Source organism: Pezoporus occidentalis, unplaced genomic scaffold (assembly GCF_034315485.1).
Source record: "Pezoporus occidentalis ecotype Australia unplaced genomic scaffold, CSIRO_AGI_Poc_V1 ctg172, whole genome shotgun sequence".
NCBI classification, from domain to species: Eukaryota; Metazoa; Chordata; class Aves; order Psittaciformes; family Psittacidae; genus Pezoporus; species Pezoporus occidentalis.
Genome location: NW_026913554.1, coordinates 599999 through 726995, shown reverse-complemented (window position 1 = coordinate 726995; position 126997 = coordinate 599999). Strand labels below are relative to the sequence as shown.

At 44.0% G+C, this 126997-nt stretch overlaps 3 protein-coding genes and 1 long non-coding RNA gene across 11 annotated transcripts; 2 read left to right on the top strand and 2 right to left on the bottom strand.

The window, feature by feature from the left end:
- The first annotated feature begins 6275 nt into the window (after positions 1-6275).
- Positions 6276-35944, top strand: LOC134161339 (alpha-2-macroglobulin-like). 2 transcript variants are annotated; one of them, XM_062614038.1, is made up of 36 exons: positions 6276-6532; positions 8115-8298; positions 9300-9459; positions 10123-10175; positions 11099-11119; positions 11507-11675; positions 12911-12995; positions 13818-13941; positions 15785-15902; positions 16148-16257; positions 16774-16932; positions 18388-18615; positions 18953-19016; positions 19501-19643; positions 21442-21591; positions 22257-22424; positions 23051-23192; positions 24228-24342; positions 24663-24891; positions 25122-25248; positions 25894-26015; positions 27316-27367; positions 27883-27966; positions 28338-28514; positions 28984-29068; positions 30193-30349; positions 30695-30769; positions 31017-31182; positions 31494-31717; positions 32294-32512; positions 32803-32930; positions 33285-33375; positions 34075-34143; positions 34545-34647; positions 35045-35086; positions 35785-35944. In XM_062614038.1, exons 1-36 carry the CDS (start codon positions 6291-6293, stop codon positions 35808-35810), a joined length of 4611 nt encoding a protein of 1536 aa, XP_062470022.1. In that variant the 5' UTR covers positions 6276-6290; the 3' UTR covers positions 35811-35944. The 2 variants fall into 2 exon arrangements, with proteins under 2 accessions (XP_062470022.1, XP_062470023.1); XM_062614039.1 differs by having other exon boundaries at positions 35045-35144.
- A 2403-nt stretch (positions 35945-38347) lies between these two features.
- Positions 38348-79740, bottom strand: LOC134161340 (alpha-2-macroglobulin-like). Of its 5 annotated transcripts, none has more exons than XM_062614040.1 (36): positions 79623-79740; positions 73733-73916; positions 72728-72884; positions 71886-71938; positions 71163-71183; positions 68374-68542; positions 66381-66465; positions 65569-65692; positions 64768-64882; positions 64522-64631; positions 63490-63651; positions 62986-63213; positions 61621-61684; positions 60305-60447; positions 59799-59948; positions 59418-59588; positions 58609-58708; positions 57119-57245; positions 56604-56832; positions 55390-55516; positions 54659-54780; positions 51527-51578; positions 50852-50938; positions 50547-50723; positions 48980-49064; positions 48280-48436; positions 47897-47971; positions 45528-45693; positions 44861-45084; positions 44060-44278; positions 43642-43769; positions 43197-43287; positions 42411-42485; positions 41949-42051; positions 41510-41551; positions 38348-39426 (listed from the first exon to the last, which is right to left on the bottom strand). In XM_062614040.1, the coding sequence occupies exons 1-36, from the start codon at positions 79706-79708 to the stop codon at positions 39401-39403; spliced, it is 4434 nt and encodes a 1477-aa protein (XP_062470024.1). In that variant the 5' UTR covers positions 79709-79740; the 3' UTR covers positions 38348-39400. The 5 variants fall into 5 exon arrangements, with proteins under 5 accessions (XP_062470024.1, XP_062470025.1, XP_062470026.1 ...); XM_062614041.1 differs by having other exon boundaries at positions 50852-50935; XM_062614042.1 differs by having other exon boundaries at positions 58615-58708.
- LOC134161349 (uncharacterized) lies at positions 79604-90259 on the top strand. 3 transcript variants are annotated; one of them, XR_009963944.1, is made up of 4 exons: positions 79604-79726; positions 82858-83062; positions 83460-83508; positions 88905-90259. It is a non-coding gene; the product is annotated as an uncharacterized LOC134161349 (long non-coding RNA). The 3 variants fall into 3 exon arrangements; XR_009963943.1 differs by lacking the exon at positions 88905-90259 and adding an exon at positions 85166-87059; XR_009963945.1 differs by lacking the exon at positions 88905-90259 and adding an exon at positions 85120-87059.
- Positions 90260-90291: 32 nt separating this feature from the next.
- Positions 90292-117837, bottom strand: LOC134161343 (ovostatin-like). Its single transcript, XM_062614057.1, is given in 36 exon segments — positions 90292-90853; positions 91456-91529; positions 91878-91983; positions 92807-92875; positions 93405-93495; positions 93770-93894; positions 94279-94494; positions 95069-95289; positions 95557-95722; positions 97413-97487; positions 97810-97966; positions 98291-98372; positions 98889-99065; positions 99975-100058; positions 100881-100932; positions 101385-101503; positions 101846-101969; positions 103242-103470; positions 103972-104068; positions 104657-104789; positions 105114-105284; positions 105681-105830; positions 106486-106631; positions 107129-107186; positions 107693-107920; positions 108292-108450; positions 110171-110280; positions 110485-110596; positions 110962-111073; positions 111850-111934; positions 112506-112674; positions 113938-113958; positions 114771-114823; positions 116548-116704; positions 116996-117179; positions 117716-117837. Coding segments are annotated over 35 exon segments (4422 nt in total). The 3' UTR covers positions 90292-90853; positions 91456-91467.
- Between the last annotated feature and the right edge of the window lie 9160 nt (positions 117838-126997).

Sequence of the window (126997 nt, the reverse complement as noted above, 5' to 3'; positions counted from 1 at the left end):
TCCTTACTACAAGGAGCTTTCAGTTCAAATAGAGCAGAGACAAAGAGTGTGAACAGCATAAAACCACAGTGAACATTAAGGGTGGGACAGTAGGTTGCATTTCCATACACTTGAAAACTCTAACTCTTTTTTCCAACCAGAGATTTTGTTCCAACAAAGGAAGACAAATGTTATTAATTTCCAATTTATTCTACTTATGTATACTATATTACAATTTACTATTATCAATTTAGCCTTGGTCTGGATTTGCACTTTATAGTCCGATGAACTCAGAGCAGTAACTCTGACAGGACTGCTTGATGATGCACCGGTGCATGCTGGGGGTGACCCAGATGGAAGGAAGTTTTGCAGAAAAGGACCTGAGTGTCCTAATGAACACCAAGTTGAACATGAGCCAGTAATGTGCCCTTGCTGCAAAGGGGACAAATGGTATCTTGGGTTGCACTAGACAGAGTAGTGCCAGCAGATTGAGGGAGGTATGACAGAGGTGATCCTTCCCCTCTGCTCAGCACTGGGGAGGCTACACACTTTAGTACTGTGTCCAGTTCCGGGATCCTCAGTACAAAAGAGGCATGAATATATTGGAGAGTCCAGTGAAGGGCCACAAAGATGATGAAAGGACCGGAACATCTTTCCTATGGGGGGAGGTTGAGACAGCTCTTTCTGAGACAGAAAAGAAGGCTGAGGGAGATCTTATTAGTGTATATATATAGTGTGTGTGTATATATATGGATATATGTATGTATATATATACACATACATATATATATTATGCATCTGAAGGGAGGGTACAAAGAGCCAGGCACTGTTCAGTGGTGCCCAGTGACAGTACCAGGGGCAATGGGCACAAACTGAAACACAGGAGATTCCCTCTGAACATCAGGGAACACTTTTTTACCATGAGGGTGACTGAGCACTAGTGCAGGTCCACCAGAGAAGTTGTGGGGGTCTCCATAGTCAGAAATACTCGAAAGCTGTCTGGACATGGTCCTGGGCAGCCAGCTTGAGCAGGGGGGTTGGACCCAGATGGCCTCGAGAGGTCCGTGCCGATCTCAACTACTTCATAATTCTGTGAGAGATATGCTAAAGGTGAGGACAGGGAAGCACATTGGGTAGAAGGAGGTGGATGGGTAAGAAGGACAGGTCTGCGGAGGCGAGATTGAGGAGGCAGGTGCGAAGGACATTCAGAAATTAAGAGATAATGAGAGGAAAGAACTAAGGCAGCATGGTGTGTGGTGGAGAAGGGTGAGGGAGAAACTAATTGACCCAAGCACTGGAGGTTTAATCTGAAAATGCTAGATCAGGGGTTCACGAGGAGGGTTGCAAAGAAGTTGGAAGTGATTGTTATTAGGATTGATGCCACATGTAAATGAACACTAAAACCAACTGTGAAATTACAGCGAAAACAGAAAATTGTTGTTTCTGCCAAGCAATTTTCTTTTCAAATAATTGAAATTGTCCTTCCATGACCTGGTTGAAAGAAGCATCTTAATGTTTTTTTCAGCTTATGCAGTTTAATGAAGTTTTGAGCAATCCATTTGTTGCAACAAAACAGCAAATTCCTCACCTGCCATTTACAGAATGCCTTCAGTTACATATCCCTGGTATGTGAGGCTTGACATTCATAGAGGATGTAATACATGAAAGTATCAGGGCAGATGAAGATGAAACTGCAGATCTGAGCATACTTAACTAGGCGGATGTCTGCTGAGCTTCATCTAGAATTCACTGAGCTGGGTCTTCAGGTGGGAATGTTCCCAGCAAGGGTGGGTCTACTTTTCTATAACCATGCCTGCAACAGTTGGACTTGGGGAAACTGCAAGAAACAAACATAGTATTTTGAGCAATTTCCTAGGAGCTAAAAGCTTTGAGTTTTCATCTCAGATTGGATTACTTTGGGTAAGTCATTTTGTATGTGCCAGAGTCATAGAATTATAGAATGGTTTGTGTTGGAAAGGACCTTAAGATCATCTAGTTCCAACCCCTCTGCCATGGGGGGTTGGACACCTCACACTAGACCATGTCACCTTAAGGCTCTGTCCAAACTGCCCTTGAACACTGCCAGGGATGGAGCATTTATTGCTTCTTTGGGCAACCTGTTCCAGTGCCCCATCACCCTCTGTCGTGGTTTAAGCCCAGCTGGTAACTCAGAACCATGTAGCTGCTTGCTCACTCCCCCCTCTTCTTCCATCCCATCCTCCAGAGGGATGGGGAGGAGAATCGAAAGAATGTAAATCCCATGAGTTGAGATAAGAACAATCCAGTAACTGTATATAGGTATAATACAATAATAAAATAATATACCTGTAAAGGTATAATACAAAACTACTACTGCTACCACTAATAATAATAATGATAAGGGAAATAACAAGGGGAGAGAATATAAAACTAAAAGGGGAAAAGGAAAAGAAAACAATAAACACAAGTGATGGACAGTACAATTGCTCCCCACCCGTCAACCCAAGCAGCGATCTGGGCGTTCTGGGTAACTCTTCCCAGTCTATATACTAGGCATGATGTGCTGTGGTATGGAATACCCCTTTGGCTTCTTTGAGTCAGGTATCCTGGCTGTGCTTCCTCCCGGCTTCTTGTGCCCCTCTTCACTGGCAGAGCGTGAGACTGAAAAGTCCTTGATCAGGGTAAGCATTACATAGCAACAACTAAAAACATCACTGTGTTATCAGCGTTGATCTCAGACTAAAATTGAAAGCACAGCACTGCACCAACTACTAAGAAGGAGAAAAAGGACTGCTACAGCTGAACCCAGGCACCCTTACAGTAAAGAACTTCCTTATTATCTAACCTGAACTTCCACTGTTTCACTTTAAACCCATTACCCCTTCTCCTATCACGACAGTCGCTGATGAAGAGTCCATCTCCAGCATCCTTGTAGGCCCCCTTCAGATACTGGAAGGCTGCTATGAGGTCTCCATGCAGCTTCTCTTCTCCAGACTGCGCAGTCCCAATTTCCTCAGCCTATCTTTGTACGGGAGGTGCTCCAGCCCCTGATCATCCTCGTGGCCTCCTCTGGACCACTCAACTACCAAGTGGCCTCCTCTGGACCACTCAACTAGAAAGTTGCCAGGCCCTCTGAAATATTGCTGGAAACCACCTGCTTTGTCAAAATGGTGGTATCATCTACAGAAGGAAACCTAGAAGTGACTTTACCAGAGAACCCCACTGAAGTAGCAGCTTCTCATGTTATCGTGGTGTGCATAGGTGAGGTAACCATGTCTCTGAGCTTGCCTAGTTACCTTGTGAATAGTGTAAAAATTTTGCCTCTCCTAGGATTTTACAGTGCAGTGCATACTAGACTTTTAATTTTTAGCTCTTCAAATATGGCCTCTCAATCGCATCCCAAAGAGATGCTCAGGAAATGTAAAGTAAGGAAATACATGAGGTTGTCTCAAAAGTTGACTGTTCTTTGAAGGGAAAGAATTTTCAGCTGCAGATTTTACTTTCAATGATGTACTTGGTGCTTCTCTGGGTTCAAGTTTTTACAGTACTAAAGGGATCTGAAGCAAATATACTCATTTACATGAAAAACAGTTGAACAAATATCTTTGACAGAGCTTTTGATCTTCTGTATAGAGCATGTCAATAGAGCTGATTGCTATATACTAATTTTCTTGGAATTAATTTCTGTTTGGATGAACTCTGTATGCAGCAGTGAATGAATACTGGAGGAGCATGGCTAGCAGATCCCAAGTTAATTTACAATCCTCATTCTCCATGACATTTATGAGGCTGCACTTGGACTGTGTCTGGTCTGCTGGTCCCCAGTTGAAGAGGAATGTGGAGCAACTGGAGAGGGTGTAACGAAGAACTACCAAATCAGTCGGAGTATGGAGCACATGACCCAGTGGGAGTAACAGAGAGAGCTAGGCTTATTTAGTCGGACCAAGAGGAGGTTGGAGTGATTAAATAACTGCCTATGAATAGCTGAAAAGCAGTTACAAGGATGTTGGAACATGACCTTTCTTGGTAGGGGTAGAAGATATAACCTGGGGCAATGGCTGCAACTGCAGCTTGTGGAGTTCAGACTTGACATGACAAAAGATGTCTTCACCAGAGATTAGTGCAAAACTGGAACGGATCACTGAAGAAACAGTAGGTTCTCCATAGTAGAAACTTTCAAGATTTTATTTGACAAAATCACACCTGACAGCACTGGCAGCAGGCCTGCTTTAAGTGAAAGGATGGACCAGGTAACTTTCAGAGCTCCTTTCCAACCAGCACTTCTGTATTGCTAAAAATGAATGCCTCAGGAATTCTTGGTTCAGATGCAAGGATTTTTAATGCTCATTTTGCACAGTTGAGTCACCAACTGTCCCTTTGCACTACACCAAATAACAGAACTTAAGATTCACCAAGAGCAATCCAGGAATGATAATACTAAGACATACTTTCCTCATGGATAGGCCAATACCTTGCAGGAGTTTTGTTGAAGAGCCCAAAGTTAACCACTTCAGATCTAGCCAAAAAGCTCTAGAAAGCCTGTTTGACTTCTCAGTTGTACTCACAGCAGATAGAAATGGCAGGAGAGAGAAGGAAAATTCATTGCCACTGCCTTGTCTGTGCCACCTCCTACAAGCTGAATCACATGGTCCATTGAAATTAGGCCTCTGGGGCCCCATGTTACTATTGGAAATGGGAGAGGCCAAGCAACTTGTGTCAGTTCAGTACCTGGACACATTAATTGGTACCCACTGGGATTCTCAAGCCTTTAAAATCTTTCCCCCCTCAATTGACTGAAAACATTTATCTCCAGTTTTTGACTACATAGCACATTTTTTACTAAGGTCTTAATGATCAGGAGCTGACTTGGAAGCGGTGTGGGCTGTTTGGCTATTTACAAAAAAGGGTAGCTCTCTTTTCTTCTGCAGTGTCAGTTCTGCATCTCTTTCCCAAAGGTTTGTGTTCAATGAGACTGGCTCCCAACCCATTCAAACCAATGTAAAGTATCATCTTCAAAAGCACTTTGACCACCCCATGTACAAATCCTCTTCTCTGTGGATAAGGCAGATCTTCCTGGGTTTAATTTCTTTTGGGCAGGCAGAGCAACCTTTAAGCTGGATGGAGAAGCAGATTATAAGCCTGGGCTGTCTTTTGTACAGTCCCCAAGGACATGCACTACGATCCTCCGCTTTCCCATGCAGGTCACAGCAGGGCAGAATGAGGTCTGTGATGAAGGTTTGCTATCACATTGCACTTGGATTTCTTAACTCCAAAATTCCTGAGCTTACCAAACCTCTGGTGAAGACAGGAATAGTAGTAGAAGAGGGGAAGGTACAGACAGATAATAATTTCATTCTGCATCCTTTTTAATCTGAAATTTATGCTTTACATCCTCTAACGTAGACCCCTATTCTTTGGAGTTTGTGTTGGGACTATAAGTAAGACAGATATTCTACTGACACTTGCAAGGGTAATAATTACCAGAACTATTGATCTTTCTGCTGCAGACTAAGATAAAGACAGTAAAGACAGTGGTCAAAAAGAAATTTCTCCCTATGATATAGCATTGCCTATCATAGTAGTGCGTTACGTGGATTTCCACACAGTGAAACCGGTAAGGACTCCACCAAACAGCAATACTTTGAATGAGATATGCCAATCACTTGGCCTGGAACAAGAGCCAGTATGAGGAAAGCAAGACACAGGACACATCTGTTCTGCTGCATGAGGGCAGCTGCTGCTGTGGGGAACTGGTTAATGTGTTACGTGCTGTTAACGGGTTGAACTTTTGGCAGCTTCCATCATGTCACTGTCCCTGTTTCTGTCCGGGTGAAGGCCAGATTATCTTAGACCACTTGATTGTCCAGAAACTCCCTGACACCGTTTTCCTGGCATTAGCGCTGGTGGGACCAGGAACAGAGAGCACAAGGGCGCAGGCTGGGTGGAGGGGGAAGGTTTGCAGTGTTTGCATTCTGTTTTCAGATCTTGCCTGGAAGTGGGGGTTAGGCACACCACTCTTGTTTCCCAAACCCTAGCTCAGTCTCCTGCTCCCAGTTTGAAGCACTCCTCCAGCAACCTCCATAACCAGCGCTGCGGCAAGCTCCATACAGGGAGCCCTGCTAGAAATGGAGGCCTTCCCCTTATACTCTGCTTTTAACCCTTCTTGGTTTTGCTACGGCCTTTCCCCCTCCGACAGCTGCCCTGCCCCAAACAAGAGACATCTCCAGCTTTCTGAACAGTTCCCCTCCCTCTCCCCCAGCACCTGGCTGCCAGCCCAGACTCAAAGCTGCTGGTTCCAGCTCCTCCTTGTTGCTGCCTCTCCCCATTTCCGGATGGGCCCTGGCCCCCAGCCCTTATCTCCTCCAGCCCCTGGGCTGTTTGCAGAGGAGAGTATAAAGGGGTTGACTCGGAGAGCAGAGAGGGAGTACGGGCAGCACTGGACCAGGCTGGGTGTCTGCTTGACTCACCACAACCTGCTCTGCACCATGGGGAGAGATGGGCTGCTCATCAAACCAAGTCTCTTCCTCCTTCTCCTCTTCTTCCTTCCTGAAGACGCCTCGCCTGCCGCAGAGCCGTAAGCTACACATGTGCGGGGGGGTCTCTGGGCAGGCAGGAGGCCTGGGTTGTATTCCTCTGTCTGTTGCTTTGTCTCTTATCGTCTTAATTTCCTTCACCTGGGAATAAAGACACCAGGGCTGGTAAAGTGTCTTCTGCAAACAGCTACTGCTTCAGGGGGACCCAAAGCAGTCTGTGAAATTGAGGTATCAGTAAAACTTTAGAAAAGAAAAAGGAAAAAATAAAGAGGAAAAGGTCTATGGAACACCTTTGGCAGCTGCAGTGAGCTGATGGATTGACAGGATTCCAACAAAATTTTCTGAACAAAATTGGTTCTTTTGAAAGGCAACTTTTTGTAACTGTTTACACATTGTCAGAGACAGACTTTTTTGAAAAGGTGTTGAAAGGTTTCATTTTGGGGTTGAACTCCCCTACTCCCAGGTTGCATGCCCAGGAGATGGGAGTGATTTTTTGATCAACAATAACAGATCTGGCCTGACCAGAAATGGCTTTATTTTTTAATTCACACTTTTCAGCTCAGCCAATGGAATAAAAATTCCCTTCTCACCCATGGTTATGTGGCACTGTAATACTGTGACTGTTAAAGTCTGTGAGGGTATATTGTGCTGCATCCCTTCTTCACCCCTTTCTCCCTGTTTGCATGTGAAGGGAGTGTGTTGTGTGCATGCGTGTACATATGTGGCAGGAGCAGCGCATGAAGGGATCCTGATTTCACAGAAACTTTCTTCTCTGGCTTTTTGGCAATGTCTTTTCCTCCCAGCACAACAAGGCTGTGCTGCAGTGCTTTCATCAAATGCAGGATAAGCACATGTTGGATAGAAAGATGTCAGAGCCTCCCCTACCACTAAAAGGAATGCCCTACCTTACTGCCGAGGGTCTGAGCTCTTCTCCCAGCTACTTGCTGCCCAGGGGCCATCAGAGGCCAGTCCTTGCCCACCCAAAAGGGAGCACTGTTGCTATTAGGTGAATCAGGTTTGATTCCCAGATGCAGTTCTGGGCAACGGCAAGCTCCTCTGCTGAGAGGGAAGCTGTATAGGACTGAGCAGGGTTCCGCTGCTTGAGCTGAGACAGAGGGGCTTCCTTCCCTGGAAACCTGAAATATGCTCCAGTTGTTGTGCTTAAGGTCTGGCACCACTCTGGCAGTTCTGGGTCTCTGAGAAGAATAAGAGTAAATCTGCAGTTTGCAGTGTGTACTCAGTGGCGTTTCTTCACTGGGTACTGCAAGTCATGTGGCTCCTGGATCCTACTAACTGTGTCTAGCAAAGGTGGCATTTGACTTTTCTGCAGTGGCATTACTCAGGGTCCCAGAAGGAAATGCTGCTGTTGTGCCAGAACCTGGAAAAACACATCCCTTCCAGACATTTGCATTGAGGATTTCCTGTGGTATTTTACTTTTGAGACTGGACTTCTGCTTTTCCCTTCTTTACAGACATGCTGGAAATCTTGTTATGCTCCTAGAAAATGCACCTTATTCCCTGTACATTGAAGGCTGTAGTAATCAGATTGGTTTATTTGTTCTTTCTGTACAGCTCTTTGCCTGTTCCTGGTCCTTCTGACCTGTCCTTCTCCTCTCTTCCTAGGCAGTATACGGTGTTACTGCCCTTTCTGATCCACACTGATTCTCCTGAGAAAGTCTGTGTTCAGCTGACCCACCTGAATGAGTCTGTGACGCTGAGTACCACACTCGAGTATCAAGGGGAAAATAGGAGCTTGATTGATGATGTGGTGTCAGAGAAGGATGTATTCACCTGCATCCCTTTCTCTGTGAGTATCTCATCCTTGTTGGCTGGTCTCTTATGCCAAAGGTAAACTGTAAGGGCAAAGACCAGAGTAACACTGCGTAAGTATTCGCTTCTCTCTTGTCCATGTTCATGTCCATTCTCAACACCCTCTCACTGCTGAGATCTCTTTAACATGCTCCCTGCTTGGGAAATGCCAAATCCTGGAAAGCCAGCCCTTCTGTAGAACAGGAGGGTAAGAGGCCAGGAGAAAGAAATGGTGAACAGCTTCTTCAAATGGCTTTCCACATCATCCTTCAACAGCCGCAGATTATCACTTGAGTAACTTCAAATTGGGGTAAAGCTTTTGGACCTTACATATTTTTTTTTCCTTGTGGATATGTACACTGAATTAATGTAAGAACATATTGCTGTGATTACCTGTGTCTAAAAAAGAGAGGGAAGCAGGAAACTCATAGCTTAATATAACTGATAGCCCTAGGGACTATAACAACTAGGGCAACTAGGAAAGTTGGTCATCTGGCTCAGAGCATAGATTACGTCTTTAGCTTGAAGGCTGAAGAACTGGTCTGCAGGATACTGAACTTGGCACCTGTCAGATATAGGCTGAAGACTGAACTTCGTCAGTTGAAGATAGATGCAGAGAGATCTGGCATGTCTGGTTTGAAAAGGGAAATGTTCTGCAAGGACTAGGGCCATTATCTGAAAGAGACTGGGGATTATTCCATTGCCCCTGTGAATGTCAAAAGGAAAAAGGTAGAAGGGTTTTGGTTAGGGCAGTAAGAATTTCTTAGTATTGGGCAGAAGATCTGGGAGCTCTTTTGCTGCACAATCCTTGCACAATCACTTCACAGAAGTAGGAATGAGTAAGGATATGGGACAAGTAAAGATCAGTCTCTTGTTCCTGATGATTATAGTTCCCCTCACCTCTATGCTGTGTCCATCAGGATTATATTAGATCTCTCATGAAGGCCAGTTTCAGTCTTTAAAGGTGGTCTGTAACATAGTTGCCTTCTTTCCCTCCAGCTTCCAAAATCAAATAGCTGGTCATCAGTCGCGTTTCTCACTGTAATGGTGAAGGGTGCAACACTGCAGTTCAGGAGCCGCAAATCAGTGTTGGTCAAGAATTATGAAAGCTTGGTCTTCATCCAGACAGACAAACCCGTCTACAAGCCTGGACAGACAGGTACCAGGGAAGGGCTGGATATTTGCATTTGAAACGAATATTTGTGTTAAAACTGTTGGATTGTGCTGGCCAAATGTCCACTGCTTTCAGTGGGGGTCAGAATGGCAACCTCTTGGCTAAGGCTTATATTTTTAATGCTTGGTGACAAGAACTATATAAGCCATTTATTTCTTCTGGGCCACTGATCTCCTAAATTTGTCCTGGACAGAAATGAATGTCCTAAAAGAGGCACTGAGTTCTCTATCCATCCAGAGCCAACACAAACTTGCAGCCAAGTGCTGAAATAATTTGCTTGCGTTCATCCTTCCTAAAAGGTCAGTCTAGTTGTAACAAAATTAGAAGACCTATGTGAATTCTAGTGTAAAAATGTGTCTTTGCGAAGTAGACAAAGGCAACTTAAATTTAACTTTGGTCCGAATTAATGAGATTATAGTCCATGATCAGTAAGATGTTCACAATGCCTTGGACTTGCTCTAATAAGAGGATTCTTATTAATGTAGTTTCTTACACGAGTAGCTTTTTAGTATGTCTTAGCTTTCTAACAAATGGAATTTCTTCAGAAGAGAACAGCTCTGTTCTCTATTGTACCATTTGTTTTTGCAACTGATGCTTTTTGGTTGGTGACTGCATTGTGGAACCTCACTGTCTGCCTTTCTCTATCAGTCCTGTTCAGAATTGTTTCTCTGGATAAAGACTTCCGTCCCTTGAACGAGATGGTAAGGATAATACCTCCTTTTCTCTATTTAAGTCATCTATGCAGGGAAAGGGAGGAAAGAATCATAGAATCATAGAATAGTTAGGGTTGGAAAGGACCCCAAGATCATCAAGTTCCAAACCCCCTGCCATGGGCAGGGACACCTCACACTAAACCATATCACCCAAGGCTTTGTCCAGCCTGGTCTTGAACACTGCCAGGGATGGAGCATTCACAACCTCCCTGGGCAGCCCACTCCAGTGCCTCACCACCCTAACAGGAAAGAATTTCCTCCTTATATCCAATCTAAACTTCCCCTGTTTTAAGTTTTAACCCGTTACCCCTTGTCCTGTCACTACAGTCCCTAATAAAGAATCCCTCCCCAGCACCCCCACAGGCCCCCCCCCAGATACCGGAAGGCTGCTACGAGGTCTCCATGCAGCCCTCCCCTTGCCAAGCTGAACAGCCCCAACCTTCCCAGCCTAAAGAAAGAAGAGTCTTCTGGGGAGAGCTCTCAGTGCACTGAGATAATTGTGTAATTCCTGGGTTACCTCAGATCTTAACAGGGTCTGGTCTTCAAATTTCTGTATAAAGCTGCCCTCTGCATTCTTGGCAAGGTCTGACAAACTGCTGATGAATAGTGCTGGTGTAAACACATCAGCAGTGAGCAAGGCTGCCATTTTAGAGTGCACACCTGCTCTTATTAGTATTGCAGAGCATCCAGAGTTAGTAATGCCAGCTTACCTTTCTGACCGAGAAAAGGGATTGTCCATTGTCCCCACTCTTGATGTACCTCAAAATCATCTGTTTCTCCATACCAGGAACATTTTTCCTTATCCCACTGGGTGATCAGCTTGTTCCTTGAAACATGGTGATAGCCCTGGTCGTTCGACCGTGTTGCTTGCACTCTGTCTAAATACGCTGTTTCCTTTCTTCTTTTTCTAGTTTCCACTGGTGTATATTGAGGTATGTATAAACATTCAATTCGCATTCACATCTATTGCACTCAGCCAGGCCAAAATTGCTTGACCAATTGCTTCAAGATGATTCTTGTCTGATTTATGTATTAAGCAGCTCCATTTCATTAATTTGAATGCACACAGCTTTAACTCTTATGGTGGCAAACGTACTCTGGGCTCAGCTTACAGCTCCTTCTATTGTCCAGACTTGAGCTTGCCACACAACTTTGCTAGTGCCCCCCTCTTCTGCCATGCAGCCTCCTAAAACACTGGGGCTAGGCCTTCTCTCATGGCTTTGAATCATACAATCATAGACTGGTTAGGGTTGGAAAGGACTTTCTGGTTGCAGACTTCCAGTGTTCTCACATTCTCCTTCGGATCACATTCTCTGTAGGACCCAAAGCAAAACCGTCTGTACCAGTGGACGAAGGCACAGTTAAACATGGGATTAATCGAGCTGTTCTTCAGCCTCACCTCTGAACCTGTTCAAGGGACCTACAAAGTGGTGGTACAGAAGGCCTCTGGGAAGACAGTTCGACATCCTTTCTCTGTGGAGGAGTATGGTAACTGCCATTTCAGTTTCAAGTTCCTATCAGCTACTCCCATGGGGCATGAAAGCTTAATTGAACAGGGTGGTAGATCTGACTAGGATGTCCAGCATGGCTGGAAAAATGTCTCTGTGTCCTCCCCCTCTCAAGCATCATCCCTTTCTGAGGAGTGAAGACTGAAGGACTTGAGCGACTTGTCTCCACTCCTCATTAAGCCCCAAGCTATGCAGTGCAGCTCTTCTGACTGCTTACCTCAGCAGAGCTCCCATCAGGAGGAGCAATGTGCTATCAGCCACAAGCCTTGCAGAGGTGATTTAGGGCTACAGACTTATTTCCAGTTGGTTACACCCTTGTCAAGTGTCATGCTATAAGTCTGGGTTTCTGCTACCTAAGGCCTGAAGTCCTGACCTTTTGGTGTGAGCTGGGGCTGTCTGTAAATTCAGACTTGCCTTTTCTCCCCCATAAGCTAAGCCTGTAGCTCGAGTGACTCCTTAGTGCCTTAACCTCTCTCTGGTGCTCTCACCCATGTGCAGTTCCTTCTGCTTGGCTAGAAAATGGTGTCCTAATACACACCTGCAGATGGCTGCAATCAACATAGCTTCCCACCCCAGCAAGCAGGCTGCAGCTCTCCTTGTTATGTGGTCTGACATGATCTGGCTCATGCAGCTGACATGAGTCCTGGAAGATGAATCTGGAAGTCCTTTTACCTCTTTCAATTGCAAGGCTGTTCTGTGCCCTGAATGCCTCCTCATTCTCCCAAAACAGTCACCGTCTACTTCCCGTCCTGCAGCTGGGCTCAGATGTGATTTCACCCTCTGCTAAGTCACTGGAGAAGCTATGGGGTCTTCCTGTTTCGCAGGTTAATAAGATCTACATGCTATGGAAATTCAAAGACCAGGCTGGAGACCCAGCTCTATATGTTTGTGGGAGACCTTTATGGACTTAATTCTCTTATTTTACTGTATCCAGCTGCTGTGGAACTGATAATCCATGTGTTATCTAAGAAGTTGCTGTATTTTAATAGTTGGTATAATAATCCTGTCTTCTTACCTGGCATAGTGGTTGGTTCAGTGCCTGTGGTTTTCACGGATTTTGGTGGGATGTGCAGGTGACAGAAACCTCTAAAATCTGACAATTTAGGTGCAAAAGGGTTTCAGGTCATTTTTAAGACTAGCTTTTGAGCAGCCTTTATATCTTGTTCGTATACTACTCCGCACTACACAGACTGTTTCCCTTTGGTTCTGCTGCAGTGTTGCCAAAATTCGAAGTAACAGTGAAAATGCCCAAGGTGATCACCATTCTTGATGAGAAGCTGAAGGTGACAGTTTGTGGTCTGTAAGTGTCATTCTTTCAAGGCCTTCTTGGTTTCAGTTTTTAATTCAGCTGCTACTGAAAGTCCAGTTGAGAGACTGCGATATGGTACTTCATCACATTGCTATTCATTTTGGGGTCCGAGGACCAAACAGGCTACATCTACCATTTGACAAAAGGCAGCAAGTATTGCTTGGGGAACTTAGTATATAACATGTAGAAACATATTGTTCTTCTAGGTTTTTGGGAGGGTTTTTTAACATATTTTTTAGTCATAGAGGGTTTCACACCAGCTATATTGCAAGGGAAGAGGACTTCTGTTTATTTTATCTGGGAATGATGTTTTAATTGTGGCTTCTGCTTCTCACTGTTGAGAGAAACTGTAAGTGATGCAGCTGCCCTCATACCTTTGGGCCGCCTCATTCAGTTCCACATAGCAATGTTCCACGCATCCTGCAGGAAGAGCCATGGCTTGGGCTGAAGACCCGGCTCACATACATACACAAACCATTTCATCAGAATGAGGCAGTGGGGTAGGTACTTGCAATGTGTTCTCCAAGATGAGGGGTCCTCTCAACTAAATCAGCATTAAGGTAAATGAATTCTCAAGATGTATGTATGTGTTATTCCCGGGGATGTGATCCATGCACCTGCCTCTGTAGCCAAGCTTGGTCCTAAAATGTTACCAAATCTCTTTCTGCTTTTTATTTCCTGTGATGACCCTGCTGTATCCTGGAGGCAGCTCTAGGAAAGAGTTCTGGCTACATTAGGGGTGAGCTAGTAATTTTTCTCCCTCTCTTACATTCCTAATGTCTCTGGTTTTCTTTCAATCCTCTTTGCTGGTAGATATACATTTGGGAAGCCTGTTCCTGGCCTTGTGAGCTTCCGCATCTGCCGGAAGTTTAAACACCCAGCCATCACCTGCTATGGTGAAGAGGCTAAAGCAGTGTGTGATGAGTTCTCTGAACAGGTGAGTCACGATTACTCTGTTGGGTAGAGAGACAGGAGAAAGTGTGGTTTATTTCATAAAATCATAGGATGGTTTGGGTTGCAAAGGACCTTAAGATCATCTAGTTCCACCCCCCCTGCCATGGGCAGGGACACCTCACACTAGACCGTGTCACCCAAGGCTCTGTCCAACCTGGCTTTGAACACTGCCAGGGATGGAGCATTTACCACTTCTCTGGGCAACCTATGCCAGTGCTTCAGCACCCTCACAGTAAAGAACTTCTTCCTTAGATCTAACCTGAACTTCCCCTGTTTAAGTTTGAATCCATCACCCCTTGTCCTGTAGCTACAGTCCCTAGTGAAGAATCCCTTTTCAGCATCCTTTTAAGGCCCCCTTCAGATGCTGGAAAATTGCTATGAGGTCTCCACACAAGTTCTTCAGGCTGACCAGCCCCCATTTTCTCAGCCTGTCTTTGTATGGGAGGTGCTCCAGCCTCTTGATCACCCTGCTCCTTAGGACTTGCTTCATCAGTTCCATGTCCTTCTTATGTTGAGGACAGCAGAACTGCATACAGTATTCCAAGTGGGGTCTCATGGGGGCAGAGTAGAGGGGCAGGATCACCTCCTTCCACCTGCTGGTCACACTGGCTATTTAGCATGCCTTGTAGCCATGTACAGGCTTGCTCTAGTATGTACAATCATAATGTGAAAAGGGGAGGGAATCCATGTATTTTAAAGAAGCTTGAAGAAGGAGAGAAGATTGGGAGGAAGATGAAATGTGAAGGTAAAAATAGTGGTAAGGTCAGTATAGTAAGAAAGATGTGTGTAAAGACAAGAAGCTTGTAGAGAAAGAAGAGATGGAAGGAAAAGAAAGGTCATATGAAGTGTAGAGTATAAGGGAGAAGTGAGATAGAAAAAGTGTGAGTGATGAGAACAGAGTTGGGGTTGTCTTACAGTAGAGACTCTGTGGGATCAGAATTGATGTTAGAAGCAGAAGAGGAGCAGAAATCAGGGGAAAGGTAATGCAGTTTTAAAGAAGGAAAGGAGTATGGCTTTAGCAGCAATGTTAATACAGACAGAAAAAAAATATCACTTTCTTCGTTCTTCAGACTGACAAGTCTACAAGAGCAAACCTGAATGGTGTTTGGAGCATGGCCAGGTGGAACAGTACAAGTTCAGTTGACAGAAGCTGGGGTAACAGCAATTGTGGAAATATGTCAGGACAAGAAAGCAAGCAGAAGACATTCTTGTGGTCTTTGGTGTCTGTTGCTGTATGGTCTCCACAGTTGTCTCTGCCACCGCTGTTGTTATCTATGTTAAAAGAAAATATGAATGCTCCGGTGCTAACCTCTCTTCCAGACATGTCTTCCTTTTTCTGTGGAGACCTGCCCTGTGCATGAAAATGCTGAAAGGGAGGTGGCAAGCTTTGGAAATATTTTACTAGTTATCATCTTCTTTCTACACATGCACAGGCTTTGGTTTATGTATCACTCACACAGCTTGTGTGTTTTCAGTAGCAGCTATATTCTAATGTGCCTGATGCCTTGCAAATATTTCCTGTCTGGTAGACACATGAGTAATTCCTTATGCTTCTGTATCAAGTGTTTGCAATTTCAAACTTCAGATGCATACACAAAAATCTTTGAGGCTGCAAATTCTTTGCTCTGATGTTTTTGAAAGTACTTTAAAATGCTCCTTGCCACGTTATTTATGCTCTTTTCCAGTTTTGATAAAAACAACAGAGGGAATGATCTGTGAGGTTATTTGGCTTCACTTCCATTTCATAACAACACAGTGGCGGATTCATTAAGTTGGATGAACATTATATGAATGAGACTATAATGGTCTTGCTTGTTTTTCTCCAGAAGACAGACATCTATGGCTGCATTTCTGAAATGGTAAAGACCAACTTATTCCAGCTCAAGAGAAATGGATATGAGAATAAGCTCCATGTGGAGGCTAAGATTAAAGAGGAGGAGACAGGTATGAATCATCTAAATCAAAGAGCTGTGTGGTAAGCCCACAAGATACCAGCAGAGGGGACAGCCAAGTTGGAGTGAGGGAGAAAAGCAGACTCTTGCTTTTCTGGAATCCTGACGTTTTCCTGCCTGGAGTTCAGGAACATCATTATAATTGCTGGTCCAGCAGAGGAGCCTGGACCAGTAATTCTGGTCAGGCAGAGGCAAATTATTTCTTAAATGTTGGTTTGTTGGTTTTTTTTCCTGCAGGAGTGGAGTTGACTGGAACAAGTTTTTCTGAGATCACAACCACTATTACCAAAATTACCTTTGAGAATTCAGACACCCACTACAAACCTGGAATCCCCTTCTTTGGGCAGGTAGGGAAACCATGAGAATGGAATGCCTTGAGTGCCAAACAATCATGCTAATGAACCTCCTGGATAGATACACAAGCCCGCTCTGCAAAGATGCTGTACCTCAGTGCTGCTATACCCTGTGGGCCTCCTCTCCTCTGCAGGCTTTCAAAGTGGGGAGCAGCAGCTGAGAACACAGACCTTATTGTTCTTACCTTTCTGTCCTCATGCTTCCACTTTCCAGTCAAGTAAAAGTCTGCTTTTCCAGTCACCTGTTTAATAGGAGCCCTAAGGGTATGAGTGCGTGTCAGTCTCTACATCCACTCCTCTGACCCGGAGGTGGAGATAAGAAAGGACTGAAGAAGTAAGATTCAGTAACTGTGCAGCTTGCTCTGAAAGAAATGGGTGATGCACATGTAAAGCATGGTGGAGGCTTCCTTGTCTGGCATGAGCCCAACATCCTTAGCTTGGTGGTCTATCAGTTTGCTCAGGTGACAGGCATTCCTCTCCTTCTATACTGTACTGGTTTTGCTCTTCCAGGTGAAACTAGTGGATGGGTCTGGTGCTCCAATTGCCAATGAACTTGTGAGGATTTCTTTACAAGGAGTTGAGGAAGGTAACTACACAACAGATGAAGAGGGCAGGGTGCAGTTTACTGTGAACACTTCCAAGTTAAACTCAGATTCTGTTGGAATTAGGGTAAGTCCTGTGGGCACAGGAGGTGGTGAAGGGAGGAAGGGGAGGGCCTCTGAAGTTTCTACTTAAGTGCAAAAGCACTTAGCTTCTTGTTCCTGCTTGTTTGTGCCAACCATGACACCAGTGTGGTGTAAATAGTTGTACAACAAACCATGTCAACTTGCGCTTAGCTTGTAATTATTTGACTTCTGCCTGGCAACAGCAATATAGGATTAGAAGTAATATCGTAAAATCATAATAATCCATTCTGCTCCCAGGGATTGCCAGCCCTACCTAGGCAAATCTGTTTCAAGGGTGTGTCTAACTCTCACAGTGGAGTGCTTTGCTGTCTTTTCAATTAAATGATTTCCCAAGTATCTCACCTCAGTATCCTTTGTGGTCAGTTAAGGCAATCTGCACGTCTCAGGGTTTAATTTAGCATTCAGAGTTTCTAAGTGGTCCTCATTTTTCTTTTTCCTTTTTTTTTTCTTTTCTTTTTCCTCCCCCTCCCCCCCCCTTTTTTTTTTCTTATCCTTTTTTTTTTTTTCCATAAAGAGAAAAAGAGTATGAACTATTCACAGAAATTCTCTCCCTCGTGCAGAATTAGTTTGTTCATCTGAGAAAAAGAAGTGCTGCTGAGCATCCTTTTCTTTTTTAGTGGTAAATGCAGTATGTGTGTAAAATGCACATTTTGTAATATCTCACTCTGGAATAGGGCAGATTGTCTCGAATTGTGTTTTCTCTTCTCCCTACAATTCTCTTGTCATAGGTTAGAAACATTAAAAAATATCCAGAAGTTACCACCTGGTGCTTGAAGTTTTCAAAATTTTGCAGGATAAAGAAAAGGCAAGAATTCCCAAGTATAGTGAGAAAGATAGGAATTAAAGGCACGTAAGGCACATGAAATGCTGAAGTAGAACCCTCCTATATGGGAATTATCTTCCTTTTTCTTTAATTTTTAAGAAAAAGCTTTAAATTTTAAGAAAACCTTGACTCTCTCAGCTCCTAAACTTCTGTTCAATTTTGGTTTTGAATTCTTAGGTGGGGACTTTTACTCCTTCTCTGTAGCATCCTTAGCTTGATCTTGGCACTGTTGATCTCTGAACTGAACAGCACTAACCCTTCTCCATCAGTAATAAGAAGAAAAATGAAAGTCAGCTTCTTTTCTCTTTAAACCAACATGATATTATTAGAGAGGGCAAGGTATTATTGCAAAGAGCCCTTGAGGTGATACAAACAACTGGTATGATTCAGCTTGTTTGAGACAATCTCCAACCTCCTGGGAGTGAGATCATTCCCAATAATTTGCAAAGGATACCACCACCCTATCTTGCATCTTCCGAGCTCATGGTTTTTTGTTTTTTTTTTTCCTGTAGACTGCCTTTTTGCTTAAATACGGAACATACCAAACATTTAATATGAGGCCATGGATTTTGACACCCATGTTTGAGTATCTGTGTGTGTTTTCTCCTTTTCTAGGCAACTCATAAGATACACCACTACTGCTATGACCATTCCTGGGTTGTTCCATATTATGAAGATGGCTATCTCCAACTAAAGCGCTTTTACTCTCCTAGTAATAGCTACCTCAAAATTGAGCCCAAGTCCAAGGCATTAAGCTGTGGCTCTTCCACAGAGGTCCGGGTGCACTATGTCCTTACTCCAGAGGCCATAGGGGAGCAGAAGAAAATCGTCTTTTACTATCTGGTAAGCTTGCACCTGCCGTACAGTGAGGTTGCCACTGGTAGTTGTAGGGGAACTGGAAATGAAAATCGTGGTTTGTGGCAACGGGCTTGTAATACTTTCCTATCATGCTTCAAATGTTCTTCTCCCACAGAAAATACGATCTGGGTTAGGAGCAGAAGAGTAAGGATGTCCCAGTGCTGCCTGGGTGAGCACTGGGATAGTGCTACAGGGAGGCAGAGAGCAGCTGAGCAGGGTGTGAGGTCTCACACAGCTCAGCTACTCTCCTCTCAGATTTCCCCTCTTTAGGGTTTGGCTTATGCATGACCTCAGTCACAGCAGAGTTTTTCCTTCCATTCAGGTGATGGCCAAAGGAATCATTCAGCAAGCAGGCACCCACGTTCTGGATTTGGACCAGGAAAATGGTGAGTTCCTTGCCAAATTGTCAGTTTCCTGGGAGGACAACTGTGTCAAGCATACAGGCTGCTTCCATATAATGCAGGGATTCACATCTCCATGTCCCCTAAAATATGGGAAGAGTTTGAGCTTTCTTTTCTCTGCCTTTATTTAGGTTTTGCACAGATTTTCTCTAATTCCCTGTGTCAGCTGTCTTTCTTCTGACACTGCATTTCTGGGGCTCCACTACTCTCAGGAGACACAGACTGATAGTCTGTATTTAGAAGCTGAATCAAAATTCAGCATACTTATGCACTGGAAAACAGGAATTGAAATGGGCCTTTTCAGTCAGTGAGACTTCCGCATTTCTGTGAGCACCAGTTCATCCCACTTGGAGGCCTGGAGTTTCATCTAGGCTAGGATAAAATTTGGCATGAAGTCAAACCTAGACTTTTGGCTGCTGGAGAAGCAGGTTTCCTGTACTTTAACTTTTTGCTCTTGTTTTTTTGCCAGCCAATGGGGTCTTCTTGCTACAGCTGCCTGTCCAAGCTGATATTGCTCCAGTGGCCCAAATGTTTGTCTACACTACTTCCCCCAGCAGGGAGTTGATCGCTGATTCAGCAAAGTTCAACATAGAAAAGTGTTTCAGGAATAAGGTATGTGTCCAGTTCTTGAGGGAGTAGCCATAAGACTGCATCATGTTCTAGCTCGCTTATTTAGATTTGACCTGGCTAAACTAGTTTCTTTAGATTTACTAACACTGGACAAGCCTACTTACTGGTTTGCATTAGCTTGGAGGAGATCAGCTGTTGGAAAAACAGTGCTAGCATGGACTACACTGATAAAACCCCTCCTAGCAACTAGTTGCACCCACTGATCTCACAGATGGTCCTGGGTAAGAAAAAGAGGTAGGTGGGTGTGAGGGGCGTGTGTATCTTATGTCATACTACAACACGTGTATTTCACACAAACTCATTCCAGCAATAAGGTGGCTGCATGTGAGGTCACAGAGCAAAAATAAAACTCACACAACCCCAATCCAGTGGGCAAAGCTAATACTTGTCAGTTCTTTCAACTTCTGTACAGCTCATCCTTTCATTTTAATTTCTATTGCATGTAAATGGAGATAAACCTTTCCTGAACCTGCTGAGAAATGCACAGTGGTGCTCCATGAGCAATGCACAGGGTGCTGCATGAGCAATAGTTATACTGAAAGAGTGCAGAACAATAAAACCTTTTTCCTGTAAGCAGGTGCACCATTATTCTCTTATAGCTCCATGTATTCCTTTTGTGGAAGAGCAATTTGGTGTATGAGGAGCTGTAAGAAGAGAGCAACCTCAAAAATTCTTATTGGGACTTCAGAATACTAGATGGGACACTGCCAAAGCAGTCCCTTGTCCTGCTAAAGCCTAAGATAAATGAGTTCTTGAAACTCGTATCATTGTAGAAGCCTGGTCACCTGAATTTTGGTCATATATTAAAGCTCATACTATGTACTACATTAAGGTCTGGGTGCAAGACAAGTGCCAAGTGATTTACATGTTTAGATCCTACTTTCCTCTCTGAAAGCATAATGAATTCAAAGCTGTTATCAGACGAGATAGGGCAGACTTTTGGACTATGTCTGTGCCAGACATTTTTCCTAGTGGCAAGATTGCTACAGCCCTTATGCTGCCATTTTCTGACAAATACTGGGTTTCTATTCTCAAAATGATGAGTCCACCCTGGGAGAGGTGGGGGGTATCAGCAGAAAGCATGCTGTGGACTGGTTAGAACACGGGGAAGACTGGCAGCTGATGCTGCTTTGTTAGTCAGCCTGTTTATTCTGAGGATGCTTTGGTCATTGCATGTTAGAGAAGGGTTTGTACTGCTAAGGAAAGGGAAGATTTATGCAAATCAGCCATCTAATTACAAAGTCATGTGAGATGATGATGACAGCTTCTTCTAGCAAGAGCTTCCAGGGCAAAGGTTGTTAGAGATGCGAGTTAGGTTTTGGGGAAGGCACACAAGTCTTAACAGGCCTTAGCCAACAGGCCAGTTCTTCAGAATCATTAGCAGGCAGTAGATATTGCGATATTGCTCCAGGGCATCACTGTATCTCATGTGACCAAAGAATCTGCTAAGAAAGGTCTTTGCAAGCCTGCTTTCTCTCCACATACAAGATCTGGGTACAGTACAGAACGTGGGATTATCTCATCACATTCACAGTGGCCATAAACCTCAAAACTGCCGTAAAAGTTTGATGTGCAATTGTGATACTTGAAGTTGCCAAGAACTGTTAGTGCTGATTCCTCTGGCACTGCAGGAAGGAAGCTTAGCTCTGCAGTAGCACAAAGGGAGAGAGGTGTGTGTGTGCAGATGTGCACTTTGTAGGGTTGGAACTGATGCCTCAACTGGAGGGAAAAGTCCTACACGAGTAGGGCATCTCTAACATAGCTTTTCCTCTGGCTACAGGTGTCCTTAAGCTTCTCTCCTTCTGAAGGCCTGCCTTCCTCTTATGCTCACTTGCTGTTCAGAGCCTCCCCAAACTCCCTCTGCGCTGTCCGTGCTGTGGACAAGAGTGTTCTCCTCATGAAGCCAGAAGCTGAACTGTCAGCCAGCTCTGTAAGTGCTTAGTCTGTGAATTAAGTCGGAGCCTGGTCAGATTAACTCAGCACTGGAGTGGAAACAGTGAACAGTCCCTCCTGTTAGAGCTGACTCAGGAAAGCTGCCCTATTCTGTTTCTCATCTTCCTCTGCAGAAGGCAAAAAGATGAGAACTGGGCAGCAGCTGTTTCTTAAGGGTTTTGTGTGACTGTAGGGATGGCAATTAGGAAGCTCTTTTAAGGTGACTGCTCCTTTTGGCCAGAGACAAACACTGTTGTGTGTCTGATAATTTTTCAGTTACTCTTTCCAGCCATGGGTTAGTTTTCTTAGAGTAGTGTCTGAAAGTGTCAAGAGAGTTTATTCCCCTCATGCCAAGCATCAAATGACAATCCCTAAGCAGGGACAAAGTAATGCAGATGGACTGGCCAGTGTAATTTTTTTATATATTTGAGCCATAATAACCAGAGTAGCATGCTGCCCATAACAAAAGTGGCAGTATTTCCAAATCTGGATTTCTTTTCTGACTCCCAAATTCCCATTGTTCCTACCACAAAGTTGGACCATGGCAATGTGGATGTATGTGCAGATGATGTGACTGTTACGGTGTTTGCATCTAACTACCTCAGTTGTGTTTTGTGACAGTGGATACTGAAAATGACAGATACCTTGGCTGTTTCTGCCTAGGTGTATAGCTTGCTACCAGTGACAGAATTGCATGACTATCACCATGGTTCAGACGTGCTCTTGGAGGAGCCCCTGGAGGATTGTGTCCCCGTAAAGAAGATAGTTCTGGATGGGATCACCTATTCTCCAGTACAGGAGATGAGTGAAGACACATACAGCATCCTAAAGGTATAGCCCTCTTGCACGGTTAGAGAGTGGAGTGGGAGAAGGACTAAGAATGCTTAAGCCGTCTGTGGCATGATGTGATGTGATGTAATGTAATATAATGTAATAAGGGAAGGGTTTCTGAATCTGAATGATCTGTCACTAATTTTTATCCAGAGTCAAGTTCAGTGATAGTTATAAGCTTCACATGTCTTGCCAGTCTTGCTCCCTCTTGGTGGAAAAGGGATCAGTCTCAAAGTTTTGTTCATACAGGGAAAGCTTCGAGGCTGACTTGAAATGAGGTTCTAACGGGAGGTAAATAATTCTGTGCCATTAGTGTTACCCCAAATAAATCAGCATATCCTTGAGCTTCATTGTAGCCACAGACATTTCCTTACAGAGAGAAAACTGTGTCTGCTCCCTGGCTCATCCTGATTCCTAGGCTAGAATTGGGCTAGAATCAGTGCCCTAGAAAGAGAAAGGATGCATCCTTTGGTCTCTCTGAGCCACCCAGGCACCCGTCTCAAGGTCCAACCCACCGACAGTAACAGCTTCTCCTTTTGAGGCAGTAAAATACTAGTGACAGGTCTGCTGTGTAGACCTAAACAGGAATCTGTAACAAAAAAACATGTTGGGTTTCTCTCCCATAGGGAATGGGTTTAAAAGTTTTCACAAATACCAGGGTGAGGAAACCTTGGTATTGCAGCACTGAGAGCTACGTGCCTGCAGGAGTTGCCTTTGGTGTACCTTCAGTCATGTCTGGAGCACCTATGCATGCAATGAGGACAAGCGGTAAAGGAACTGGGTTTTGTTATCACACCTATTTTGAATAAGATCCTATCTGTATTTTGGGATGAATCTTGAAACAAGAGCTGGGGTTATGAACTGAATCCTTGGAAGCAGTACTGAATTTCAGTTTCTGTGTGAGTGTGGGGCTTATCTGTTTTGCTGGGTTGTGAAGGGTTACAGACAAACTTTGATAACTCCACATTTGAATTCAGAAGAACCAGGTAGCTTTCAAAGACTGGCAGAGCAGAAGTTGGGCTTTTTTTTTTTTTTTAACCAAATTTCACCCCAAATTTAGAATATTTTACTTGGAATAATTTTTTCATTTTAGTCAATTTTCATTTTAGTCAAAAGACAAAATTTTCATTTTAGTCAAAAGGTCTATTTTTGCCACTCCCAGATTCCAGGTGCATGTTTTTAGCTTGAACATCTTCAGCCTAGTTCTTGAGTAGGCCATAGATTTGGCAGGGAGGTGTTTTCTGAGTCACAGTGATCCTACAAAAAAACTGCAGCAAAGGGATGTTCCATTGGTAGCTGGCCTGGTAGGATGAAGAAGGATGTCACGTTAAGATGGCACCTAAAAGGGAAAAGGCTGCTTGCACAGATGGTCGTAGAACCATAGAATCATTGGACGGTCAGGTTTGGAAAGGACCTTAAGATTATCTAGTTCCAACCCCCCTGCCATGGGCAGGGATGCCTCACACTAGACCATGTCACCCAAGGCTCTGTCCAACCTGGCCTTGAATAACTCTTTGCTCTAACATCCTTGTTTTAACCTAATGAATTACTACCCCTCAAATTTTGAGGTTCACTGGAGACAAGCAGGAAATAATGGAAGGCTAGCTCCTCCTGCTAATAGGCTCTGACTGAAACTTCACTGCTGTTGGTACCAGTGCTCATTACAGCCACAGCAAACATCTGCTGCCAGCACAACTCCTGATTGCCACATAGATTGCCACTTTCTCAGACCAAAGCATGATGATAATGTAGATCTCCCTTGTTTGGAATTATCAGTAGTTGATTTCTTTTCCATCTTACTAGAGTCAGGCTCTCTGGCAGGTAGACTTTATCCCACATCAGCCACTCCTGAACTGCTGACGGAAACAGTCCGAAAGTATTTCCCAGAAACTTGGATTTGGACTTTAGTACCTATAAGGTGAGCACCTTGGGTTAGTTCCTTTTTAATAAAACTGTTTTTTTAAGGTGAAAACATGAATTCTTACATGTTTACCAAGCCTTTTCCATCCCTAAAAGTCCTTCCTTGTTTGCAGAGCTCACTTGGCAATCCTCTGAGATGAAGTTACCTTCATAGAATCATAGAATCATAGATTAGTTTTGTTCAAGGAGTAGTTGTGGGTCTGGAAGAAGATGGGATGGCCCAAACATTCACACAGGCAGTAGGCGAAAAGGGGTACAGGTAGTCACCAAAATGCCATCAAAATAATCCCTTTTTCCTTGCTGTTTGTCCTTCACCAGCTCTGAGGGAAATGCTGGTCTGGGTGTGCCCATCCCTGACACCATCACTGAGTGGAAAGCCAATGCATTCTGCACTTCAGCACACATGGGCTTTGGCCTGTCCCCAACAGTGACACTCAGAGCCTTCCAGCCCTTCTTTGTAGAGCTCACCATGCCCTACTCTGTAGTGCGTGGTGAGTCCTTCACGCTGAAAGCCACCGTTTTCAACTACCTGACCACCTGCATCAGGGTAAGGAAGGTTTAAATCCTTCTCTGTACTTGTGTACCTTCTTGTACACCTCTTATCTCTGAATAGCCCTAGACCCCTAAATTTTTATGTTATTCTTCCTATACACTCCAAACACAGAACCCACAACTCCAGCTCTTTGCTCCTTTGCTACTGCAGAAATAGCTAGTGCTATGGCTTCCTAGCTCCCTGTCTCCCATTATCATTGTTCCCTGATTGTGTCTCTCTGGCAGGTCAGTGTGACTCTGGCTCAGTCTACTCATTTCCTGGCTACCCTGGTGGAAAAGGAGGAAGAATCTTATTGTCTCTGTGAGAATGGGAGGAAAACCGTGGCTTGGCTGGTGACTCCTAAATCTCTAGGTAAAGGTCTCAGTAAGCTGAAAACTGCAGGAAGGGTTTCTCTGTGCTGCTCTCCCCATTCAGCATCAGGTGTAAGAGCAACATAGTTTTCTGGGAAGCACTGCAGCGAAGTCTCTGTCTCATCTGGTGTTATCTGGGAGGCAGAGGCTGTTGGACTCTTAGAGTCCAAGGCTGTGTCTGGCACTGCATGCAGTACGATCAAGCCTTACAGCCCATGCAGACCATCTTTGGAAGCCAGAAACATTGCTGGCCAGCAGGAATGCTCTGCCAGCTTCATTTCTCCCAGAGATTAGATGATTCCCCATGGGATCTTCATACTTTGTTTTCACTATTGTTGTGTTCTGTGGAAGGAGCTGTGGTGTGCATGTGGGGTAGCAATGTGCTGAACAGCTTTGGGGCTGGTGAATCCCACCATTGTGGTATACTAGGTTCTGAAAAAGAGTCACCAAAATAGAGTCACCTTTCAATGGCAATGCAGCTCATGTGCTGCAGGGTGGCTTCTGATATAGACAGCTATGTTGTTATACAAAAGAACCAGAGCCCAGGTATGATCAATGAGCCTGCAAGTTGAAACTCCAGGAAGCGGCAGTGACTTCTATTGCCTGGCACTGCCCGGCAGGGCTGGCTAACCCCTGTCTCCTCCAGGGCAGGTGGAGTTCTCAGTGAGCACTGAGGCCCTGCAGAACAAGCAGCCCTGTGGGAACACCATCGTGGAGACTCCTGAAAAAGGGAGGAAGGACACGGTCATCAGACAGCTGCTGGTGGAGGTATGTGGGCTATAGGAAGGGAGGACTGAGTTTTCCCACAGGCTGTAGGATATGTTGTAATGGAATTGGACGGGATGCTAGATAATCTCATCTAGGCTCCCTTTCCTGTGAAAAGTTGGACCAGATGATCTTTCAGGGTCCCGTCCCACCTGGGCTGGGATATGAGTCTATGATTCTATAGTTCTATGCAATATGATGCATCATCTTTATAGTTTGCAGGGCTGAATGAAAACTTCAGCTTAATGATGCTGTGCAATGTGTCTTACAGTACTTTAAACTTTCCCTATCCCCTATTGTAGCAGGACTCGTACTCCAATTCATCCTTCCCAACCTGTCACCTGTTTCAATACACCCTATTTACAGCCTCTCTCCTCCTCTTGAGACACCCCCAACTGGTTTGCCAGTCAGCACATGCTGCCTCTCTGATACTGGAGTGGCCAAGCAAACTGCCTCTTAAGAGAGCGTTATACAGTTCTGGTTTGATACCACAGTCTGTCACCAGGATGAAGGTGGGGGATTCGCAAGCACCTATGCTAATTCAGTGACTATAGAGAAGTCCTCTCAAAACTCCAGATTTTATAAAAGTCATTGAAAATGTGTTAAAATTTCACTACTTCTCTGTTTCCTGTGGCAGTAAGAGTCACTGATGCTATGTGGTACAGGAGGAACTATTATGTGGGAGTACTGCGTATAGGAAAATGCTAATTTATTATGCTGGATGTGTTCATCTGGCAGGTAGATTCTATGTTCTTAGCTTTTCTCTGTATCATAAAACCCCCTAATGTTTGCATACCGTTTGGTATGGTATCAGTATATTTGTCACCAGATAGTATCATCTTCCCTTTCTACTATTAACTGACATGTTTATTTTTCCTAAAGCATCTGCAGCTTTATGATAAATAGCACTGCAGACATCTCTTCAGGACAGCCCTCTAGAACTACTGTGTGCTTTTGCTAACAACAGCGCTTGCTGTAATGCTGCAGTCCTTTTGTTACAAGGATGTTAAGTGTCTTTCACTGCGTACAATAGTTGCAGGTCACCAATGTGACAGTCCTGCAGTGTTCTTCTCTCCTTTTCCTGTCCTTACTCCATGTATAACACCAGTCTATTAGGATCATATTTCTTTTGCTTGCTTAAATTATTATTTCAGAGCTCTGTATTTCAGAAGTGTTTGTGACTGCCCCTCCTTCTACAGTTCACTCACTTCTCACATATCCCTTTGTCCTTGTTAAGGATTCCTCTGTTCTTCTGTATTTCCTGTCTCACTAACTTCTCTTGTTTTCCTTCATCTCATCCAAGCCTGAAGGAGTTGAGAAGGAAATGGCCCATAACTCTGTGCTCTGTGTAAAAGGTAAAACCCACTCTCCCCACCCTCTCTGTTCCTGTGTGATTTGATGGGTGAGATATGCCTGGAGGAGGAAGATAGTGCTGCCTCTACCATATTCCAGATAGGCCAATATTTTTAGGTAATCAAAATGTGCCCCATCAGTTGGAAGCCTGAGAAATAAGACAGAAGAAAGCCTTAGAGAATGGACCATCCTGCCTAAGCATCAGGGAATGAGCTAGGATGCATGAAAGTTTAGCATGAAAGTTTGCATCCATATTCTCTTATGTGCAGGCACTGGATTAGAAGTGCCATTTTCTATTTGCTAATGTGCCCAGGCAAAAGCTGTGAGGACAAAATCTACAGTGCCTAACAATGGCTGGGGGGTGATTTGTTACAGAGATTGCCTTAGAGCCAGGGAAAAATGAAGTGACTGAAGTCAAATAATTTCGAATAGGAAGTGTTCTTGTTTCATTGAGGCTCCCTTCCCTTCCATTTCTTGGGACTGCGTTGAAGCTATTTGGGTCTTGTTTCTCTTTCAGAAGTGCCTGTGAAAGAGAAATTTTTCCTTTTGCTACCCTCAAATGTGGTACAAGACTCAGAAAGAGCGTATTTCTCAGTGCTGGGTGAGTGATCAGCCTGACAGAAGAACCACATGGTGTTCCTGCCCTTCTGTTTTGGCCTCCTACCTCACTGCTTTTACTCCTGCTCTCCAATACACTTCACTCCTGTCTTTCATCACTTCCAGTTGTGCTTTTTCTTTCCCCTTTCTGCATGTCCTTTTGTTCAGGGTTCTCTGCCAGTACCCTAACTTTGCTCTCATTTTCCTCTTATCTTTTTCTCTGCTGTTCTGTGTTTTCTTCCATGATCTTTATCAGTCCAGATTTTCTTTTGTTCTTCTCTGAATCTCCTGCTTCTCTTGTTCCATAGCTCCCTCTGATTATGATATCCAGCCCTGAGTATTGTCAATACCCCTCTGGAATCTCCTGCTCTCCAGGTGACATCATGGGCACTGCCATGCAGAACCTGCACCAGCTCCTCCAGATGCCATTCGGCTGTGGGGAGCAGAACATGGTCCTGTTTGCACCCAACATCTACGTCCTGGACTATCTGAACAAGACAGGGCAGCTGAGTGAGGAGGTCAAATCCAAGGCCACTGGATACTTAGTGAGCGGTGAGCACACCCAATGTGTTTTATTTCTGCTTTGGCTTTTTTCCAGATCCTGCCTGGGGTGGTTCTGTCAAATGGTGGCCAGATGTGGAAAGAGAGCTTCTTTCATACACAGATGGTCTCTGCTGTATGCCCGAGAAGGCCCTCTGCTGCTTTTCCCTTTATTGTTTTCTTTTGCTTAAGCATTAGAGTACTTGATCACTTCACACACTTTTCTCTGCTCCCTAATTGGGTTGCAGTGGAGTGCAGAGTTGTCAGGTGAGCTGCTACAATTACTGGTCAGTTGTTATTAATATGTCCTACCTTCCTCCTGAAGGAGTGCATGGAGGTGGGGATGTACCAGTACTTCTTATTGACTAGCATGGGACTGACCTATCCTCTCTGCCTTTGCTGATACACCTGTTTTTCTGTTTTCTCATCCCTCAGCAGACTTCCTCTGGCATCTGATTCTTGCTTTAACCCACCATTGCAGGTTATCAGAGGCAGCTGAACTACAAGCACCCAGATGGCTCTTACAGTACATTTGGACCACGTTATGGCCAACCAGGGAACACCTGGTGAGATGTCAATGTTGCCTATACCTTCCCTGTATGCTTCTCTTTTTCACCTATACATTTATAATAAATGCTGCATGACAGTAAATCGGAAATGCTGTTGTAGATCAGCAGACTTTCCAGATCTGGTGTGGTCCCTGTGCTGCCTCCTACTTGATGAAATAGGCTGTGCCATCCAGTTACATATCTAAAACACATCCTCCCACCAGTAGCTCTGAGAACGATGACAGACAGGAAGGGAAATGGAGATAAACTGGGGAGGAAGGGAGCAGGGATTTCGCATCCCAACTTAGGAAGGCTGAAGAGTTGCAGTGGCAGCTCTTCTAGACTAACACCTGCTGAGAAGGCTGCTGGGAAATATTTCCATTAAGTGAAAAAGATGATAAGCCAAGAGCAGTGCTGTATTTTTTTTCAAGAGCTTTTGTGTTACTAAGCAAAGACAGCCTTGAGAAGCATGTGTGTTGCCAGTGTGACTGACTGCAAAGTTTTGAGTTACTCCAGCATATTGTTGCCATGCATTTTCAATTTTAGGTAAGGGTAAGAATGAAAGACTTCATCACATTTTGTTTGCTTTTATTTTCTGAAATGGTACTTGGCTCATGACAGCATGTTGGCTTCTCACCACCTGCCTGCTTCTGCTCCATAACTGCTTGTAACAACTCTAGCAAAAACTCCTTTAACATGGTTTTGTTTTGTTTTACTGTGGAGCTCTGGGAAACCCATGAGGCATGGATTTCTAGAAGAGTCCTGAACTAGCAGGGACTTAATTGCTCTTCCTTGTCATTTTGAGTATTAATGTTATGCAGATGTTTAGCTGTCATGCAATTCCCTAGTTTTTCCAAAGAGATATTTTTTTAGATACAGATCAACAACCACTGTCCTTCAACACAAAGGGATCACAAGATTTTATGATATAAGGGAGGAACAAGAAATCAAGGTGGGAAGCAGGTTTTTTTGACAGATACTTTTAGAGGTGAAGATATAATATGTATGTTCTCTGACTAACTGGCCCAAATTTCCCCAGGCATTCTTTCTTTCTCCAGACATATGACGTGCATGTGAGGCCTGTCACCTGAGACACACAACAGGCCTGCTCAAGCCCTTTCAATGCTCTTGCTGCCTTTCAGGCTCACAGCCTTTGTCCTCAAGTCCTTTGCCCAGGCCCGACCTCATATCTTCATAGATGAGAAGCACATCCAGGATGCTTTGGTCTGGCTATCATACAAACAGAAGGAGAACGGCTGTTTCCGCAGTTCTGGCACACTCTTGAACAATGCTATGAAGGTAACACGTCTGCTTGGTTGGTTTTTTTTTTATAAGGCTAGAACTTGACCAAAAGTCAGATGGGTCCATTTGAGCTTTTTGAACATACAGGCAGATGGGAAATTCCCATGTCAATGGCAAGTACTAGGAAGCCAAATGCCATTCTGTATGATTGTCACAATAGAAGGAAAATGAAGGCTAATCTGCACTTTTAAAGTGGTATTGATAACTTCATATTAGCTGCACTGGGGAGGAGGCAAGCTAAGGGTCTAAAATACAAAGTAAAGTATTGCTGCTGAATTGGAAGAGAAGATAGAAGATAAGAAGCTAGGTGGGGTGAGCATCTAACTCTGTGTTTCCCTGCAGGGTGGAGTGGACAATGAGGTCTCACTGACGGCATACATCACTATTGCATTGCTGGAGATTCCTCTGCCTGTAACTGTACGTGGCCGCACCCTAATTTGCACCAGAATTTGCTGCAGATTGGAAAAAGGACTTAGTTGTTAACCTCTGTGATACAAGAATTATGTGCTGACAATTTGGGTATTCCTGAAATGTGTATACCATAAATGTTCCTAGACATCATTCTGGTAGCCCCCTCCTCAAAGTTCACTGGAATGCTGCACTGTTAGTAAGGCAAAAACCTCGTTTGTCCCAAGCCACCTAATCACTGGCTATCTCTCCGCAGCACTCTGTGGTACGTAATGCCCTGTTCTGCCTGGAAATGGCAGCAGGTGAGAAAGAAACCCACGTTTACACCAAGGCACTGGTGGCATACGCCTTCGCCCTCGCAGGGAAGGAGGAAAAGAGGAAGGCATTGCTCGCCTCACTTGAAAGGGAAGCCGTGAAAAAAGGTGAGTATTTCCCGGTGGGAAATCTCTTTCACTGGCATTACATCATCCCTGGTTCCTCCAGGTGCCCAAGTGTGTGTGAACTTGGAGGCTAGGACAAAGAGGTACCCAGCCTGGGGACTGAGCCTCAGCAGTCTCAGCCTAGTTGCAGCAAGCGAGGAGCTGTCTCACCCTCCCCACTTTATCCTATGTGACAGATGCATCCTGCAGGCTCTGTCCTCCCAGCTGGACTGAGAGCAGATCAAGAACTCCCTTGCAGTAACTACTGCTAATTGCTTGTTGTCTTACCTCCATGCTCCCTGCCTCCTGTGAAGATGGGTCCGTTCACTGGCAGCGGCCTGGGAAAGAGCCAGAGGTTGCTCTCCCATACTATCGCCCCCGGGCTCCCTCTGCTGAAGTGGAGATGACGTCCTACGTGCTGCTTGCTCACCTCACCACGCAGCCGGCACCTTCCCAGGAGGAGCTGGCATTCGCAGCTCTCATTGCAAAGTGGATCAGCGCTCAGCAGAACCCCAATGGGGGCTTCTCCTCCACCCAGGTGAGCTGCTTCCTCCCTGCCACCTCACACCTCAGTGTCAGAAGGTGGGAAGTGTCAGAGGCTCAGGTGGGAGAACACTAGCCTTTGCCAGGGCAGGCAGCAGTCGTAGCCCTGCAGTATCTCCCTGCATATCTGTCATGGTTGCCAATTTGCCAGGAGGCTAAGAAGCACATAATGCCTCTGGGAATGACTGATGCCTTGATTAATGACCTGGTTTTCTTGACACGTTGGGGCAGAAAGTTAGGGACATAAGGGATATGTGTCTGTCCCATTGGAGAGGGCTCCCACTGCAATAGGTATGTGCATATGAAGTTGCTGCTTCACCCTGTGGCGAGTGAGTGAAGGCTCTGCAGAGCTCTACGCCAGGTTGCTCAGGCAATACACAGCTGCTGTGCAGAGGGCAAAGGAAGAGAACGTGTGAAAGCTGCTCTTTTCCTCTGTGTTTTCTGCTGAAGAGTGGAGGAAGTGAAGAATGGGGGGGAGGGTGCCCCCCAGCAGCACAGGGCAGGCTGTGGGAGGACGGGCTGTGGATAGGCTAATGGCATCTGCCTGGGTGCTGGGACCCATCTCTCTCAGGACACGGTGGTGGCTCTCCAAGCCTTGTCCCTGTACGGAGCTGTCACCTATGCCAAGAGCGGAGCGGCTTCCAAAGTGACCCTGCGATCTGGAGGGGACTTCCAGCAAGATTTCCAAGTGGATCCCAGCAACCGGCTGCTGCTGCAGCGCGTGCCTCTGCCCCGGGTGCCTGGGGAGTACAGCACAGAGGTGTCTGGTGAAGGATGCGTCTACGTGCAGGTGAGGGTGATGGGGGCCTGTGGCACCCTGGGAGGGCAGCCCTGGCCAGGAAGGAGCCAGGCGGAGAGCAAAAGGGACCGGAGGAGAGGAGAAATGGGAGGGAAGGCTCTGGGAGAGGCAAGAGGAGAAGAGCAGAGGTATAGAGAGGAGAAAGAGTAGGAGGGCAGGATCCTCAGTGTGGAGGAGCTGTGAGAAGGGCAGAAGTGAGGAGGCTGCATGGGGAGGGGATGGTCTCTGTCATGTGTTGAGCATGCACACAGGCTCACACAGAGCCGTTGGCTCTCCCCTAGACAAGCCTGAAGTACAACGTGCAGCCCTCGCAGGAGGATGCACCCTTCATGCTTCATGTGTACACATTCCCGGAGACATGTGCAGACTCCAAGGCTCACAAGGTCTTTGACATCGGCATAAATGTCAGGTGAGTCTGCGTTTCGGTCTGAGCCTTCCTGAGAAGCCATGGGAGCTGGAGGTCTGCTGGGCTGGTCTGGGAGCCCTGGAGGAGCAAGGCACTTTGGGGAAGCAGGGTGGGAAGCAGCTGGGCTGGGATGAGAGGCTGCAGAGGAAGGGCATGTCCTGCAGTGGTGGTACTATGTGGGCAGCCCAGGGCTGAGCTACTGAGAGCACGTGTAGATGGCTGGGAGAGCCTGGCACAGCTGGAGAAGTAGGGGCTGGATTGGCAGGACATGGTGGGGTGCCAAGTGCAATGGAAAAGGTGGAAATGCCTCCAGCTTTGACCTGAGGTGCACTCTGCCTTTGTTGCTTGCTTCCTCAGTTACACTGGGGAGCGCAATGGCTCCAACATGGTGATTGTGGATGTGAAGATGCTGTCGGGATTCATCCCTGTGAAGTCCTCTGTGAGGAAGGTAGGAGCCTGCTTGTCAAAGAAACAACATTCAGCTTATCTTCAGGACACCTTGCAAGTGTCTATAGCAATCTAGAGGGCTTCAGGGTTTGAATCAGCTTGATCTCAGCGCTGACATCTGCACACTTGCTGAGAACAGCACTCTCTTTTTCTTCCTGGCATAAGGTCATCAGAAGGGGAAACAAAGTGAGAAATGTAGGGAAAACAGTCTAATGACTTATCTTTTGTTTTGTTTTGTTTTGTTGTCTGGTGATTGTTATCATAGTGTCCCTAAATTCGTGTCTGTGCACACGACATTCATATGAAGTGCTGTTTCCTTTTTCCGTCTGCTGATCTGACAACCTCTTAGCATTTTCGCTTTTTAGGGTTTTGTGTCACTGAGGTGCTGAGCAGGTGCATGGTCTGGAAAGTAAAAGTGATCATAAGATCCTCTAGGACTATCAAGCAGAAGGAATGGATTTGTATTGAATCATTCTATCACTGTGCTTGAACCAATGCTCAGTTCCTGCTGAAGCCAAGCCGTACTTGCTCAGCCAGGCTGGCAAAAGGAAGGCCTGGGGACCAAAGAGGCTGTTCCATGCTGCTTAGTTCCCTGAATAACCCCAGTATTTCATCCACAGTACATGTGATCCATAGGGCTGGGCAAAGGGCACAGAGAGACCACTTTCAATGCTGTAACATCTTGATCTTCTTTCTTCAGCTGGGAGGCCGCCCCCTTATTGAACGCACAGAGATCAGTACCAACCATGTCCTAGTGTATGTGGAAAAGGTGAGAATCTGCCTGGGGTGAGGATGTGTAAGAAATGCAGGCACTGAGAAATTTGGCCACACAGGGCAAAAGATCTGGGACTCAAAACTACCGTGGCTCTGACAATAGGACTGAATCTCATTGACTTTTGCTGACCCTTCAGGCTTACTGGTACTTTTGTCCAGCCTCCCCAGGCTCTCCCTCCACCTGCACACAGCCTGGTCCCTGAACTCCCCACCAGCCAGAGCCTCCCGCACTGTGGGGAAAGCCCCCAGAGTTTCCCCTGGCCCCTCAGCCCACAGCCCCCACACCCGCAGGGCCCAGGGGACAGTGAGGGAGCCTGCAGGCAGTGCGCAGGGATCGGGGAGCCCAGGTGAGAGACACCCTGAGCCTCCACCACTTCCTTCCCTTCCCTTCCCCAGCTGAGCAGCGAGACCCTCAGCTTCTCCTTCACGGTGGAGCGGGACATCCCTGTGCAGGGCCTGAAGCCGGCGCAGGTGAAGGTCTATGACTACTACGAGACAGGTGAGTGCGGGGCCGGGGTACCCGTGGGAGTGAGGACGGGCAGTGGGATGCACGGAGGGGCACAGGGGCTGTGGGGACCCACAGGGGCCCCTGGCCTGGGCTGTTTCCCTCCCCTGCACTGCCTGAGCTCTCGGAGCACAGAGGGGCCCCGAGGGCTGGAGGCCACAACCCTGCCCTCCTCCCTCTTCTTCTCTCCTCGTGCCCGGGCAGGCCCCAGAGAACGCTGTGGGGGTCAGGTGTGCTGTGCAGCCGTCCTGCCCCGAGGGACAGGGCAGAGGAAGCATCCCCCCAGCCCTCCCAGGCTGTGGCAGCAGCCTGCTGTGTGGCCTGCGACAAAGGTCTCTTTGGTACCCATCCCTCTGACAGCTCGCTCTCGCCCTTCCCTTCTCTTTTCCAGATGAGTTTGCCACACAGGAGTACAGCGCTCCCTGCGCCACAGGTAAGGTGCACACAAACAACTGAGATGTTCCAGCGTGGGCTATTGCAGGTTGTCTCAAGTAAGAGTTTTTGCAGATCTTTCCTCAGTCTGTGTATTCTCTCAGCAGTCTCCAGGCATGCCTCAGTACAGACATGAAAAACAATGCTGCCACCTGATGTCCTATCTGAGGTGGGATACAGCTTTCATCTTGTTTCACGAGAATAGGAATGCCAGTGTTACTGCCTTCATTTGCACAGAGGCACTTGTCTTTTCCTCTGTGTGTGTGTCACATTGTACAAGACTGAAATCTCTCTTGGGGCAGAACACCATACTCTGCCTTTTGTGTCTCTGTCATTTTCAGGGCCACATTTGCCACACAGCAGATATAGAAGGGTATTGAGGAATTATCTTTCAAACATCTTTCAAGCTCTGCCCTGGGTTATTTTTGCCTTCCTTTGGGAAATCTAGGTGCTGAGAGAGAATGTGTACTAGAATAGCTCATACACCTTCAGGATAAATCTTCCTCCCCTCGCTGTAGCATGGATATCTTGAATGTTCCCAGCCATTCCCATTCTGTTATTTGTCTGCAACTGGGCAGTTTAGATGAAGCAGTTTCTCAGATTTTAACAGGACTTGAAGTCATACAGCCACCAGAACACAGAGATGTACACTGTTTCACCAGGATGCTTACCTCACTCTTGTCTTTTTCCCACCTCCAGCTGGAACTGAACAGGGAAATGCCTGAAAAGCACATCTTGTCCGAGTCTTGCTGGATCAGCTCCCATCACTCCTCCCAGAAGATCTTCTTGTTGAGGGGAACACTTCAACCGCAAAAAGAAAGTAACACTATAAATAAATTAAGTCTTGATTCTCATCAGATGCATCTGGCCTTATCTTTTATTACTTGTGTCTTGTCCTATCCATAGCTCATACTGTGTAATGGCCTGAGATAAAAATCCAGAGCCACCCATGGCAATGTGGTGTTTGGCCACTCCTGAGGAATGCCAGAAAGCAGATAGCTTTTGGCAGTGGGGAGGTTTTTATCCATACTTGCCAGTTCTCCAGGAAGAGAGGAGATCCTACCTGTTTGGCTCCCTGTCTCTAAAAGTCAGTATTTTCTGCAAGATAATCCTTGGACATAAACCTCTGATCACTATCACCTTTGACCCCTTTGAAATCACTGCTGTGAGGTGGAAGGACAGTGTGAATCTGTTCAATCTCAGGCCAGATAGAAGTGAAGATCTGTGGGCTTTCCCAGTGGAGACAGTGTCTGCTTGTTTCTGAACAGTTGAAATGAAATAGAGAGGGACTGGAAACTTAGCAGTGTCATTCATAGCATCACAGAATTGGTTAGGTTGGAAAAGACATCTAAGATCATAGAGCCCAACTGCTAACCTGGCACGGCCAAGGCCACCACTAAACCGTGTCCCTAAATGCAACATGTACAGGACTCTTAAATACCTCCAGGGATGGTGACTCAACTGCTTTTCTGGGCAGCCTGTTCCAATGCTTGACAACCCTTTCAGTGAAGAAATTCTTCCTACCATCCAGTCTAAACCTTCCCTGGTGCAACTGGAGGTCATTTGTCATTGTGCTATCACTTCTTACTTGGGAGACCCACCTTGCTGCAACCTCTTTTCAAGCAGCTGTAGAAAGCAATGAGGTCTCTCCTGAGCTTCCTTTTCTCCAGACTAAACAACCCCAGTTCCCTTAAATGTTCCTAATCATACGGGCTCCAGGCCCTTCACCAGCTTTGTTGCCCTTCTTTGGACCTGCTCCAGCACCTCAATGTCTCTCTTGTAGTGAGGGGCCCAGAACTGAACACAGGATTCAAGCTGTGGCCTCACCAGTGCCCAGTACAGGGGGATGGTCACTTCTCAATTACTTGGCATTTACTTATATTTCTGATACAAACCAGGATGCTACTGGCTGCCTTGGCTGCCTGGGCACACACTGTCTCAGGTTCAAGTGACTGTTGGTCCCTTTCTGCTGAACAGATTTCCAGCCATTCTTCCCCAAGCCTGTGGTGGTGCTTGGGGTTGTTGTGACCCAAATGCAGGACCTGACACTTTGTCTTGATAAACCTCATACAATAGGCCTCAGCCCACTGATTCAGCCTGTCCAGATCCTTCTGCAGAGCTTCCTGCCCTCCAGCAAATCAACACTCTCACCCAACTTGGTGTCATCTGCAAAATTCCTGACGGTGCCCTCGATCCCCTCATCCAGTTCATGGATAAAGATATTAAACAGAAGTGGCCCAAATACTGAGCCCTGGCAAACACCATTTGTGACTGGCCACCAACTGTATTTAACTCCATTCACCAAAACTCTTCAGGCTCAACCATCCAGTCAGTTTTTTACTCAGTGAAGTGTACACCCATTCAAGCCATAAGCAGCCAGTTTCTTCAGGGGAATGCTGTGGGAAACATTGTCAAAAGCTTTACTGAAGTCTAAGTAGACAACATATACAGCCTTTCCCTTGTCTACTAAGTGTGTCACCCTGTCACAGAAGGAGGTCAGGTTGGTCAAGCAGGACCTGCCTTTCATAAACCCATACTGACTAGGTCTGATCGCCTGGTTGTCCTGTACATGCCATATGATGGCATTCAAGATAGTCAGAACTTTAACCAAGAACCACCTTTATGAGCCAAACCCCTTGTGTTTTCCATGAAGTCATCGCCATCATGATAATTTAATACAAAAGTCTGTAAAATCAATGGAGTCTGTTCCATTCACAAAATGTGAATAATGGCTGTCTACCATGGAAAGAGTTAACACAATGTTTTGCTGCTGCCTGGTTTTAAATTAGACAACACCTGACTGCCACCCCTGGGCAGCCACCTCATTTGTCATCTGGGGCTCCCTGGCTAGCCTGTATCTGTAAAGCAGTTTAACATCTCTCTGCTTTACTAAGCTGTAAATCAAAGTCACAAACTTGCAGGTCCTCCACAGCATAACATGTAGGAAATGACACTGAACATTGAATTCCTATCCCCATGGAACATTCAAAGGCAAATCACAATGGTCTAAAATCAAACCAGTTTAATTCAGCAACCAAAAGCTATGTGGCTTTGAGAACTTGGAAAAAATAATTGCTTCATGGTAGGAAATTACATTGTTACTATTTCTAAATAAAACCAAAACACAATTAGTAATCATGCTTGATGAGAAAATTTACTCAGCTTTCACTGAATCCAGTTCATTCCATAGACTTCTCTGAAGTTGAGGTTTCAAAAAGGTTTTGAGTGAGGAAACACCAAATACCACAGGAGACAAAGTGACATTAATATCTATCAAAATAGATGAAGAACTTTATTTATTCTCAATAACACTTGACAGGCACACTAAAAAAAAAAGGCATTGAACAACTAGTTGTGCATACTCTGAATACACGATTAGCCATGGTACCTAACAGTAAGTGTTTTGTGAGAATAAACAGTCACATAGATCTTTCTGCCACTTAAAACCAGAAATTAATGGGACAAAACCAAGAAAAGCATTCCTGGAGATGTCTAAGAGACTATAGATGGTTTCACCAAAGCAACTCTATGATTTAAATGAATGTGCATTTGAACTTAGGTAGGTAGGTTACTGGCAAATGCTATTAGCTTCTCCTTGGGAATCTCCCAGAAGCAGCAGGCCCAAGATATGGAAGTTTCCACAAGAAGGCCCAAGCTTCAGCTGAAAAGCAGGCCTTTATAAGTTAGCAGCCAAAGTTGCAACCCATGCACACATCCTTCCTGCTGCCTCACACACACTCTAATCTAAGAAGAGGCCAGACTGTGTATCTCCTCCCACTTCAACAAACAAGGAACAATCCTGGAAGGGGTGTTTGTGGGGTGCATCACAGAGGCTGAATTTCATGCAATGTCGGCTGCCTACTTGTAGGAGACATGGATAGGCACCCGCAGAGATCAGTTCAATCAATTCAATCAAGGTTATGCTTTCTAAGCCAGAAGAATTGTTCTTAAGAAAAGATAGGATCTCAGGTGACAAGTTCAGAGTACATAACAGTGAGATGGATTAGAAAGGCTGATTCCAACTTAATTAATTCCATCCTCTTTTTCTTTTTCTTATTTGTCAGCCTTATTGCCCTTTACACAGCTGTGGCTGGGTGGGATGCTCTTTAAGTAAGAGGCTAGGGAGATTAAAGCTGCGAGGGGAGGCTGAGCAGGAAGAAACAGAATTGGGAATAAACTGTTCAAAAATTATTGCTGAATACAGTTAATGTGTTTGTAAAATTCATTTCCCATTCCTTGCAGGCACTATTCATCTGTCACTCCATAGTTGGTGGTGGTAGTGAGGCAGGCAGGTTCCAGCAACTGGGAGTATTCTTCATGCATTGCCCTGGTCTGCTTCCTCTGCAAGGATGGAAGAAGATGGAAGTGTTACAAGAGTTGAGAGAGATATGACAATTCCCTTTCTCAGGCTGAGACAGAAAAAAATGTGGGTTTGGGAAGGCTGATTGTCTGTGAAGCACAGTACAGGAGAGTGAGTTGCTGTTTGACCAGGGTTGAGGGATATCCATAGCACTCAACACTCATGTCACCTTCAAAACTATGTATGCTTGATAGAAGGCTGAGACTTTTTCTGACTCACTGGGAGAGATAAGCAGAGTGGGACTTGTCACAACTGGGGTGGTCACAGGAGCACAGTGCAAACAGGCAGGGAGGATGTTTACTCAGTGATGAAATATGCTCTTAAAGTGTTATTTCTCTGTAAAGTGGAAGAAATCTGCTGCACCAGTACTATTAAGGGCAGGGAAGGAAACTTTCAGCTTTGCAACTGAGATCTGCCTTTTAGTCAGTACAGATCAACTTTGGACTTTTGACCAGTGGATGAACCTCGTAAGTAGTAACTTCCCATCCTCCTTTCCAAGAAGATAAAATTTCTGCCTTTTAACAGATGTGGGGCCAAAAGTCTAAATGCTCCCCACTATCTTAGGACTTAAGCACAATTTTTTTCCATGAAGGAAGGTTATAGATCAAGAATCAGCAGAACACAGCTGTACCTACAGACACAGCCCAGGTTAGGAGGCAGTATGGAGTAAAAGCTTGGGAGTTCAGGCTCTTTTCCAAGATAACAAGACACAAAAGGGGATAAATGTCACCATTTACCACCAGCAAGAGACAAAGCTTTTGCCTTCCCCAAATTCAAATAACGTTTTCTCTGCTTCTAGGTACACAGTCAAGACGTGAAAAATCACTTCCCAGGGTCACAGTACTCCATATTCCAAACAGCTGAAGCTGATGGGAAACCAGGCCTGTCAGTTTGCATATTGGAAGACTCCATATAAGACAGGAGAAGTATCCTTGGTCAGGGTCTTCCACAGAAGCACCTACTTGTGCTCCTAAGCCAAATACGTAGCCTTGTGCTGCAGAGAACCCCCCAAGAAATCATAGCCTTCCTGTCCTGCCAGTTCAGAATCCAAACCAAAACTGAGGGCTGGCCACCTAGGGTCATGAGGAATACCTTCCTCCTGAAAGGAACCCTCTCCTGCTTAGGCAGCAGGGTAGCTGTAGTTGCAGATAGTAGCTACCAAAGGCAAACTTGCCATCTCTTGGGATCAAAGGGGAATGACATTGCTTAAAGACATGCTGCAAATGTGCCAGCACTGCTGTGGGCTTTGTCACATACAGTTGCTAAACAGGCTAGTGTGCCATATTGGAGAGCTATGATCCACAGATGAGTAATGTATCTGTGTGTACAGGTGGAGGTTTACCACCAGAACAGTTTTTTGTCACCATACCAGAGAGGCAAGCCCAAGTTCCTGTAAGAGCTGAATACCTCTTCAATAACAAGTGCTGGGAGGGATTCCTCTGCAATTAGAACTCCCTGCTACAGGTACGGCTTCAGGCGTAGAATAGGAAATGAGGGGTTGAGAGCAGCACCAACTTACAACTTCAGTGAAAAGGTATGCTGGGCTTAGGCAGGACGTTCTGGAGCATGGCATGAAACAGTGATAGGTCAGACCATGACATGCTGCTTTTTTGGTTATCTTTTGGTCTTGATTTGCTCTACTGCTCCAGACAAAGTGCTTTTGGGGAGAAGCGTGCCAGGTGGTTTGAAAGAACCAAGTCCCCTGCACAGCTGCACTAGCTGGAGCTTTCAGGAAGGACCAAAGGATACCTCAAATCTGAGACAACAAGAATGATATGAGAAACCTGAAAAGTCCAAGGGGCACTAACAAAACAGTAAGAACACAACCTTCATTCAAGCCAGGAGAACCTGTCTATTGAAATCACTCTGAGAATGCAGGGATGTTTTGAACGAGACAACAGCGTTGTGCCGCCTGTGTTCTCAGACTTCTATGCAAAATCTGTGGTTGTGGGTTGGGCCAATCTCATCCAAATTTAAGCAGAAAGAGGAAAGTATTGGCTGGAAGACCAAAGATAAAACAAAAGAGGTGTAGACCTCCAAAAGGCGGGGCTCTCGCTACCTTACCTGTGGCGCAGGGAGCGCTGTACTCCTGTGTGGCAAACTCATCTGGAAAAGAGAAGGGAAGGGCGAGAGCGGGCTGTCAGAGGGATGGGTACCAGAGAGACCTTTGTCGCAGGCCACACAGCAGGCTGCTGCCACCGCCTGGGAGGGCTGGGGGGATGCTTCCTCTGCCCTGTCCCTCGGGGCAGGACGGCTGCACAGCACACCTGACCCCCACAGCGTTCTCTGGGGCCTGCCCGGGCACGAGGAGAGAAGAAGAGGGAGGAGGGCAGGGTTGTGGCCTCCAGCCCTCGGGGCCCCTCTGTGCTCCGAGAGCTCAGGCAGTGCAGGGGAGGGAAACAGCCCAGGCCAGGGGCCCCTGTGGGTCCCCACAGCCCCTGTGCCCCTCCGTGCATCCCACTGCCCGTCCTCACTCCCACGGGTACCCCGGCCCCGCACTCACCTGTCTCGTAGTAGTCATAGACCTTCACCTGAGCCGGCTTCAGGCCCTGCACAGGGATGTCCCGCTCCACCGTGAAGGAGAAGCTGAGGGTCTCGCTGCTCAGCTGGGGAAGGGAAGGGAAGGAAGTGGTGGAGGCTCAGGGTGTCTCTCACCTGGGCTCCCCGATCCCTGCGCACTGCCTGCAGGCTCCCTCACTGTCCCCTGGGCCCTGCGGGTGTGGGGGCTGTGGGCTGAGGGAGGCTCTGGCTGGTGGGGAGTTCAGGGACCAGGCTGTGTGTGGGTGGAGGGCAGGGACAGACGTGTCTCTTGTGAGAGAGTGGCAAGGTCAGTGGCAGACAGGTTTATGTTTCATGTTTACAAGCCCAGCCATGTCTAGCACATTCTCCGTCACTGTGCACGCTGCTCCCAGTGTGCTGGTGAGTTCACTGTGTGTGCCCCATGCAGCCCACGGTCAGTACTCACCTGCTCTATGTACAGGAGAACATGGTTTGTGCTGACTTCTGTCCGTTGTATCTGGTGAAACCAGGTGTCTGAGAGCTGGAAAGAGGAGATACAGAAGTGGTTGCTGATCTGAAGGGAAGTTAGTCAACCCTTCAACTCACATAAGCTTCCCCTCACCACTGGAAACTCAGCAGGTGGATGATGAGAAGTGAAGCTCAGAGATGGTACTTCCCAAAGAACTCAGCAAGCACTCTTGTGTGAAGCCCTGTATAGTAAGTCTTCTCACAGTTTCCACTATCTCATGCTCTTGCACCTCCTCAAGACAAAACTGGAATGAGGCAGCACTGTCACAGTTGTTGCACATATCTAAGGCTCCTGAGTCCCTGAAATCAGACCTGATGATCTTCCACCTCTTGGTCTCAGGTCCAAACTGGGCATATATTTTGAGCTACTATAAGCTACTACTGAAAATACTCTAGGGGTGGGAAGGAAGTGCTACTGCTGGCATCCCTCAACCACTCCTCTTCCACAGCAGAAAGCTGGAAGGATCAGAGTGTTCTCTAACAGGGGAGAAAACACCAGAAGAATTAGATGCTCCTTCAAACATGGAAATAGATGCCTCACACATATGTGTGAAGAAAGGTATCATGTGCATTCTACATTCCTCAGAGGTACAAAGCAAGTGTGCAGATGTCAACGCTGAGATCAAGCTGATTCAAACCCTGAAGCCCTCTAGATTGCTATAGACACTTGCAAGGTGTCCTGAAGATAAGCTGAATGTTGTTTCTTTGACAAGCAGGCTCCTACCTTCCTCACAGAGGACTTCACAGGGATGAATCCCGACAGCATCTTCACATCCACAATCACCATGTTGGAGCCATTGCGCTCCCCAGTGTAACTGAGGAAGCAAGCAACAAAGGCAGAGTGCACCTCAGGTCAAAGCTGGAGGCATTTCCACCTTTTCCATTGCACTTGGCACCCCACCATGTCCTGCCAATCCAGCCCCTACTTCTCCAGCTGTGCCAGGCTCTCCCAGCCATCTACACGTGCTCTCAGTAGCCCAGCCCTGGGCTGCCCACATAGTACCACCACTGCAGGACATGTCCTTCCTCTGCAGCCTCTCATCCCAGCCCAGCTGCTTCCCACCCTGCTTCCCCAAAGTGCCTTGCTCCTCCAGGGCTCCCAGACGAGCCCAGCAGACCTCCAGCTCCCATGGCTGCTCAGGAAGGCTCAGACCGAAACGCAGACTCACCTGACATTTATGCCGATGTCAAAGACCTTGTGAGCCTTGGAGTCTGCGCATGTCTCCGGGAATGTGTACACATGAAGCATGAAGGGTGCATCCTCCTGCGAGGGCTGCACGTTGTACTTCAGGCTTGTCTAGGGCAGAGCCAACGGCTCTGTGTGAGCCTGTGTGCATGCTCAACACATGACAGAGACCATCCCCTCCCCATGCAGCCTCCTCACTTCTGCCCTTCTCACAGCTCCTCCACACTGAGGATCCTGCCCTCCTACTCTTTCTCCTCTCTATACCTCTGCTCTTCTCCTCTTGCCTCTCCCAGAGCCTTCCCTCCCATTTCTCCTCTCCTCCGGTCCCTTTTGCTCTCCGCCTGGCTCCTTCCTGGCCAGGGCTGCCCTCCCAGGGTGCCACAGGCCCCCATCACCCTCACCTGCACGTAGACGCATCCTTCACCAGACACCTCTGTGCTGTACTCCCCAGGCACCCGGGGCAGAGGCACGCGCTGCAGCAGCAGCCGGTTGCTGGGATCCACTTGGAAATCTTGCTGGAAGTCCCCTCCAGATCGCAGGGTCACTTTGGAAGCCGCTCCGCTCTTGGCATAGGTGACAGCTCCGTACAGGGACAAGGCTTGGAGAGCCACCACCGTGTCCTGAGAGAGATGGGTCCCAGCACCCAGGCAGATGCCGTTGGCCTATCCACAGCCCGTCCTCCCACAGCCTGCCCTGTGCTGCTGGGGGGCACCCTCCCCCCCATTCTTCACTTCCTCCACTCTTCAGCAGAAAACACAGAGGAAAAGAGCAGCTTTCACACGTTTCTGTTCTCTTCCTTTGCCCTCTGCACAGCAGCTGTGTATTGCCTGAGCAACCTGGCGTAGAGCTCTGCAGAGCCTTCACTCACTCGCCACAGGGTGAAGCAGCAACTTCATATGCACATACCTATTGCAGTGGGAGCCCTCTCCAATTGGACAGACACATATCCCTTATGTCCCTAACTTTCTGCCCCAACGTGTCAAGAAAACCAGGTCATTAATCAAGGCATCAGTCATTCCCAGAGGCATTACACGCTTCTTAGCCTCCTGGCAAATTGGCAACCATGACAGATATGCAGGGAGATACTGCAGGGCTACGACTGCTGCCTGCCCTGGCAAAGGCTAGTGTTCTCCCACCTGAGCCTCTGACACTTCCCACCTTCTGACACTGAGGTGTGAGGTGGCAGGGAGGAAGCAGCTCACCTGGGTGGAGGAGAAGCCCCCATTGGGGTTCTGCTGAGCGCTGATCCACTTTGCAATGAGAGCTGCGAATGCCAGCTCCTCCTGGGAAGGTGCCGGCTGCGTGGTGAGGTGAGCAAGGAGCACGTAGGACGTCATCTCCACTTCAGCAGAGGGAGCCCGGGGGCGATAGTATGGGAGAGCAACCTCTGGCTCTTTCCCAGGCCGCTGCCAGTGAACGGACCCATCTTCACAGGAGGCAGGGAGCATGGAGGTAAGACAACAAGCAATTAGCAGTAGTTACTGCAAGGGAGTTCTTGATCTGCTCTCAGTCCAGCTGGGAGGACAGAGCCTTCAGGATGCATCTGTCACATAGGATAAAGTGGGGAGGGTGAGACAGCTCCTCGCTTGCTGCAACTAGGCTGAGACTGCTGAGGCTCAGTCCCCAGGCCGGGTACCTGTTTGTCCTAGCCTCCAAGTTCACACACACTTGGGCACCTGGAGGAACCAGGGACCTAAGAATGATGACACTCCTTCCCTTTTTGAAGTGGAGAAGCCAGGATTTGGCAGTTACAAGCTCTCTGATGCAGAACAACACAAGGAATGTGAACAGGTCTTGACAGACACTTGCAGACACTTCAAGGGATGATGTAATGCCAGTGAAAGAGATTTCCCACCTGGAAGTACTCACCCTTTTTCACAGCTTCCCTTTCAAGTGAGGCGAGCAATGCCTTCCTCTTTTCCTCCTTCCCTGCGAGGGCGAAGGCGTATGCCATCAGTGCCTTGGTGTACACATGGTTTTCTTTCTCACCTGCTGCCATTTCCAGGCAGAACAGGGCATTACGTACCACAGAGTGCTGGGAGGACAGAGAGACTGAGCTGGAGTAGCCAGAGGTCACGCTGAGATCCAGCTTAGATCAATAGGAATCAGATGGTATCTATGGACCCTTGACATCCTCACTCTCCTGCTGACAAAGATTGTACTACTGTGTATCCCTTCCCCTTCCGGTCCAATACCCACTGGAACAAATGGGCAGCTGTTATCTGCTATTCTTTAATATATCTTGTTGTAATGTTTTTTCCCCAGCTTGTTTTTAAAGGCTGTGAAGCGGGGCTCTTAATCTTTCTGCCTTGAGAAGAATTACTGACCTGACTGTGTCTCAGGGCAAGGGGAGTTCTCTGATATACTTCTGTAGATATACTGGGTACTTGTTTTCCTCCTCTAGCTATCACCCTGAGGCTGTTCTGTGCTTTCACCCTCTGTTCTGTCCTTTTTATTGCTTAGTTACCCCTTTCCATGTCCTTCTGAAAGAAATAATTTAGCTGGAACCATAGCTTCTAGTTTGGAGGTAAATTCTTTCTCTGCACAAGAAATAATACATCTTTTTCTATTCTCTGGAATGTTTTTTGACTTGTAAACATCAACAATACGTGTCTTTCTGAAGCCAGCAGCTCAAGTATGGTTTAAGAGGACAATTGCTATAGCAAAGTTGTGTACTTTACACAGTGTTAAGTAACAGACACCGTGACCCCATGACCTTTCAGCAAGTTACATGACTATTCCTCTTTTGTGATGGCAAAACTGCTATAAAATTGAAGCAATAACACTGCAGGGGGAGCATGCCATGATCTGAAGCCTGACAGCACATTTACAGCTTAATCAATGGTTTAGACAGAAAATACTCATTTTTCAGTGGCTTTCTACTTTGCCTTCACAAAGTGACTACAGAAAGGTGAAATCTTTTGTGGTAACTTCTGGAGAAGCAATTCAGCTGCTTTTGAGAAAGCAAAGAATAAAAGCAAAATTGGTTGGGTCTGTGCCTCACCTAAGTTGTCCTATGCTTACTAGTGTTTGTAAGGCAAGTGCTGGGGAGGATTTCAGTCTAATGACAGGACATGGCAGTGGATACACATGCTCAGGACAGTACTAATTTTTGATGAGGGGTCTAATATGGCTTATTTTACTTACAGAAATAATCTGTATGCTTGTCAGTAGCATTAAATACCTAGAGGCTGTGCTACCCTCAGGAGTTCATGCAGCTTAACTTGAAATGCGCCCATATTGCAATCAGATTCTGGCAAACCCCTTCACATTCAGTGGTACTTTTAGGCTCAGGCAGGGAGATGAAAAACATCCTTGTTATCCATTGCAGTTCTGCCTGAAAACTTGCCTTCTAAACACAACACATACAAAAGAAAGAATACTTTTTTGGTGAAGTTAATGTCATTCATGTCACCCTGCTGACAAAAGAATTCCTTCTGCTAATTCTTACTATATATGAAACAACATTCAATACAAAATAGCTCCTACTACATATGGAGCGGAGGGATCACAGCAGCCCAGCAGCCATCATGGTTCAGCTGTCCCTCTCCTGCAATTCACACCCTGGTTTTAGCTGTGCCACAGCCTTGTCTCACACCAAGGGGATCACAAACTCAGGGATCAGAATGATCAAACCCACGTTGTTTTTAAGTAAGCCTCAGGATTTTCACAGATGAGCTACTATTCCCTATAAGTATACTTTATTTGCTGTAGGTGTACCTTATTCCCCAAACATTAAGGATGGGGATTTCCCATAAAATAATAGAGAAGGGGCAGAGAAAACGAGAATTAATCCCTGAGTGTTCCACCTTCTTTTTTTACAGACTTGTGCTGTGGCATCAACATAACTGGCCCATGCAAGTGGTTCAACAGAAATGTACTATTCCAAGAAACACAAGGAAATTTTTGTGCATGGAGAAAACCTACTTGGCTGATTTCAGAGATTCAAATATTATTTAACTCTGCTAATCCAAGCTGTATTATTTTAAAGGAGCAAAAACATGGTTCTCCACAAAAGAACTCAGAAAAATGTTAAGTGAATTATGTATATGGGAGGCAGGATTGGGCAGGGGAGGAAAATGGAGGAAAAGTGTTATTCCAGTCTAGACTTGAACGGAAAGAATATTCACATGGGATTTCTTCTTTCAAAGGTAAAGGGACCTAATAATCTGTGGGTGGGGGCACTAGTAGGGCAGGTTTGTACCATCTGTGGCTGAGGTTGGGGTGCAGACACATACAGTTACAGGCAGAGGAATCTCCAGCAGTGCAATAGTGATGTAGGCTGTCAGCGTGACCTCATCATTCACTCCACCCTGCAAGGAATCACAAAAGTACATGTTGATCCCAGGGAAACAGAAAAGCAGATGTTGATCCCACACAGCTCCACTGCCTTTTCCCTGTGGTACATCCTGCAGTGACAAATCCTTCCTAGCTTCCTTCTCATGATAAGTCCTTCAGAAGATGCTGTTGGCTTCTTTCTACTTCTGTGATAGCTCACATACATAACGCCCCCTCCTCCCAACCCCCAATTGCTGAAATAGCTCTGTTGGTCCCAGAGTGACTTATGATCAAGTTCTAGCCTGACAAAGCCCATGTGGAGCCAACCAAGCAGACGTGTTACCTTCATAGCATTGTTCAGGAGTGTGCCAGAACTGCGGAAACAGCCGTTCTCCTTCTGCTTTTGACTGAGCCAGACCAAAGCATCCTGGATGTGCTTCTCATCTATGAAGATATGAGGTCGGGCCTGGGCAAAGGACTTGAGGACAAAGGCTGTGAGCCTGAAAGTGATACAGGGAACTGAAACATCCTGAGCAAGCCCTATATCCATCAGAGGTCATAGGGCCCATGTGGGAATCACTGTTCTGGAGGAATGGAGTAAAGGCTACAGGACTTGATCACAGTGGGCTGACTGGAAATGGAGAGCAAGCTTAGAGAATCAGCAAGACAGGGACCAGTGCTAGCTGGAGCCTGTCATTCATAGCCCTGAGGGCTGCAGTGAGGTGGCCAGTGGCACTCTGGAGATTCATCAGCATCTTCTGCTAACAAGAACTAGTTAGGGCATCCTTCAGGTCATCCTCACTTGAGCTGAAGAAAGGTGTTGGGGAGTAAGTAGCTATCAGTGCAGCACTGAAAACCTGAAAGGCCTCTCCCTTAGCATCCTTCCCTCCTCCATTATCCTACATGATTATCCTACGTTGTCATGATTGTAATTTCATCTCCACTTCCATTTCAACCTCCACAATGATCAGACACAAGAGAATACTTAGGAAAAGGAGGGCATGAAAAGCAGAAATGAAAAGCCAGTGGTACTGAATTCTTACCAGGTATTCCCCACTTGCCCATAACGGGGCCCAAAGGTGCTATAAGAACCATCCCAGTGTTTATACTTCAGTTGCCTCTGATACCCTGAAAAGAGTGGAAGAACATTTTAATTGCCAGAGTACTTTTCAGGGAGCCATGCAAAGGAAATGTAGAAGACATAGGACACAGTATCCTTCTTCTAATGGCACAAGCATGAGGTACGCTGCTCAGTGTTATCATGGAAGTTCAGGCAAACACACAGCTCTGACTACTTCCATCCTCTTCCCTAAAACACCTGGGAACTGGGTATCTGAGGTCATTGCTGCTCTCTGCCTAGACTTGGTGAGGAGAGATAAATGTATCCCAGACTTTAGAGAAACCGGAAAAAGGTTTCCAGGGCAGAACTGAAAAAAGGTGAGCCCCACACAGGATAGAGATGCAGAAAACAGGACCATTTTCATTAGAGGAAGTGCAATTTTTCTGTGACATAACTGAGTAAAACTGGTCCCTTGTTAGTCAGCAGACACCCACTGTGTCCATATGTACTGGTATTACGTTTGCCAACATGTCCCAGCTAGTGTGTCAAATTTCTGGCCTAGTCAAAGGCAAGTGACACTTTTTAAGTCTTAATCCTAAGATTTATGTATGATTATGTAGTCCAAGATCTGCATAAGCAGCCACCACGATGAATGGTTACAGACTGATTTATGTATTTTATACAACCCTTTTCTTAAGACTGACCTGGGTTCAGCAGTAGCAGTCATTTTTTTCTCCTTCTTGGTAGCTGGTGCAGCACTGTGTTTTTGACTTTCGGCCTGAGAACGGTGCTGATAGCACCAATGTTTTTAGTTACTGATCAAATGTTTGGTCTGGCCAAGGACTTTCTGAGCCTCATGCTCTGCCAGGGAAGAGGGGAAGCCAGGAGGAAGGAGAGACAGGACACCTGACCCGAGCTAGCCAAAGAAATATTCCATACCACAGCATGCCATGCCCGGGATGTAACTGAGAGTTACCCAGAAGGGCTGGTTCACTGTGGGGTTATACTAGGTATCGGCCGGTGCTTGGTTGGGCTGGTGGGGCGAGTTATCAGTCGGCTGGTGCTGAGGTGTTGTATTCTGTTCCTTTGTTATTTCCTTTATCATTATTATTATTGGTGGTAGCAGTAGTGATTTGTGTTATACCTTAGTTACTAAACTGTTCTTATCTCAACGCGGGGGAGTTGCATTCTTTTTGATTCTCCTCTCCATCCCTCCGGGAGTAGGGGAGGGAAAGAAGGGGGGGAGTGAGTGAACGAGCTGCCTGACTGGTTTTAAACCGCAACAATGACAACAACTGCTGAGTTGTTGTCAGTACTGGACATCTTCTATGTTCCTGTTTGGATGCTCTCTGCTCTCACCCTGCACCTCCACCTGAGCACAGGATTCTCTCTTATAGATACTGAATTATATGCAGCTGACCGACCACTGTACCATGTTTCCTTCCAGAGAACACACAAGGACAGCCTCCCCAAGATCACACATGCTAGCGGCCATTAGTATCTTTATCCAGTCTCCAAGGGAAGGAATGAACAGACAAGCAAAAGCTCACCGCTTACTAAGTATCCAATAGCCTTGGATTTGACCTCCTCACTCAGCTGCCCTGTCTTGTTCAGATAGTCCAGGACGTAGATGTTGGGTGCAAACAGGACCATGTTCTGCTCCCCACAGCCGAATGGCATCTGGAGGAGCTGGTGCAGGTTCTGCATGGCAGTGCCCATGATGTCACCTGGGGAATGGGACCATTTCCAGTGTAAATCAGCACAGTTCAGGGCCTGCCAGTGGGCTGAGCAAAGCCTGAAGAAACATAGCAGTGTTTCAAAACAGCATGTGACATCCTGAAAATGCTTTGCTTACCTAATACTAAGAAATACGCTCTGGCTGAGCCATCCACCACAGTCTCAGGGAGAACCAGGGAGACTGGCTCTGACATCAACTTTTCTGCTGTAAAAGAACAGATCAGTCTGGTTAAAACTACAGGTGTATTTGCATGTCTGAGTAGCAGCTAAGAGGGTGAGACACCGTCCCTGCACAGGGGTTTCCTGCCTTCAACGAATCCCTTTATCTGTAATTTTGTTGTGAAAGCTTCCCACCCTGCAAATTTTGTGTTGGGCCTGCAACACCCTTACACACAGACAGTCATGGGCTTCTACATGGCACTGTCGCCAGGCCTTGATTGACAAATACCCTTTCTAGGCTGTTTTTCTGGCCTTTTCTGCTTTGGCTGGGAGGCCTGGCTTACTGCAATAACCCTATTCAGTCGCAGATATTCTCTCCTTTTAGGGACCTGACCAGCCTCAGTTCCTGAGATATGCTTTTGCCTCTGTAATTGCAGGGACTGTTACAGACTCAGCTCTTCTGCTATAGGAAGAATTATTTTCACTACCAGTTGGACATACATCTAGTTTATTCAATTTTATCAGGTCCCTACACCTTTCTTCTCAGAGTGGAGGATTCAAAAACCTTGTCATCTCCCTCCATCTTTGGTCTCTATCTTCACAAAGAAAGTCTTAGAAAACAAAAGGCTCTTACCAGAGGCACACAGCACAAAGTTGTAGGTAGTTTCCACCTCAGTCCCTTCCGGCTTGGGGAAAAAGGTAAGAAAAAAAACCAAAATATGTGAAACAACAACAACAACGAACAACCTAAAAGGGACTCTAAGAAAATGAAAATGTTATAAATTCTTCTGTGGTAATAATTCATTATACCAAAAAGTCTTTGCAAATGGCTTGAAGTTTTTTTCCTCAATATGCTAAACTGAGGATAATTGAAGACTATAACATATTGGCTAATTACAAGCATGAAATTTAATACATGTTATTTCCTTTCTTACTACTGGGAGAGGCCCTGTGATTTCACAGGATATGATGCAGATAGCATGCAACATGCCAGTACTGACGGTGCTAACAGAGCCACAGGGTGGTCTTCCAAGGTACTACCCACCCTGGCCCAGTCTAGAAGAATGCTTCACACTGCAATGACAGCTGAGTGCCTGGGACACCAGCAGGATATGTACGCAAGAGCTTTGACAGATACCAACTAGAGCACTCACAAGTGACACGTTACAACACCCAGAATTTGAATATATGCCACAGTCAACTAGTGATTGTATCCTTCTGCTTCAAAAACTTCTAGGCTAATTTTTGAAGTTGGGAAAGAGAACCCATTTTCTGTTGAGCTGGTTGAAAACTTTCTGCATTAACCTCAGGAGTCAAATATTTACCAGAAAACATATTTTGCCAGAGTTTATTTCAGTTGGATCCCCACATCGTTGTTGTGTTGTTTTTTTTTTTTTACTCCAGGTAGGAAAGTCCCTATTGTTTCAAAAAATTCCCAACTTTTGCTAGCTGAATTCTTTTTCCAGCATGTAAACGATGTATTATTACCTTCACTTTCTCACACAGTGAAAATACAATGTAGTGACAGAGAAAGGATTAAAAAGATCCTTTCTAGATCAAAAGAGTAGGGCAAAACCAAAAATAAAAATAAAAAGGAAAGCTTTTAGGAGAAACCATGACAGAGCTAAATGTTTTAGTTCAAAAAGGCATCTTTTTATGTGTTTCAGCATGTCATCCTGAAATGTAACTGAGAAATCCATTGTTTTGTTTGATTTTGAACATTTCAACAGGAGATTAAAACATACAAACTGTAACTATTTGAAAGATTTTCCTTTCCAGCTGAGAAATTCCTGGGTGAGAAAACATCCTGTTTCTCAACTAGCTCTCAGCAAGGCTTGATTTCCCAAGGGACAAGAGGACACCCCATGGGTTCTGGCACACTCCCTTCTCTCTCCCTTGGATGCACTGCTTGCTGCAGGGGATGTTGTCATCCATGTGTCTGGGACAATGCAACTCCAAGCAAGTTACACTGTATCCACTCCTGCTAATTAATTGTTCAGCCTTGGATGCTAATCTCCCATTCTATCCAGTCAAGGCTTGCTGTAGATTAATTACCTCAGTACAATAGCAGGATAAAACCAGTAATCTCTCAGACACCCTGAGAGAAGTCATTTTAATGCTCAGTCAGTTACTTTCACTCCCACGACATCTGGGAGAAAAGACTGTACAGTTCGTATCTTCCAGTACCATAGAATCATAGAATAGTTAGGGTTGGAAAGGACCTTAAAATCATCTAGTTCCACCCCCCCCCGCCATGGGCAGGGACACCTCGCCCTAAATCATGTCACCCAAGGATCTGTCCAACACTGCCAGGGATGGAGCATTCACAACATCCCTGGGCAACCCATTCCAGTGCCTCACCACCCTAACAGGAAAGAACTTCTTTATATCTAACCTGAACTTCCCCTGTTTAAGTTTTAACCCGTTCCCCCTTGTCCTATCACTACAGTCCCTAACGAAGAGTCCCTCTCCAACATCCCTATAGGCCCCCTTCAGATACTGGAAGGCTGCTATGAGGTCTCCACGCAGCCTTCTCTTCTCCAGGCTGAACATCCCCAACTTTCTCAGCCTATCTTCATACAGGAGGTGCTCCAGTCTTACATTAGAGGCCAGATCATCCTCTTGGACTCCTCTGGACATATTCCAACAGTTCCATGTCCTTTTTATGTTGAGGACACCAGAACGGTACAGTTGAAAGAACAAAATAAACACTCTTTTTCCTGAGGGCATATATGAAATTAGGAAGTTTTCCTGAAATGATAACATTATTGAAGCCATGATACATGAAATGCACTATACATTCAAATTCATTTGTAAATAAGGGAATAAACAAATAAATAAAAGCCAGGAAGATAGGATTGTTCCATCATTACATTCAGGTTAGCAAAACATATTATGAAGTTATGTATTACACGAATCCTAGCTGTGCCTTACTGAAAATTGGAATGTCTGCAATGTAAGTAGAAGTTGCAATGTTATAAATTACTATATTACTGCTGACTTAATTTAACTAAATATGATTATTCCTTCCTGTCATGCAAAGGATTGACAATGTTATGGCATGTTGTATTATATAGATTTTGCTAAACTGTGAGCTGGTACTCTTGGTTTGCTATTAATGTCACAGGGAGTCTCATACTGTGGATTAATTTTATGACTGGCTATTTATCATGGGAAAAACTGTGGTTTTATCATTGCAAAACACTGATTAAGGAAAAAAGTACAAAAGAATGAAAAAAGAAAAAGTTAGTTCATACTGCTTGAAGATTCTTAAGAGTGTAATAAAAAATTCAGAACAATGATGGTAGTTTTGTTTGGAAATATTAGTAGATTGTGGTGATTGTTCCATATTCCAGAGTACTGGCCATGTGCTGGAGGAGATGTATAATGTTTCTGGCAAGTCTTCCATTTACAACCTACCCCTGTGATTTATTACAGGTAAAACCAAGCAGCTCTCATTTATCTCCCAGATGATGTGTTTGGGACAAATCTGTCATTATTGCCCTCCTTATTATTTCTGTCCCACTATGTAATGTAATACCCTGCTTTTAGTATGAGATGGCAACATTAGGATTTATGGGCTCTATTGGCCTTTGTGAGATTTATCAATGCTTCTTTTATAAAAGTGTGCAGAGCAAGAGTCACACAAGCCGTTATTGCTGCTATCATGCCTAAAACAGAAAGCCCCTCTCATACAGCAACTGCTGCAGTGGAGCATGAAATTATTACTACTTTTCTATGACACCAAACTCAGCAGCCCACATACCTCCACCAGCAGCTGTCTGATGACCGTGTCCTTCCTCCCTTTCTCAGGAGTCTCCACGATGGTGCTCCCACAGGGCTGCTTGTTCTGCAGGGCCTCAGTGCTCACTGAGAACTCCACCTGCCCTGGAGGAAACAGGGGTTAGCCAGCCCTGCCGGGCAGTGCCAGGGACATACGAGTCTGTGTTTGTGCTGGGCACTCTGGTGCGTTACAGAGAAGCTTTTCCAAGAGGAGAACTAAACTCAAGACAGTGTTTTATCTTGATCCAGCTGCAGCCTTGCAGGCCGCCTCCTTTGTGATGATCACCCCAGCAGGTGCTAGTCCATCATCAAGAAGAGTAGTGGAGGGGCAGGTCTTGTAAATCAGTCTTGTTCTGTGAGGCTTTAGAGAAAGCAAGCTTTGACTAAAATATTTCAGACCCAGACACATTAAGCTGAGACATTCTGAGCTACACAATGTCTCAGGAATGTCTTAGTGCTTTGCACACATTAAGGGAATTTGTAACTTCTGTTCAGGTGTTAAAAAAATGATGGCCCATAACTCTTAGATAGTTTGTTTAGCACCTGGAGACCACATCCTAGTGTAGTGTCTCAACCTCAGGGCTGGAATTCTCACTTCTGGCATAGACAAGATCTTTCCAGACAGGTTTGGAGTTACCTAGCTCCTCACACCAAAGATCTGATGCCATCCACAAATATCTCATCCCAGCATTTTCTTGTTGTTCAGCTTCTTACCTAGAGATCTTGGTGTTACTGCCCAAGCCACAGTTTTCCTTTCATTCATGCAGATGCAGTAGGATTCTTCCTGCTTCTCTATTAGTGTTGCCAGAAAATGGGTAGATTCAGCCAGAGACACACTGACCTGCCATTTGTACAGAGAGGTGTCATGAAGGCTGGAATTGCAGAGAAGCTGGGGTACAGGACACAGTGCTATACATAGATATGTGTAGTGGAGCTGGTTATAATGTGGGACTGAGAACCTTACTGATATTGCAGAGCAAGAACTAGGTGATAAAGTGGAAAAAGACTGAGGTGTGTACAATTGTAAGAGATTGGGCAGGTAAGTGCAAAGAACAGGATGTGTATCTTGGAAACGGGTTCTGGGAAAATGGAGAGCATGGGCAAGTTGTGTGAGTAAAGGCAAAGCAGTGACTACAAACTCAGCCATGAATTAAAGATCCCCCTCATGATTAGTTGGGTGAGAGGTAAAACTCTAGCAGTGCAAAACCTAGTAAGGAACAAGGGAGAATGGAATAAGGAACCTGAAAATTGCAAACAAAACAGGAAAGACAGGGAAATAAATGAGAGTGCACTGGAATGGCTGGATCAGTGCCCCTCCTTGTTTCAGCTTCACTCCTTTCAGAATAAAATTGTATTTATAAACAACTGAGCAAAGGCGATTGGTATTTTCTTTGTCTAACCTCCCAACCTCAAAGACTAACCACTTTTTTGTTGGTGAAAAAAATGCAGATAAGAATAGTGAAGCTATGTAGTTCTCTCTGCTCAGCGTCTTATGAGCAGATGCAATAAAACACAGTCTACATATTCAAGCAAATACGGTGTGAAACTTTGTGAGATGTTTATATGAGATCAGACTGAAGAATGAACACAGTCTGGTGACCCTAGAGTTTCTGTGTGGGTATGCAATGACTCTGTGGTCTGTGGATAACCCAAGTTCCCTATTTCTATAGGACAATCACATTAACCTGTGACGACAAAGCTGGGGGCCTCAGCAGCAAAGCTTTAGGTTCTGAATCAAACGGAGATTTCAAAACATTGTCAGAAAAACATATTCCCCTTCATTTAATACACCTAGAACACCTACAGAAGTACATCTATATGAAATTATTGTTAGGGCCAAGTCATCTGGCTTGAGGAAACTGTTATAAATTGCCCACTGTAGTCTTCCCTAAGCTGTCGGGCTGAGCAAAGTTGTGTGTGTGTCTTACCCTGATGCAGGTGGTCAGGTAGTTGAAAACGGTGGCTTTCAGCGTGAAGGACTCACCACGCACTACAGAGTAGGGCATGGTGAGCTCTACAAAGAAGGGCTGGAAGGCTCTGAGGGTCACTGTTGGGGACAGGCCAAAGCCCGTGTCTGCTGAAATGCAGAATGCGTTGGCTTTCCACTCGGTGATGGTGTCAGGGATGGTCACATCTAGACCAGCATTTCCCTCAGAGCTGGTGAGGGACAGAGAACAAGACTTCAGTTATATTCTGGGGATCATCTACGTTTTTCTCAGCCTACTGAACAACACCTGCTAACAGCGAACTCCTGACCAGCTCCATATGGGCACTGGCTTTTGCGTGTCCCCCCCAAAGCATCCTGTACTTAGTGACCTTGAAAAATCCCTCTGTCTACTAGAAATACTACTCCTACTGAAATACCTGATACTTCCATTGAGGCTTAAGTATCTCTTGAGTGTTTGCTGCAGAGACCACTCTCTGCATGACCATAAACACTTACTTCACTGTAACTATGTCCCATATCCATGTCTCAGGAAAGTACTTCCGGACAGTCTCCACAGGATTGCCAGCAACCATACGTTCTGTTACTTCATAGTCCAAATCTTCAAGCAGATTCAATGCAGTCACTAGAGTAAATTTGTTCAAGGACAGGAAGAAAGAAAAAGACAGGTCAGACTTCTTTCTGAATCAGGAGGATACTTTCCTTCCAGGCAGTGGTTATTCTTAGCTAAAATCTTTAAATTGAAAGAACAGCTTTGAAACCTTGGTAAATGGAAACAGATGTATTTCTCTGTTGTCATCTCATTTCGTTTTTCCTAATGTTGCTGCTGTTCTTACAGAGATTGGATGGGGTTGAACATTCTTCCCCCACTGCCAGCAAACCCAGCAGTGCCAAAAGAGCCAAGTATAATGATGTTATTGAGGGTACATTTCTATTGCAATATAGAGTCAAATGTGGAACTTACTGACTCCAGATATTGCAGTTGCATATAGTTTATTAAATCTGGTTGAAGAATAGATGGATATTCATGACCAGACACAGAAGTCACATTTAGTCTTCCCCTCCTCTATCTAAGCTTTTTTTTGAGATTAATATGGGTCTTTGAATCTCTGGCCATTAGCGAAGGAACCATGACACTTTGTCAGTGTTGCATAGTGTTGTGCCTTATGAAAGGCTTTCCTTCAGCCTTAGAAGACTTTTACGTCTTCTCAAAGCAGCCAGCTGTCTCAGGCCGTGCTTTGAAGACAAATCCTGCATTTCAAACCAAAGATCTGATCTGTTATAAATAGAAGGCTAGAAGCTATCACCAGACAAAAAGCTGCAATTTTTTAATAGGAGCTGGGAAACTGCACCAGGAAACCCAGTAACCGGAAGTGGCATAGGCAAGTGTTTTATGTGGCCTTTCTAATCTCAGAACTATTCAGATAAAAAAGGTAATATTATTCTATCTTCACAATCACTGAAGTTGCAGAGAAGTGACATGACCTACCCAGACTCTTAGTCACGTGAATGGATTGCAGGGAATAGAGCGAAATTTCTCAGCCTCTACCCACAGAAGTGTACCACCTTCTCATTTGTCTTGGCCCACTTTTGCCCTAGTAGTTCCTTTAGTTATTTCTGGAATGTGACTATCTAGAAATAGAGACTCCTTTTTTAAGGTTTCCATAGCTGGACTCACATCTGAGGGGAAAAAAAGCCACTACTTCGTGTTGGCAGACTGCTTTAGTGCCTACAGAATTTCTGCTGCAGGGGCTGGCATTGCAGTCACCAAGCACATGTAGCGCCAGCCAGGTACTAGCTGCCTAGCTGGGGATAAGGAGGCAGAGGTGGATCAGTTTCATATTTTGGGACTGAGTCCAGGAAAGAGTGATCCTGAATTAGGTCAACATATCAGAATACAATCTGATCTGCCTGGCGTAATTAATATTCAAAGAAATAGGAGTCATAAATTTTAGGTAGTTGTGTGGGGGGTAAAATGAAGAAGGTACTAGAACCACTGTAACTCCTTTCCATCATGTGTCCTGGGTAATGCTGGCAGATTTCAGGCTTATGGATCTTGCTGCTAGTGAAGACTTTTAAGCCCAATTCCTAGTAAACAAAGAGAAAGAAGAACAGAAAATACGCAAGCACACTTGAAAATGAACTATTTCTAGTATGTCAAGAATAGACATACCTAAGTCTGGTATCAATCAGAATAACAAAGGCTTGTATATAAATGCCAGATAGACTGGTTCAACCCAGATGTTGAAGCTTTATCATGTTACACTCATCCTGAGGCTAAATGCTGGCATGATCAGATGGAAAGCTAAGGCCACAAGTCTACTGTGGGGACATCTGCCAGGGTGAAAATGATGTGTGAAAAGCACCGGATTGAGGGTACCCGAAAATTCTTGTACAGGACTCTTTAGATGGGTACAGGTCAGTTTGTGGGTTGTCAAAGTAGCTGTCACTTTATTAAAGACCTATCTACACCAGATAGAGAATATGCATGACTGAGGAAGAGTTTCTAATATTATGGTACCAGATGTCACTTTCAGGACTGGTTCCTTACTTGGGTCAATTTGCAGGTATCTCTAACAGCAATGAGGAGACCTTTAAAAGTTTTAATGGTTCAGAGAAGCACTCAGGTACCAGCAGTGGGCTACATAGGTGCAGGGCCTGGGCCTGGTTGTTGTCTTGCATACAGAAGTTAACAAGCTCACAGTAAAGTTCATTAAAAAGCCTTTCAGGACAGGTGAGAAGAGGAGACTGAATTCCAAAAAGGAAAACCAAAGAAATATGAAAGGCTGGCACTTACTTTGAGAATGTCATAGGCATCACCTTCACCATCAGGAGAAATGGGTATGTAGACAAATCCATTTAATAATATGTTGTCAAGTGACACACAAGGATTTATGTTGTCTTCTTCCAGGTAGTAGTCCTTGAAGCTATAACCATGGATTTCCTTCACTGGGAGAAGATCGTACACCTGGAGAAACACAAAGAATCAGGGCAAAATGTTGCAAGTCAGAGCTTACAGGGACATAGATACTACCTAACACTCCACTGATAAAGGCCAGCTTCTAAAAAGAAGTGTAAATGCAGCTATAAAAATACATGGCCCCATGTCTATAGTGGTGTCAATAGCTACCTAGTTGGTTCTCGTACTTGCTCATTACCGGAAATATTTAAGACTTACAGAGCTGGGAGAGAGCTCATCCTCAGGCTTCATAAGGAGAACACTCTTGTCCACAGCACGGAGTGCACACAGGGACCTCGGTGAAGTACGGAGTTGCAGGCGTGTGTTAGAGGCTGGAAGACCTTCCTTGGGTACAAAACTCAATCTAACCTGCAATTCCACAAGGAAGTTAAAGCAGACACATTTCCAGATGCTGTTAGATGCTATTATACTGAAGCATCCAGCCTTGTAAACTGAGCTCTGCTAGTGCCTTGACATTCCAATATATATCTTCAGCTTTGATGAATATAATTAATAATGGCCAGTGATTTCTTCTTATTCTGTCTTGCTCCACTTTTTATAGTTATGGCTTAGTAACCTATTCTGGAGTTTCTATCCCTAATCCTCAGTCAACATCTGGTCAGACCATTTCATGAACCGGCTGTGAATTCTGCCTCCACGGAACTCAGAATGAACTACTGGCCACAAGACAAACATGGGTTGCATAAACCCTGGCTTATACTTACTTTACTGGGGAGGCAACTTTCGACCTGGAAATCTGCTGAACTGGCAATGACTTCCCCACTGGGTGAAGTGGTGTACACAAGCATCCGTGCCAGGGGAGCAATTGCTGCCTCAACAGGGAAGGTCAACTGAAATGTCCCATAAACTAACAAAGAGAAAAACAGCTAAGCAATGTACAGGAAGTTTCAGTATACACATTTGTCCTCCTCAGATAAGTCAAGTTCACTCATACTGAATATTTTTAGATAGCAGGGGCAGGAATACTGACTGATATATGACTAAAGTCTATGGCTGTTGCTGAAGACACCTGCATTCAGACAGTGAGCATGTAATAGCCAAACGAAATGAGTTTGATGGGCCTCAACATGCCTTCTAGATTCTCCCAAGTTAACATCTGGCATAATTTCTTGATGTTCCCAACCCCTTTCTTTTTCTGAAACTCCAAGATCTTCTGCCATCTCCAAAAAACATAGAAATAAGGGATTGCTGTAATAGGCAACATCAGTCAAGGTTGCGGGGAGGCTACAACTTTTTGAAGTTACTGATAAGCAAGCATTTAGCTGGAACACCAAACTATCACTTGAACCATATGGAAAATGCCCCTCTGTTCTAGCTGGGCCTGAGCAATCTGGACAAGGTGATAGAACATCTCTTGATATTAGCCAGAGTGTTAGCTTAGTCACTGCTACTAGTGAGGATGCAGAACTACCTATGAATATGTAACACCCAAGATCTTTTACTTCTATATACTGTTTATACCCACTGTTTATGCACCTTCTCATTCATACACTTTCGAAATATCCATTAGGTCTCATTCATCATAAAGCCAGTCTCAGTTACTGAAATGTGTAACTCTTGGACATTTATTTGAATAAAATTAAATTTATTGGTTAGAATATAGAGATGTGTGTATTTGCATGCTTACGAGGGTGAAACAAGACCAAAAAAAAGAAGGATTGGAGAGAAAGAAAAAGAAACATGCTCTTCTGCTCACTGTACATATGAGTCTCACAACACTGGTAAGTATCCATGGTCTGAATAGGGTAAAGTTGGTTTGAAACTTAAAAAAAAATATTTGAATATTTTAAAAGGTATTTGAAAAAATAATCAAAATATTATGCAGATTTTTTGTTGAATTTTCTAAAATTTTCTTCTCAAAAACATAGGACCTTACAGAACTCAGAGAAAACAAACCTAACCCAAGCCACTTAATTTAAAAGATTTAATTCTGAGAATGCATTTCAGTTCAAACATTAAATACTTTTATAAAACCCCCAAAATTCTCATCAAAGATGCTAAAATGCAAAGTTCTGCTCACCATTTCCAGGATTCACAGCCAGATCATAGGTATCTGCTAATATAATGCCTCCCTTGGCCATCACCTGTGTGACAGAGAAACCTTTCTGTAATTTTGCTACTGGTGTTGAAGGGAAGAAAAATGGACATGCACTAGGTTAACTGTAGAGTGTGAATATGAATAGTGCTGCTAACTGTGAACAAAACCAAGAAAATACTAAGCAAGTGCCAGACTGGAATTTACTGTGTCTTTGGAGGCAAAAATATTCACGCCTAGGAGGACCAGTGTTTCCTCATTGGTCAGAGCTGGCTTTACAATTACTTTCCACATAGGATATCTATTCCATATTTTAATTTCAAGATGTAGGATCCACACCTATGAAAATATAAGTTCCCTCACTATTTTGTTGCATGCCTTATAAATATATTCTTAAAACCAGCTTTCCCAGGCTATAGGGATAAACAGGAATCTTGTGCTTCAATTTATTGTTAGCAGTCTTGAAAATAAGCATATGGACATCTCTAACACATGTTCTGTTCTCTTTTTTTTTTGTAATGTCAGTCTAAGCACTGTCCCCGATGTGCTGTACAATCCATCAGAACAGGAGGGTCTGTTCCACTGATTTCTTCTAGCTCTTCAAGGCTGCTCTCATCTCTTCTGCTAGAGTCATTAAAGGGGATAACCAGAAAAACAAACTTAGGAGGAAAAGAAATTCTATTTGAATATTCACCTGGTTCTTCCTGTTCTCCCAAGTGAACTGACAGGTCATTGGTCACAGATGAATTAATGTCTTTTCTGCCCCTCAAAATGAACCAATTCACAGTTCTCAGTGACAGCACATTATAGCCTGTTCCAATTACCGTGGTATTCCAAACTTTCCATCATTGTCTGACATACAACCTACACTCTAAGCTCATTGGGCTTTTCTGTTACGGTAGTTAGAGCTGTTGCTTTAGTTTCAGTAGTCAGATGTCTACCAAGGGACAAAACTGGGTATGAGACAGTCGACCTCCTCCTCATCTTTTACTTTGTTGTAGGCTGCTGGTTTCTGGGCTGTGACCATATATGGACCAGAATTTGGAGTTGGGAAAAATGGGAGTGAAGTATTATGAAATAAGCCTTGGATGGCTGTGCCCAAGACTGTGCTCTCTCCACCAACATTATGTCTCTCTTATGTTCTTAATAAAATATGTACACCCTAACCATGTCTGTACATTGAAGACAACACGAGAAACATTATGGAAAAGTGTTTAAAGCCCCCTGCCACAGGTCACACTTTCTATCATCAGTGGCTAAGGACCGACGACCATATAGCAGTGCTGATAGCTGTATCTGTCGTTATGCTCTCTGTAGCCATAGGTCAAAGTAAGAACAAATAATCCTTACCAAATAGTAAATGGTAATTTTCTTCTGCTCTCCTATGGCCTCTGGTGTGAAGATGTAATGCACTTGGATCTCCGTGGGGGAGCCACAACCTAATGTCTCAGGCTTTGGCTCAATTTTGAGGAAACTCTTGCTGGGGGAATAAAACCGACTTATTCTACGCATGGCATGCTCATATAAAGGTGTGATCCAGTCACTGTCATAGCAGTTCAGCTCAGGTTTATGATCAGCCTGATAAAGAAGAATAAACGTTTATATCTGACAAAAACCATGTAACAAGTCACATGAAAATCCACAGGAAAACTATGGGTATGTTTTATATTTCCCATTCTAAGACAAAGGTAGAGAACATGCACAGGAGACAGAGAGAAGAGAGGTGACATGCAAAGAAACTTGCTATATTTTCTGATTAGCAGAAAGAGAGAAAACCCATGGGTAGGTATTTCCCCAGCTGATCAGAAAGGCATAGTCTTACCCCAGTCCCCCTGCCCCGTCTCTGCCACTCACTCGGATTTCCAGGGAGGCTTGCGTGAAGGTGGTAGTGTCTATGGAAAACCAGGATTGTCCCCGCTCATCTGTAGTGTAATTCCCTTTGTACCTGTCTCCATCCACAGAAATCATGATGGTTTCATTGGCAATTGGGGCATCGGTGCCATCTACCAGCTTCACCTAATAGCAAAAACAAACTTCAGGTTTTAGACTAAAAACACCAAACAATACCCAAGTCCTAAAGCCTCTGCCTCTTCCTTCTTTTCTTGCTTGCCAGGCAGGATATTTCTTTGCAGAGAAGAACAGAAGACATGAATGTGGAAATGTCTGAGGTGAGCGCTGCGTTGCCAGAGGCAGCAACTGAGAAAATTCTCAGTAAAACAATCTTATTGGTCCAAGGAATTTATGTGTCTGGGCTCTAAGTTCCTCAGTAGTTTTTAATTCCCCTGGCCAAGCTCATTTGGGACCTCCACCACATATCATCTTCCTCTTGGTTCAGGAACTTTGAATTCAGGCTTCTGCCTTGCCCCAGTCCTTCACTAAAGCTACATTGGAGGTAGACCGATACCCTACACTCTTTCTCCTGTTGTTCCCATCTGGTTACTTGGACTTCCTTGGTTGAGCTCAGCCCTGACTCATCACCTCACACTGTCTGGTGGTCACTGGACTGTTGGCGGAACTTGTTACACCTCTTCAACTCTGTTTAGCCTGCTTGGGAGCTGTGGGACTGTGCCATTGTGGATGAGGTCACTGCGCCTACCTGTGTTGTGGTCACCCTTTGCACCTGGATTACGTTCCCTTGTGGAATAGCCCATGTTTGCTCCTCTCTGATGTTATTCTCATGTGTTAGAACAATGGCCCTTCTAGTCTTTACTAGGCTTACTGCCAGGAGGCTCAAGGCCATGTGTCTGTTAAGAGTGCCCAAATTCTCAGCAATTCCTCTGCAAAGTGGACCATGTCATCTGCACACACTGCTATTCCATCTGAGGTGATTGTGCATTTGTGAGTTTGCTTTGCCACTCATTGTCCAGGGTTGTGTAAGTTCCCTACCCTCCCAAAGATTGGGATCCCTGGTCTGTACTGAGAGTCCAGAAAGTCAAAGCTGATTTTGCTCATGATGGGTGTGATTCCACAGGAGCCTGTTCCAGTCATCTCTATTCCTGAGACAGAGCACAGTAAAGAGGGGTTATTATGAATAGCAGCATTTATAGGCAGGTCACTCCACCTTCCTTATCTTTGCCAGGCCCTCCCCTTTTATGGTCTGCCATCACTTTGCCATCCCTATGTGATACATACCTGTCCCATCCTCTGTGATCTTGCCTTGTACCTCAATGCTCATCTCATATCCCCGGCGTTGGAGTTGGAATATCTTGGTTCTTACTACACCAGAAATACACCCACGAGCATCTGCCTAAACAGGGGATTGGAGAGAAAATTGGAATTCTTTGGACAGATCTGGTGCCTTGTGGGACAGGAAGAGATACTCCAAAGTTAACATGCTTAACTTTTGTTCAGGAAATCCCAGCCTTATGTTCTAGGGTTGTCTCCAAGATCAGAAATTGTTTACAGCCTGTTTCGTAGTGTTTCATCCACACATTTTCTGTATTCTCTGAAGTACTTGACACTCAGTTCTACAAGGAATGCACTGGTTTCCTTGTTAACCCCCTCCTACTTTAGTTCTTTGTGTTTCTCCTTTCTCCTGTCTTTAACCCATCTGCAATACCACCTTCTTGTTTTCTCCTCATCCTCTTTGCTCATGCTCCCTGCCAGTCCCTCCCACAGTTGCAGTATTCTCTCACAGATTCTTTTTTCAGTTTGGGGATCCATAGCAGGGACCTCACAGGTGCTAAGTGGAGATTTGTCTTTAGCTTCAATGGGGTTAGGGTTTCAGCTGTGGGGTTTTCTTCATCGGTTTTGTTTCCAGTTTAATGACTCAACTCTTAAGAATGCCCTCCTCTAAGAACATCTACTTTTCCCCAGACAGAATACTACCTCTGATGTCCTACTGTTTCCCACCAGTTACAGATTTGGCCTTCTTTAGACAACACTGTCTGTTATCCATAAGAAAGACCCCTTCATTTTAATACTGGGACTCACCTGCCTAGTGAATTCTTCACACACAGCTTCTGCTTCTTTTCCATAACAATTTGAAGCAGAACGGGAGAATTTCCGGCACAATTGGACATTGACCAAGCCAGGAACAGGTTTTCCATAAGTGTAACTGTAATGACAAAGGGTTAATCAGTCAGAGTCACACTCAGACACATCTCCCAAAAGACCTTTGTGGATGACTTCCTAGTATTTCCTTTTGAAGGCTGACTAATGTGATATTTGAATGATTCTAGTGACTACATTTCCATAATTTCCATGTTGAGATTCTTCCATTATCTATTAGAACCTGCTCCAGGTGGGAGCTCTCTGCAGCAATGCAGGAAAACATTGTAGAATATTACTTCAGCCAGGAGGATCCCTGTATCACAAACTGCTGAGGGCTCACTGAAGAAGTAGAAAACCAACCAGGGGCACTGGAGGAACAATTTATGAGTTAAAAATAAGAACACTGGGTTTGTACCACCTGTTTAAATGATGTCTGATCTGACATCTCAGAGTATTTGAGGGTTCAGGGTTGGTAGACAATCTCTAACTGAAGAAATGCAAAGACAGAAAAAGACAGCAAACTGATATGAGAGAGCTGCAGATTTGTTTGGCATCATCTTTCAAGAAACCCAGAGAAGACCTTTCACTTTGATTGTTCAGGCCAAGTATCAGGCTCAGGATTAATACAGTGGAACAAAGCTGCATGGGATGTCTGGGAAAAGCATGAAAACCCTTCCCCAGCTGTCCTTCAGACCTCAGCATAAAGGAGGAGGGAAGGATAAGTGATGAAGACTGTGACTCTTGTGACTCACAGACCACAGACGGACACTGGAAGCTCCTTGTCCTTAAGAGTGATCATCTTGGGCAGCTTCACCAGGACCTCGTACTTAGGCAGCACTAGATGGGAGAAAGTCTGATATGAGAATAGTGAAGGAGAGCCACACAAGCAACCCAAACACAGAGCCAGGATCATCTTAACATGAACCATCACCTTTCTGGGGTCTTCAGCACAGCCCTGCTACCCCTTCACTAGGTTTTCTTAGCCTTCACCACTGTTTGCATTTAAAGGGAATTAAAGAGTGTTGTAGTCCTTACCTTCTCTTATTTGCAGCACATGCTCATGTGATCTCAGACAGCTGTGTAGATCTCTTACATATGCCCATTCAGGACACAATGGTCCTGTGTATTGTGTCCATAATTTGCAGCACATTCACCGCCTTTGTAGTTTACCACATGGAAACAGCTTGAACCATTTTTTTCACTTGGTTGGTTGTTATTGTTCTGGAGATCCCAACAGTAACTGTTACTGTTAGGCTCAGTAATATGTAGCATGTGAAGCTGTCCTCCGCATCCACACCGTTCTTGTGAATCTAGACACAGACTCTCAGGTTTTTATTTTCAAAGTGTCAAGTCAGAAATAAAGCCTAATATAAAGGGTGGCAAGGAAAAGACATATTTTGCTCCTGAGTATTAAATTACATTCCTTCTCCTACACTGCATCCTGCAAACCTAATCCCCCAACTACTCAAGTCTAGGACCGGACTGAGGCATTCAATGGCCTGCTTCCAGATGGTGAATCTGATAGATTTTTTTTACAGTGCAAGGAAATAAGAGCAGAGGGGGTACACAACCAGGTCCAGGAACTGGAAAACAATCCTGGGTTATGCAGTTTAGCCATACATTTGCCTTTAGGATGGGAGGCAAGGCACCATGTTTCAACCCCAGGGCACATTTCCTCTAAAGGCTGTAAGGGAACTAGCAACAGGGGAGATTCATGGGAATAAGACTGAAGAACAAACTAAAGAACAATTAAGTTAGTTTAAAGCTAAGAAAGTGACATACATCTGTGATTCTGGGGGATGTTCAGAATGATCTTTGTGAGAGGAGGCACAGCCCATCTGTCAGCATGGCAGGCTGAAGCCTGTAATAAGCAGGTTTGTGTTCAAGTTATTCACCATGTTCATACTAGCCACCAAGCCTGATGTAAAGCCAAATAAGACAGCCCCATGGATTTCAGTGACAATCTTCTTTGGTTTGAACCCTGTGTATTCCAGAAACAGCAGGTTCTGAACAATGCACTGGGTCATTAGGGCTGCATGTACAGCTGGGGGGGAGACTGGGACTGCAGAGCACAGGCCAAGCAGTCTCCTCCAACACAGAGCCTAGCCTGAGTACACTTCTACAAATACCTGAGAGGTTTTATTATAGAAATTGGGGTTAGAATGCTCCCTGGGGCAGCACATTTCTCCTTACTCAGCCTCTACTACCAGTCTGTTTGCATCCTCTTGTAACATCTGTGGAGTGCTCTTCTTCAAACTGAAGTTTTCTACCAAACATGTTTTCCAAGCTTTTGCAGAAACAAAGGAGAAGAGGAAAAAGACAGAGGACTGCAAGTGGAGAAACAGAACTGATGTAGATGATGAGAGGGGCAAAACAGGGTCACCAAAATACTGTCATCTCTTACTCTGTATCTAGTGGTGCTTGCAACAAGCTGCTGGACTGAAAAATTACTAAAACAGAGTCAACTGAAATTGGTGGCATAAGCCCTGCACAGGAAGCCTATTGGACTCTGTACTTCCAAGAGCACTAGGAGCAAATACAACCTCAGGCAGGTTGCAGAGATGCCATAAAAAGAGCAACCACCTCTGATACTCAGAACCGCCAGGGCCAGCCCCTCTGAACACCATTGCCTGTGTATTCAGTCCTTCCCTTCTCCATGCCATTACCAGCAAATCCCAAATTGCGAGGTTACAGTATAAGGCATTGCTGTCAGTCCTGCTTGCAGCCCATATCTCATCTCCTTACCATATTCCTCTACCCTGAAGGAGTGCTCCACATGGGCCGAGAAGCTCTTCTGCACAACTATTTTGTAGGAGCCTTGGATGGGGTCCGAGGTAAGGGGGAAGGAGAGCTGTGTAAGGCCAGTCTCTAGCTCCACCTCTTGCCACTGGTAGACACGGTTCCTCTGGGGATCCTGCAGGTTAGGATAACTCAAGGTCACAAGACAGTACAGGAGGCTCCCAGGGACAGCAGTGGAATGCCCAGTGTACATATATATCCTGGTTGGGAAATGCCTAGCTGTAATTATTCCATAATCTGTGAGGATCTGTGAGTGCTTACCTGTCAGTTCTGCATAACTGGCATGGAAGAAAGCTTTTTAACCCTGGAGGTTCTGGGTTGTCTACCCCTCAGCTATACCTGCATGCTTATGAAGGATGAAGCCAGGAAGCTGGGAAAGGGCTGGCAAGGCAAGGTAAAAAGATGAGAGATGCACAGCATAGGGAATAAATGGAGCATAGGGAGAAAAGAGGGAAGTTTCAGTCTCCTTCACTTGCTATACAGCCTGCTCCTTTTTTTTTTTTTCCATGCCAGGAACAGAGACTGGCTGAGAACCAGTGCATAATCTGCTGAATGAGCCACCTGATCTATTCATGGGACTGAGAAATACGGAGGAGTCCAAAGCTTGGGATGGAGTGGGGACAGGAAGAGAGGAAAATATATCCCACATATGGGCTCTACCTTCTTGTTTCTCCCTGCTCCTAATGCTGGAGCTGAAGTCTTATCACTACTACAGCTGAATATTGCTCACCATGAACCATGATGAGCTCTGCTAATTTGGCTATGCTCCAAATTCATCAGCTCAGCTCCAAATTTCTTGTAGAAGTTACTGCACCAGCACAGTGGTGCTGCAAAGTTTGATGAACCTTTTCCTGGCTCCTTAGCAGGAATTGTTAATGTTTACAGTCTTTCATTCTCTGCCTGCTCTTTGCATTGTATCTTGGCTGTCACCAAGATTCTATTTACTCTAGATAGATATGTGACTCAAGGTATGTGACTGTGTGCATTTACTGCACTGAGATTTTATCTTAGGGCTTAGAGGAAAAGGGTTGTGAATGACATCCCCTCATTGGAGGTCACTTGTCAGGGGGTAGAAGAGGCAGCCTTCTTCCTAAGAAGTAACCCAGGAGGTGCACAGTCAGTAAAATGCATCCCACTCTGCTGACCTGACAAAATTCTCTTTATCATCACATTTCAACCCTGCTGAAAAGCTCAATGCTTACTGTGAGGGACAGCACTGACTTCCTTGGAAGAGGAATTCAAGAAAATATTTACAGCTGGGCTTGTGAACTTGTTGCCATTTCTGTGATGTATTTGTAGGGAAGGCCTGAAAGTTTGTTTGGTTTTCCTCAGAAAGGTTTTTGTGATTTTCTTTTTTAATGACAGAAGCAATGGGTCAAGGTAATAGCTCAGAAATAATAGGCTCACACTGACTTCTACCTTTGTGGCTGACTACAATCAATTAGTGACATTAAGGGTATGGACTGATGAACTTTCCTTTCCTTAGCACTGCTGACTTTAAGCTCTCACCTTTCTTCACTCCTGCCACCCTTTCCTTTGGGCAGTCCAAATTTCTTGCAAGAATGTGGTAAACTGCACTGGCAGATCTGATCTGGCTGAAGGAAAAATACCCTAGAGAAATATGGTGCGTGTGCTGCCAGATGAGTTTCCCACTCTACAAGACTGCCTTGCAGACATCTGTAAAAGCCAAAGGGTAGTGTTGGTCTGAGAAGGAGCACTAAGGGAGAGATGATGGTGAGGATGGAGGAAACGTCCTTCATGAACCAGCTTAAGCAGCATGGACAAACACCATGCATTACAGGCTGGAGCTGAAAACACAAGGTGGCCTTCCTAATGATTTAAAATTGTAGCCTTTTGCGGTACTGAGACAAAAAAAGAATTATGAAATTATTCAGCTTCTTAAGCAAAGGCATGTGGGATTTCTGGAGGAGTGTATATTTATTTCTTCTTGCTCCTTTCATAAAATCCCTCTACTCAGTCAAGTATCACCTCACTGAAAGGGAACGGACCTGTCTGGCAACCACATGAGAGAGCCTCAGCAGAAGGTAGTTCTGATGCTCTCCTCCGCCTTGTATCCCACACCACATTGCTCTCTTCTTTCTCAAAATAGTCACAGACCATCGGTGGCCCATCAGATCTGCAGCTCTGTTGTGGAAGTTTGCTAAGAGGAAGAGTGACAGCACTCTGATAGGAGGAGCATAGGATAGAAAAGAGGAGCATAGCCTGTGTGTGTCCCACAGAAACATCCTCCCTGTTAACTTTTATCTGTCACTGAAGTTCAACAGTTAAAAACTCCCAAACAAACCAGACAAAAACGTGATGCTTGGGAAGACAGGGAACCAACCTACACTTACAGAATTTTGTTCCCTTATTTTTGCTCATTTGTTTAACACAGTTCTGTGTTAAACAGCCACAGCTGGCAGACACAAAATCTTAGTTCTGTTTGGGAAGAGGAGTAAGCAATTCTGGTACAACCTGTATGCAAGTGTAATTCTGTCCACAGCATAGCTTGCACTGATTAACTGTTTTGTTCCTACAGCACATTCCCCAGTCAAAGAACCATTGGTGGAACTTACTTTGATACCCGACTACTCAGCCTGCCATTGCACAATGAAAAAGATCATGTGCCCATGTCTTTTGCTTTGCACCTCAGCCTGAAAATGCTACTGCTGGAAACTACTACCTCTGTGCCTGTGTATTCTGCTGGAATAATAGACATGTAGTTACTCACTCACCTGAACATAGACAAATGGAAACTGTGGGGAAAGAACAAAATAAAATCAGTGTTAGAAACATTAGTCATACATGGATGGAAGACATTTCCAGATTCAGACCTAGGGGCAGTAGAACAACCTTCCAAAATGTCCATTGTGTCCTTCCTTTTCCGTATTTGTTCTCTTTCATTAGTTCGTGATGGTTAAGGGAATCTCTTCTTTAATATTTTAGAGCCCCAACTTTTTGTCTCACCACAGTATGAAAATGAGATGAAGTTAGAATTTTCAAAGAACTTGTCTGCATGAGGAACTGATTACCAAATATGCTAAAAGGTGGATTTACACCCCTGACCACTTCTTTTAAACCAGTTTTTGTCATACTGCTTTCTTTGCCTCTAAGCATGTGGGTGCATCCACTGGCAGAAATTGCTGCGCATTTGTCACTTTCAATGGAAACTTGTCCCACCTATTTATTTTCGTAAGGAGATCCCTGCCTACATGCTTAGCCATATACATTCCTTTGCAAATCTGGTTTTAAAAACCTATATTCCTTTGAAAAATGGCATATGTTTCTCAGTCAAGAGACAGGTGGAGTGTATCCAGGATATGATATGGAATGGTTCAAGGATGGTGTGATCAAGAAAGGATCATATGCTTTAGAGGCTGTCTTCATTGGTTCTGGATGATGATAGTGTTAATTGGGAATTAAACATCCTGGCTAACAGTGAGGAATTATGGCTCTACCTTCTCATTCAGCGGGTGGAAATCTTTGTCCAGAGAGACGATCCGAAATAGAACTAAGGGTGCAACAGAAAAGAAGGAAATTCTACTGTTAGATTTGTAGTGATTACCAGGAAATCTCACTTTTTCAATGATTTATAGCTCAGATTCATTCCATAGATCAACAGGGGCTGAACCGAGATGTCCAAGTAATAGAAGCAATTACTTCAGGCTCCTTCTCTTACAGATGGTGAGAGGCAGATAAATTTAGAAGGATAATCACATCTTGGCTGACCTGAATTGTCACTTGTGAGGGCCTGTCCTGATTTGCTGATTCAGGTGCAGCCAAGGGAGACTATGCTTTCAAGTCATCCCAGATTTGTGCCTCTTAGTAGTGTAGAATAAATCAGAGACTGTTCCTAGATCTGGCTGAGATGCTGTGCCTGGAGAGTGGAGGATCATAGAATCATCGAATCATAGAAGAGTTAGGGTTAGAAAGGACCTTAAGATCATCTAGCTCCAACCCCTCTGTCATAGGCAGGGACGCCTCACACCAAACCACGTCACCCAAGGCTCTGTCCAGCCTTGCCTAGAACACTGCCAGGGATGGAGCATTTACCACTTCTTTGGGCAGCTTGTGCCAGTGCCTCACTACCCTCACAGTAAAGAACTTCTTCCTTATATACAGAATAGGAATGGCAAAAGTCCCACATGCCCTAGATCTAAGCTGACAGAAATAAGATTTACTGAGTGCTTTAACTCCCCCCAGGAAGTCTGAAAACTATAATAAAAGTATGGGGCCTCTAGGAAATGAAGACTGTAAGATTTTCTGCCATCAGAGTCAGCACCAACCCAATTCCCCATACCTGTCTGTCCAGGCTTGTAGATAGGTTTGTCTGTCTGGACGAAGACCAAGCTCTCAGAATTCTTGACCAGCACCGACTTGCGGCTCTTGAACTGCAGTGTTGTGCCCTTCACTGTTACGGTGACAAACGTGACTGATGGGCTATTGGATTTTGGAAGCTAAGGAAAATGAAGAGGATAACTGCTTTACCGATTCGCTCCATTTCACTGATCCTTTGAAAGACAGTGTATTAGCTAGGTATGGAAGTTGTCTAAACAGACACCAAAGGCTCAGTGCTAGAAGAAAGAGAAAAACATGATTTCCTGATATGAACTTGGAGAGCCTGTCTCCTCTGTCTCAAGAAAATAATTTTCCTTTCAGGATTTTTTGCAATGGTAGATCTCCATTTCCTTGAGTTTTCTCCATGCTGCTTCTTCCTCTGCTTCCAGTACTAGAAACCTTTTCCCTTCCTTCATTTATATACTTTCCTTAGAGAAATATTGAATCTGATCTTGTTGCATCTTACAATTTATCAAAACGGAAATCAACCCAGATTCATTATTTAGGCAATGGGCCAGTTGGTTGTATTACTCACCAACCAGCCGCCTGCAGGAAAAAATCATGAATAAGCTCCAGAAGAAGACAAATGACCTCATGGACCTCACTATCTTTAACCATTCCCCAGCTTCTATGGTTCTTATTACCCTTCACTATTTTTCCTCTGAGGTTTACACAGATCAAACAAATATGGGGTATGTTCTGTCTGTTGAGATTCTAGGATGAAGGAGCCCCAAAAAATTCTCTAAGCCCTGAATGTGCAGAAATATCATGTGGGACACAGCATCTGATAATGGTGGATAAATATTCCTCATAAGACTACCATAGTTAATTTTCCAAGTCAAATTCATTTTTTTTGTTTGGCTTATATTAGAAGTTTCTGATTGCAGTATGTCTTGTTTCTCATTTCAGGACTGTTTAGATACACTATGCCACGCAAGGGATCATTCCACAAGGATGAGATACTCACAGAGAAAGGGATGCAGGTGAATACATCCTTCTCTGACACCACGTCATCAATCAAGCTCCTGTTTTCCCCTTGATACTCAAGTGTGGCACTCAGTGTCACAGACTCATTCAGGTGGGTCAGCTGAACACAGACTTTCTCAGGAGCATCCGTGTGTATCAGAAAGGGCAGTAGCACCATGTACTGCCTAGGAAGAGAGGGAAACAAGAATCAAGAGGATCAGAAATGTGAAACAGTTTTAAGGAAACAGTATTAAGTGAAAAGAATTTAGCAAACCAGCATGCTTAATCCATTACCTATGAATTGCAGTGCATGTACACATAAGCATTCATTTTATTTTGGGTTTATACATATTAAACTGCCTAACTAATTAGCTTTAAAGCAGGAAAATGCTTGCAGTGGAAGGAATAATTTCTATGCTAATAGAGAGCCCTTTACAAAGCATGTTTTGTTCAGCTTCACAGCAGGGAGTAAGGATGGTGTGAAAGGTTCCAGGCTGTTCATTATTTTTGTATATCCCACAATCTCCTATTGAGACTCAAAAGCATTAGCTAAAAGAGGCTGAAAATTCAGCAGGTTTAGGGTTGAGAAAAACCACCCACTTGTCTGGTTGCTCCTGTCTTTGCCTATCCAGGTTTCCAAATCCTTTTCACGCTGAGCAAAAATGTGTGTGCTTGCAGTCTGGGACCTTATTAAGATGAGCACACAAAGGATTTCAGAGAGCAGTGGTTTATTGTAACACAAGTGTACTTGCATCTTCAAAGAGCTTTCAACAAAGGCCCCTCACAAAAGACCCTTAAACCAAGCTGGTATACAATAAACTGGATAATGTTACTAGTTTTTACTAATAAATCAAAGTATTAATTCTGTCTTCAACTAATTGGTTAAAAGATCAGAAACAAAGTGTTAAAAAGAGCAGAACAACATTTAACTTTTATCAAAGGTTAAAAGATCAGAAACAAAACCAGTGAAAATTTCTGGAGGCTCTGCTGGGACCCCTGTTTTTCAGTAGACTTCTAAATGATGTGGGAAATACAATTTTCTCATAATTGTCCAGGGGAACTGGACAACTTCTGTATTTGTGGAAACTGACCTACAGATTTGTGAAAAGTTTTGTCATATGGTGGGCCTGTGCAGCAAAAATGGCAAATAAACTTCACTGTGGGAATATAATCAATAGATAATATTCTATAGAGGAAGAAAAAGTGTGACCAGCAGGTCAAAGGAGGTGATCCTGTCCCTCTACTCTGCTCTCATGAGACCCCACTTGCAGCACTGTGTCCTCAACATAAAAAGGACATGGAACTGTTGGAACAATTCCAGAGGAGGCCACGAGGATGATCAGGGGACTGGAGCACCTCCCATATGAAGACAGGCTGAGGAAGTTGGGGCTGTTCAGCCTGGAGAAGAGAAGGCTGCGTGGAGACCTCATAGCAGCCTTCCAGTATCTGAAGGGGGCCTATAGGGATGCTGGGGAGGGATTCTTCATCAGGTGCTGGAGCAATAGGACAAGCGGTAATGGGTTTAAACTGAAACAGGTGAGTTCAGGTTATATATAAGGAAGAAGTTCTTTCCTGTTAGAGTGGTGAGGCACTGGCACAGGTTGCCCAAAGAAGTGGTAAATGCTCCATCCCTGGCAGTGTTCAAGGCCAAGTTGGACAGAGCCTCGGGCAACATGGTCTAGTGTGAGGCGTCCCTGCCCATGGCTGGTGGGTTGGGATTGAATGATTTTAAGGTCCTTTCCAACCCAAACCATTCTATGATTCTATGATTTTTTTTCTATGAAAAAATTTAGCCCAGCAGTGTATATAGTATCGTGTATACGCTGTATCAGTAAGTGGGCTATTACCACTTAGACATGAGTACTGTATATCACTCTTGCAAAATTCTCAGTTAGTTATAGGTAACAAATGGACTGTAGGGAAGCATTCAGAAAGGAAAAGAGGACAAACCAGAATGCACTGTTTTGCCATTGTATAATTGTAAGGTACTTCCACATCTCACATATGTCATGCGTTTAAAAAATGGATTTAGAAGAAAATATTCAGCAAAAGATGGCTGTGATAATATGAAATCTGGAATGTTTTTCATAAAAGAAGGCACTGCATAGATTAATACTTCAGCTTGGAAAAAGTCACATCAGAAAGACATAAAGGCATGATGTGCACAAAAGAAAATATGGTTTGTTAATCACCCATGACAACATGTGTAGTAAACACCACCACGTGAAAATACTAAACAGATGTCTTACAGAAGGGAGCAGAAACATTTTTGCTAATGTACAAATTTAAACTGAGAAACTTCAAGCTACCAGTTGCTGTAAAATCCAAATACACGATTCTGGTGTGGACAGTCCATGGCTCTTGAGCTCCTGAGTCCAAGAAGGGCAGTATGCCTAGGCTGTATCAGGTAATAGACAGCAGCAGACTGTCCTTCCCTTTGTGAGGATGAAAAGCATCCAGCAGTTGCCAACTGGATGTTACCCAGTTGGATAATTAGAGCCTTACCTGCATGCCCAGCCAAGTTCAGGCCATCAAAAGAAGCTGTTAATTCCCACTTGCCAGTAAGGAAGGCATATGTTACCTGCCCTATAGAACCGGCTACATAAAATTTGGTATGAGGCTCTTAAGGGCAAGAAGATCAGCTACTCCTGATATGAAGGTTATTAAGAATGTCCTGGGTAAATTAATTGCCCAGAATTGGCTAGAAAACATAGCAGCAGAGGTGTAATCTCTGCCACAGTAAAACCCGGAACTTTTGATAGGAACTCCTTAAGTCTTCAGCAGATGGGAAACTTATTTCCACAGTACTTGCCTTGCTCCTCAGCAAGGTCCCTCAGTACCTACAACTGACCACCAATACAGACAGGATACAGAGCCAATGTAGTCCTCTGGTCTGATGGACCATTTTTATGGGCCTAGTATTCCTTTTTCCCTGTGAACACGTAAAATATCCAGAGCAGAAGGTTCTCATGGAAGTTCACTCTGCAGTGTGTATTAATCACTGTATGCACAGGGCAAAACCTGTGATGTGGACTGCTCATACTTTTCCATGGAGAAAGCTAGTGCCAGATGGTGCCAGCCCTGGGGAAACATAGCTATGCCCATCCAGAGCTAAATTACTGCCTGAGATCTGGGCTTTTGGGAAGTCCTAAAGCTATTGTGGAGGCAATGGGACCCAGGCGGTACCTCTGTTTCCCTCACCACCAAGCAACAGGATAAAGTGTGGTGAGAAGCCAGATGGCAACTCTGGTCATGCTGTTGCAGAAGCAGTGAAAGGAGGGAGCTTCAGCCACCCCAGGAGTGACTTAGAGCTTGTGACTATCTGCTTTAGTGCTCCTCTTCCTCCACAGCCTTTTCACCACAGCTTCACCCCGTGCCTGCTTCCCCGAATCTGACTTCCCCTACCCTCTCTCAGTGGCACTGGCAACTTGACTGTAACGTCCCATCCGCTGAAGGGACAGTGTGACCTAGTTTGTGGGGAGTTTGGCCTCATTCCTCTTCCTGTTCACTGTTCTGCTGAAATTTTGGCCAATGCACAGACCTTCCCCCTACACCAGCTTTCCTGCCTTTGAAAACAAGGATATAAACCATGCTGTTTATAGACTTCCCTTTAGCTGTTTTGGGATGTGTTGGTGAAAAGAGTTACATGAATTAAAGTTCTGTGAGAGCTTTAAATAACTTGGGTCACAAAGCCCATGTATAGACATTCCAGGACAAAAAAGCATCTGAGCTGCCAAAAGAGACTTCGGCAGCTCCCTGCATACAGCCGACTGTTCTGACAACAGAGGCAGTGACTCTGTCAGAAGCAAGCATCAAGAAACAGTAGGTGACCCAGAGAAAGTGGCTGAGGCAAAAATGATGAGATTGTCTACATAGAGAAGGTAATACTCTAGTTGAAGATGCACTAATGTCTGTGTATTGACTCAGCAACCTCCTAAAACAAATGCCCAGCCAAAGAAGGCACTGAATTTCATCATCTCCACCAATCCAAAACTATACATGCCAATTCAAGTGCCATCATGACCCTGCCTTTCCGACCATATGCAGTGTATTCCCAGGAATGTCTACTGCATAGTAAAATGGCTTGCATGCACAGCCACGTACCAGAACAGAGGAACAATACCTCCTGTTGAATCCTTCCAGCACAGACCAGGAGCAAGAAAAAAAAGTCATCTTGCTGTAGTATCTTATAGATTTTTTTGCTTGCAAGACACCTCTGGATGTCTCAAGCCCAACTTCTCTCCCAAACAGGACCATTGCAAAGGGCTCAGGAGATAGAATTTCCACCATTTTTCTTGTGTCACCTGTTCCAGTGCTGCCCTAACTTGGAGAATAGGTTTTCTAATACGTAGTCTGAGTCGTAACTATCTCCTGTGCAGCCAGACGCATCTGAGACAGAAATAGCAGCAACTGTTGCTACTTGAAGAAAACTCCTACTTGTGCAGAGCACAGTAAGCAAATCTCAGTTGGAAGCCTCATTTTGTCTCAGCTCATGGCTGGCTCCCCTTCTGTACTGTATTCGACATCTGACCTACCCTGTGGCACTTAGAACCACTACCCTCATACTACCTAGAAATTGACTGCTTGGACTCCGCTGCCTCCCTGTGAGGCTCCTGTCTTCATTCTGTGGATCCCAGCTACACCCCTCTCTTCCTCACCTCTTCCTTTTGCCTTTTTTCCTTCTCCCCTCCCAGAATGGGGCTCAGGTCAGGGACAAAGAGCAGCATGTTGCTCATAGGAGGAGAGGTCTGAGCAAATTCATTCCCTTTCCCTCTGATCTTGGGCAGGTATGAATAAAATAATTAATCATTAATTAATTGCATCAGATCACTGTAGGGACACCAGAGACCTCTGCCTGACCTCAAAGCAGACTTTGCTGGCTGATCTGTCCCAGAAGCACCCAGACAGGGCAGATGACTGAGGGGCTAATGGTACAGTGTGAGTGAAAGGTCCTTCAGTCTGAGTTGGTCACTACATCACCTCTGACCACACAGCAAGCAGCAGCGGTAGTGCTGCCCTTCCTGCTACAGCTGCTAGCACTACTGAAGTGCCCTGTAGCAAGCATTACAAGAGCTGCAATGGTGGTGGTGAGAGCTGCACTTCTGCCAGCACAACGCAGCAGGAGGCACAATATGTGACAGCAGCCAGGGTCTGAGGAGAGAGGCTGCTCCTGTCCAGACTACAGGCTTCAGAGCAACCCTCTGTGGTAGGGGAGGCTGAATGGGGAGGCCAGACTCCAGCCAGCTTGTGCCTCCCTGGGCTTCCCCTCTCCTCAGTAGAGCAGGCGCTGCAGCCATGCTGCTGATCTGCTGAGCCCTGGGGTGGATGACCCAGGGGAGGGTGCCAGTGCCAGGCTCCATGCTGAAAGAGGAGAATCTAGGTCACACATCCTCTTTTGGGAACAAGTACATCTGATGCTGCCAAGGAAAACAAAGTGGCTTGAAAGAAGCAGGAGAAAGGGGAGCAAACTGGCTTGAAAGCAGCAAGAGAACAGAGAGAAACAGCCCAGGGATTGAAATAAGGATACTGCAGGGATTCTAGCATCATGTCCACAAAAACCTAAGGATCTAAAGGTTTGTAGGCAAGGATATACTCAGGCAAAGATGCTGTGAGGAGCCAGAGCTGGACTAGCAGGCAGCTACAGGGCAGGAGTGTGAGCACTGGAAGGGGATAGGTGTACATGTCCCAGGGCTGAACAAGCAGGGGTTTGCAGTGTGGGAGTGGGGAGCACTGGCAGAGCTCCCTGTTCAGGAAGCTCAGGGCTTGGCTGGTAGTGGGATGCCAGGCATCAATGGAAGAAACTGGCACCGCTGTTTGGCAGAAAGGAAGAAAATTGAAGGAAAAAGCTGCGCTAAGACCACCCCCCCACCCCTTGCACATGTGTTGCTTACGGTTCTGTGGTAGGAGAGCTGTTTCCAGGAAAGAAGAGGAGAAGGAGGAAGATGTTTGGTTTGCTGAGCAGCCCATTCTTCCCCATGGTGCAGAGCAGGTTGTGGTGAGTCAAGTAGATACACTGTCTGGTCCGGTGCTGCAGTTTTCCTGCACCTTGTAATTCTGCTCCACTCTCTGCTCCGTCAGCCTTTTTATAACCGCTTTCTGCAAACAGCCCAGGGGCTGGAGGAGATAAGGGCTGGGGGCCAGGGCCCATCCGGAAGTGGGGAGAGGCAGCAACAAGGAGGAGCTGGAACAGAGAGACAGTATTTGCCCAGAGACTTTCCAAGTGGGGGAAGGGTATTTATTGGATACTGCTTACATGAGAAATCTTTGAACGATTCAAACCCTGCTTCCTTTAACCCACCAAAATCCACAGTGTTGGGGAAAGCTTTGTTCATCTCAAGGCAGCATAATACACAATCTGCCTTCTCTTAGGGTAGCTTTAGATTAGGTATTAGGCAGAAGTTCTTCCCTGTGAGGGTGGTGAGGCACTGGCGCAGATTACTCAGAGAAGCTGTGGCTGCCCCATCCCTGGCAGTGTTCAAGGCCAGGTTAGATGGGGCTTGGAGCAAGCTGGTCTAGTGGAAGGGGTACTCCTTCCTATGGCAGGGGGTTGGAACTGGATGATCTTAAGGTCCTTTCCAACCCAGACTATTCTATGATTCTTTGAAATTAACCATGTTCAACATAAGGTAATACTCCCTTTGGGCAGATCATCCAATCACAACACTCTAACATGGGGTACTGTGATCTTTTGAAGCCCCAAGCCAGATTTATAAGTATTTTCAGAACAAAATGAAGCACACACAGAGAAACACTGCCCATGTTATGTTAACAGAATACTGCAGTAGTTTGCTGACAGAGTTGCTAATAAAGTTGCTATGGGTTAGGCAATCTGTCAGGAATATAACCCAAAATGGGGTGGGGTGCTAGTCTAGATATGGAAGTAAGTTCTGCTTCCACTGTGAATATGCACAAACATTACACCATGTTGCTGGAAGACATCCTTGCTTCCCCAGCATGGTGATCATCTTCTGTTATCTGGTGTTACCAGGAGTGCAGATGTCTCAGGTGTTCCAGGTGGCTCCTCCTTCCTTTGGCCAGATTCAGATCTGTGCTGCTGTGAGTCTTGCTTGTAACAGAAGTCACTCGCAAACAGTGCTGCTCACTTGACTTGGGTCTTCTGCAAACCCCTGCTTGTAGCATCTTACCCAGAAGTTCAATCTGATAAGAAAAGAAACTTGCTAAATTCCAACATGTCATTGAGCAGAAATACTCACTCCAAACTATGACTACTCCCTGCGAGCCCTAACCAGAAGGCTGCTTTGCAGCAGCCCCCAAAAACCTGCAGAACTGCAGCTGCATGGCTGTCAGCATGCCCTCCAGTGACTGTGCAGTGGAATGACTCAGTAACACTATAGAGATTCATGACCCTTGTGAAGACAAAAAAGATTCGACACAAACCGTCCCTGTGAAGCCACATTAACAGCAGAGGTTCTCTGTTCTGTGCAAGGGAGCTTATTAGATCACAACAGCACAAGCAGCCCTATATGCTCTTTGTCTGAGGAGTAAGCTTTGAAAAAGAGTGAATGTTAAGGCTGAATGTTAGCTATACAGTGTGCCTTGACTCTGATGTAGTAGCCGGAAAAAACACAGGGAAGAGCAGTGCAGAGGCCCAGGAGAGATGTCTGGGTATGAAAGGGATTTTCAGGCTGGTGTTAGAAAATCAGGCACAGCCTCTTGTGGAATAAAATTTAACATCATTTATAAACCACAGAAGTTACGAAAGCAGTCGGGAAGCAGGCAGTGTCAGCTGGGGGAAGTGTTATATCAATGTCATATGGGGAAGGAGAGAACACGTACTCACACAAACCAAAAGATTAAGAAGATTATCAGTTAGAGATGGAAATACTGATAAAAAAGTGGTTGTGTAACTATGAAGTAATAAACAGAGCTTTCTCCAGAAGTGCCTCCTATCGTCTGTCCTCTCACTCCCATCTTCGACTTCTCCCATAAATAACTTGTGGAAAATAGCAGTTTTCAAAGCAATGGTGCCCTGGGCATTGCTGGAACACAACTCATCCCAAGTTGCCTGTTGTCATTCAGGCTGCTGTAAACTGAAACCAAAAAGTAATCCGAATGGACACATGCAAAATACAGTTTAAGGATGAGCATGGAAAACTGAAATAATAGATCTACAGGGTCACCAAAACCAGTGATTCTGTGAAGATCCTATTCACTATCATCTGCTTCCTTCCCCTAAGCCATTTACTGTCCATGGGGTGTAAAATACCTTCTTCTCCGTCCCCCAGGAACCACTTAGCTCTCTGACTCCCTCATGCCCACTTTGCTCCGCAAGCACTAACTGCCCTTTAGTTCAGGCAGTCAGCTAGTGCTTCAGGTGGTTCCTCTCTCCCAAAGCTCAGAACAAGTGGTCTGAGCTTGTGCTTAATTTGAAAGCTTCTGGGTGCTTTTTCAGACCTGAAGGAGAAATTGTATGTCTGAAAAACTGGCTACTTCTTCCAACAAGACTAGCTGGTCTAATAAAAGGTAGCAGTGCTGAAAAGGGCATGCAACATCTTTGCCATACATGTTGATGGCCTCGGTGAATTGAGAGTCATGATTTTAACCACAGGAAAGAGATTTCCTCTTATGACAATACTTCATATGTGTCTGAGGTCAGTGGGTACCTGACAGATTAACAGGCAGTTTGTGTTTATCTACTATCTTCAAGGACTAGTCCTTTGAGCTTAATCATATTAAGCTGCTACAAAACCTAAGTGAAACATTGTACCTAACTGTTAATCATAAAGAATTCAAATTAGGCCACATCACAATAAATGGTTGATATAGCCAAAATGCCTATATCAAATTTCTTATAACCCTCCAAGCATAGTGGATTTCTATAGTAAATGACAGCAATTAATTTTGGTTCATCCTCCTTGAAAGTGAATGGTTACACACGTTTACTCTCACTTTTAAAGGCAGCATATCTTTCAGCTGTTTCACAGAAGATATTTGAAACTTCTTTATTTCCAATTCTAAATTGAAACTATGAAACTATGAAATTATTCTAAAACTTTATTTTGTTCCAAGGAACACTTGGGAAATTACCTTACTTGTAGATAAATCTCAGAAAGGTTACACTGATTGGTAAGTTGTATGTGCTGATGCACTGGATTTCCTTTCCAGGTACTATCATGTTGAAATGGAGCAAGACACCAGATCAATAAGAAACGGATGCCATGGAAGCACTTCTACTTTGGCTGTATCATTATGACTATTTTATTTTATTATTTTCTGGAGCATTTAATTCTCCGCAGTATTTCCTTCACAGGTTCCTTTCCACCAGCACTTTAAAATTTACTATTTTGAGCTGCACTGACGGGCACAAGAAGTGCAATTAATAAGTTAATACAGACCACCATAAATATTGATAAGTTCCAGTCACACCAAACCTTATTCTGAAATTTCCTATAAGCCTTACAGTCTTCTCTGCATTGCCTAGCAAAAGTGATAGAAAAATGTCAAGTGTCCTATATCTCCAAGTTTAGGACCGCTATAGAAAACGTATTTCCCCATGAAAATAAAGATATTCAGTGTGCAATATTAATTACCTTACCCAAATCTGGTCAATTTTCCTCTGACTTCCTTTCAGTTTCTACAGTTTAGGTTTGTAGATGACAACCAATTGATCAGTAACAGTGGCTCACCAGCCTCTGCAACTGCAGGAAGAAAAGGTATCTGTGGTGGTTGCAATACCCTTAATACTATCTCAACACTTTCATCTACAGGAATCCTTGTCTACAATCTTAAGCAATTTTGGAACCATTGTCACCAAAGGTAAATAATCTCAAGAAAGACACCTGTAATTTACTGTGTCCCTGTTCTGCCTTTTCAAGGACTGTAACACAATGTTCAGCTCTTAAAACCAAACCAAAACAATAAACTTAACTTCAACCTTTGACTTTCAATAAGAATCATGTGTTAAAAGAAAAAAGCTGAGGAAGCAGTTCTTTGTAACAGTGATATTGTGCCTAAGGTGGTCCCTGCACTTCCACACAAGAACCCCTAGTAGATACGAGCTGATGTAGCAAAAAGAACATCTCTTTTCAGTACCTACATCAGCTGTGCATGGAGACTGGTGAGAAAACAATCACTGTAAAACTTAGATTTACAACTCCGGTTAACATGTTAGGTGCTCAGCTAAAGGCTGAAAAAAATAATAAATAAAAATCATAGAATCATAGAATCGTTAGGGTTGGAAAGGACCTTAAGATCATCTAGTTCCAACCCCCCTGCCATGGGCAGGGACACCTCACACTAAACCATATCACCCAAGGCCTCGTCCAACCTGGTCTTGAACATTGCCAGGGATGGAGCATTCACAAGATCCCTGAGCAACCCATTCCAGTGCCTCACCACCCTAACAGGAAAGAATGTAGATATGTACAAAATGTAAACTTCAAATTAAACTAAAAATATCAGAGTAAATACAGATGATCCACTTTAGTAGCCTATTGAAGATCTTAACCAGAGATAAAGGGCCTGGTGGCAGATTAACTGTCTTTCCCAGTCACAGAGAGCTGAGCTGCCAAATATAACATATTCCTGGGGTGTCATGTGAACAAATGTGTAAATTGAGGCATGGCAAAGGCATCAATGAACTGCTCTTATTTTAATGCTCTTCAGAGATTAAATTGCAAGCTAAATTGGTGCCTGGGATTTATAAATAGTCCTATAGCTATATTTGATGTAAGGCTAGCCCATTTGTAGGGTAAGCCCTATACAAAGTAGAGTATATTCAGCTTTCCCAGCTATATTGTAACAGACATCATATAAAGTTTGTAAAGTTTAAGTTTAAGGTTCTTAAGTTCTTAAACTTAATCATATAAACATCATATAAACATATAAACTTTGTCTTGCCTTAAACATATGCTGTATGTTGCAAAACATGCTGCAACCAAGGCTGTTAAGCTTCCAGCATGATAAATCTGCAGTGTGTCTGTCTGAAACTTAAAATGAATGGTACACACAGAGGATGATCATTTGTTGAAATCCTACTGTTAAATCTGCTAAAAGGAATGGGTGAATGTTACCTAATAATTTTAAAATACATACAAAATAAACTGGCTGTTTGTATGTTCACAGATATTTTGGATATTGGATATTACAGAGAAATTAGGATAATTCCTGATGTAATAAAAATGGAAACCTATTTTAATTTATACATTTGTATTACTCAGATTGTTGACAAAGGAGAGAGAAAAAGCCAAAACATTTACAAATGTATCTGAAAGCAGCGTTTGACACAATTAACTATACTCCTTTTGAGTCATACGACTCTTCAGATACAACTTTACCATATAAAAACGCATTTTGTAATGCATATAGACTTTGTATTTAGCTTTAGCTGTGTTTTTGTTGCCTGGACTCCCTCTCCCCTCACATTAGTACAGGCATTTCATGAAGGTACTTCTACTCTTGATGTTCAAGGCAGGTGGAATGAAGTTGGAGCCAGGCTCTTCGGAGGTGCACAGTGGCATACAGAGAAATGCCAAGCAGACAGAAGGAAAAAGTGCTTCCCTCAGAGGGTGATGAAGCAACAGAAGAGGTGCACAGAGTTGCCATGGTATAGCTATCCCCAGAGACTATCCAAGCTTCATGGCACGAGGCCATGAGTGAGAGCACCAGTAGAGAAAAAGACAGTACTCATGTGGCATGGGTGTTTCAAAGATTGTTTTCATCTAGATTTGATGCTCATTTTAGCTACAGAAAAGTGAAACCCCAAATCACTGCCCCCCCAAATGGCTCTTCTAGAAGAAGGCAGCAGAAGTCTGTGTCCATGTCATCTGCTGGATGGACCACGCTGTACTTGCGACACCAGCTTGCTGTGGTGGCTGTGCAAGGAGGCTCGCTCCTCCAGCCATGCTGGGAGGAGAGCTGGCCTGGCACTGCTGGGGCCTTGGGCACAGAACCTGCTGGCTCATCTGAAGCAGGAGGGAAGGGCTTTACACTTAGCTCAGTTACTGCCTTGCTGGGTAACATCGGATAAGTCCAGGCCCCTCTCTGTGTCACAGCTAAGCCAAACGTCATTTGATGCTCAAAGATACGGATCTTTCCCCCATGCAGAGGGGAGCTGGGATTCAGCTGATAGTGTTTGTCTGGGTTTTTGAAATGAAGGATGCTACAGGAAAGCAAGACAAGAAGTCCTAATGGAGTACAAGGAAAGGAAATCAGATACTGTCATGTTTAATCCTTCCTTGCACCTCTGTTTTTTTTGGTTGCACCTTGATAGGCAGGGCAGAGCTGGTCATGTTTGGCTTTTCAGGTCAGGGAAAGGGGTATGAGTCGTAATGCTGCGATGCAGATGGAGGTCATGCCATTTATCAGGATCCCTTTGTACACAGTGTCCTGCTACAGAGCCTGCTCTGGCTGCATTATACCACTGCACTTCCCTCCTGTTTTGGGACACCCTGCTCTGGACATAAGTGATTGGAAGGGAACAGGACAAGACCTTGCTTAAGCAGTGAGGAGAGATCCAGCTGTGCATCCCACACTCAGTGCACAGGACTTCCCAGATGAGCTTTATCATGGCACAGACCCCGGCTCACTGAGTGCGGACGTACGTTGCCTTGACAGGAGAGACAGAGAGTGGAATCAGTGGGGCCTAGAGCTGGTCACTTCTAGTGAAGCAGAAAATAAGTGGCATGATTATGCAATTGCCTCTGGTAATAACCCAGCCTTCACCTCCTCGTGGGTACTGAGCCAAAGAAAGAAATGCGCAAGGTTAGCACTTTCATAGCATGCACACAGAGCCCTGTCAATACGCAGCATGGTGATTTCTTTACTCCCTCCACCTCTGCCTGCCTCTCTCATATTTTGCCTGCTGTCACTCACAGATAAGACATTTTAAGTCTCCCACTTGTTAGGTTATCCGCACAGTGTGACAGCCTGAGGTCCAGGAGCCCTGCTGAAACCACGTTCTTAAAGGAGGTCCTAGTTTGCCCAGCAGGAGCACTGGTGTGGCAGGGGAGTGGAGGACTCCAGGGCAGGATCAAAAGGCGTCAGGAGATCAGTGTGCTGCACTTGCAAGAGGATCAGAAACATGAAAACCAAGAAGTTTCCCTGTATTCAACTTAATGCTTTGCATTTAGGTTTTTCTTGACCCTCAATAGGCGACCCTTCAGGTAGTTGAGCTTGCCATTCTCTTGCCGTTGAGCTACTGGACTAGCTGACACAACTTTGTTTCTCCACTTGAAACATTTTTGGGGACATTTTTCATTGTTACTATGAATAACAAATTAAAAAGTACATGAGTGATGTTGCTCAAGAAGCCTTTAGCCGATGTTATGAATTTCTCAGCCAGTGGTGCCATAGATGTGACCATGTTTCTGTGTTACCCGTCTGATGAATCAGATGTTGGGGGTCATTTGGCTGCAGACATGGTCCTCCCTAATTGTCCTCCAAGTAGGTGGCAAATGAACTCATCAAAGAAAGATCAGAAAGCTAGGCTGAGCTGTTTCCTCAGGCATTTTAACACCTCACCATTTCTTGATTGAAGAAATTGGCACATTTCTGGCACATTGCAGGTCTTCTCTGATGGGTGAATTGGTTGGTCATCACTCAGACTTCATATTTGACAGAGGGAAGGTGGTGAGGAGAAGACCTGAACATCAAGTAGGTAACAAGATCTGGAAAATAAAAGAAGTCATAGAGCTGAGCTGTTGCTGGGTCATTGTTTAACAGCTTGACACTATTACCTGTGACACTGCAGGGATAGAAGAGGATTTGAGTCTAAAGATGAAGCAACCAAATTTCCTGGACCAAGGACTCCTTCGTCTAATGAGAATGCTAGCTAGGCAACTGAGGAACCTGAGCAAGAGAATGCTGCTACACTGCAGTTCACCTTTCTCTAAATTTTGCATCCTGCTGCCCACATTGTGGATGAGACAACATCTACAGTAAAAAAAGCTTATACTCAGTTTCCAGAATGAGTGTGGAACATTGTAATTCCATAACAATTGTGAGTCCTCTTCTTCTTAACTAGGCCATGGCATCAGCCCTTAGCAAATCCTTCAGTGTAAACTCCACATGAGCAGCAAAGCAATTTCCATTCCACAACTAAACTCTACAAAGAAGGCTTTAACACAAAGAGAAGTAAGCTTGACAGAGCAATTTAGTCCAAGACATTCTCATGTGATTATACTCTGGTATGTCTTTTTTATTCACAAGAAGCTGCATTTCAGGATAGCTTTTAATAGAGCAACGTACAGAAGCTGCAGAGCTGCTGCAAGGGCACTGGCAGACAACCATAGCAAAGTTTTGAATTTCCCATTTCTCACAGTATTATTAACTTAGTCCAAGGACCTGCACAACCATTTCAGTGGGTACTTGTATCTGTCTCTGTTCTCAGGTAGCTTTTTTAAACTGAGATATGCAATACCAAGCACAGTAAACCAGTATATAGGAGCTCAGGGCATCTCTTGGACCAGTGAGCCTGATTTTTTCACACTTCATAGAATCACAGAATCATAGAATGGTTGAAAGGGACCTCAAGATCATCCTGTTACAATCCCCCTGCTATGGGCAGGGACAGCTCACACTAGACCATGTTGCCCAAGGCTCTGTCCAGCCTGGCCTTGAACACTGCCAGGAATGGAGCATTTATCACTTGGGGAAAAAGAATTTGCTTAACCTGAATGTCTTGCCAAAACTGAAGTAGTTTTGACCATCTAAGACCTAGAACACTCCCTGAGCCTCCAGGATTGAATTGACCCCTCACGATTATCAGATTACAGAGGAAGAAATGACATTCAGTCTAGTGGGTGTCCCCATCTTGCTCAGTCAACAATAAATACACTTGTCTCAGTTTCAGGCGCAAAAAAACCTATAACTGAAATGAGACACACAGGTTCCAGAAATCTGGGAGGTATTGGAATGCGGTTTAAGGAATATTGCTGTTATTTGTGGGAGTAGGAGCCAGGGAGAACATGATCTACATGTAAAAATCTGGAGGAAGAACATAAGCATGGGATGTTCATTAGATCTGCCTGCAAGCAGCAAGTATCTTTTGAGTTGCAGGATGAAATCACATAATAAACATTACATTTTCAGCCTGCAGAGGAAGAGTCTGCAGTGGGAAATATGCACTTGATGTTTTAATAGTTCAGGTTTGGCCTAAGAGGAAAAGAAAATTCCAAAAGAATGATAAAAATGCAGCTTGCTTTTTTTTTCAGGACCTTGTTTATTCCCAGAAAATGATGTTTGGCTGAACAGAATAACATTTGGCCAGACCTTAGGGGGACTTTTATGAGTTCCACGTGAGATGCTGAAGCCTTGATTGATTGGCCTCAAATCCCTCAGAAAGATGAACATCCTGTACCCGCATCCACTCAGCCTGCTTTCCTTTTCAGCCTTGCTGCTGTAACTACTGATTTCTCTTGCTGTAGTCCAGTCTGATGCTCATTCAAATCCAGATGGTTGCTCCAGTTTGGGGTGTGTCAGGAAAGCAAAATTCACAGCCTTTCTGGCTTTCCTTCTGCTGCCAGTGAAGTTTCAATTTTGGAACTTAGCAGGGAAATCTGCATTCTACCCAAAACAGTTTCATGCCCCACAAATTCCTCATCTGTGTAACTTAATGAAATGGCTTTTTGTAACAGCAATATCATGCATATCCTGCATGGCCAGCCCTGTGCAATTCTGAAATTCACACATGGCTAATGGATGCTGTGAGTATTTGGGTACCCTGCTGCCTGTGGAGACTCAGACATTTTGTTTGTTCATGAGCCAGGCCTCAGCAACTCAGAAACACTGACTCAAATTATTTAGTACCTTTTGCAAAAAAAAAAAAAATTATGTGGGAAGAGGGATATTCTGTGTTGACATGATTTTCACTGGTAAAAATGAAAAACTCAAGTCCACACACAATTTTAGTAAGTTACCTGGTGAAATGGATGCCTTCAAAAAACATACTATTCCTCAGCATTTGAACAGTTTGCATCTTTGCTTCAATTCTTGTTCATGCTCTTGCATGGCTGGTCCTTCCCCCTCAGCCCCATGACAGCTTAGTCCTTTTCTCCCCAGTCCTGTGTGATGGATGGCCCCAGTACACTGCAGATAAGCCAGCATGGGGCTGGACCCCTCTGCCTGTGAGCAGCGCAGCTGCAGCCATGGGAGGGGTGGGCAAGGCTGCTGGCCAGGTTGTTGCTCCTGTGTAAGAGGAGCTGCATCCATACTTCTCTCTTGAGCCCTCCTGATGCTGCTCTGCTCCCTCATCTCTAGCCATGCCTCCCTGTCCCTTTGTCCCCTCTGAGACGGCTCTGGTATTGCCTGGATCATGCTCCTCCTACCCACCCACCCACCCACCAACTCTGGCATGCTGCAACCAAAGAGCATTTGTGTTTGGCGAAACCACCATGATTCCAAGTGTAATGAAGTGGGTGATGACAAGAGGTGCAGGAAAAGAGGGAAGCTTGTTGCTGGTGGCTGGGGCAAGGCATCATGATCCAGGTTCATCACCTCTTTTTGGACAAACTCTGGCCAGTCTCATGGACTGGAGAGCCAGTCAGGGGCAGATCAAGGGTGTGGGACCAGGTGCTTACCAGGCCTGGACTGAAACCTGCTCCTTTCTTCACCCTCTTTTCTACTAACCATGATGCAGTCACTCTGTGATGTCCATACATAAAACCCTACTTTTATGCTACAGGGGACAGGCAGCACCCTGGCAGGGCTGTGTAAAGGTGAGAGGCTGTTCAGCAACTATGAGCAACGGGTCCTGCTCTCTGAAAGGTGGAGGGACCGAGTATGCTGCATATTACAGTAGCTGCCAGTGGTTATCAGCTGTAGCTGGGAGAGGAGGCTGAGTGGTGCAGGCAGGACAGATGTGTGTCTCTCTTCATCCTCTCCAGTCATCAAACGTAACATGTGGACTGTCATTAAAATGTCTGTTCTGTGACACTGAAAAAAGCCAGTGTCCAATGTAAAAGGGAAGTTTATTGATGGAAAGGTATACATGATTATGACATGGATGTAAAGACGTGTCATGAAAGGAAACAGAGAATCAGACACTAGCTCAAATGATGTCACAGACTCCCACTGTGATTAGTAAGGTGAAATGGCCCTTCCCAGCACTTAATGACAGAAGAAAATAGGTTTCTTGACCACTTGTTCAACATTTATGATGGTCCTGTAGGGGAAAATCCAAAAGAAAATAACCTCAGTGAGAACAAACCAGCAGGATCTAAAATATGGTTTCAGGTACAGGGTAATCAGCCCCTTCAGGGCAAAACAGACAAATGCTGGACCAAAGTCTGGCAGAAAACTGTGTAGGATATGTGGGATATATGCCCATATCCCTCCGAAACTGCTCGTCAGATAGCAGTCAACATAACTGCTGTGCTGAACCAGGACAGGCTTTCAAGGATGGCTGTAGGGAGATTATTCCTTGCTAAGTATGTATGCTTTTGAGGAAATCCTGAAGATATTTCCCAGTCTTTCCTTTATTCTGCACTTTCACTTTCATTCTAGAGGCTGAGCTCTTCCCATGAACAGTAACATGGCCTTCTCTTGGAGTCCACTGAGCATGTGTCACCGTGACAGGACTTGTGACAGCATGAGACAGGATCTGGCCACTGTCTCTGGCTGCTCTCTGAAAAGCCTGGTGGTGACCGCAGAGTCCATTTCCTCAGAAACAGTTATTGCTCTCTTCACCATGCCCATCCTTCTGCACGTGCTGCTTTATACTTTACCTTCTCACCTGCTTGGGACTTTTTTCTGGATTTCACTTACCTTCTCTAATCATTAGTCCATTTCTGCAACAGCCTCTTTGCAAGGTGACATATACTGAGCAACAGCATACTCTTCTGGAGAAGAAGGAAATAAATGTTCCTATTAGCCTGCAGACCGCTTCTGATGACTTTCCCTGGATGTAGGTACACCCCACGCTTGCTTAAACCAGAGATCCTTGAAATCTCCTTCATTCTGGCTTGTGAATTTTTGTAGCTTTCTAGTTATACCCACTTGTCACCTTGAGCATAAGATCACAGAAGTGAAATAAGTCTCTCCCCTGATACTAAATCCAGATCCTGATAAGAGTTCAGAGAAATCTTACGTCCAGGAAGGCTGGTTCTGTATCTCCCTTAATGCATGCAGTGTTTCTGCTGTCCCTGTCCCTCCCCCAGGCTTCGTACTGCTTAAAATCAAAGACTTACCAGTTTCATAATAATCATAGATCTGCACAGAAGCTGGCTTGGGATGGGTCACAACAAAGTCCTGCTCAACTGAGAAAGTGATTTCTTTCCCTTTCTTCTGCGAGATCTGCGAATGTAGGGACAAGGATCACATAAGTTTTTTTTATTTCTACAACACCATCTGGAGCAGACAAGGGTGGTAACTGATAGATTGTGTATTCCAAATCCCACTGATGCCACACATACACATGTGGGACATCCATTATCTGAAATACGTTTGGAGTCCACAGTGAAACTGAAGTGAAGAGTTGTAGTTTTCCTATCCTGCTTGTATTACCTGATTCTGTAGTTATTACACGTCCTATTGTCAGAGAGTTAAAAACAGTCCCAAAAGAGTAAGCTTAATTCTCCAGTGGTCAGAATGATAAAGTCTGGTATTCCAGCCCCACCACTTTCAGACATGAGCTTTATGCGCCACCAAGAAACTTATGGGAACCAATGTACATCACTGGGCTATTGACTTTTGTTAGTCAATACTAGCATAAGAGATATAATGAACATCTTTCCAGAGCAGAGCAGTGTTTCATGTCCTCTTGGAAGCACGGAGGTTTATGACAATCCTACCAAGGGGACATACACACAAAGAGACATCTTTTGTGGTGTTTATCTTCTATTGACTGAAAGGAGAAGGAATTTTGATTAATTTCTATGTACTATTTTTTTATTAACTTACAGTTGCTAGCTGGGCAGGTGTCAGTTTGAAACTGTTTGGGAGTTTGGGATGTTAAATGCAGTTTGAGGAATAAGTAGCTTAGGTTTTACAGGGGAAAACTGATGAGGGAGGGAACATGGTACATACAATTTATCCAGTATATTCACACTGTAGGTGCATCTATTATATGCTGTTTGCATCCTTTGCAAAATTCAAATAAACAGTGATCAGAACTTACATTTTCCAGATAAAGGAGAACATGGTTTTTCTTGTGTTCTACTTGCATCACTGTATGACTGTCAACAAGCTTTAAAACAAGGAATTGGAGATAAATATAAAACATTAAAAAACAAGTTCTACCTCAGACACTACCACTGCATGGCTGCAGGATTCTGTTCCTAGCCAGCTATCAAGAGTTAGCAGCTGATAGAGACCAAATGATGCTATCTAGACTAAGCAATTCCTGCCACTTGACTTCAGCGCTTCCCGGGGGCATGAGAGGCATTACAGTTAATTTGGAGAATTCTGCCTGACTTCGGTGTTGTGTAGTCTGGCAGATTTTCCACCCTTTCCCTACCTGTGCAGTGTCAGCTCCCAGTTGCAGCTGCCAGCTGCTCAGGCCCAACCTGGAACCCTTCCTAGTTTTTAATCTGGGAAGGTCTGTGTAGTCACAGCTCCCCGTAGGGCATTCCCTCCACCCAGTAATGAGAAGTGCAGCCATGCAAACATCTCACAGGGTTTGTGAGTGAGTGATTCTTAACCAGGCTTCCTTTTTCATCAGGACCAGTCTTCTCAGTCCCTGGGGTGACTCATTTAATCTTGCTCCTATAGCTTACCTTATCCAGGGAAGACTTAACAGGAACAAAGCCAGAGAGCATCTTCACATCTATTATGAGCATGTTAGAGCTGCTGCGCTTCCCTGTGTAACTGAAACAACAGAGGACCCTGTCAGTCTGGACCATCCTTCTGGCCTCATGCAGCCAGAGGGAGACACAAGCCCCTAGTATGAGGGGGCCAAGTATGTGCTACCACCATCAGTTACTGTCACAAAATCTTTTGGGATATTGTGTCTTACAGACTGATATCATCAACACATTGATCAGTTTATGATTCTTGACTTTATAAGCAGAACTGGATACACACAGCAATCTTCCCTGCATGTCTTGTCTTCTGTGCAGCTGGTTTGTTGATGGTGTGTTACCTGCTTATGAGGACAATATCAAATTTTCCTGGTCGATCCGGTGGGCAGGAAGCATTTGACGTCTGTACTGAGAGAGAAAATCCAAAAGTCCCCTCTGGAAGGTGAATACTGTACCTCAGTACTGTCTGGAAAAGGAAAAAGCCCTTTTATTCAAGCATGCCAATGTTTTTTCTTTGCATTCCAAAGAACAAGTGTCAGATGTAGTGAAGTTCCCTGTCAGTGTTGCCCTTGGGTTTATGTGGAAGATCTTCATTTACATCAGTTGCGGACACACCAGACTTCTGCTCTTTAACAATGAAGGTACTTGTACCTCCCAGAAAGAGGATCAGAAAGGACTCCTTTCTTACCATGCTGTGTCAGAATGTAGTATGGGAAAAAGAGTTTTAAAATAGCTTACAGCAATCGAATAATTAGGAAAAATGAAGAGAAATCAGATAGAGAAACGTGAAAAACATGGCTGTATCATATGCATGATGTGAGGCACAATGAAGGGGAGAGTAGACACCTACTTGCATAAGCACACATCCACTGCCATTCACTGCTAGTCTGTATTTCCCAGAGACCTCTGGAAGGGGAGTCTGTTGCAGCAGGAGCCTGTTTGCATTGTTGACAATAAATACTTTCTCAAATGGCTTTTGGGAAGTGATCTTCACTATGTTTTGCATAACAGGACTGTAGGTGGCCCCACCATAAGCAGCGAGGGCTTGAAGAGCAATGACTGTGTCCTGAAAGAAAAGAAAATAATAAAAGGCAATTAGCTACACAGCATGACCGGTGCAGGGAGGTGGAAGTCATGGTTCCAATATGAAGCAGAGTCGCTTCATATGGCTAAAGGAACCCTGAATTTGTGTATCATTCCAGGGTTTTCATATAGAAGGAGCCATTTCATTTTGGCATATATGTTTCAGGGTGGAAGAAATCTCTCTACTCATACGAAGACCTCACAACAAAATCTGAGCAATAGAGTTTTTCATAATGGTGAAGCATGTGTTTTCTAGGGACCTACAGAGCATTTCTTGGTCATATAAGAGCCAGGACTTGGTGTTTTCTAGGCCCATCCCCAACACAAGTATCTGTATTTGCTGCTAGCCAAATTACTCTTGTATGGCATTAACCTTTCCATAGTTAAGAAGAAGAGGGGGGGAAAGTATTTTGGTCTCTCAATGAGAAAGGTTTGGTCTCTGTGTTTGAGACAGCAGATACAAAAGAGAAATAAGACTAGGTAGTCAAAGCCCCACTGGCACCTTGAACCTGCCCCAGTTCCTAGCACAGTTGGGGATTAGAAGGGAGTTTTGGCACCTGGGTGGAAGAGAAACCTCCATAGGGATTCTGCTGCCTGATGATCCACTGCACAATCCCTGAGGCATTTGTGAGATCTTCTTGATTCCAGTTGGGTTTACAGAGCAATGCCAACAGCACGTAGCTGGTGACCTCAACTTCAGCTGATGGGGCATGGTCAAGGAAGGAAGGAGATTTTTCTGATGGAGACCTCTTCTCCTGCTCCCAGTGCTGTGAGCCATCTGAACAAAAAGAGGGTGAGGAGCAAGCAAAATGGATTATAGGTGACACTGCTCTATGCTGCCTCAGAGACATACTGTGTCCTGAACTCTTTCTCACAAGTACTCTGTTCAGAGCAACAAATGTGCTGTAAATTAACTCCATAGATTGTTTGTGGAGGTTGGTTTAAGTGCCTATACTCTTGTTATTGTCAAGGTTAGACCACATACCAGCAGAAAGATCTAGTCCCTCTTCCCGCTTCCAAAATTCCCAAATAGGCTGAAACTCACCAACTTCCTTTGCTGATTTCTGTAAGTGTCTGAGGAATGAGTCACATTTTTCTGCCTTTCCAGCTAAGCAGAAAGCATAGGCCATGAGTGCCTGAGTGTAAACTTCACTGATATTCTTCTCAGATGCAGCCTCCAGGCAAAAAAAGGCATTTCGGACTACAGGATACTTTAAAAAAAGATAACAATAAATAAACCAGTAAAACTACATGAGTCTAATTCAGGACAGTGGTCTTCACCTGATCAAACATTTATTTTCTTTAAACCTGTTCTTCATCTTGTCACTATCACATCAATAAGAGTGGGACTTCAGTTTGTACAGTGACTTCAGGAGAGAGAATGCAGAATTTTATAAGCAGGGATTTTGGAGGAAATATTCAGAAAAATCAAGTAGTATTTCAGTGTGTTCTTAAAGATGACTGTCTATAAACAGAAGACCATCCTGTTTCTTTCACAGCTTATTTCTTCTGCTTACTTCTATGATAATTGTAGAATTAATTAAATGGTTAGGGTTGGAAAGGACCTTGAGACCATCTAGTTCTAACCCACCCTACCATGAGCAGGGGTGCCTCCCACTAGACCATGGTCACCTAAGGCTCTGTCCAGCCTGGCCTTGAACACTGCCATGGATGGAGCATTTACCACTTCTCTGGTCAACCTGTTCCAGGACCTCACCACCCTCACAGTAAAGAACTTCTTCCTTATATGTATCCTGAACTCCCCTGTTTCAGTTTAAACCCATCACCCCTTGTCCTATTGCTACAGTCCCTGATGAAGAGTCCCTCTCCAGCACCCTTGTAGGCCCCCTTCAGATACTGGAAGGCTGCTATGAGGTCTCCATGCAGCTTCTCTTCTCCAGGCTGAACAGCCCCAACTTCCTCAGCCTGTGTTTATACGGGAGGTGCTCCAGCCCCCTGATCATCCTTGTGGCCTCCTCTGGACTTGTTCCAACAGTTCCATGTCCTTTTCATGTTGAGGACACCAGAACTGCACACAATACTTCAAGTGGGGTCTCACAAGAGCAGAGGGGCAGGGTCACCTCCTTTAACCTGCTGGTCACTCTCATTTTGATGCAGCCCAGTATATGGTTGACTTATTGGGCTAATAATTTACTCTGCACTTTCAAGGTCAAAAGCCTGTTGTCTTGAGCAAATCTAGCCTAGTAATCTCTACCATCAGTGACTCTGGTTTAATTTTAATATAATTCTGTGGAGTCATACTAGGTTTACACCAAGCAAAAAATGTTCACAGTTTGACTCTGTGTCCTCGCTAATGCACTAATCACGAAGGTCCTCAGAAAGAATATGACAAATTGGAGGCAGAGAAACTCATATATTGAAATCTAACATCTCCTCTGTAGTCTCCTTTGTACTGGCTACTTTTTAAATAAGACAGATGGGCTTTTCACTCTGATGTTTTTCATCCAACATAGCTTTTAGTTCCATTTATAGACTTCATGGATTTACATACAATAATTTACTTTCTTGACTGAGCCATATTTGAGGCTAAGCCACAGTGTGTGGGTTACTACTATTTAATTTTTTTTACCAGAAAGTAAAATGTGTCACTCAGTGTCTTGAGGCTCTCAAATAGAAGATCTAATCCTGATCTGACAACTGAGGTCTGAGTTGAGGTCTGACAATTTCTACATGCATGCTGGTGGCTCTCCCACATCTCTATAGATGGAGAACTTCTCTATCACAGCAACTAGTGCAGATACTGAACACAGTCATATTTCCTGCAATTTCTCTCCCTCTCTCTCTCTCTTTACTATCTAGGCAATTTTTAGGAGATGCTGGAGCTAAGTCAACACTGGGGACCAGTTTCAGCTGAATAGCAGCACCTGAAGGTCTCCTTACCGAGCTGGAATGACCAGCTTCTAGCATGGCAATGGTGATGTAGGCAGAAAGTGACAGCTCATCATTTACTCCTCCCTGAAAAAGACATGGAGAGAGGAATAATCAATGAATAACACGAGTGAGAAGCTCTTAAATAGCTTTCAAATCAAGATAAACCTGTTGCTGTCTCCTCAAAAACATCACTCTCTCAAGCTTATTGCCCTGTAACCCTATCTCAGGTGCTCAAAGGACAGTGCGGGGAAGCTGACTGAGCAGAAAATAGTCATTGTAAATTGCGGAAAGTTAGCCCTTGGCAGAGGACAAACAATAGGAGTAAAGTATAATTTTTGACTGCAATGGGAGTGCATGTTCTTAATGAAAAGAGTGTAAATTTGACCAAGATGTAATTCTCTACAACCTTCAAGGCATTGTTGAAAAGTGTCCCAACACTTCGGAAACAGCCATCTGGTTTCTGCTTGCTTGCCAGCCACATTAGGGTTTGAGCCTGGACATTTTCATCGACATAGATGAAGTGACTAGCTTGTGCAAATGATTTGTAGACAAAGGCAGTGAGCCTGCAAGGGAAAGATGAAGTTGTGAGATGAGGATTGGAAGTAGGTACAGAAAAAGTCATGCATAAGCATGAAGAGTTTCAGCCAACATGTTGCTGGCTTGCCTTCTCTTTTTGTGCTCCCCCAGAAGACAGTAGTTAAAGGAGTTGTAGCTATATGGGACACAGGAAAGGTGTCCTGCTCACTCTGGGGCTGATCCTAGCTACAGAGCACTGCAGTGCGTTGGGGTTCATGGGAGACAGCAGGAGACCAAACCAAAATGTCAGCTGGGTCATATAAATTCAATGCGAATTCATCTCTGAGTCATTTCTACTCCCAGTCACTCACCAGGTGTTCCCTTCTTTATCTCTGGTGCCAAAGATACTGTAGGACCCATCGGGATGCTTGTATGACAGCTGCTTCTGGTAGCCTGCAGACACAAGGAAGTGGAAGTGCTCCCTAAGTTAAAAACAAAACCCTGTTGTGTTTACTATCAGATTTACCTGAAACCACAGTAGGAAAGAGTAGAAAGTCCGTGTATATCTACCAACCAGCAGGGGATCCCAGCGGGAGCTTTGATGGAAGCATGGACCATCTTGTCCTGCAGGAGCACTGAGTCACAGGATAGGCAGAGCTGTATCAGCTCTGTGCTCTAGCTAAGCTAACATGATTAGGATACATGCTGTGCCTGGGTGGAAAAAGAGAAAAGAACTGAAAGACAGAACCTTAAAGGAAACATAACAGCTGAGCTTCAGAAAAATAGGATAAGGAAAGAAAGAAGATTAAGCAAAAATAACAAGTGTCTTGATCAGGGCAGATCTTTGGGTCACTGATCTGTGCTACAGCAGCAGTGCTGTACTACTAGCATAGCCATGCTGCTGCTTCTGCTCACTGGGCCTCCATGGGAATTTCAGCATACAGTGTAAGGGAAGCACAAAGCTCTTACCGCTCACTAGGTATCCTATGGCCTTGGATTTGATCTCCTCACTCAGTTGTCCTATCTTATTCAGATAGTCCAGGACGTAGATGTTGGGTGCAAACAGGACCATGTTCTGCTCCCCACAGCCGAACGGCATCTGGAGGAGCTGGTGCACATTCTGCATGGCAGTGCCCATGATGTCACCTGGGGAAGAGGAGATGCCAGGGAGGATTAGTTCAACTCATGGCCGCTGAAACAAACAGTTATTTCCATTCTGTAGGCAGAGTCATGGAAAGCCTAGCTCACATTATAAACCTTTCCAACAAGCACAAAGCTCTCAATGCTGAGTGCTTTGTTCTGTTCTGCTTTGCAGTCAGCAAAGAAATGCCTCCCCTGTCTGTCCTTAATTAGTCTAAATCGGCCGCATCAGAAATGTTGTCTATTGTAGTGCCACTTCAAGCAGGTGCTTATTAGAAATGAAAAGAAGAACTTTCAGAAAACTTCTGTTTCCAGACGATGGAAGGGGAGCAGCCCAGTAATACTACAGTGAACCATGTATCACAGAAGTAACAACTAATGCTAGAAAGGAACACTAGTTATGTAGATGTATCATAGACAGCTCCTAAACTGTTATTTTTATGAGAGATAGCACAGACCCAGCAAAAGATTTCTGGAATGAGCTGAAATCACCAACATTACAAAGCAGAGATTATATGACTAGTGAGCCATGCAACCAAGTCCAAGTCCTTTTTGGGAAAAGACTGAAAAGATTCCATTAACATCACAGATGTGCAGATGGGTGAGTGGAAAAAGGTCATACCAGCATGAGTCTGGCTGATGTAGGTTGAAGTCATAACCCAGAACTATGCTACTTCAAAGCAAAACATTCAAATGCAATAAATCTGAACAGAAGAGTGAAGAAAGATGTAACTGATATTTAATCTTAATTTCTCTGATACAGCAAAGAACATTCCTGGACAAGATAAGAATCAGTCTCTTTGCTCAAAAGCTTCCAACCAGTGAGTGGAAACTCACATTTTGAATCCTGAAAAAGCTTTCATTTTATGTTTTTACATTTTCTCTCTTTTCATGTTTTATTAATTATATATTTACCAACAACAGAAAAGGAGGCTCTGGCTGATCCTTCCACCACATTTGTAGGTAGACTTAGAGGAACATCTTGAATAACCACATCATCTGTGGAGAAAAATATTCAGTATCTTGTGGTTGCTTGTATGGGAACATTGGTTATAGCAGTGAAATGCTCCTGGTAGAAATTGCGCAGCGCGAAATTGTGCAGCGCAAATTTGCACACAAGAGGCACCAATAGATAGGAGTTCACAGCTGTCACCAAGGACATCAACAGAGAAGGGGGAACAGAAAAAGCAAAATTGTGAAAGCCAGGAAAATGGTGCAGTAACTGTCATTGTTGAACAGAAACCAGTTGAACAGGGTAAGGCTGATGCTCACAGGCCTTAGTGTCTGTGGACTCTGGAGATTTTTCCAGTGAGACTGTGAGGAGAGCTGGTTGGTGAGGGCCAGGGCTGCTTTTGTGCCTCTTTTAGTCAGAGCTTTCATGAAACCTTGGAAACTGTTTGCTGTCAGTACCAGAGATGATCTGGAAAGGAGCTTTACATTCCCTTTCCCATTCCCACTAGAAGGGCAAAGCTGCAAGCTACAATTATCCTTCAAGTGGAGTACAGCAGTCAACATGAGTAAACTGAGTGAGTTTCTACAAGTGTATGAAACACAGGACAGATCTTGCACGAAAAGATAATCTTCATTTGATAGTCTCATAGCAGCCTTCCTTTAGCATCTCAGCACTGCTGGCTGCAGCAGAGACAGTCCCTACATGACATGCACCAGATCACACAAGAATTTCATGGCAGGGAATTGAACTGCAACACTCACACTAGCTGCCATTTAGGCAACTCCAGGAAAAAGGGGAGAGACAGCAACATTTCAAACTCCAACCTTCCTTTCAGTTCCTCTCAGGACAGCAATATATAAGAACTTTACCTTTTGTACACACCAGGTAGTTTTGAGTCTTTTCCCTTCTGATTCCTTCAGGCTGCATGGCCATGGGAAGAAGAGACACAAGCAGTGAGTGAGAACAAAGCATGCAGAAGAAATGCAGTGACAGAAGAATCACCCTTCACCCCATCCTCCTGAATCATAAGACAGCTGGATTGAAGCAACATTTTACATGTTCATACTTGATGTGGCTTCCACTAAAAGGGAGTTCCCGTAAGATGGAGTCCCTCATTTCCAGTTTCTCCTCCGCATGAGGGAGACATGCACTTACCGACGCCCACTGATCCTCATGGAAGAGGACATCAGATGGGAGTGGACTTGGTCTTAGATTGAACAGCCAGACCCTGTCCCAGACAGATGAAGGTGGAGCCAAATCAGGAGTTCTTTAGGGAATCTGAAAAGCTTTTACTTGCTTTTGGCACTTCTGCTGCAATTTTCTTTCCTCATGGAAGGGATTACAGGGCAGATAGTAAGACCTGTCAGCAGTACCTCGACCAACAGTGCTCTGATCTGGGTATCCCTGTAGTCAATACTGCCATTCCTAGGTGCTTTGTCTTCACAAGGTTCAACATCCTTGGTCTCTGCAGTAATGCTGAATACTACATTACCTTAAATAGTAGCAGAAAATAAGAAAAAATGGACCTCTGTCATGCAGAATGATGGCTAAAGTAAGAAATTTCATCTGGTAATGAATATCTACAGATGTTAAGTAGTGCAACATAATGAATGGTTAGTCACTCTAGGTAAGAAGTAGAAAGAGAACTGATCTCTGAAAATGGGAATGATAAACACACTGCAGTTGTGGAGAAGGTCTTTAGCCCAAACAGCTGGAAAGACCAGTAGCAGACCAAGTTCTCCAGGGTAGAAGAGGATTCAGTTTTTCAGGTGAGGTGTAAATTGATTAGTATCAATCTCAGGACAGAGAAAGGGATAAATTCAAACACACTTACCAATTTCTTTGGGAGAAATATTCCAGATGTAGGTCTTTCTTTGTTTGGCACATACACATCCATCATCCTCTGGGGAGATGAGTTTGGCCTGATAATCAAGGGAATCTGACAGCGAAACATTAATCTGAAAACAGAGAGATGTGATGGGATGAACGTTTTGTACCATAGGTAAATGGTGCTTTACTGGTAGAGTGGGTGAGCTAGTCTCTTTTTAAGTCCAATGTTAACAGTGTAGAGCAGGTTAAGGCCTCAGATGATGGTGTTAGATGAATCACTCATTAGATGTAACCTTAGCAGGTTGCTTCTCATGACATTCTCCATTGAGATGTTTAATATCCTATGCATGCATCTGATTCCTGATCAAGATATTGAGTTATATTCAGTTGACCTGGTGCTAATGGTTTTGAACTAATTTGCAAAGGAAATCATTGATCAGTGTTTGTTCTGTTATTGTCGAAACACTTGGAAAACAAGGTTAAGAGATGAAAGACTCAAAAACAGAGGTTTGGGTTTTTTTTTCTAGGTTGTTTAAAACACAAAACTTTTTTGTTTTGTTAGGTCAAACTGCTTGGAATAAAAAACATTCCTAAATTTTGTCTTGATTTTTACTTTTTTGCTGGTGATCTCCTTGTGAGACTGGAGGGCTAATTTTCAACATTTCAGCAAGCAAAAGTAATCTAGACTCCACACCTGCCTCTTTTTTTTTCAGGATTCCTAAATACAGCAAAAGAAACAAGAAGCCAAATAAAAGATCCCTGGTTTTCTTTCTTCAGGTATCCTTTAAACCATGTGTAAGCTTTCTCCATACAGAAGTGCACTGCAGCTGTGGTCTGGAACCAATTTGCCTGAAAAGTACTGAATATTGAGAGTACTGTCCTCCAGCACCTGGGAGCAATAGGGCCTTTAGCTGGATAAATACTCTGTAGAGCGAGTACTGGACTTTTGTGCTCCCTGTTTTGGTACTTCTGTGAAGTTTTGCCCCAGGGAGAAAGGGTTTGTCTGTTCTCCAGTTCCTGCTTGTCCCACTGTCTTATGTTTGGCAAGCACAAGCCCTTCACTTCCTCGCACTTTCACATACATCCCTAAAGAAAAAAAAAACACTACAGCCATTGATGGCTTGCATGACTGTGGGTGATGAATGATACTCTGCCAAGCATTTGTTCCTTCCTCTATGGATTGTGAGACAGTTACTTACACACCCATCCTAGTCTAAGTTCACACAGGTTTCCCTCTGCTTTGTAGTGGTTTGGGAGGACAAATCAAGTCAGGATAATTTATGGTCAGATACAATGAGCAGTATGCCAATCAAGGGCAGGGACAGATCTAGTCACCTATACTAACCATTTTGCTGCAGCTTCTTTGGAGATGGAGTAAGGTCTAAGTAAGAAGTACACACCTGAATGCAGTGGTCAAGATAGTTGAAGATATTTGCTCTAAGCAGGAAATCTTCTCCTCGGATGATAGAGTATGGCAAGGTCAAGTCCACAAAGAAAGGCTGGAAGGCTTTCAGGGTGGTAGGCACAGCCATACCAAATCCAGCCAACTCTCCCACACAGAAGGCACTAGCCTTCCATTCAGTGATGGTGTCAGGGGTGGTATATGAGATGCTGGCTTTTCCAGTAGAGCTGATGGGAATGCATAAAGGATGACTTTAGAAAGGCTAAATTTCATATAACTTGCTTCTCAGTAGAGGCAACGGTGTTTGAAAATCAGAATTATTCCTGCTCCATCTGCAGAAATCCCACATCCAAGTTCCCCCAGAATTTATCACCCAAGTCTTCTGAGAAAAACCCATTTGAAAGTTCTTCTGCTCATAATTTCCCTGAGTTTGGAAAGAAACCTCAGAATTCTTGCGGACGGACCCATATTTTAAATAGAGGTGTTCATTTTCTTAGGAAGAGTATATGACTTATGGTACACACATTTGGGAATAGATATCTTTGGGACAGGGTATTTTTATGATGGAAAGAAGGAGGGCAGGTGGTCAGGTGATGATTGACAAAGCTGGGTCTTCCAGGCCAGAAGGAAAGAAGAGGTGGCAAGGAATTGCCACCTTGCAGGACATCAAGGGACATATTCAGTTAGTCTGAATAAAAAGGCAAAGAGATGGAAGAAGCAGTACTCACTTTATCAAGACTATATCCCAAATCCAAGTTTCAGGGAAGAATTCCCGAATAGTCTCAAGGGTAAGCCTCTTCCCACGTTCCTCTCTAGCAATTTCAGCTTGTAAGAGATAATGGAAATTTAGTGAAACCTGGGTCATGTAACAAAGACTCATAGAAAGGACAGATTCTAATATGCATGGGCCAGTGTGAAGGATGATTAGCATCTCTCTGAGATTATCTGTAATGCCACACAAATGTTGATTAATTTAACTAATGTATCTCTGAGTAAGGTATAATCTGATATCACAAAGAAAGAAAACATGACTTGAAGTCCTTTGGTCTCCAGATACGAGCAAGGGACCTAGGGCTAGAACTCAGGTCACTTGGCTCTTGTATCTGTTTGCTGTCCACACTGTTTCACTGTCTTTTCAAACAAGCTCTGGTCAGAAGGGAATCAGTGTTAGTTTTGTGTGACACTCAACACTTTTTTTGACACTTTCCAGCATGAAACTGGACATGAATCAGAAAGAAGTTTTTGGGTATTGGCCATTATCTTAAGCCACCTCATTTTGTGCTAGACCAGTATTAAACATCAGTCCCAATATGACTCATGAGTACTGTCCATGTCCATGCCCATGTCCATGTCACATGAATACCACTTCATTTAAGGAGAAAGATAAAATCTCTTTCCTGTCACCTGTATTACCTGATGATTTGACATGGTGTGTAGAAGCCATGAATCCTGCATTCAAGAAATATGTTGGAGGTCTTAAAGACTCACTAGTACACACAACTGGTTGCCGAACCTTTGAGTTGGTAAAAAATTTTATGCCCATATCCTGTAAAAAACACACTTTTGTGTTAGCTATAACCATACTGTAGCTGAGGTTTATCCCATTCCTCCCACTTTCTCATTACTGTTTTTCTGACATGTCCAGAGTCATCTATGCAGAGACATGCTCAGAGGCATCTATGCTGAGACTTGTGGGAGTGTTATGCATGCTGGAAAATCACAGTAGACACCAGCATCAATTGAGAACAGATGTTGATGAGGATAGTTTGTCATGTATGAGCTTTACTAACAGCATTATTGGCAGAAATATCTTAAGCTACGTAAGTGGAAACTCACTTGAATAGTTTTGAGTAATGTACAGAACATTTACCCTGAGGAACTGATATACATCTGGTCCTAATCCAGACATTACAGGCATATAATACAAGCCTTTGTGAAAGATGTTGTCAGATGAGACACAGGGGTCTTTGGGATCATCTTCTAGATTGAGCCCATTGAAGATATAGCCTTGAAAGTCTTGCAGAGGATGCAGGCTGTATATCTGTGAGGGGGAAGCAAACACAAAACTTGTTTGTATGGAAAGATCAGTCCTGATTACACCACCATGTGCTGCAGATTGCCAGAGCTGAGATGTTAGCCTGTTTGAAACAGTGCTGTTTCCTGGATTGAAAATTGGCTGAACGGCTGGACCAAGAGGGCAATGATTTTTGGCACAAAGTCTAGCTGGAGGCCAGTAACTAGAGGCGTACCCCAGGGGTCAATGTTGGGTCCAATCCTGTTCAGCATCTTCATTAATGATCTGGATGATGGGGCAGTGTACCTGAACTGGGAAGAGTGGCTAATAACAGTTGTTAACACGGTCTAACAATCTCAAGTGGAGAGACACTGAAATGGAGGAGTTAAAAAAAAAAACAATGTGTTTGTTTGGGCAGCTTACCATTTCTGCAGACAGCTCTGTCTCAGACTTCAGGAGCAGCACGCTCTGATCCACTGCCCTCACAGCACAGAAGGAGTTGGCAGCAGTTTCAATGACTAAATTGACATTGGAAGCTGAGTGCATCTGCTTTGCAGAGAATTGCAACTGGACCTGAAATTTATCAAACAGATGTTGGTATGGCTCATCACTACTGCTCAGGGCTGCTCTGTGCCTGTGTGTGTGTGTGTGGAGGGCAAGAAGGAGAGTAGAAGGCTGTTCTGTTAAAGCACAGATAGCCTGCCTGTAGAGATGCTTGGTCCCCACTGTCTCTGTTGACCAGGCCTCTGCTATAATGGGGGCTTACACTTAAATTCCTGTGATAGCTTCAATAAAGCCTACCTCAAGTGATTTAAACTAAAAGTGTGATTCTGTTGCAAATTGCGTTTTTCAATGAGGAAAGTGTAAAAGATTAGATGGTGAAGTGGGATAAGGCTAAAGTGGCTCACTATGCTAAAGAAATGCAGCTTAAACCAAATAGGATGCTAACACAGCTCAAGAGAGGCAGGAACCATCTGGGAGTAGTATGGGTTTCCTGAAAAGTAGGTTTTAATGTTCAAAGGGGCTTTATCATTTGATGATAAGGGCAGGAGGTGGTGATAGAAGAGAGATACAAGGCCAAAGAGAAAAAAAGGGGAATGAAGACAGTAATGTTGATAGAAGTGGATAAAACAAGAAATAAAACTGGAAATCTGTTATGAATGTGTGCACAAAGAATTTGTATTTATCTGGCAGCAGGTAGGACTTGCTGTATCCTAGTATCTCTCACCTTGTTTCTGAAACACCTCTCAACTGGAAATCGGACACTGTCTGCCACCAGTTCCTTGTCAGGGTGTAACATATACACCAGCAACCGAATGGCTGGAGCCATTTTCTCACTGACCACAAGTGGGATGGTGAAAGTGCCATTTTGATCTGTTAGGAAAGAGAAAGGGACCAGTAAGGAGAGAACTGCAAAGACCTCCTGTAGTAGTAGCCATCCTCAATTGGCATATAACTGTACCAGTTGATGGAGAAATCTGTATTTAGACAATAAATTGAAAAATCCTGGATTTGTCAGGAGGTGACATGCCTGGGTTTAGATCCAGACACTCTCAGATTTATTGTGGATTTAAATATGTCTCCCCACATTCAAACAGCCAAAGGCAGACACTTTGCATTCTTTATGTTATCTGTTGGGAAGATCTTTAAAGGACACTACTTGACTCATATCAAATGATCTAGGTGCTGGACTAAATATGACTTTATGGTGATGTTAGTGGTACTATCACGGACACATGAATGGATGGAGAGCAATATATCCCTCCCAGTAGCTGCTGTATACATCCAGGGAGTCCTGACTTGGTCCTCAGTTCAACCACCCCTTCTTATTGTTTTTTAATGCAGACACATGGATTGGCAACTTAACTTACCAACTTGGATATTAACTTTGATTTCCCCTGTAAGGACAATCTTGCCTTTTGCCATGCCCTGTGCAGAGAAGAGCAATACATCTATATGTTGATAGAGGTTGGACGGAGAAAACAGCAATTGAGTTCAATGTACGTGGACAGGGCAATCAAAGCATGTACATTGAGATGGTTCCAAATGCTTAAAAATCAGCCTTGGGACATGCTGGCTGCTGCCACCGCTGCTGCTACTACTGGTACCCTCGTCACTGGTCAGGAAGCAAAAGGAAAATGAAGGGAAAGGGGAGGCAGGGAATATCGTAAAGAGTTTCTTGGAGGGAAGGGACAAGAATCCTGGCTTGAGATGTTATGAAGGTGGTTCCTTACTATGAGATAGAATAACATGGCCCAAAATGGGAGTCATTTTCCCTGAGCGAGAAGTTCTGCCAGACCACCTCAGTGCTGTTTCTGTCATTGTGCTGGCTAGAAATCTGAAAGCCAGCTGCTGTAATTGCTGTGGATGGACTGTCAGAAAGCTGTCCAGTCAAACAAACCATGCAACAAGCCATGCAACAACCTCACACTCACCACATAGTAGAAGTTTATAATGTTTATGCCCTTGTATCCCTCTGTGTTCAAAATGTAATGCACAGTGATCATCTTTTTCTGCCCACAGGTCAGATCTTTCCACAAAGGTTCAATCCTCACAAAACTGCTAGTCCAGGAGTAGAAGCGCGGGATGGAAAGAAATGCATCGGGGTAAGAAGGCTCTATCCAGCCTTCAGAGTAGCACTGGTCACTGGTTTTATAAGTTGCCTGAGCAGGAGAGGGCATGAGGAAGAAAAGGAAAACAAAACACATGTCACTAGGGAAATCATTATCACATACTGACATCAGAATGACCAGGTGATAGAATGCATCTATTTCAGAATTGCATCTAAAACCAAACTGGTAAGAGAATAGTAGCACAATGGTCTTGCAGCCTTGCAACAGCCATTGCATTGCAACAACTCAGGTGTTTTTCTAACTGCTTTTATAGTAATTTTTGAGACTTCTAGAATATTAAATAATCCAGAGAAAGCTTTATTTTTATTACCAGAATTCAAGCCTCATCCCACCTTTTTAGGGTTCAGTTTGAGAGCAGTCATCTCTTTTTGTGTCTCTGTTCAGTCTTGTTTGGTACTCACTTTTAGACTGATCTCAGGATCAAACATTTTGGATGTGTCAATGCTAAACTCTGCAATGCCATTATCATCAGTGGTGAAGTTGGCTGTGTTCTTGTTATTGACAAATAGCTGAATAACCTCACTGGAAATAGGTGAGTTGTTTTTGTCTACCAGCTTGATCTGTAGAAGAGAATGTGAGACATGTTCAAGCATGTTATCTTTTTGTTTGTAGATGCTAATATTTTGTGCTCCCTTGTTCGCCAAACAGAATTGCTTTTTTTAATCCCTTCAAAGCAATACTTAAGAATTGAAATGTCTTTCTTCACATTCTGGCATCTATTTCAGCTATCTTACGAGGTTTGGAGCAGGATCTTCTTCAGCACCTGCTGCATCATTGATAATGTCCTTTGTGGAGGAAGAACTTATGTCTCATCTCTTTCCTGATCAGACCCCTCTGGCTACACATTTCCACCTTAAAGATATACCCCTTTTCCTCCATTTTTATCTTTGCTAGTCTTGAGAGTCTGCTGCTGATACTTTCAGTATCTGAAGACCTTTCCTCCAGTTCTTTGTTTTAAACTCTTTTCTCATCCTGTCCCCACTGTTTCTGCTGTTCATGTGTTAAACAAACAAATAAAAGATATCAGGCACCATCAGATAAATTCTGGGTTGTTAGAACTGAACATTCATTTTAAGTTAGGTTTTTGTTTCATTTTGTTTTTTTCCCAAAGAAAGATGGCAGAAGTAATAATATATTAATTACAAGCTTAAGACACTGACTATCCTCACTGTCCAGAAACAGCACAGAGACAATGACCTCTGAAACAAAAATAACAACAGAGAGCTAACAGTACTCAGAGTGATATTGATTTCAGAGGGACTGAATGCAACGGAAGTAAATGCATACAACATACGTCAAGCACACACATTTCACAGAGCAGGGAAAGGCTATGAATCTTATGTGATGGCACCAGGACAGGGACTGGGATATGCTGCATTTTGAGAAAGTATGAGTATCAGTGACTTTGAGACAATAGTTCCCATAGTATGACATTCAGGGGGCAGGGTTTTGCACAAAAGCAAAGAAGCTGCCTGAAGCCAGCAGCAGCAGCTTTGTGTCTGAGATGTGACTTTCCAGGCTCCTACCAGATGTCTTTCAGCATGTTTAACTTCTACACGTGCCAATGCGTGTGTTTGAGGAATTCACTGTGGCACATTACCCCATGGGAGCCTGCTGATCCCCTTCCTTCAGTAAGGGGTGATAAGGTGCACAGCAATCTGAAGATCGGAGTGGGAGCCAAGTAAAAGTTATACAGACATCTTCTAGAGGGGAAAAAATAATCCTTGGAAGACAATCTCTTCTTTCCTTTATGTGCTATCGGTAAGATATCTCCTATCCTTTCATCATTGAAAAAAAAATGCACTGAAGGAGAAAGATTTATCCTTACCCTTTAAGCCACTGACAGTTATGTGGGATTTGTCACAAAACATAAAATCATGAAAGAGCTTTTTAAGACAGAAGCTGTTATTTCCTTGATTCTTTTTTCTTAAATTCCTCTCACTCTTTCTTCCCTTACCCCCAGTGTTTTTATTAATCTCTAGCTGTCATATGATGGTCAGTCCTGAAGGGAGAGGCAGTGATTTATATCAAGCTAAAAATGCAAGTTAGAAAAGTGATAGTTATTGGATTGTTTTGATTCAAAGTATTTCTGGCAAAATTAAACTCAGAATATACTAATACTCTTCAGTATTTAAACTTACTAATAGCGCACTGTACGTAAAAAGGAGAAGTGGGGAGAACACCACCCACCCCAGACAGTGCCCCAAATGTTCCTATTACTCTTGTCATGTGATTGCCTGTCAGTCATCTTCAATACAAGCTCTCCACACCCTTACTTACCTGTCCAAAGTAAGGAATTCCTCTTCTGTAGTGGCGATCGACATTCTCAAACTGTATACTGGTCATCACCCGAGTTATGGAAATAGCCTGAGTAGCTGTGAGTTGCAGGCCTGTAAGAAATGTGCAAAGGAAGATACATTTTGTCTTTCATATAGCTTCAGAGTTAGAGTTTGCCTGGAGATGGTTACTATGCTTATAAAAATGGATTTTCTTCAGGAAAACATCCTTGTAGTCAGCAGGCAGATGCTGAATATCTCCTACTCCCCTTTTGACCACACCACCATTGCAGTTTCTGACTGTCTAGAAGGTATTACCTGTTCCTTTCTCTGTGACAATAGCTTTCACATCAAGATTCCTCATATAACCAATGCGATTTAGCTCAAAGATGTTGGAGCTGAAAACCTGGGAGAGGCAGCCAGTCTTCAGCTGGAATAGGAAATAAAACAATCCTGTCACCAAGGATCACAGCTTGCAAAGAATGCCTGCAATACACAGGACCCTTCTTTAGCAAGTGAAGTCTTTTCCTGACACTTTTAACATTATTTATACTGGACTGATGGAGGTATCACTGTCTACACTTTTCAGACAGGAAACAGCCGTGAAGAAGGAACATGTCAGACCCCCTTCAGACCTGCAGGAAACCAAGAAGAGAAATAAGGTGCCCAGAGTCCTTAGCAAGATGAGTAGATGAGGTGAAGGATCAAAGAGAGAAAGAAAAGTGTGCTGAACAATGGGAGAGAAGCAAGAAAACAAGAGAGAGGACAAAGAGGAATAACAATTGTGTATCATACATCTTTGGTAAATGATTGACAAACTGGGCTCTTCTTGCATCTCCCATGAGAATCAAAATTCCTGCACACACTGAGCTGGACCTTCCCTTCAACAGGCTGGCCATAGGTGTACCTATGGAAAAAAGGAGTCCATGAGTGATGATTGAAAAATTGACTTAAGCTAACATATGCAGGAATAGATCCAGGACCAGAAGTGAGCTGGGAAGTCAGAGAATGGAATAGTTTCACAGGCTTTTCTTAACTCTCCTCCTGTTACAAAAGGTAATACAACTCAGAAGCTGAAATATTAATGAGTTCTACCTCATCCCTAAACATAAATACCTCTATAAGCATGATGGACAGACATGTCTACCAACCAAATTGTGACGTATCCACTCTAGGTTCAACTGGGTTTCTAGACACACTAAAGTCAAAGCAAAACTCCTCATACCTGCAAGAGGATCAGGATTTCAACCCTGGATTCTATATTACAAGATCGTAGTGTTACAGTAAGCAAGGTCCTTCTGAAGGACTAAGCTTGGAAGGCGTGGTTAAAGACAGCTGGAACCCTAAGAACCCCGCTAGAATTCAGTGGTGTTCTGCTGTATGAAGGTCTCCATCTGAAGTGGGTTACTGGGAGTGGACACATCCTCCTTTATCAGGAGAGACCTTTCAAAAGATTTATTCAACTCACCAAACACCAGTTGGAAGAGAATACTCTTACAATAAATGAGATGAGCACACAAGTAAATGAAAAGCTCCAACCACCAAGTCATCCCTGACCAACCTCCAGCCTCTTCTGAGGCACTATTTATTTTAGTCTCTTGAGTAAGCCTGTCTCTTTCCCCTGTCCTTGGAAAGTTCTTGCTCTTCAGCATATTTCCTAACTACTCTGCACCTGGTACTTACACTCCACAGACTCTCACAGTAAACTCTGAATCCAGGACTGTAAGGCTTTCTGGTGCAGAGACTGTGACATCAAATTTTGGCAACACTAGGACAGAGAATGAAAAGAAAAAAAAACAACGCTGACAAATTGCAAAGTTGCAGGCCTTCCTGAAACGAAAGAGAAAATGAGGATAATATCACTAGTGTTAGTGCACAGAGGGAATGGGATCACAGAACTGGGGTGTCAAAATGTTTGACAAGTGGCCTGACCTGCAAAAGCTCACTAAATTATTTCTACAAAGCTTTGAAGAGAAAACAGAGCTTCTGAGGTGAATCCTGTGATGTCTAGATGCCTTACAGAGCTTTGAACAAGAAAGTTTATGGACATGTCTGGAAGGAGGTTAGTTTGTCACAGCGAGTTTTGCAATCAATGTATTGATTTGTTATGCAGATTATTTTCCTGGCTGAACCTGTGCAAAATGGTTAATTTCTCTTATTTGGCTTTTTGTTGGTTTTTTTTTTTTTTTCTTTTCCCTCTCCAGTTCTTAATGACAAATGATTGAAGTTCCATTTGCCAGGAAGCTGTTTGAAGTTTCAGCAGCCAAAAGGTCTGATTGATAGGGGCTTATATCTAATAACGTTTTCCACTCTAAACAAAACCAATGGGTGGCATTTACCATATTCCTCCACAAGGAATGAGTGATTTGTTTTATCTCCCGACTTCTTTGCTACTATAATTCTGTAGTTCCCCAGGATAGGCTCTTCAGTTAGTGGGAATTCGATTTGGATAATATACATCTCTGACGTCACATTTTGCCACTGAAAGATCCTGTTGCCCTGTGGATCCTGCAGAAGAAAAACAAAACAGACTCTTATCTTTTTTTTCTTTTTTTTTCCTTGGAAATCTTCTGCTACTGGCACACAAAACCAGAAACAAAAAAGAAAGTAGGACAAGCTGTTTTAAATCATTGTGGAAATTGCTTAAGGCATGTGTATTGAGATAAATTATGCCTTGGTACTCTTATTGCTAATGTTGCTGGAGTCTCATCTCCTGATCTCAGATTTAGGCATCCTCTGCTAACCTAGGTATTGGTCTCAATCATCAGGTGATGTTGAACAATACTGCTGTTCCCTGCTTCTTAGTACATGTTGCTCTATTTTTGCATCAAGAGGGCAGAGAAAGAAAATCTTTGTACTCCCACTTCAGCTGAGCTTATCCCACACAAATCCTGCCCTTTGGCATCCCCAGCTTTTTTCAGCTGCTGGAAGAAGGAAGGAAGCATTTCTTCTGCATTCACTAGGGTGTCATTTACCTTTTAGCATGAGTTATGCTAGTTAGACTAAAGAAAACTCACACCATTTCCCTGAATTCTTTAAATCACTGGCTGCAGAAAACACACATAGAGCTCAAAATATGTATGTTCCACTGCAAATGAAGTAATGTCAACTTAGCTTCATGGTATAACATGAAAACTTGCAAGAATACTATCTAGACATCAACTGCAACTGCTATTTTAAAAATCCTTACAAAATGCAATTGAAGTGCTAACATAACCTGTAATTAATGTGATGGTGAGTTAGTGGCACAGGTTGCCCAAAGAAGTGGAAAATCCTCCATCCCTGGCAGTGTTCAAGGTCAGGTTGGGCAGAGCCTTGGGCAACATGGTCTAGTGTGAGGCATTCCTGCCCATGGCAGGGGTGCTGGAACTGAATGATTTTAAGATCCTTTCCAACCCTAACTATTCTATGATTCTGTGATTCTATGAGTTGTATCTACAGCCTATATTTGTTCATAGATTTCAGAACACTTGATTTGTGAAAAGCTAGACCCAAAAATAAGTTGAGAAAACTGGTGGAGGTGGGAGGGAGACAAAGGTAGGTATAAGAACAGTACAACTTTTGACTGCTGAAGTTAATATAGAAATGTTTTCCATGCTACTAAAGCTCAAACAAGATCCTGGGATTTTATGGAGTTTCTGTTAATTTTTTGGCAGTGTACCTAGGAGCAAGATTTGTCTGAATGTAGACACATACAAACCAATGCAAGCATGTGTGCCCTAGATTTTATTTGTAGATGAATAAGACAGTACAAAGAGAAAGAATTCTTACCTGAACTGCAATCAAGGGGTACTGAAAGAGGAATAAACAAAGTGGGAGAAGAGATTAGATGGCTGAACAAACACAAATTATTTTTCACCAGGACTGTGAGAGATGCATAATCAATAATCAGTATAATGCCGTTAATCAGATATCTTCATTGCTTACTTTAATCAGTTTAATAGAAGTTTTACTTCAATAAGAACATTACATAAAGAGATCAAATGAGAATGTCAGGGCAGTCTCTGATCTTACTGAATTTAGTGCAATCCCAGAGTAGCTGAGTAAGTGGAGTTACAGAGATGCATGAAAACCATGACTAGGGCTTCTTTGATTTTATATCCTAACTCTTATTAGCATCAGCTCTTTTGGTAACACTCTGATGTCTTCTGTATTACAACCACATGAGGGGAGGCCACTAAAGACCTTTCTTGGCTTATGCACTGTGAGCATGAAGGCAGCTTGCTGGCAATGCAAAGAGTGCCTCTGATGAGATAAACAATTGTAGGAACAACTTTCATTTTCATTCCCTATTTCTAAAATGGACAAAGTAGCAGATGGGTGACTTACCAGATTTTGCAAGCAACAATTGTTGTACAGTAATAGCAAGAGACTGAACCGTGGGCTTTCTGGTCAGAGCTAAAATAATGTCTGCTGTGACAAAGTGAAGGGGGTTTGAGCCTCTTCCCCAGAAACAGCAAGAGGTGTCATGTCAGGAATCAAGCCTACTAGGCATTTAGTCTCTGCAACATCTTATTTTATCCACAGCAGCTGTTTACCTAAAATTTGAGAAGCAGTTGTCTCCCAGCAGTTTTAAATACAGGGGAATCTTACTATTCACTCACCATCTCCTGAACAGGTTTAAAATTGAAATCCAGGGCAACAACACGAAACATCACTGAAAAGACAAGGAACAGGCTGTTAGCATTAACTGTAGTTTATTTGGCTGAGCACAGTGTTTTGCATTCATTAGAACTCCCAGTTTCACTGGATCTTCTAAAAGTCCCACTTGCACAGGATGCAGCTAATAAAATTCACCTGAAGGTAAAAGAATCCTACAAAGACTTTGCTGAATGGACTTTTCCCCAGTATCAAGTTCTCACATTTGTTCATGAAGGTTTGCTTAACCTCAGACAAGAACTGCTGTGCAGGTCAGGCAGTCTTAAGTGACAGCCATAGTTCTTTCAGTGACCATGTGCATGATGCAAACAAACTTGCTCCTCTTCATTTCCCCATATCTAAAGCAGGGTTTGTTTGAACAGAAGAAAGTTCCAAATATCACTGGAAGTAGACGAAGTGTAAGTTTTTCCTAATGCAGTGTAATTCATCTCAGTTCAGTTTGTTCTCATCTTCTACAGGTTTTTGGGGGTTGGGTTGGGTTTTGGGGGTTTTCTTTTGGTTTTTGTTTTTGTTTTTTTTTTTTTTTGCAAAAGGAATACTAAAAGGAGAGCAAAGAACTACTCTAGTGAGAAGGCTGGAGAGCCAAAAGAAGTTGGGACAGCTGACCCAAATGACCCAAACTGGCCAAAAGGATATGCCATACCATATGACATCATGTTCAGTATATAAACTGGGGGTGGAAGCTGGCCAGGGACTGCTGCTCAGGAACAGGCTGGCCATCAGTTGGCAAGTAGTGAGCAACTGTAGTTTGCATCACTTGTTTTGTATATTCATTTTTTTATCATTATGATTACCATTGTCATTATTATTTTCTTCCTTTTCTGTCCCATTAGGCTGCCTTTACCTCAACCCACGTGTTTTCCCAATGTTACTCTTCCCATTCTCTCCCCCATCCCACTGGGAAGGAGGGTGAGTGCTTAGTTGCCAGCTGGGGTTAAACCACAACAGCAAAGAAAAGTATAAATGTGTGTTTCCAAAATATCCTTAAAAAGCATTACCTTTCCATAATTTAATTTAGACTACTGCTTCTCCCACCTCAAAACCAAGACATCTGACAACTGATAAAGCCATGTTTTGTGGACAACTTGGTTGCATCATATTCTGATTGGCAAGCTTTCCCTCAAGCTATGTGTCTATGTAGCTAGAACACATCCCTACGTAAAGCATAGCTGATACAAATCTAAGGGCTATATGATCTGGCTGAGCTCTGGAAAGAAGTATTATCATAGTGTTTCTTATAGTGTTCTAGCTGTGTCTTAGAAGCCTTAAAGCCTAGGAGTAAATTAAGGAATGGAGAAAGATAAATGGTTCTTTGCATACATGGAGCTCTGTTCAATTGCCAGATGAGAAGTATTCATAAGGGAATAGGGTAAGTGCAGGAAAAACAACAATATAAAGTCCAAAGCCATCAGAACCCAGAAGGTAAGTAGCATGATTTTGTCTTTAAAGACATAGAATTAATTTTAAAATAATGGCTTTCACTCTTTGTCTTTAGACTTTGATGCTGACCAGCATCAAAGGAAGGGCAAATAAAATGATAGATACCATGGGCTGCCATGTCTCCTGCCATCCTGAAAGTGACTGAGCTCCACACTTGTAATGGTCTTAACAGAAACTCTGAACTGCCTAGACTGTAGCTCAAACTGAAAACACCAGGCAGACAATTTCTGTCTGAAGATATTGCTTCCTAAGAGACATGTTATAAACTAAATAGATATTCACCATTCTGTCCAGGTTTATAGATGGGTTTGTCTGTCTGCACGAAGACAATGCTTTCTGTGTTCCAGATCATCACTGACCGCCGCTCTTCTAGGCTGACTGTGGTACCCTTAGCAGAGAAGGAAATGAAAGCCAATGGGGCAGAATTGACAGGAGGAATCTGTAAGGAAGGAGAAAAACAAGGGGAGGTTGTTAGTTTTGAAGTAATTTGCTCCAGAACCTATTGAACACCTATACCTGTGGCCTAGACTCCTAAAAAGAGACACCCCCTTCACTTCCATCACCTTTATCACCTTCCATCACTTTTCTTGGGCCTTTGTAATTTTTTGTTTATTAAAAATGCCTCCTTGTCTGTCACTATATATCTCTCCTCTGCTTCCTTTTTTCTTCAATAAGTCTTATTTCACCTCACATTTCTTTTCCACTGGAACATTAATTAAAATTAATTTACCGTGAAGTTGAAGCACTGGAGATCATTACTTGATGTCATGGTTTTCTCAAAAATAGTGGTGTTGACAGCACCATATTCTAGGATGACTCTGATGGATATTGTCTCGTTGAGGTTAAGGAGCTGCAGGCAAACCTGACCTGGAGAGTCAGTTTGGAGGACAGCAGGCACCATCAGGACATACTGCCTATGAGATCCAAACATCAAAGTGATCACACCATAGAAAGAGAAGAAGCAGTCTCAACAAGATGAGAGAAATACAAAGTATTGTTATTCCATACCCACTGATTAGTTTAGATTAAATATAGGATGCTGTGCCAGTGCCCCTCACTCCTGCCCTGCAGCTCCCATCTAACCCATCCCTGGTTAGATCTAACCCAACCCACAGCTCTGCCAGTGACCCCAACTCTTGTCTTTTTTTCCTTTACCTGAGTCCTGGACTCACCTTCTTTTAGCAGAATACACTGCTGTTACTACTACTATTGTTCTTTCTGAACATGCTTGTCAACTTCTATAGAAGTTCTGCAGAAGGCAGAAGGTGTGCTTCATATTAAATGAGAACCGTTCACTTCCCATCTACATTCCAGTTTAACTTAACTCTCCAGATATAAAAGATTAGTCATGGCAGTATTTATTACTTAAAGTAAAATTAGTGGCACTAATTTTAGCACTGTCTTAAAGCCTTATCATAAACACTATTAGCAATAATATGATAGTTCTTACGGCTCAGGTTCCTTTGCAGCTGTTACATGCAGGAGAAGAATAGCCAAAAGAAACTTCAGCCACATTTTTCTCACTGGGAGACACAAGAAAGAGATGAGCTCTCATCCCAAGAAACAATTCATTGCCTACTAGTTAAACAGTTCTGCAACATTCTCACCCAGTGCTCCAGAGAAAAGGAGTCAGCCCTTCAACTCCTCCCTGGCTTGTTCCTTAGATGTTAGTGCCTTTATAATTGCAGCAAGGGGTGGAGATCTTAGTCTATCTTACTACTTGCAAGAACCTCCCCTAACCCTACTGCAAGATGATCAAACCCACAGTCTTCAGACTATAACACTACTGCAGTCTCTGAATGTCTGCACAAGATGTCTTTAGTGGTCTTCTTTTCAGGGTGAGGGGCTTTGCCCTTTGCACTGAGGCCTGGCACAGCACAGAAAAACACAAAATTATCTAAATTCTAAATGATCTAAAATCTAAACAGAATAAGCCTGTCAAACCAGGTTAATATTTGAACGTTTTGCCCACCTTGGAATTTATCATCTGGATTGATAGTCTGGGTGAAGTAGACTTTCTACATTTTGACACCTGCTTCTGGTTAAAATAATGTATTGGCCCCTCTTTTCCCTTGTGTCATAGATATTTTGAATATTGATGAAACTGAATGATAGAGAAGCCAGAAAGAGAAAGGTTCTTAACTATTTTTACCTTAACCATTGACCGCTTTACAGTGTTACTGATGTTTGATTAATTTCAGCTTGAAATTAGGTGTTTAATGGGTCCATGTAAATCTGTTAGTGCCCCAGGTTTCTACTTTTCACACCTGTGTGAAAGCTGCTTGATTTTCTTCAGGAGAAAAAAAAAATCTGCTTTCATCCTCCTTCTTTTGTTCTCCTGTTCTCTCCAGAGAAAATAAAGCACACTATGTGCTGCTCCCCATAAATAAAGCAGTGCTAGAAAACAGTTGCTTGATAACTGCAATTAATTTTTTTCTGTTCATATTGGTACCAGATCTGGCTGCAATGAAGTTATGAAGTCAAGTTTCTTCACCTGTATGGTGCTGCACTTTGCACTTGTGCCTAGAACGCTGTTCATAATTCACAAGTGTTTTGCCTGTTTCTGATCCATGCTTGCATGGTGTTAAGGCTTTCTATCTCACCCACCTCTCATCGAAAAGCCAGTACACTGAAGGTGGACAAGAAATTAGGAGGGGACACAGCCAAGACAGCTGACTCATGTGGACCAGAGAGATGTCCCATACCACACAACATCATGTGCAGCAATAGAAGGTGGGGAAAAGGAGGAGTGAGGACGTTTGTTGTTATGGCATTTGTCTTCTGAAGCAACTACTACATGTACTGAGGTCCTACTTCTCATTAAATGGCTGGACATCTGCTTGCCAATGGGAAGCAGTGCATAAATTCCTTTTTCTTCTCTTTCATGTTAACCTTCTGTTTTCTTTATTAAACTGTCTTTATCTCAACCCACGAGCCTTTTCACCCTCCTTTTATCCCCCAATCCCCCTGAAAAGTGCAGTCAGTGAAAGGCAGGGTGGGTGCTTGGCTGCTGGCTGGGGTCAACCCACCACTGTATGCTATCAACATGGTAAAATTTTGTAGACCTGAAGCCAGAGAGATACAGCTTCAAAGGCAGGGTACTTGCATGGGAGCATGCTTTTCTCTAACCTCCTCATACATTGTGTGACTGTCTCTTCTTGTTTCTTGCTTGTGTGTGATAGTAGTACCTGCCACATAGGGCAGCTCTGATACTTCACTTACATCTTCAAATTTATCACTGAAATGCCAAACCATACGAAACTGGAACAGGGCAGTAGCTGGTGGTTCCCAGACTCTCTCTCTGGCATGATGTGATTGTTTAGACCAGACACAACAGTCTGATGTTCCGCTCTGAAAGACCATCTCCCTGTCATATTAAAGAGGTTCTCTACCAGCTTCTACAGATTAGGAGCTTCACTAGGTCTCAGGCTTGATTTTCTTTGCAATGGAATACCCAGGAGCTATCAAAACCAGAAATCCACTGATGAAGACTTAAACTTGAGTTGACATTGTAAAAAAAGTAGATGATCAGTATTTCATGTTCTTGATCTTTCTGGATTTTTCAGGTAGTTATGAATTTATGGCAACATAATAAAGTATTCATCCCAAAACAGCCAATTTCATAATCATCACAGTCCATATCCTTAGCAGCAAGAAGCATTCTGAGGCTACTTTTGAAAGTTTAACCAGAAGATCAACTGGGTTAGGTGACATTTAAAGTTTGTATAGATTGAGGACAGTAGTTGTATATAATTTACTGTTACAATGAGCAGGTTTTTAGGCCCAAATATTAATTAGACTGGGGCTTTGGTTAGAAAGTCCACTCTAGTATCTCCAAGAACTGGCACTAGGAATGATATCTTCTATGCATATATGTCTTCTGAATGGTAACCAAGTGCAGGACAAAAATGACCCATGGATCCTATATCCAAATAACTTATTGCACTAGTTTAACATCTCCACTAACCAGAATGGAGAAGGTGCACACAAGAAATGCAAATATCTTGAATAAAGAAGTTATTGGACTAATACATTTGCAATCAAAGAAATACCCTGGATGAAAAACAGCCACAACACCTTATCACAATAAAGGAAACTAGATGTTATCCCTTCTTCTTGGCTATAACATATAATCATTTGTCTTCCACGGGAAAATCAAAGAACATTCCACTTGACACAACAAAAGTGTTGTTTCCACAATACCATCAATTTTTGTTTTTTGTTAGTTTGGTTTTGTTTTGGTTTTTTTTGGGTGCTTTTGGTTTTGTTTTTTTCTGACTGCATCTTCGTGCTCTTCAAATCCTACCCATTTTGTTTAACTCACCTGTATATGTGCAAGAAGCTTCTGAATATTGCTCTATAGAGAAATCAGAGATGCTATTCCATCACCAGGTCAAGATACTGTATTTGGGGTTCTGTTCTTTCCTCATAGAAGAATTAATTCAGATGACTGGCACCTAACTTAACCTAAACCTCCTCCCCACACATACCCACATAGAAGGCATGTAAGATTTTCTCCTTTATCCTCTGTCACCAAGATTTCTTAGAGATAGATTTCAAGGCTGCTGTGCTTTGTGCCAACACCATGATTCCTTCCCAGGAGATTCTGGAAAACCTTGTTGAACTTTCTGGGCATATATAAGGAACTATGAAGTAATGTTGGAGAAATATCTGTGTACAGGTGGACTCAAAATGTGGTGTTTGTCAGCCTAATTTTGAATGTCACCTAAGCCATAACTTCAGACCTCAGCTAGTCTTGTTCAGTTTCAGCACAGCTTCGCTAGATCTGTGTGTTTGCAGACAGAAAGCAATGAGAGGGACCCTTGACAGCAGTAGAAGCAGCTGATTGATTTATTTAACTTTGTTAATCTATACCCACCAGCTGAGTATAGATTGTTTTCTGCCACTTAAACAGCCTTGCTGCAGGTGTAGTTAGACTGTAAAAATTTTGCCTCTACAGCTGTGGTTTGGTTTATTAGAGGCATTAGACACTTTCTATCAGTAAAAGCTTATCTTTATGAATAAAATCTGCCTTATTATGATAAACTATAGTAATACTACTCAAGTGGGTTTTTGTTTGTTTTTTTTTTTCATAGAGAACTGGTCACAGAGATTCCTGTGTCAAGGAAAGACCTGACCTCAAATTTCACTCACTATTACTGCAAAGAGCCCAATTTCTTTCCTGTGGGAGTCAAAAAATGGCTCTAAGAAAATTCCAGGAGCTTCATGTTTCCTTCTTGCTTTTGCAGTATTTGTACCTATTCACATTTCTTTTAATTATGGTACTGCTTCTTAGTCTTGCAGTTTATTGCCATCCCCCAACCATTCCTTGTGCTTGACTGGAGCAGTGGAGAAGAGAGTGACAGTTCTGTGAGAATTTGCACATCCTAGCAGAACAGCTTTGAACTAACTGGCTGAGTACTGCAGTTGGTAGTGGCATGACCTCTGGCAAAGCCCATTTGAGGAATTCCATGACTGCCTTCTCAGCAGCACCCCAGCTGGCAGTTTGGGTATGTCTGCCAGACCTATAGCCATGTCTTTGTGGCATAGACACTGACACCTTTAACAATTTGTTTAGGCATAGTAAAGGTCGAAATGCTTGGTTTGGCACAGGTGGTTGGGGAACAATGCTGAAAATGGTAACTACAGGTAAAGTCCTGCTTGGTCAATAGGGTCTGCAGTCAAGCATGCAAGATTTCTTTCATTGTTCTAAGACATGGGCCCTGACAAAGTGCTCTAGCAGCTCTGTAAGGTAAAAGGATAGTGAGTTCATTAAAGAAAATAAGTATATCCCTAGAGGAATAGTCACATCTTGCAGTGATTTTGGTGAATGATGGAAATTCTTTCAATAAAAGTGTGGGAGAGGGAAGGGAGGGAGCGTAGAAGGGTGCGTATTATTTCATCCTTGCATTCGGTTGCAAGGATTCTGTCATGCCAGAGACTCATACGAGTGTGGATGAATCAGTCAGAACCTATTTTCAAAGCTGTGACTTTTATCCTTCTGTGTGAAGAGGCTGAGGTCTGAGCAGGAAAAGCTCTGTGTGAGCTAAAGAATTAAGACTGTCTTTGCTGTGCAGTTTTGGTGGCAAATGTGCCAGTCAAAGGCAAGTGAAGCTGGAAACTGACTTCTGTCACTGCGCCTGCAAAACCTGGGAGTGGAGGCTGGTAATTCCTAGTTAAACACAGCTCACTCAGCAGAGCTTGGACTAAGCTGTAACCGTAGAGATACAGTTTGGCTACCAAGTTACTCTGCACTTTTGGGAGTGCTTTGAAGTTTTACTGTCCTTGTATGGAGAGGACTATGGTTATTCAACCCTCCTTTCTTTGTTGTCTTGACAGGCAACAGCAAGGGTTGGGTTCAACTGCAGAGAGGTCACTAATAAAATATCTGAATAATCTCCATGAAAAAATCTTTGGTACTTAGTAAGTTCATTCTTCATACTTGTAAACATAATTTTTTATTAGAGAGGGAAAAGAAATAATTAACAAGAAGTATCAAGAGGGGAATATTTGGCATGTAGTTTCCAAAATATAGCCAGTTAAGCCCTTTCCTCTGGTGGGACAATTAGGCTGGCTGCATGCTCCCTCCCTAAACCTCCCATGGTGGAAATCATCTTGTCTATAAAAGCTGACACTATGCATTTACTCTCCTGGCTACCAGAAAGGCACTGCAGGCTAAACCAACCATCTCTACCATGCTGAAGATTGCCAAACCCATTCTCTGACCTCTCAGCCTCTGAGGAAAATCCTAACTCTGTATTTCTATTTCACAGTTTTGCACAACTCTCCTCTCTTCTAAGCCATAACTTCTGCACTCTGTAAATAGAAGCATCTGCTTTAAATTTGGGTGACAACTTGTGTCAGTCACATGTAGAAAGAAGTAAGATGTCTGAGGCTTTCATATTGCAGTAGCTTTTCTCTGCTTTATAGAAACCCTGCTTTTTTATTTAATTCTGCAGAAATGCCTCAAAAATTCATTGTAACACCAGACTTCTAAGTGCATGAGACTCTGTTAGTCCCCTTCATTTTCCTCTCCTTCTCTCCACTAACTTACAGAGGAGTAGCCTTTGCTAGCTGATTGCCCTCCTTCTCTGGGTTTGAGAGGGGTTATCCAGGATTTTTGCTCCCCTGTGGGATCTCAGCCATCAGGCTTTAGAGCCTATAAAGGCTTTGCTGACATAATTGTACTCCTAAAGTCTTTCTGTGGAGCTGCAGCCACTCTTGACATGACGGATCTGAATCATGTCTCTGAACAGCAGGTTGGGCTGTCTGTGATAAGGGGACTGTGGCAAGGTAATGCCTTTACATGCTTCTTTGTACATGGTTACATGAATGCACCTTTGTGGTAAGGAACTGGGCCAAATGAAATTTCTCAGACATATTCTTTTGGGAAATGCTGTACGACTGTTCCAGCTGCTCGGAGAAGGAAAGTGTGGATCTTGGTGTAGCCACTTCAAGGTTGCAAAACAATGTCTTCAGAACCAAGAGTTCATAGAAGGTGAATCCAAGAAATGAGACTTAAATCTTTAAGAGCAGGTGCTACTTCTACAGTCTATGTAGAAGTCTGTGTAGGCATGATATTATTGGCCCTCAAATGTGAAAAAGAGGACTTAGGAGTCTCTTGCAGTAGTTGGTAACACCAAATGTTGGAGGCTACAGTCCCTCTGTGAGTATGAGGGCATCGCTTTGAGCCTTTTGCCACTGACCAACATCTTGCTTTTAAATCCTTTTTTTTTTTTTGTTGGTGCAAAGGCTTTTTCTTTCCACCATGACATACCAGAAATTGAACTTGTTCCAGACACGTTATGGGAGCCATGCAAATGCTATTCAGAGCCTGCAGCTTTCTCTCCCTTTATCTGTTATTATTATCTACTTGGCAGCACAACAATACTCTTGTGTTACTTGGTATATTAATTGCACTACTTTAAGGATGCCCCCCGGGGAGAGCCTGTTTGTGTCTTCAACCCCTGACCTTATGCCTGAAAAGTTTTTGGATTCATTCTCCACACATAAAGGCTGTTTTTGCTTCGTCTCCAGTGATAATATATTCTACAGCTTTACACTGAACTACCGAGCACTGTACAGAACAAGCTGGAGGATGTGTCCTTGATGAAGAGCTGCCATTCTTTATTATCTTCTATTACATTTCTAAACAGTTGAGACTTCTGACCCAGCTCAGGGCAAATAAGATGACCTCAGGCAAATGGAAAGTCAGAGAAAGTCCTCATTGCAAAGAACTAGGTGTATTTTAAGGCTACGGTGTCATAAACAGTGCTAGGCAAAACTGTATGTTGCACAGCAGCACTGGATGGAGATGAGGGAGTGACTGGAGCAACACATCCATGTCTAATGTCATCTCTAGTTGCTAGCCTGAGGGCAATGCAAGCACTTTGCTATTATGTGAAGCAGTGGTAGAGTCCTGGCTGTTCACACCTCTGAGGAAAGCCCCCAGAGTCTCTCCCGTCACATTCCCACAGACTGCAGCAGATGGATCCCATTGGGACTTCTGGAAGAAGTGGAAGCAGATGAGTGACCTTTTCTCACACTGGAAGTTAAAGGGAAGATTTATTCATCATAGTTTTAAGGTCCTCAAGCATCCTTCCAACTATAGCAATCAGTGTAAGAAAACGTAACTCAACTGACTTCTTTCTAAGACAGAGTGCGTCAGTTGGGAACAAAACTTGATGGCATCTCTGGCTGTGACACCAGAGCCATGGGTCCTAACAGTCCTGTGTTCAGCTGACTCCAAATTCTACCAAAACCCAGGGAGGTGGAAAGGAAGATTCACACTGGCTACGGTAGGATCCAGACACTAGAAATCGATAGGAACAGCAGCCAAAGACCTGATGAGGTGGGTCCCTGGGGAACAGACAATTTGTGTGATTTGCACTCCAGCTGCATTAGTGGCTGTACCCCAGGAACTGCTCTGAGTTCAGAATGCTCTAACATGGCTTCATTAAAGATACAGTGGGGACAAAATAGTGAAGTCACAGTGAATCCTCTTTCCTTATCTGACAGAATTAAAATGAAGGAGCAGCTAGACACTATCTCCCATATGTGCTCTCTTTATAGCCTCCTGCATGTAAGGCCTCAGACTCAACTGTGCTGGCTTCTTGATTCTACTGGCTCCTCTTTGCTCTGGCTTCCAGTCATTCTTTTTTTTCTTGCAGTATATACCAACAGGCTTATAGTTCTTTCAGCTATTTTGTGAGCCCTCTGCTGACACTGGCAGGACCTTATATTCCTGGAAGAGACAGAAAATATCGAGGTAACCCCATCACACCAGAAGCCTGGAATTAGTTTGAAAATGATTATTTAACAAGTCTGCTACTCATAATTTTCATCCCAGACTGACTGCAAATCATGAAGCATGTTTTCAGAAACACAGAAATGTATCTAATGTCAGAACACAGTGAACTCTTGTTACTAAAATGATTGAAAAGGTTGATTTTTTTTTTTTTTCATTATTTTGGCAATTAATTCCATCACTTTATGTGGTGGACTTTCTGTTGGTGACAGCGGGATTGAGGGCGCCCCGAGCAAGTTTGCCAATGATACCAAGGTGTGTGGTGTGGCTGGAGGGAAAGGATGGGATTCAAAGGGACCTTGACATGCTTCAGAGGTGGCCAATGCTAGACTCATGAATTTCAACAATGTTAAGTGCAAAGTCCTACATCTGGATCAGGGCAATTCCAGGTAGAGCTACAGGCTGGGCAGAGAAGAGATTCAGAGCAACCCTCCAGAGAAGGACTTGGGGGTGATGGCCAATGACAAACTGAACGTGAGCTGGCTTCAGTGTGTGCTCACAGCCAGAAAACAGCCTTATCCTGGGCTGCATCAAAAGCAGCGTGACCAGCAGGTCAAAGAAGGTGATCCTGCCCCTCTACTTTGCTCTTGTGAGACCCCACTTGGAGCACTTTATGCAGTCCTAGTGTCCTCAACATAAGAAGGACATGAAACTGTTGGAGCAAGTCCAGAGGAGGCCACAAGGATGATCAGGGGACTGGAGCACCTCACATACAAAGACAGGCTGAGAAAACTGGGGCTGTTCAGCCTGGAGAAGAGAAGGCTGCCTGGAGACCTCATAGCAGCCTTCCAGTATCTGAAGGGGGCCTATAGAGATGCTGGAGAAGGACTCTTCAACACAGACTGTAGCGAAAGGACAAGGGGTGATGGGTTTAAACTCAAACAGGAGAGATTTGAGTTACATATAAGGAAAAAGTTCTTGACTGTGAGGGTGGGGGGCCACTGGAACAGGCTGCCCAAAGAAGTGGTAAATGCTTCATCCCTGGCAGTGTTCTAGGCCAGGTTGGAGAGAGCCTTGTGTGATATGGTTTAGTGTGAGGTGTCCCTGCCCAAGGCAGCGGGGGTTGGAACTAGATGATCTTAAGTTCCTTTCCAACCCAAACCTTTCTATGATTCTATGCAGGGGTTGGCATCCTCTTATAATCAAAAGTAAGAGTCACATAAATCCAAGAAACAAGTAAGAATCTACCACAACTGATTTTATGTAGTTGCAGTGCTGTGTCTTCTTCCTAAGTTTCACCTAGTCTTTCTGGGCTACATAACTATGAAAGCTAGGGACATGTATGATTTCAGTCTTCTCACTGTTTACAGGATCATGTCTCAGATTGTGCTAGTCTGTGTCATCGCTCTTTGAGGCAAAACCAGTAGGAGCATGAGTCAAACAATGCTAAGTCACTGAATCCCCTCCAAGCATTCACACTGAACA

What these genes read in the sequence shown, in the direction of transcription:
- LOC134161339 (XM_062614038.1), top strand. Translation starts at nt 6,291, where the DNA reads ATGGGCCCTGGCCCCCAGCCCTTATCTCCTCCAGCCCCTGGGCTGTTT. An exon ending in CAGATTCTGTTGGAATTAGG is followed by an intron (nt 16,933 to 18,387) that starts GTAAGTCCTGTG and finishes CTCCTTTTCTAG; the next exon opens with GCAACTCATAAGATACACCA. An exon ending in GGATTTGGACCAGGAAAATG is followed by an intron (nt 19,017 to 19,500) that starts GTGAGTTCCTTG and finishes TTTTTTTGCCAG; the next exon opens with CCAATGGGGTCTTCTTGCTA.
- LOC134161340 (XM_062614040.1), bottom strand. Translation starts at nt 79,708, where the DNA reads ATGGGGAAGAATGGGCTGCTCAGCAAACCAAACATCTTCCTCCTTCTC. An exon ending in CTTCAGGGTAGAGGAATATG is followed by an intron (nt 66,466 to 68,373) that starts GTAAGGAGATGA and finishes TCTCCCATCTAG; the next exon opens with TGCTGCCTAAGTACGAGGTC. An exon ending in GGGGCTTCTCCTCCACCCAG is followed by an intron (nt 44,279 to 44,860) that starts GTGAGCTGCTTC and finishes CATCTCTCTCAG; the next exon opens with GACACGGTGGTGGCTCTCCA.